This window comes from Scomber japonicus, chromosome 8 (assembly GCF_027409825.1).
Source record: "Scomber japonicus isolate fScoJap1 chromosome 8, fScoJap1.pri, whole genome shotgun sequence".
Lineage (NCBI taxonomy): Eukaryota > Metazoa > Chordata > Actinopteri > Scombriformes > Scombridae > Scomber > Scomber japonicus.
In genome coordinates, this window is record NC_070585.1 from 11,359,465 (window position 1) to 11,503,643 (window position 144,179).

The 144,179-nt window shown below is 40.3% G+C and overlaps 5 protein-coding genes across 6 annotated transcripts; 2 read left to right on the plus strand and 3 right to left on the minus strand.

Moving 5' to 3' along the window:
• The first annotated feature begins 5,789 nt into the window (after window positions 1–5,789).
• On the plus strand, window positions 5,790–9,849 carry gabrp (gamma-aminobutyric acid type A receptor subunit pi). The gene is made up of 9 exons (XM_053323833.1): window positions 5,790–5,842; window positions 6,105–6,217; window positions 6,366–6,433; window positions 6,538–6,755; window positions 7,632–7,714; window positions 7,956–8,093; window positions 8,258–8,410; window positions 9,249–9,442; window positions 9,517–9,849. The coding sequence occupies exons 1-9, from the start codon at window positions 5,790–5,792 to the stop codon at window positions 9,847–9,849; spliced, it is 1,353 nt and encodes a 450-aa protein (XP_053179808.1).
• Window positions 9,850–10,496: 647 nt separating this feature from the next.
• afap1l1a (actin filament associated protein 1-like 1a) lies at window positions 10,497–23,189 on the minus strand. The gene is made up of 19 exons (XM_053323755.1): window positions 23,076–23,189; window positions 19,372–19,497; window positions 19,063–19,146; window positions 18,870–18,949; window positions 18,283–18,418; window positions 18,004–18,099; window positions 17,691–17,905; window positions 17,419–17,598; window positions 17,207–17,290; window positions 16,575–16,650; window positions 15,808–15,927; window positions 15,506–15,717; window positions 14,876–15,021; window positions 14,680–14,752; window positions 14,008–14,122; window positions 13,019–13,186; window positions 12,311–12,486; window positions 12,099–12,224; window positions 10,497–11,433 (listed from the first exon to the last, which is right to left on the minus strand). Exons 1-19 carry the CDS (start codon window positions 23,104–23,106, stop codon window positions 11,407–11,409), a joined length of 2,271 nt encoding a protein of 756 aa, XP_053179730.1. The 5' UTR covers window positions 23,107–23,189; the 3' UTR covers window positions 10,497–11,406.
• An 11,546-nt stretch (window positions 23,190–34,735) lies between these two features.
• Window positions 34,736–74,702, minus strand: ablim3 (actin binding LIM protein family, member 3). The gene is made up of 23 exons (XM_053323540.1): window positions 74,416–74,702; window positions 73,747–73,774; window positions 71,032–71,191; window positions 57,484–57,667; window positions 53,394–53,509; window positions 49,681–49,807; window positions 49,377–49,470; window positions 46,507–46,594; window positions 46,259–46,317; window positions 46,081–46,152; window positions 44,372–44,533; window positions 43,153–43,182; window positions 42,902–43,028; window positions 42,101–42,196; window positions 39,057–39,191; window positions 38,804–38,874; window positions 38,395–38,563; window positions 37,148–37,177; window positions 36,762–36,817; window positions 36,510–36,570; window positions 36,398–36,408; window positions 36,183–36,263; window positions 34,736–36,040 (listed from the first exon to the last, which is right to left on the minus strand). Exons 1-23 carry the CDS (start codon window positions 74,700–74,702, stop codon window positions 35,927–35,929), a joined length of 2,358 nt encoding a protein of 785 aa, XP_053179515.1. The 3' UTR covers window positions 34,736–35,926.
• A 10,620-nt stretch (window positions 74,703–85,322) lies between these two features.
• On the plus strand, window positions 85,323–103,159 carry sh3tc2 (SH3 domain and tetratricopeptide repeats 2). 2 transcript variants are annotated; one of them, XM_053324316.1, is made up of 22 exons: window positions 85,323–85,429; window positions 90,285–90,383; window positions 91,564–91,695; window positions 92,358–92,485; window positions 92,679–92,784; window positions 92,969–93,112; window positions 94,043–94,241; window positions 94,406–94,479; window positions 95,553–95,748; window positions 96,004–96,140; window positions 96,351–96,401; window positions 96,541–96,845; window positions 97,839–98,033; window positions 98,445–99,305; window positions 99,389–99,609; window positions 99,711–99,877; window positions 100,044–100,221; window positions 100,319–100,469; window positions 100,745–100,867; window positions 101,055–101,205; window positions 101,334–101,530; window positions 102,013–103,159. In XM_053324316.1, exons 1-22 carry the CDS (start codon window positions 85,387–85,389, stop codon window positions 102,916–102,918), a joined length of 4,764 nt encoding a protein of 1,587 aa, XP_053180291.1. In that variant the 5' UTR covers window positions 85,323–85,386; the 3' UTR covers window positions 102,919–103,159. The 2 variants fall into 2 exon arrangements, with proteins under 2 accessions (XP_053180291.1, XP_053180290.1); XM_053324315.1 differs by lacking the exon at window positions 85,323–85,429 and adding an exon at window positions 89,324–89,444.
• Window positions 103,160–114,274: 11,115 nt separating this feature from the next.
• Window positions 114,275–119,864, minus strand: adrb2a (adrenoceptor beta 2, surface a). Its single transcript, XM_053324333.1, has 2 exons — window positions 119,718–119,864; window positions 114,275–119,384 (listed from the first exon to the last, which is right to left on the minus strand). Exon 2 carries the CDS (start codon window positions 119,382–119,384, stop codon window positions 118,131–118,133), a length of 1,254 nt encoding a protein of 417 aa, XP_053180308.1. The 5' UTR covers window positions 119,718–119,864; the 3' UTR covers window positions 114,275–118,130.
• Between the last annotated feature and the right edge of the window lie 24,315 nt (window positions 119,865–144,179).

A 144,179-nucleotide genomic window follows, 5' to 3' on the forward strand; every position in this document is an offset into this window, starting at 1 on the left:
TCTCTCTCTCTCTCTCTCTCTCTCCGCTCATTTCCTCTCTGCTTCTATACTGCTACTCGCCATCCAAGAAAAAGGGGAAAAAGGCCAAAATAGAATAAAACCCCTCCCACCACCACCACCACCAAATTACCTCCTATCAAACAGAATTGCTTACTGTCACAAAATATTTTAAGCTCAGCACAAATCTGCTTAAAGCAGACTGAATAAGAAGCAAATCAACTGATGCTAACAGAATGTACAATGTTTATTTTATTATAGTTGTTTTGTGGAAGTGGAGGGACTTATAAACAAAAAAATATAATAAGACAAACAGAAAAAACAACTATGCATCGGATATCAGTTAAATAATATCATTAAACATCAATTTTATATCTATAAACAAGGTGGCATCAATTATTGTCATCATTAAAGGTTATTAGAGGTATTTATCTGTTATGTATCTAACCCAGTGGTCATCAACCCCTGCATGTTTTAGGTATCTCCTCACTCTAACACAGCTGATTCTATTTATTAACTCATGATCAAGCCACTTGACAAGCTTCAGCTGCTTGATAATAAGTTAATAATCAGAATCGGGGGGGTACAGTGGGGAGCTACTTAAAACATGCAGGGTTGGTGACCACTGATCTAACCCATTTTACCATCTTTCTTCAAAGATATGAACTTGATTTCTGATTCTCATAGTTAGCTTTTACAAGATCCTTTCATTTAGAATGAATGAAAGTATAATCTGTTAACCAGTTCTTTGTAATTTGTTTAATGTGCAAATGCAGACTAGTGCAAACATAATAACTCATTTCAAAGCTGATTTATTAGCAAAGACTACTCTGGCTAAGACTAATCAATTCAAATAGCCAGAGGCTGTCTCAGAGGTCCACGCTAACGATTGTTTTCTCATGTTTCTAATCCTGAGGGCATATACTTTACCCTACTGAGGGACCAAATGCAGTTTATGGTTAGTAGTCTTGAAGGTTGGTTGCTGCTCCAAGTCCCAAACAGAATGCTATACCATGCTCAGTGAACAATGTTTCCTAAAGCATTTTAATTATACATTTGTGATTATCTTATTCTTGAGGGAGCAGGTTGCTAATTTCACTCATACGCAGGTAAAAGGATGAGAACATTTCAACAAAACTTTCACAGCAAAGAGATGAAAAAGTAATGATGTATTGTAATGATAGCAGGGATCATAATAATAAAGTTTGTGAGAGATTTCTGTGCCTGATACAAAGTATTTTTTTTTAAATAAACCTCTTAAGTCAAAAGAATGGGATCAGGACTGGAGACACTTGTCTACTTTGACACTAAGAAGTGCAATGACAGTAGGAAAATGTAATTTGCTTCATTTGGAAACTGACAGAATGTACAAAGGTATGAGATTCAACAAAATAAGTGCCTTGAGCCCTGCCACAGGTAATGCCTAGGGCACCATAGCAACAGAGCTGGCTGAGTAGGCCTGATGGGAAACAGAGATATGAATATTAAATTATGATTTCATATTTATTGCATCTGAAGAGAGAATACAGAAAACACTTTAACTACTTAACAAGTCAACACCAAATCATGGGGAGATATGTCAGCTGGCTCAGAGAGGAAGCCAGCGCAGAGTGCTAGTATCTACGCCACATTAATTCATACGTGTCCCTCCTGGACATGGCAGCTGTCACAGTCATTTAAAAGAGATTTATCTCTGTCCCTCTCATGAGCCGTCCTGTGACATTTCCATTTGTCACATGACAGCAAATCACCGGACCAGTGTGTTGGCAGTGACGTTTCCATTTTCGAGTACGGCCACAAAGATGAGAGAAGCGGTGCCAGAAACATGGTGTTATCACCATGTTCATTTATACCACTATAGAGAAAGAAATTGGGTTTAAGACAGAGAGGAAAAGAGGTTCAAAGAAAGATGGTTATGCAACAGGGGAGTGATGGGAAAGAAACCAAAGTGCTGCATTAAGTGTTCTTGGCCAGACAGAAGTTGACAGGAGAGGATGTGTGCATGTATGTTTTATGGAATGGATGAATGGATGAGGGATGAACAGGAGAGGAAGATGAGGACTGTAAAGTGAGTTGACACACAACCAAAGGTCACTGTGGTGTGTATATGGTGGTGGGGTGCTGATTGCATTTAAAATGAAAAATGACCTTAGGGCACAGTCAGAAGGGACGTATTATGCATTTTTCCCCCATATGTGCAATAAATTAAGGTGTGAGAGACCACATTTGGAGGTGGTCAGGTTCATGTGATGGGGAATACTCTTATGTAAGTAAATTAGGTATCATGAGAGGTGTTAGTGAACATAGCTACAGGCTGGATTCCCTAATTATGGACGAATTATATAAGATACCTTTTGATTCTGCGGTCCCTGGTCAGAGGTATGTAAGCTGATATTTGATTGCTAGATATAAGCTTTATTATTTTTAGATGGATTATTTTGACTATGGTTTTAGCCTCCTTGCTAGTGCTTCCTGTCAGTCTGCCTGCTTGTAGACCTTTTCATACCAAGGTGGTAAGTGGGGCCCGGATAACTCTGAGTTGATTTGATTGTGTATGCAAGTGGCTATTTTAACCATATGTCTATTTTGTAGTTCTCCACTTGGAAAAAAACAAGAAAATATATTGACGTCGAAATGTAACACTACCATTTATATTAACAGACACTGAAGAGTGGAGAGACACATTTAAGTTGGTTTGTTTAATTTTTAAGATAATTTCTTTTTAACCAATCAAACTCCTTATATGTGAAGCATCTCTGCTTATCCAAGTTAAACTCGAATTGACAGAGGAAAATTAAACCACCAAATAAAAGATGCGTGGTCATAAAGAGGCAGCTACAGAGTAACCGATAGTGATAATAAAGCCGGATAATAAATATTGAGAGAAACCGGCATGTGGACAGATCTGAATAAACAAAGATTTCACAGACAGGTGGTGAGACACACAAAAAATAAACATACTCAACCACAGGCAGATGTGGATATACGTAGATAGTTAAATTAAAATTTAACCTGAGGTAGTCAGGTGGATGCTGATAACACCAAGTTGTCTGCAGCTGTGACATCACGGCTCTGACTATAATTATTCATTAGCTCCCCTAACTCACAAATCAAATATTTACACCCTCCCCCTTTAGGTGGTTCACAAACTCCTCCATTCATCTCTTTCACTGTCAGGGAGTGTGTGCATGATTCTCCAGGTGGATGCAAATCAAATTATTTGATGTTCATTCCACAGCAATCTTTATCACAAGTATTAGGGTAAAGAGACTATTTATTCCAGAATACAGATATCTGAACATGAAATTGATAATAAGAGAGCTCTATGACTACTAACCCGATACACTGAAACCTGATACCTGGAGTGGCAACATCAGCTTGTTAGCAACCAGTTAACATCATTAGTTGGTACTGGGGAATGCAGGTCGACTAACACTGAAATCTCATAAGACTTTATTAGGTGGTGTATCCTCAAGGCTTTCTCATAAATGCTGGTGCTCCTACCAGTGGTCTCTTGCAGGTTAGGCCGTATAATTAGAGTTGAAGCAGAGCTACTGAGCCAGAGGAGAATAAAGAGCTAATATAGATTAATCTCACAATGTCACCGATGTTGGAGCTAAATGATTGACCATTTTGCCTGTCATCATCACCATCAACCTCATCATCATCATCATCATCATCATCATCATCATCATCATCATCATCATTACCTATAGCAGTACAAGGATTCTGCTCCCGGTTATTACTGGCAGTCACCATCAGTAACATCTATAGCGATAAGCTGTTACTGTGGGTTGGATAACAAGGGTTGGAAGAGTAAAACATTTCTTCTAAGCTGCAATAGAGGAGGGAAGACAAAATGATGATTTTCAATAATTTTTTATAGAGAGAGTGATAAGAGTGAGTGGTCAAACATGGTCCTTTCATCTCATCCAGGAGCCACATACTGTATATTTTACCGAAAGTGAAGATCGAGGCATGTGACAGGGCTGAGAGGAATTCAGATGATGATACTGATACAAGGGAACAGAGATAGAGGTGAGGAGGGCGAATAAGACAGAGGAGAGGTTAGAAGCCCAGGAGGGGGGTGCAGTGTCAGTGTAAATTGGAAAAGAAGGAGTTAGATGGAGATTTAGGGCCAAAAGAATAAAAACTATGTAGGAGGAGAGAAAGAAGTGATAGTGGGGATCAAACTGGATTTAAACATGTGCGAGTGCAGTATGTGGTCAGGGGGGGTGCATGCTTGTGTGTGTATGTGTGTGGAGGTGTTGTTTAGTGGTGGTGGGAGGTGTTGTTTAGTGGTGGTGGGAGGGTTGGGGGTGGAGGGGGGGGGTATAGCGCAAATGAGAGGGTGAGTGAAAGCTAGAAGGAGAGAAAGCGAAGGAGGAGGGGGCTGCACAGCGGCTCTGGGGGAGATGAATACAGCTGTGCAGAGAGACAGAGGGAGATGCACAGATAGTAAAACAACCAACACAAGCTCCACACACACCAGGACCAAACCACAGAAGCAACAGTGATTTATTGGTAGATGGAGTAAACACCAGGTTATAATCATACACAACAGAGGACAACAGGGAAGCAGCACTTGGGACACAGAGAGAGGCAGAAGACTGGAACAGGAAAACAAAGGAAGGAGAGGAGCAGGTGGGAAAAGAAACCAGAACATAAGTGTGGTAATACTGAAATAGGTAAGTGAAAAGAGAATGCAAAAAAAAAAAAATCTGAGTAAATTGGTTTTTTTTAGCATAAACAATGAACACAATGAGAATGAATGAGAGAATTACTCAGAGTAAAGAAAATGAAATGTAAACTCATGTTTAATTGGAAGTGCATGCACAGGCAACTCTGAGCTAATGTTAAGAACAGATTAAAGATGCTGTGTACTAGAGACTACTATTCTGTTCTGTAGTTCAGTCAAAGTTTAATTTAATGAGAATGTAAAAAAATTGGAATTAATTAAACATATGTGACACGGGTAGAGAAAAAATACAACTAATAGTCTTCTGTGGTCCTATAGTTCATGATGCCCATTAGAAAAGAAATGTCATCACTGCATAAATGATATATTGAATATTAAGTAGGAATGCTTTGCTGATTCTCTGGCATGTCTGGTTACTGTAATTTTGCATTCAAACATTACTTTGAGAATAGCAGGAAAACACGTACAGCATGACACATTCAGTTTGTTTTTGATGAGAGGACAAGGTAAGAAGAGCTGAAGTCTATTACTGAATCCTTGATGAGTAAGAGAAGGGATTAGTTATCTGTAAGGCTTTGTGAATAAACCATGAGATGGTGTCCACATAAATCAGCAGGTGACTCTACAACACATTTGCGTCCAAGAGAAGACACAAACATGTAAATATGTAGGCACGCTCATGTATCCTTATCTAACCAGTGTCATTCTGTCTTTCTGTATCAGTGTATACTAGTATTAGTGTGTGTTTGTGTTTGTGTGAACTAAATGGAGCAGCCACTAAGATATTCATGGAACACAGAGGCGGAGATCAATAGAAGTCTCTGCTATATTTTACCAGTATCAGGGTAGGGAGGAAGCAGTTTTATAACATCAAACAGTGAGAATGGCTGCTGCACTGCACGTTTCCCCTGAGGTTTGTAATCACATTCAGTTTGGTGCTGCCACCCGATGGTGAAACTGTGGCATCCTGTGATCATGAATGAAAGAAATACACGCATTTCTGCTTTAAAGTGTAGGAGAATGATCTTGGAAAGCGTTCATGTTTTGGCCTCTGTCAAATCTCCAGCTGCTGACCTCTGCCTGCTGATCCGCAATGCCTGTCCAGCTGCACACTGTACTGATCCTCTGCCTGACCTGCACACATGGGTGAGAGACCTGAGGTTGAAAACACACACACACACACACACACACACACACACACACACGGTTAAGACAGATATACATTGGGCAACTATAGTCATAGTCTCTGTCCATACTGCTGAATATATTGGAGTGCAATAATAATCCTTTCCTCCATACTGTACACCTGTATATTGACTGCTTCAGCAATTTTGGTCTGTGACAAATTTTATAGTCTATTTTCCATCCCTGGCCTCTCGTTTCTTTTTCATCTCTCTATTGTTATCAGTGGTTGTATGTTCCCAAGCCATAACTGGGGAGAGTGGAATGACTCTCAGCTTCAGCCAACAATTCAGAAGCTGATGAAAGGATACAACCGCTACCTCAGGCCCAATTTTAATGGTAGGATGCGGCTTGATAAGAAATTGTTTCATTTGAGTGTCTGTCGTTTTTGCTAACATTTAATATAGTCCTTTTTCGTGGTAAAAGCAGCCAATGCTAATGCAAACTGACCCATTTCCAAAGCTCCCTCTGTTTCTGTCTTTGATAGAGGGTCCTGTGGAAATTGGAATGAGTCTTGACATTGCCAGCATCGATGCCATCTCCGAAATCAATATGGTATAGCACTCTTCCTATTATTTTTTGTGTGGCTAGTGTGTGAATGAGGGAGAAGGTGAATGACTTAGTGATTGAAGAAATAAAGGAAATGCTTCTCTTTTCAGGACTATACTGCAACCATCTTTCTCCGTCAGCGGTGGCGTGATTCCAGGCTGGTGTTCCCGGGGAATGAGAGCGTGAGTGTGGATGGACGCCTTGTGTCACTACTCTGGATCCCTGACACGTTCATCCCCGACTCCAAGCGCTCCTTCCTGCACGATGTCACAGTGGAAAACCGTCTCATACGTATCTTCAGCAATGGAACTGTTCTTTATGCTCTTCGGTACTTTATCTTTTTAAAGGTTTAGATTTATTGATTTGACATTTACTGACATTTGATATTCCTATTACTGCATTTGTAGAGTAAGCTTTACAGGCTCAGCTGACTCACAACCCATAAGGAAAAGACATATGAAAGGAAGGAAAATGTACTAACAAAAAACATTTCTTGTTCATGTTGTTTTAGTGATTGCTGTGGTAATCGTCGTGAACTGCCCTCAGGTTCTACTAAAGACAAGCAAAAAAGCACTTATGTATCATCACTCAGTCATATTACTTAAGGAAATGCCACTGAATTTCGGTATTCAGAATTTCTCATGCCCTTCAAACACTTCACTTTTTGTTAAGATTTGCCAACTCCCCTCAGGCCACAGTGAATATGTGTACTAACGTTAAATCTATCATGTAGGATTTTTACAGTTTATTAAGGAAAGAAATGGCAGTTTTTTTGGAATAGTATTCTCTATTCCTTTGAAGTCCAGGATACCATTTTGATTTGTAGTGTCAGCAATGCATAACCACATAAATAGCTGTTATACAGTAGATCCATTTAGTTAATTTGGCCTTAATTTAAGTGGATTCAGTATGTAAGTGGACAGAAGTGGATAGAAGTAATAACAAGACAAGAAATTCAGGTATGAAGCTCATAGACTATACAAGAATTTCAAGAAGTCAGTCACTATACATAATTAATGCATCAGATAAATAGAAGACGTCTAATGCTGACACTTCAGATGTCTTTGTTCTTTTGATTGTTGCACAGGGTTGCTCAGGGAGAGAGTTCTTTGTGTGCTCACAAATTATTAATTGCTCTGTCCTGCATTAAAGGAGTAACAGTGTGTTTTTGAAGGTTGCTAACCATCTCACTATGCATACACAGTATCACAGCTACAATTGCCTGCAACATGGACCTGACCAAGTACCCCATGGATAAACAGGTGTGCACCCTGCAGCTGGAGAGCTGTGAGTACCTGTGAAAGCCACCCCCCCATCCCCATAAACCTTCATCAAGCCTTAGGTGTGTTGCTGGATAAAAAAATGATCACCATCCTCACCTTCATTATTGTCAACATCATCCTCATCAGTGTAGTGAGTATCGCAATAAATACAAAATGTTATGCGTAGAATCATCAACACTCAGTGCATGTGTGTTCTGGTGTGTGTATGTGTGTATGTGTGTGTGTGTGTGTGTGTGTGTGATCAGGGGGATACAATCTGCAGGATGTGGTGTTTTACTGGACCAGAGGGAATGATTCAGTGAAGGGTCTGGATATACTGCGGCTGGCTCAGTACAGTGTTGAGAGCTACTATACATCAGTATCACAGGCTGTGTATGAGACAGGTAGGAATATTTCAACTTTCACAACTCCACTTGACATGAAAATAAAATCTACATGAAGGAATTAATCAACAATGTATCTTGTAAAGCACAAACTTAATACACTGTGTTAATTTTTTCTGTCTTTGGTTTAAATATTCCGTATTTCTCTATGTGTTTATTCACAGGAAAGTACCCTAAGCTGGTGCTGCATTTTACTCTGCGTAGAAATGTATTGTTCTTCATCTTGGAGACGTATGTTCCCTCCGTTCTGCTGGTGGTTCTCTCCTGGGTCTCTTTCTGGATCAGCCAGTCCTCCGTACCAGCCAGGACCTGTATCGGTTAGTGCAACATGTTACTATATGTTTTTTTTATTTTGATGTTAGTAGATTTGAGATTTGATCATTACAATAATTCCTTATTAAATTATGTATTGATTCACACAGTGCAGCTGCCTGATCTTACAGTATAAGGTTACAGGATATGTTACTGCATCACATCTATCACAGAGGAATTATATTTTACCATAAATTAAATCTTGTATTCTGTGTAATGAATCTGGTATTTTAAAGCAGAACTGTGTACAAGGAAAAAGGATCCCAGATCTCAGATGAGCTCTCAAATATCTTACTGTCCCTCTAAACAAATAAAGGCTCAGCTAGGGACCAAAACTTTACTTTGAAAACAATAAAATACTCAAATGCAAAGTAAGCAGATAAAAGGGAACAGAGTTCCCAGCCAAAAGAAACAATAAATGGGTAAGTCAATGAGCCAGCCTCACAGTGGGCCGTTGCACTACGCTTATCCCCCTAAACTAGAAAAATCATCCCTAATTAAACCAAAACAAAAACCAAATAACTGGACTATCGGTTAGCTCCATCCCAAACTAAAATAACAAACTACATAGGAAAACCCCAGCACTCAAAAACATGGTGGGGAAGGCAATTTGAAAAAGAACCAGGAAAAAATCCACAATGCTGTGCAGCAGGCAGTTGGGCATAAGAGAGCATGTGTCTTCACCCACTTCTCCTCAAATCCTCTCTCAGACAGCTAAGTTGTTTTCAAGTGCTCAGTGTGCAACAATGTGACAGGAGCTTAGATCAGAGAGCAGCTGGGGAGGCCAATAGATTGATTACCAATTCAGACACAATCACAACAATTCTGTGATCTGTTCTCCAGGGGTGACTACAGTATTGACAATGACCACTCTGATGATGGGGGCCCGCACCTCCCTTCCCAATGCCAACTGCTTCATTAAGGCCATAGATGTTTACCTGGGCATCTGCTTCACCTTCATCTTTGGTGCACTGCTGGAGTATGCCTGTGCTCACTTCTACACCATGCAGCACCACACCATAGAGGATATACACAGGGTGAGCAAGACGTTTGCATTTAAACATGAAATGGAAAAAAATATATATTACAACATCTGTATATTTATTTTTAGGCTCTTTTGAGGGATTTACACGAATCCAATGGCAACGGCTCCATCCCTATGACGAGGTCCACCCAACCAAACCACTCTGTGGAGATCAGCTCCACTGCAGAGGAGCCTGTGGAGCAGTCACTAAACAGTGACACAAAGAACAATGCTGGATCAAAGGAGAACATGCCAGGACAGGGCTGTGGCCTGTCATCAGTGAAGGATGCATCACGTAGAGCTGCATCCATCTTCGTTGTAGAAAACCCACACAACATTGATCGCCATGCCCGCACTGTTTTCCCCACTGCATTCCTCTTTGTCAATATCCTCTACTGGCTTTACTATCTCTTCCTCTGAGTACTTGTTCCAAGCTGCTGCCTAATTAATTTCTCCATCCTAACGGTGTTCTACCTCCTGATTTGATATACCAATACCAGTCACCACTGCCTGGATCTAAAGTGATCATGCTACCTTTTGGTTAAAGCCTTTTTGTACCACATATTAAACCTTTTTGTCCAAAAGATATGGCTACAAATGAATGACAAAGTTAGTTAGGATCAGAAAGCTGTATCTTTGTACTACACTCTGTATTGAAAGCTATTATTGATTATTGCCTAGCAACATTTTCACATGTAAAATTGATTATACAAAGTCTGTGTTTGCCTATTTCCTGACAAATCCATGGATCAAATGAGAATGAGTTAATTAGCTATAAAGAATAGGCTGCCTGAACTGCATCACGGTATATTGTGCTGCATTAAATTGCCTTCGTTAAATGACTGATGTAGATGTGTTTTCTCTTGCTTTGGATTTCATACATAATTTGTATGGGACCATATTCTCATATTCTGTAGATTTGCTTCACAGCATATCACGTGATATTAAAATAATAAATCAGCTGAGTGGTGACTGTTGGTGCATTGTATTATTTTATAACAAATCATTCAAGAACAATACAAGACAAAATGTTTAAGAAATAAGATACAGATTTATTATTCCCTTATCCAGGTAGGAGAACAGTAAAGTGCAAAAGTCAACCACAGGTTCTGCAGAAAAGTTGTTAAAATTACATATAGTGAGATTTTCCCACTCAGGAAAGATCTACATGCATTACTGAATAGCACCACTTTGTTAGTCATACAGTTATCTATAGCCAGAGTGCTCAACTGTGTGCCAAAAGATTCAAGTGGATGCATGATTTCTTTCTAACCAAATAATCCAGCAGATGCTTTAACCGAATAGCAACAGCTAATTGTGAGTCAGCCCTCCTTGGCACATCGCTGCACACTCCTGATAATGACGAGAAATGAAACCTTGAACAGTATAAAAGTATAAAACATACAAAACAGTAGTCATGGCTCACTATGTACAGGCAGAAAAAAATAACATGTCATAGTAAGACAGCATGGCTTAAACTAACTTCCATCCTCCACATCACATTTATAAAGTTGTATATTCCCACATGGAACCTTAACTTTTTAAACATTTCACCTACTGCAACACTGGTGCCAACACAAGCCTGTGTTGTCTCTCCATTACACCACTTGCTGTGCCTTTCAATACACTTATCTTGTGTCTTTCTTCTATATACCCTAATTTCAGTTTTCTGTTTGCCACATTTGACTATGTGTTACTTAAAACAATGATATAGAGACAGACAGCTGTCTGTGGATTTCTAGCACTTGGAGACCTTTTAAAAAGGACAGAAGGGTAAATATTTGGTGACATGTAACTCCACCTAGTGGCTCATTTCTTTCATTACATCATCTATTTCCTCAGAAATCCAAAATGAAAGAAATGAAGATTGTGCTTTGGAAAGTAAAAGGGAGGTTATCCTTTGTAGGATTGAAGGTGGCAAAAGTCACATTATGATATCCATTATATCTTTCTCCAGTACTTTCCATGATACTGCACTTAGGTTCCTTTCTTTGACTCCCATTCCTGTAAAAATACAAAAAACAAGCAGGTGATGAATTTGAGAATTAGGCATCAAGAGTTTCATTTCAAATGATTACAAGTAAAACAAAAAATAATGGCACCAAATGAGACAAATTAATTCATACAAGCCCAAGCATATGTTTGTAAAGGAGTCATTTCATCTCAATACAGCAAAATGACAGGGCTGGACAATTCTGTTAAACCACAATCTCCATATTTGTAAACTTTGATGAAATTTAGAAATCTGAACACCATAAGATTCAATTCATCTGCATTGTTAAGGAAAGGACAAAGTGCAAATTTAAAGGAAAATCTGAAGTTGTGGTTGAGTGGCCGTATAGTCCTGTATGTAATGTAGAGCATTTCCAACAAATCTAATGCAAACATATTGCAAACAAACACTAAATAAGCATCCGTGCTGAAAGAATCATAGTCCATTATTGTCAGTTACATTACAGCTACTTGATTGTGAATATTCAATGTTACAGAACCAACACACATAGACCGTACATCTATTTCTATGTGGGAAGTATGAAAATCCATTACATGATGACACATGCTGCTGTGATTCTATTAAACCCCTGTGGAGCATGACAGACAAATCTGTCCATAATGACAGATGAAGCTGAGGATTTGTTCAGGAGTGTGAAAGATGGAAGAAAACTTACCTTTGCCTTCTGCATGACAGTTCCTGAAGAAGAAGCATACATAGATGGGGGTCTCTTACGCATCTCTAGAGCACAGTTCACTGGTAAAGACTCACTGTAGATATTCTGGGTCTTTTTGCTTGAACTCTGCACACACAGAAAAAGGTAAATAAAAATGTAATTACATGCAGGTGTGCATGTTTTTGTCTTTCCACCTAAAGCACAGAAAATACCTTGACAGGTGGTTTAGCCTCTACCGGAGCACCCAGTGCTCCTCCTGCCAGGCTTTTCTTCAGGTTTTCTTTCACGTGGGTCAGTCGGAGCTCTAGGTCCACCCTCTCTGCCTCCTTAGCCCGACAGGCTTCCTCCAGTTGTGAAACACGCTTGTTCAGAAAGGTCTTCCTCTTCTCTGCTCCACGGGCACACAGCAACACATACAACAAGCACAATTTTGGTTTCATGTCTTCCATTAGATGGTGATGGCTTTTAAAACAGAAGTCTATTTAATAACAATATTCAGTGTAATAACTATACCATTTTATTTTTAATTGAGAATTTTGACATTATCCTATTGCAACTTTTACTTTAAAGAAGATCTGAATGTGTCTTCCTCCACTGCTGGCAGATACAATATGTGGAACTAGATGAAATTATTCTATTAAGAAAGACTTTTCAAAGCCATGTTGTTGATTTAAAAAAAACAAACAAACAATTAGCTGTATTATTTATCCCTGTAGGGCAATTCTGTTCTCACATGACGATCTAATAATGGATGTCAGACTATAGGGTCAGACACAGGAGTGTATATCTTGAAGACTTTTTGCAGTAATCAAGGTGCATAGATGCAACATGTAGCTCTATTGAGGAGTTGTGGGATTATATTGGATTTCAAGAATGATTTGTGTAGCATCTGCTCTGTGTTTGGTTCTGTATCTTCTTACCAGAGGCAGTCTTCAGCTCTTCCTTCAGCTCTCTCTTCTCCTGTCGAAGGGTCACTAGTGCATTTCGAATCCCATCCCTCTCTCTTTCCAGGTCCTCCTTTTCTTTCAGGTAACGCTTGGCATCCTCCTCTGCTCGAGTTTTCCCATACCTTCCATACTGGTTGCAGTCTGGGTGGAGACGAGGCAGCAAAGGTGAATGGTCAAATGTGCAAAGGTTATGGGAAGGAGACGAAACATCTCACGTCAATCTGTCTGCGTCTCTTTATCAATGTAATGCTCCTCAGAAGAGGGGATGACAGTGCCTCTGCGTACAAAATTGTAACTTAAATATTTTGACCTTTCTCATAATTCAAATAAAGAATTTGGCAAAGTACAATGATATGACACATGAATAAAAAAATAAACACACACACACTCATGTAGAGTGAAAGGTCAGGAGGTGAGACAGCGGCTCTAATGTGAGTGTCCAATAAATCTCAGGTTACATCCTGAAGCTTTCAGCCCCGGAGAGTACCGGCTCTTTGATGTTTCAGAACAGTCACGGCAAAGGCCTGAGAAACAGCGCTGAGAAGAGCCAACACACACCAATATCACTTTCCTGAACCCAGGATGCTCATCTTCTTTATTTGTGTGAAAGAAGCCAACTGACACAACAGAGCAAATGGGAGAGGCGAGTGAAGAGGCAAGAGATCACAGATGGAAAATGAGAAGATGATTGAGAAGACAGAGGAAAAAGAGATATATTGAGCCGGATGAAATATCACATTTTATTACTTCTGGTGGACTGTGTGAAGAAAATAAGAAACTATAGTAGAGCTTTGAAATCTATGACTCCTGTGTGACACACAACTTTATTAAGGGGTGCCATCTGATTTCTTGTTTTCCTTGGAGGGCAGCAGATTGCAATCCTTATTTTTTCCTTAGAGAGACAGATGGAAAGCCAAGAGGGTGACAGAATCACTGAAAACACACAGGAGGGAAGCACTTACTTGAGCCTGTTCGTTTGAGGGAGACTACTGGCTTCGTTCTGTCAGAGTCACTGCTGGAGAAGCTTGAGCGCCGCTTCCCTTGATTCCCAGACTGCTGCCTGCGGTTCTCCACTGACTGGGTGGAGAAGAGGGGGGAGGATAAGGAGGAGGGGGTGCATGGCAGATGTTGGAGGATGCAAAGAAGGGTGAGGGATAGAGGGAAAAGAAAAGTTTTAATATACAAACAAAGTAAAGTAATCTTTAGATTTATTGGCGTGGGGTCACTGAGGTGTGTGTGTGTTTGTGGCTGGAGGTGGTGAGAGGTGTGTGTTTAAGTGCATGTTAGTGGGGTTAAGAATGAGGTTTACAGGCTGTAAAATTGCGATGACCTCTTGCCTTCCTGTCACCAGTTTGATCGCTTTTTCCTTTTTTTCCCCCTCCCATGCCCACACACTGCTCTTCCTCTGGCCTACAAAAAGCCATCATTGATAGGCAACTAACAGAGCTCCATCTGTCTGTTCCATTGAATGATCAGGGGTGTCATATTCAGACAGTGACAGTCACCCAACAGCTGCACACACACAGACACACAGCTTCTAATCCCGTCACAGCAAAGTGAAGCCTCACATTAGATTTGACTGTGTGTGTGTGTGTGTGTGTGTGTGTGTGTGTGTGCGAGCATGTGTGTCCCACCTGCATATTCTCATTAGGAACCTCATCATATGTTCTGGAATCTGTGGAGGCACTGCTGGAGGATGTAGCCCACCTAGGGATCAGAGAGAGAGCAGATATTTAGTCAGTGTGAGGTCAAAACATCGCTGCTGTGGCCGGTGGCCTTCCTTTGACCTCCTAAATATCCCAATATCCCCCCGGTCACTGTCTCACTCACAGGAAAGAATGCCGCGCAGCGTCGCGGATGTTAGCAATGGTTTCCACGTCAACATAGTCGTAATGCAGTGATTCTGGATCTGTTGTGGAGCCGGTCTCTGCCAACAAGACACCGAGCCATCTGCCAAGCTCCTCAGAACTTGCCGCCTAAAATCACACGGGACATAAATTACAAATATCATTCCTGAAATTTAAATATTACAGTTAGTAGACACAGACAGAATCACGTTACTGACCATTTAACAAAATGTACATTCAATATTTCCTTGTAGCTCTGTTTTGGTCTCCGCCAACTCCTGAGATAAATATCTGGCTTTTTAGCGATTAAATGCTTCTGTGTTCACCAGCTAATTGCTAACTTTGTCTGTCTGCCGTTTGGTGATGAGTAGGTAGCGCACAGTGGGTGTATCTGAGCTTTTCTAATCAAAACAACAACCTGCTGCTGCTCATAATGAGGTTGTTGAGACTGAACTAAAACAAAGTTGCAGGCTCTAAAACCAAAACTTAAGAGCTAAACAATGCATAGATACCTGGTATGGCTAAGAGGAGCTATTCATATTACATGTGGTCATTTGACATTCAATAATAATGATCGCTACAGCTTTAAAATACAAAACAAATAGTTTTTTACCTCCAGAGCAGCCACCTCTGTGCTGGCCCGCAGGATTCGGAAGGCAAAGGGATGTTTAGGTCCCAGCCCTGGCAACACCTCGCAGCCATGAAGAGGAAGGGAGGGCAGGGAAGTCCGAGGGTCTCCTTTGTCATGGTAGAAGTGCAGGGAGCCTCTGCACACACAGCACCACTGTTCCCTCCACACTTGGTTCACCAGCACTGATAGGTAGCCTGCATAGCGAGGAGGGAAAGGATGACAAAGGATAATGATGCGTACGCAAGCTCGGTCACCTGGAGAGTGACAGTTAAACAGGGTCTTACCTTGTCGAGGGTCACTGTAGGCAGTCCTTGAATCTCCTGGTCGGGGAGGCTTTTTCTTGGAGAAGCTGATAATGCGTGTGATCTTTCGGCCTGCAGCAAAAGCCCCCCGTTTCACCTTACCTAAATTAAAAATTGAAGGTTTTAGAAGCAGCATTTTCCCCAGGTTTATCTCTGTTTGTAACACATTTAAGGGGTAGTTCCACAGTTAAATAAAAAGCTCATTTTTGCCTGGTATATAAGACTGGTTCCAGCAGCAGGTTAGTTTGGCTTAGCAAAAAAATCTGAAAAAAGTAGGGCAAAAACAATAGAAAAGATAGCCTGGCTCTGGCTTAAGGACGGTACACCTACCGGTAGCTGTAAAGCTCACTAACATGTTAAGTCTTGAGCGATAATGACGAGACTCCAGGAAGTTACAGCACCCAGCGAAGAAATAGTCCAACACATAGCCTACCCTTCCATCAAACCAGAACATGCTGGTTTGGTTTTTGTGAACAGAACCAGGCTCTTCATCTCTTTCTCCTTATTTCCAGTATTTATGCTAAGCTAAGCTAACCTGCTGCCTGGCCTCAGCTTCATATTTAGCATACACATATAAGAGTGGTATGGATCTTCTCATCTGACTCTTAAATAGAGAATAAGCCCATTTTCCAACTGTTGCTTAAAGTTGTGTAACGTGTCATAACTTGATATACTTGCAAATATTACTCAATAAAAAGGAAATAGCTGCAGTAATGATTTCAAGGTGTACATGTGTGCGTCTGTTTCACCATTTTCTCTGCAGTTTTCTCCCGTTGACACACCCACACTGTCTGAATCGGATGTGTTCCGCTCTGCAGATAATCTCTAAAGGAAGAACACACATACATCAACAAGTTTACATATGTAGACTAGAACAAGTCAAAACACACTATCTGCATGCCAGCCAGGCTCAAACTAGAGCTGAGTCTGCTGCACTTGACTTGTCTCTAAGCATCTCTCACTGGATTCTTTCACATACAGTCTCACAACCACATGACATAATGAGACAAACTTACTGGCTATCTGCCTTTTCTTATCTCATACCAACCGCAGTGCCTCACTTCCTGTGCTTTCATTTATGGTGTGGTTTATGTACTGACAGGTTGGTGAGCTTCTAAGAGGATGTGCCTTTTTAGACACTGACTCACTACCAACCCTATAATTGTTGTCTTAACACCCAATTACAGTACACATCTCCTCTTTGTTTTGCAAGGCAAATATACAGGCATCTCTGTGTGCTATGTCCAGCCGAACATTTAGGAAAAGTGATGGTGACAACACAATTGCTGCTTGCCACTGACTTTTCCAAACCTCAGCTGTGAAGATGATGTCTTGAAGATAATAAAGACATTGACAGGGATGTGCTGACATGTACACTTACCTTGTCAAGCTCAGTTTTTCTTGGAATGATGGGAGACACAGATTCCTCAGGGCCTGTGCTCTGACCGCTCACTTCTCTGACAACCTGTAGGGAGGTTTTATATGTCACTCCCAACTGTAAATGTTATCTTTCCCCACTGTCAAACCCACTCCCAGTGACTGTCAGTTTGGATATTTCTACATGCATATATATCATGCCAAAGAACAGCTTACCCTAAGCCATCTATGGGCCTGCTCCTTGCTTTGTACTGCCAGCACTAATGCATCTCCATTAGGTAAGGTGAACCGGAGTTCATGGTGCTTCCTCTTGCTGTCTTTAGGAGCATAGACCACAGTGCACTGGGGCAGCAGCAGGTCCACATAGGGGCATGTGTCCTTAGAACTCTTGTAACACTGAAGAAAGGAGGATACACATGAAGATTCAAGGAGAGAAGGAACTCAGAGGCTATTTGTCTGTGTCTTGTTGTGAATGTGTCATTTCTCACCTGTAGTCTATTCTCCCGTATTACGGTGAGCTGTTTGGCCCACTGGCCAAAGCGCTTTTTGCGCAGTAGGAAGGCACAGATGCGACAGTCCCTGGCTGGAGGCATGGAGCTCTCATCTGAGGGCCACTGGTGAGTTAGTTGGACACCAGGGTTCCTCTCCTCCTCATCCTCCTCGTACGACTCGTAGGAACTGCTGAGAGCGTCAGAATCATTATCTGGGAGAGAGCAGAGAGAAAGAGAATGTTAAACATATGCATGCATAAAACTTTTCCTTTAATCACATCTATTTGTGGGTACAGTGTTCTTAACTCACAGGAGTTTTTCCGGCGTGAGTTAATGCAGGTAGTGGGGTAGTTGTTTTCAGCATCTTCATACCCATCCTCTATAGAGTTGGGAGGGCTGGGCCTGACTGTAAATTAAAGACATGAAAGAAAATCTTTAATTAGGCCTTACGTTCCATCACGCGCTTTAATGTACTCTGTAATTATGTATGTTTATATTTTTTAAGTGCAGAGTACTTGTTTACTGCAGTAGGTTTTTACAGAAAAACAGCAATATGGGCAGTTTAAGAAAGAAATGGGAGGATGCTGACCTCGTGTGATGATGTACTCGGGCATCTTGCCAGGACTGAGTGGCACTGCCTCCTCATAATAGTCCTCTGGAGGAGGTGTTGTGGGCAGAGGGGGAGGAGAGTCAGCTGAGTGCGGGGCTGGAGAGTCTGCACAGCTCTGTTGAAGGAGACACACAAACATCTCTCTCAAATTTCCTCCATAACCATGAAAGGTTTTTTTTTTCACAGCCAAAAAGCTAGTTCATTAGAGAGATACAGAGTATAACCCTCTAAATTATATCCATAAATTAGACACATGGGCTCTGGGCGGATCCCGAAATCTTAACTCTTCCAACAGCTAACAGAGTGACAAACGTGTGCATGGAAAACCCCCATAACATTAAATATATGTTTTTCTTTTCTGTTTCTCCACAAGTCGTTTTAGACGTGTATTGGTAATTATCCCACGCAGTTAGATTTTGGGAAGTGAGTACTAACAAGACTTGGCTTGTCAAACTCACATACCTCCCTGTGTCAGCCTACTTAAAGAATATAAAGCCAATAAAATGATATTTATGGAAGGGATACATTACAAATTCACAATCTCATGAGGAAATCTGACCACTTGCCTGTTTTAAAATCTCAGTTTGTGTGTCCTTGTCTTGTTTTATATCATCTGTTACGTCCTTTAGGTCTCCAAGCTCGCAGTCTACAAATTACAACAGCTCACAGTTTATTTACATGTATGGAGACAGCATGATTAATGATCTTACAGCCACACTTATGGAGATTATACAGTTCCATTTTGGAGCTTAAACCCACCAAATGTCTCAAAGAGGGACTCTACAAAGCTGGTGCCATTTCTGTACACTGCTGAGTTCATGTAGATGTAGTCTGTTCCTGAAACTAGACAAGAGGAAAAGACAAAGACACTTAATACAGAGTAACAAATTGATTGTAAAACATAATCTTTAAATAGCAATCTAGAGCAGTAGTTCCAAAGCAGACTATGTCAGTAACTACATCAAATTGTAAGTGTAGTTTGCTTGTTCTTTACTGTATGTGTAAAAACTTTGAACTAAAACAACTCATGTATCAACAGATTCAGTGACTGTTTGTCGCATCTCTGACCTGAAGGCTGTATCTGCTGCAGGAGGTTCCACACAGAGGTCTTTTTCTCTTGGGTGGAGGAGCTGAGGTTCTCCTGGTCCAGCATCTTCAGCAGTGCGCCCAGCTCACTCACCAACACCTCCATTGCTGCACAAGGAAGGGGGAGGCAAAGGTCAGGGGGCACAGGTTCAGTGTATCAACAGCAGTGAGGGCAAAGGTCAGGCGGACAAGTCCAAACAAACCCAGTATGTCAGAGCCTCCTGCTTTGCTTTTGCTGTGTTTTTCATTTTCTGTCACTTTGCCTCACAGTTTGGCAAGATCAATCTGTCACCTTATCACAGAGTCTCCCTCCTATCATTCTCTCTCTGTTAGACGCTAGACTAAACAACAACAAAAGGATAAGGTGACAGGAAGCATGTTTGCTAATTGATCATTAACCCAGGAGAAAACTGGAACCGGCGGTGCTAAAAATAACAAGTCTTACACAGCATATTGAGGGAAACTCTGCACAAGGAGCAGTGAGCAGCAACATCTTTCTCACAGACAGATGGGCTTCAAGCCAAATTTCAATCAACGATCGCTCTCAATGCTGGGAACATAAATTAAAAGCCTCATAAAGACAGTAAAGAAGTCGGCAGAAATATGATATTCTGACAAGAATAACTGAAGGGCCACTTTACAGAGTGTCTCGAGCGGGCCAAATGTACTAGCAAGCAAGATTTTCATTCACAGGAACTTGATGTTTATCTAACAGTCGGGAGAGTTTAAGTCATGAACAGACCTCCAGCTTAACACACATGCACACAAGGGGTTTCGCAGGGCTCTCCAGGTTCTGTAACACTTTGAGGACTCAGCTTATAGGAATATATGATTGACATCATATGTTGATCTGAGAGGTGGGACCAGTCCACTCCCTGTTTTCAGAGCAGAACTTAAATAAACCGCATCGCAGAACCCCAGTATCACAGCTGCTGGACACCCTGAGAACAGGTTTGCAACCTGCTAGTGATGTGTGTGTGTGTGTGTGTGTGTGTGCCACCAATCACTCTCCAGATCCCTCCCCTGTTTCTGCATTGTGTCCATCACTTTTTCCTCTGTATTGTTGAATCTTAGAATGCGTTTTTCCACCTCTATAATTTGAAAATCCTCAGAGAAACCTGACAACTGGCTGAGGCACTGCTGGCACACTTGTCTATCTCCCTGCTCCATCTCTTTTTCTCACTCACTCCCCCCCACCGATGCACCATTTTCACAGTCCAGCCACATTAGACCCACTGAACCGTGCATGTTGCTGGGGTCAGCCACAGGACAGCCGCTGAGCCAGAAAACTCTTTGCACGGTGGGCGGTCATATGGCAACGAGACCTGTTGCACTGTCAAACACAGATAAACACACATATATGTGCACAAAGAAAATATGTAGCCCAAAGACACACTTATATGCTGTGTTTTTAGTAAAGGTGTGTGTAAATAGTGTACCTGACTGTATGTGTGCAGGTTTGGGAGGTTTTATTCGCATATTGATGAGTTTTGGCACAAAGGTGGACTGTTTGATTTATGACCCTGACACTGATATTTTATATGTAATTGCCATTGAAAAGTAGAAACTCTTGTTAAGCTGGACGATATATCTGGTGTTTGTCAGTGACGTGTGTTCTACATTCGAGGGAAGAGAAAGCTGCTCCCACTCCTTAAAGATAGGCATACTTTCCTGAGGTGGGTCTTCCTATGGGCTTAACAATGCCCTGCCAAGGCTACACTTAGTAGGTGTGTGTGTTTGCTTGTGTCTGTTTAACCACTTTGTCTTCTTTACTAGCGTAGTTTCCTTCTATTGTAATAAAAAACCATGCTGGCAGACTTTCTCTGAGAAGTGGGCATGAGGAACTGATTCATGCAGAGTCCTGGAACATCTATTTTCTTGATTACGATCCGAGTCACCCTGGGGAAATAAGGAAAGGGGGGAGGAAACTCATGAGAGAGGGATCTCTTGGCCTTGGTGAATGCTGTCTCACTGCCAGAGGTTCCAGCTGTTTAGATTCTGGCTCTAGTGAACAACTGGGCTTCCCCTAACCTCGTGGAAGACAAAACCTTATCCACACCATGAGTCATTTGCTACAGAGAGAAAATTGAAATTTACACCAGTCAGCACTAAATCAAATATAACAGAAATGAAGGTGGTGCTTTCAAGGAGTTGGGGTGATATAGGACACAGCATTCATAAAACTATTTCACGTATCACTTGGATTACAGCTCTGAAAAACTGATTATCCAATTGTAAGATTACAGCATTATTCCACCTGTGCCAAAGTAAGCAAAGAGGTATGACGTGGTATTTGGCATGTGAGGCACATAAGACCACCTTTAAGCCCCCAGTCATGCCTTTATAATCAACACCATACACCTCACATGAGTTCTCACACATCTAAAAGCAGCATATGATCCTTTAAATCTGTGCTGCGACTGCTCACAGGTACTGTTTGTGTGTGTCTTTGATGTCCTTCAAAGCCAGATAAAAAACTATTTTTTGTGCCCAGCACCTGAGGGAAACCAAACACAAGCTTACATATGCTAATAATGCTACATAAAAACACACTGGATTTGGTTTAATTAAAGTCAAACCAAGGTGAAATTGAAATATTTCCAGCTACAAGAAGGAGTTTGATGTAATAACACCCTGAGGGCATTCCTCACCTTCAAAAATATAAATATACAAAAGATGTGTGCAGGCAGTGCACCGTGCCTGCAGGAATGTGCAACGCTATTCAAAGCTTTAGACTCACTCACAACATTTACCTCCTCACACTTGTCTGACAATTGCTGTTAAACACTACACACATTCCTCACTTTGTTAATAGTGCATGACTCTGCAAGGCCTGGCTGTGACTATGCATGCACACACTTTTGTGAAACGGAGAGCGTCGTTTGTTTAACGGTGCAGACTCAGACCTTTAAAAAGAGGCTTACATTAGCAGACTTTCTGAGCAATCTCTACAAGGGACAGAAGAGAGAGAAGAGGGGGAAGTAGGGGCGGGGATGTGGTGTGGGTGGGGGGTGGGGGGAGGGTGGGAGTGGGGTGATTGAATAATGTCAGCAAGTTGAGCACCTGTGCAGACATGTCTAACAAAACCCTGATATGAAGAATAATGTGACCTCAATTGGGTGTCTGGACTCTTTTCTTTTTCCTCCCCCTTTTTCATGCCAATGGCTTTCTTCATGCTGAGCTCACTTCTGCCACATACAACACACACACACACACACACACACACACACACACACACACACACACACACACACACACACACACACACACACACACACACACAATCTGTCTAAAGTGACAAAACTCAGTCATTCAGCAACGACTCTGTTTCACAATATTGTTGCAAACAGACATTCCAGCTAATCATGGAAGAATTTGCATCCCACAAAGAGTCTCTAGAGGTTCGAAAAATTACAATGTCTCACTATTGACTGTGAGTCTGAGTGCCAAATAGTTGCTTTCTCACCAATTCTTTAACACCATTGCCTCTCCTGGCATTTCAGCAAGCTGGCCTGATGCACAAGACATGAAGTAAACATCACCCGATGTCTCGTATTCAATCTCATGTTTATGACACCTTTACACCTCCACAGCTCGTATGCCTTTACTTTGTTCTGTGTATTTGCATATCTTACACCTTCTTTTTCTTTAGATACCTGCTGTTCTAATATACAGAAAACACTTACCCTCAACAGCAGTGGAGGAGAGTCCCACCATTTCTCAAGGATAGTGAAGAGACAAAGTAGTTCATTCATATACCAAGCAGATACTGTCAGAGGGATTCGAGAGCCAGAGTCTCCCTGTGTGCTCTTGTCCTGTGAAGTCTTTGTTGTGGAGGTGAGGTATAGTCTGCTAGCTGCTGAATTCACACTCCTACCTCTTCCCTCCTCCCTCTGATCTGTTATCTTCCACTCTACCTCCCTCCTACAATCTCTCTCCCCTCCTCTCTTTTCTTTTAGGGGGGTAGAGAGGGAGATGGTGGTGCTCTGTGTGTGTGTGTGTGTGTGTGTATAGCCCTGTTGGATCTCCCTTTGCTGTAATCCTAGGGATCGTGTAGCACCTGGGAAAGGCTTGCTGTGTAAACACACACACGTCCACTAATAGCAAACTCACATTCTTTATTCTTTCACATACCTTTCCTTGGTGTGCATTATTAACTTTTAACTAGCTGTCCCCAAAGTCTGACATGCAGGAAATAAACCTGTTGACACACCACCTACACTAAGGCATTGTGCTGCTTCTTTACATTAGAGCATCTTTAGCAATATGATATACTGTTAAAGGATACCAGGAAGGTTGGTGTTGTCAGTGGTACTTTGTTGCATTTATTTAAAAAGTGAAATACACAGGAGGCATTGAGTAGAAGTGGTGGTGGCAAGTTGAGACTTTTCAGAGTTACACGTGGATGACTTGTTGCCTTGAGGCAGACTCATAGGCCCTGACACGATGCAACACGCTGCCTTCAATCACACTGGCACCAACAAACCCTCAAGCGCACACAGACCAATACACAACCACATGCACAACAATGCAGAAACTTACACGCACAGACAAAACATGCCGCTTCACCTGAGTGGAAGCTTTTACTGTGTATCAGTTGCTGAATGAAAACAATGTCAGACTGTGAGGCTGTCTGGTCTACAAGACTGCACAACAATCACTGTTGAATTACCAGGTAAGATTCACTAAGCAAGCAACATATAAGGGTCACTTGCTGTTTTGAAACCTGAATGACCCCTTTGACCCCATAGGATGTTTTTGCTCCCATCTATTTAACATATACCCCTTTTCCACCGAGCTGGAGCTGGTGCGGAACAAGTCTACAGCCCTAAGCCGCAGAACGGGAGCCAGAGCGAGCACCAACTCTTTGCTGGTCTAAAGCAAGAACCGATTACGTCAGTGGACTGGGGGCGGGGCTAATGTTTATTAGCCAGCTAGCAGGGTTAATGTATATTAGCCGGCTAGCGGGGCTAATATTTATTAACAGACTAGCGGGGTTAACGTTCAGTAGCTGACTAGCGTGGCATTTACAGAGGGTTAAAAATGTGTTGATTAAAAGTACTATTTTTATAATTTTTTTGCCAGAGCTGTCGTCTTCTTCTTCTTTTTCTTCTTCATGGAAGTGCTTCAAAGGTGCGCGCTGGCTACGTTATACAGTGACGTAATTGCGTGGCTCCTTGCCGGTGGAAAAGCAACAGGTTCGTAAGAGGTGCTTTAGCACCAACTGAGCACTGGCTCTAGCACTAGCTCCGAACCAGTACTGGCTCCAGCTCGGTGGAAAAGGGGTAATACAGTATTTTGATAAGAGTACATACTGTATGAATAAATGGAGGGGGCATAACAAAAGTATCATCTTCATCAAAAGTACCAAATTCATAGCATGTCAATTGATTTTTGGTAATTTGATTAATTAGAAATGTATTTAGGAATTTACACCACTAAAGTACAATATACTGTAATCTAAAGCATGTTTGGAATTAACCTATTTTGTGGCTGTTTCTCACATAGGGGCCCTGCTATTTCATCTTACGGTGTGTTGTATTTAATGAAATTAACACAAACTGTTTTACACAAACATGTATTAATCAAGCATAAGAGTCCTGGCTGCGATGGATGTAACAGGAATATGGAGGCAACGGGGTGCATACACATAAAACAGAGAGCAGAAGGGTTGGGGTCAGGAGGGCCCCAACAGCAGATTTTTGACCTGGGGTCCTGTAACAGGTAGCAGCATAACAGCCCATGTAAGGTAGAAATATTTCTTACTGCATACTGTATAGTGATACATTTAATGTTACAGTGCATTTATCCACAACATAAACTTTACCAAAGGTTTTATGGGGAAAAAAGGCAGCAATAACAAAAATACACATTTTGATAGCACAAAATCAACATGTGCATTACAGTGAAAAAAGTATAATGGAAAGAGTACCATGACACAGTAAAAGATAAATAATGACTATCCAACAACTGTACAAGATTTCAAAATATTTAAATACTTCCAGCTGTATTAGTGTTATGAGGCATCAAGCTCATAGGAAGTCCTTCTAGTAATTAATGTGATACACAGAACACTCCCTCAATATGAAGCAAGATCTTTCCTCTGTATGAAATGTTTCACAATTTTCCCCCGATAGTCTAGCTGTGACAAATGCCACAGACACACCCTACTAGGCTTAGTTACGGCCTTACGAAACCACTCCACACTGTGACTAAATGTGACCTCTGACTTCCAGAGTAAAGCTGTAAACTAACACAGGACCGCAGATGCCAGAGGAAGTACGGGAAAGCACGCTACACTCCGTAAAACACACATCACTTCACCTTGAAGCGCAACTAGGCACAATAGCTCTCATGTGTATTCAGGAATTAAGTCCACGATACTAAATGTAGGTACAGCCATAAAGAGATAAAGCCGTTGTTAGAAACTCAAAGCACTGTACCATCTGTGACTCCACAAGAGATCAGCATCTAATGAAAACTGCTGGGTTTTTCTTGGAAGTCTCCCCTTCCTTATTGTCTTTGGACATGTTGGGTATACAGCTATTTCTCAACCTAATCTGACATGAAAGAGCACTGCAGGTTGATGAGTTTGAGGTGTCCAGAAACGGAGTCGCTCTCTATCCGCTAATGCCAGCTGTGTGAAATGACCCAGCAACCTAATGAAAAGAAAAGCATTTTTTTTCTTGAAAAAAAGAAAAAAGAAAAGATAATCTTATCTTACGTCAAGTGAGTCACAAGAGAGGTTTTTAAGTTAAGAGACGGGGCAGTGTTTGAATGTTATCTTCATGCCGTGTGAGGGTTATCTAAATACCACCATCCAACTCTGTCATCAAAGCTGGGAAATGCACATTTAAAAGAAAATAGCTGAATCATCAGGTTTAAGACAGATTTAAAAAGAAACAACAAAAAACATCATACCTGCTGTTCAAAAAAACAAACAGTCTCTATCATACCCACTGAACCCATATAGATCACTGAGGTGCGTGTAACCTACATGCTAACAAAGGTGAGGTAAACCAGATGGCCAGATGTGCTTGAGCTTTTTAATTACATTAAGAACTGTGCCAACAATGTCTTCTCTCACCGGCCTGTGCCCTATCTTGATGAGATCCCCTCCCACTCTACTCCTCAGATTCCAGTCATTTCCCAAGTGTGACGGTTCTCCTTTGCCCGGTAGAAAACAAGTCTGGGCATCGGTAGACTGATATGTGTGGAGCCTACTGTGAGTAAACTGAGACAGTATTGGTTCATTGAGGAGATGATAAAAATCAGTATGATGACAAGAGCTGTGACCTAACAGTCTTTTCTGTTACTGTTTGGCCTTTGCAGTCATCGTTTGGGGTTGAATTTGAGGTGGATGAACCCTAGGTGAAATATGAAATATTAGTTGGCAAATATCAAAAGACAATATGTATGGGAATGGACTCCCTCATAGTGATGAACCCACAGAGAATGATCAACTCATTTCCCTTCAACTTGATGCTTCTTACAGACTGATCATCTTATTCTGCATGTTGCCAACAAAATGTTTTCCCTGTCCTACTTTATTAATGGACCAACTAACTGGTATGGGATGTCCCATATGCCCCCTATAGAGATGGACTTCCTCCCTCTGCTGATGACATCACCTATCACCTCCTGCCTTCTGTTTCCTCTTCCCGTCAGCTGACTTACGCCTACTTTTACAGTACTGTCTCTGGTGACCCCATTCTTGATGAACACCAGATCCTGCGAAAAGATAGCATTGAATGTGTCTGCTTCTGCAACTGTATTTCAAAGGAGTGACAATGCAATAGAGCTCTTGAATATGCCATTATTACAAACCTTTATTTAGCTTCGGTATTCCCCCTATAGGACTTCAAATTCCTTTCTCATGGCTTTGAGGTGCACATTCATCATATGGTTGGACAAAGCTGGTATACAATAAGCACGGCACACAACATAAATACCCACTGCAAAACCGGCTGGAGGGGAGCAGCAGGTGAGGCGGGCATGTGGAAAAACTTATTTGGTTTTGGAGAAGTCGTAAAGGTAAACAAATTAGGGAAGTGAGGGGAAAAAACATGTTCTTCCCACTGTTTTTATTGTACATGGGACGATGCTTCAGGTCATCATTAAATACAGCAAGGATCTCACACTCCATGATACTTGCAACTGTCCGCAAAAGTACATTAATTACACTATAGGGATGGAAACAGTGAAATACTGTAGATGCTTTGGATCGCTTTGTGGGGGAAGCAGGTTCTCTCCAGGTTGTTCACTTAAACCGCAGATAATTGGTTGATATACTGACTCATAGACTGACACAGAAACACAATTTCATGATCTCAAATTAGGACACATTCCAGAGCACAATTACTTCATCTACCTAAAGTAGAACAAAACTTTGAAGGTTAAATTCACCTTCTTTGCAAATATTTGTGGACATCATTATAGAGGGGTGTGTATGTACTCATTTTCTAGCTCCAGTGTCCATCCCCACTCCCTTTAGTCAGACCAGTCTAATGAGCTTGTCACAGAGAGAAATCTACTCAGTCATTAGGCCTCTTAAACGGTTGGGATGTTTCCATGGTGATGGAGAGGGAGAATTATGGGGGTTTGTGCACTCCCGCTCACCTGTTTAAGCATTAACTGACTTTTGAAGGCCAGCCACAGAAGCCCTGAAGCTTTGATGTTCACATTTGCTGAGCACACACACACACACACACACACACACACACACACACACACACACACACATATAAATGCAACATAGCTTCACAGCACTTGAATAATCTGAGAAGCAGCAGTGATAGCAAGTAGCTGCAAGAGATTCTGTTTGCTTGAGCCGAGACCAGACTACATGTTGTCAGGCAAATACTGGCCCAATCTGACAGGACATGAGGAACAAAGATGTGTTCTGTGGAAATAATTCCATTGCGTATTGTGTGACATGGAAGAAAATAGGTAATAAGCAGTCTCCTTTACTTCCTCCCTCCCATGCCAAATCTAATCTGGCAGTCGACACACACCAATAGCCCCAATAGCCAATCAAGTTTGCCTATTTGAGCTTCATGGGATAGTCTGATCTTCCCATCCACCCTGTACAAAAACCGGCTAGGTGGCAACAGTTGCAACTGGGTATTTATCAATATAAAGTCAGGTCAAAGGTGAAAAGTCACAGAACTGACCGGGATGTCTGTTGTGGAAGAGTTTTGCCTGTGAAACCTCCTCTCACTCTTTCTCATTTTTCATCTTTTGCTCTCTGATTTATTCAGGTCCGAGATGGCACAGAGTGCTTGACTCAGCCTGCTGCCAGACAAAGGCCCTACAGTGCAGTCAGTATTATTCAGATCCCTTATCTGCCCTGAGTCCTATGAGATCATCACGTTGCTATGTCTCCCTCACAGAAAAGGATTCACATACTAAGAAAGATGCTATTCTGCAAGTGGAAGCACTGTATTACTGATGTTGCACAGACAAGGGTAATATACACAGAACACACATGCAGTCTTACAAACGCACACACTATCACAGTCACACACGCACAAAGGGGAAAAGGGACTGCTTTGTCTCCATTAGGGAATTTTCATGTTAATAGGATTTTGACTAGGGTGCTGGCTTCAGTTGTTCTCCAGTAAATAGGACATACTCTCTCTTCCCTTCTGGCTATTATCTGAATCTCACCGTCATGGGAGGCATAAGCTCTCCTTGAGAATGACCTGAGGGGCCTTATCCATTTCTCCTTGTTTTGTGCAGAGCAGCTTTCACCCTATCACATGACTAATAATACATGCATGTATTTTCAAAAGTGCCAAAACAGTTTTTAAAAAAAGTATTTTAAAATTTTAATACATGAATACATTTACAAATTGCACTACAGGCTGTTAGAATAACATAATTATTGGTTATGTTCTCTCCTGAGTGCCAGATCCCTACTTTGTCAGTACCATTAGTACACTGTGCTGTTTGAATTGATAATCTGGGTTTATCCTAAAGATTTCTACACCTGTACATTTAAAATGAAGCATATGTCAGTGTTAAATCATGACTTTTGTCAAGTAATACAGAGTAAGCCTACAGTAGAGATGATAACAGGTTATATAACAGTCTTATATTGTGCCAAGTTCAATAAATCTGAATGTTCCCTGTGAGTATATTGCTTCTACCTGCATACATGCACACCCCAGGCAGAGTCACTTTTCACTCTCTAAAACAATACTGTATCATGTACTCGATAGTCCCCTGCTGTAATGTTGTGCAGCATATCTCCATGGTAACCCTATACAAAATTCTGAGCAGAGAATGACCATTGCCGACTGCACACCCACTCGTGCACACACATGCACAAAATACCCTGCATGCATCCCAGCCATATGAATCATGGTGATCTCCTCATCTCATTGGGGTTAAAGAGGGGAATTCCACTTCTTATAGGGCTGCTCCACAATCATGCATGATTTACAGCTCACGCATGATGGGGCACATATATATCATGCTATATGTCGTGCCATGTGCTATATGTAGCGGTGTCAGCATGTCTGCAGACTTTTTATGATAACATCTGATAGCAAACACAAGATTACAAACGTCTGAACTCTACATGTATAAATAAAACATACATGGAAGGGAGACCACCTCTGCTTATGTACATCCTGGGTCTTATTATTGTAGCTGGCGTCTCAATTGGGTAAAATAACATTGGATTCATCAAGCACTGCAGAGATAGTGGACAGGAGTAATGGAAGCCTCTGATGCTTTTGAACAGTCCCATTCATAGTCCAACTATCAAAAGCACCAAAATGAAGGTGAAAACGTTTTGAAAGCTAGATAAATGTCTTCATTTGCAGATCAAGCTAGAGGCTGACTTGGATGTGCAATGCTGTAGTGTTTACAGTGAAATAAAGATAAACTAAATAAAAGGTTGGCATCAAAATGAAGCACAGGATGAGATCTGTTGTTGTTAAGGCTCCTGTTTCCTTGTCCTCATTGTCCAGACTCCACTTCTACAAACAATGCTTTTTCTATGTGAAAATGCAGATCATAGCACAAATAATGAGAAAAATGGCACAGACAGTGAGGTCACTGACCACTGGCGCGATGACGACAGCGGACTGCATCATTATTGTGCTCATTTGCCCTGTTAACCTATCATGCTGCTATCCATTTCAATGCCTCAATACTACTTTTCTATATGAGGAAAACAGTTAAGGGAAAAAACCCATCTCAAAGACTACAAACACACAGCTTCTCTATTCATAGATTTCTCAGTGGAATGTGGATATGTAGGGGTCTGCAACCATCTTATTAGAGGAAATACATACATTTGGTGATTCCATCTGCATATAGCAGACTTGTTTCATTTATGTGTCATTATAGAGTCCATAGCAGATCACTGTTTTGTCCATAAGTTCTTCCATATGCTCCCAGACATCCGGACAATACCCACGATTCATCGTAGCTGCTCGGCTAAATCACAGACAATCCCAGCACTGCAATGCATCTCTGAGGGAACAACAGCCTCTCCCTTCACACACCCACCTGATGCTCCACTTCTCAGAGTGCACATCGAGGCGACTGTCGAAACAAAACCTTTATTAACTGCTGCTCCAGCTGGTGTGGACAACGCATATAATGAAGCTCCCACTATTCAAGTGCACACCTGCCTCTCAGTCAACCTAACCAAGCCTGATATCTCAAATCACGTAAATTCACACAGCAAGCTTTTATCATCAATGAATTGGCCAAAGTCAATTCTAAAGCTGCAATAATCACGTTTTTTTAGATTAACAATGAGTCAGCTGATGATGTGTAATGTGAAGAATGTTGCCTGTTATGACAAACCCAGAGAGAATGACCACACAGCCGTGCAGCCCTGAGGAGATTTCAGGTGTCTTTGTGGCTTGTTGTTTTGGTTTTCTGGTCTGCAACATTAGTGTTCACTCTCATTGCTTCTATCAACCTTGTCACCTGCTGCAGCAGCAGGTAGCTGTGTGTTCAGCTAAAAGTTCTGATACACCCACTTTACACTAACCAGCTTCAAACACAGACAAAGTTAGCTACAAGCTGGTGAGTATAATGTAGGATTAAGCCACTGAAGAGCCAGATGTTCTTCAGGAGTTGGGAAATAGAGAAATAAGGAGAGTAAATAATTCATCTGGTTAATTCTGGCTAATGTTTGCTCCTGAATGCATAAAAAAGCAGCTGTTTGCCAACATGTTCACCATATCAACCTTGTTCTGCTGTCCCCAAGTAGCCAAAAAAACCCTAAAACAAAATCAATTAATACTGCTTAAACAACAAATGTAATATTTTAAGTCAGGTATTGCACCGAATTGTCAAATCATCTATTTTTACTTCAATAACAACTTGATAACTTTGTTTTTTTTAACTGTTTAGATAAAACAAACAAAAAAGGCATCATTTTGGGCTCTGGGAGTTTGTAATGCACATTTAATGGATCAAACAACTAATTATTAGATTGATTAATAGCTGAAACAATCAATACTTGCAGCTCTATTTAAGACAAACCAAGGGAAAGTGATTTAGCAGGAATGAATCAAGAACCTCAAGGTCCATATAAACAGTTGGGTTTTCCCAAGGGAACACCAGCCGTCACTGCATGTTTTCTCCTGGGGTGTCTAGGCAAACGAAAGCTCAGAGTCAGTCAAGCCAAATTCCTGTGTGCTTGTGTGTGTTGAGAGAGAGGGGAGTGACAGCCGAGGATTTCTATAAAAATCAGGACAACAACTTGAGAAACTTCTTCCTCAAGATACTTTGCATACACATTGGTAACATTCATTTAATCCACACATGCTGACAAGGTGAGGAGGGATGGAAAAGAAGCTAAATCATCTGCAAAAAAGGCAAAACTACACATGACTGGTATGGCTAAATGACTGAAAAGAGGAGCTTCTGCAGTTTGTCCCATTTCCCTTCACCTCCATAAAGTTTGGCCTTTTAATCACTATCACATGTTTACCTGCCTGGCGGCTCGCAGTAAGTCTAAACACTTAAGTCTTTATGGCTCTATAAGCAGTAACATGATACATGAACATCAGCTGAAATGTAAAGAAAGATCAAACAAACTTGTATCAACTATAAACTAAAATGATCATTTCACATTTGAAAGCCTGAGCTGGGTCACAGTTTACCCTGTTACTGCCTTCTCACTTCTCACCTCAAGCCAAAGCTCACAAAAGAGGAGCAAGTGTATTTGTTTTCAGTTACAATGTGGAAAAATGTTGGACAGTGCAGGGGGGGGTAGAGAGAGGGGGAGGCAGGGCGGGCGGGGGGGGACTGCACCCCTCCCAGAAAACACACACATGGGGCGGAAACACATTTTGTATTTCTAGCTATTTCAACACAAACGCACTGTAGGCTCTGCAGGGTTCTCTATAAAGAATTCACTGCTGGTGGTATCCAATATCAAACAATGAGCACCATGACCGCCTAATCTCCAAATATCTCATCCCTACGTCTAGATATTTGACTTGACTCTGGATGAGTGAGATTCACTTTCTAGAAAAACAATCAAGCTTTAGATCAGCACTTGGTTTACTGCCTCTCCAAGCAGCTGGAGGGAGACTGAAGCAACATTATTTATGTTTCCAAAAGTGCACTTCCATTGTGTCCTCTTAGATGTTGTACACCTTCATGGGTGTTCTCAGACAACTGATTCCTATTGCTAGAGTCACATAATAAATACAGACCAATGAGAAAGAAGGGAACAGAGAAGGATGCACAGAAAAAGAAGTTAGTGTATGAAAAAAAAAACAATTCTAACTAACATGTTACCAGTAAAATAGGTGAGAAATAGGTGAGGAAAGCAAAACACATTATAGGTGAGTGAGGGGTCTGAAATTGACCAATTAAAACATAAATCAATTGAATCTGAATGGAGGGGCGCACACTCTGAACTCGCCCTCCTAATCAATCTGTTTTGTATTGGTGTCACGGGATGAAGAGTGAACTTACACCTGGCGCCCTTTGAGTCCATTCTGCCGGTGATGCTGTCCATGAGAGAGTTGCTGCAATTTTAGTGTAAGTCCATGAGTGAGTGAGTGTGTGAAGGCGTGTGTGGACGGGCTCCTGCTGACAGATAGCCTACAGTCGATCCATCACTGATTCCCGGCCAGGTCAGGAACTTCAGGGGAGACCGCTTCTCTGCTGGGTCCTAAAGTCTGTCAACGAAGTAGCTGCCCAGAATACATAAAACTCAGCTAGATGCAGGGGCGATTCTAGGATCAGACCTTTAGAGGGGCAATTTGACATAATACAATGCCCTGCAAGTGTTCAAACCTCCAGGGAAATTACTCATTTCATTAAATAATGTAAATTGCAACAATAAATATTAATACATGGTAGAGTGATCTACTATAGTGTATGATAATAATGGTTCAGAATAAACAATCACAGATTTCTACAGAGAGGACCCTGAAATAGTTAATGAACCCTGAGGGAAAGACAATATTAATGACAGAACTATCCAAAGTACATTCAACCTAAAACAAAAACCTTAAAATAAAACCATTTGCATTGATAGCGTAAGTGTTTGTCCCATCTCTAACAGACAGGCTTGCAAAATAATTAAATATTTTTTAGGGAAAAAAAAAACAACATAATATTTGTATCTATTTGTAGGGTTGCTGAGATCAAATTTAGGGTCAGGGTCTAAAAAGGATCTAAAATTGCCACTGGCTAGATGGGTATATAACCTAATTAAATGATTAATTAAGATAAAGGAATGATTTGACATTTTGTAAAAAAGAATAAAATAAATAAATAAATAAATAAAAATTTATAAATAAATAAAGCTTACAGTCTTTCCTGTGTATAGTTAGACAGGAAGGTTATACCACTCTAACCTCTGGTGGGTAAGTGAGTAGTTGGAGCCAGCAGAATGGTTAGTTTAATTTAGCATTACTGGAAACAGCGGAAGGACAGCTAGCCTGGTTCCACAATATGGCCACCAGGTTAGCTGTTCCTCCCTGATTCCAGTCTTTATGCAAAACTAGGATAACTGTCTACTGGCAACAGCAGTTATAGATTTACTGTACAGGTGAGAGTGACATCGATCCTCTCATTAAACAGACTCTTTTCACTGCACAGCTGTAATTAATAGCATTAACGATGTCTCCATTGCATTAATTGTTGCGCTGTAATTAGTTCACCTAAATGCAATTCAGCCATCATTAAGGATATTAATGACACTTGTGCTTATCCTGCTTTGAAGAGTCAAAATGTCTGCCGTGAAAAGGCAAGAAAGTGATTAGTGCCTATTTACCAAAACACAACATACTGCGTGTAGGATTTTTTAAATGATTTTTAATTATGTATAAGAAAAAAGGAGGCAGAATTTGGTTTCAAGTTTAATTTTTAGTGACAAAATCAAAAATAACAGTATTCAAAGAAAAGTCTTCAACAACCCTGGATCTTTGTCAGTGTGTTAAATATCTTGCAGAGCATTTCATTGTGAGTGATTATAATCTCTGTAGCTACAAAATTATTGGATTATCATTCTAAAAGAATATAAATAATAGTGAATGTAAATGTATGGATGACTACTGTCTTTATACTAAAACATTGAGTCACCATCCTATTGCAATGAGCTGGAAAATGAACAAGAGGACTGAAATGGTGTTTCTTTTATCTATTAAATCTACTGAATTGCACATTCTTATAGGTTACCTTACAGCTGCACAGTGACTGTATCTATTGGTGGCCTTTAGCTATGTAACCATAACATTACATGGAAGTGGTCTGCTAATCTGTATATTTGCATTCTCACTTTGGTTTTCATGTTCACATAAATCAATGCAGTTCACACATACAATTGTAAAAATGTGTCCACCTCCCATTGCTTCTTGTTTGTTTCAATATCAATCAATGTAAACCAGAGGGAACACAGTATTTTTTTTTCGTGAGAAAGCAAAAACAGGGGAATGGGTAAACAAAATGCATCCTTATGAACCAAAGCAAAATGTGTTTTCACTCATTCATTCTTGTCATCTAATCATTCACACTGGTAAAGTGTCATAAATGATATACTGTAACTACATTCTACTCATTCAGATTGCTGGTGCTGCACACTCATAACTAAGAGAGCATAACAAATAAGGCAAAGCCAAAATTCTCCTCATTGTGTTTTAGTACTGCGGCTCTGGTCACAGACATCCCCTCATGTGGCCTTATAGGGGCACAGTCATGCCTACACCCATCTTTCAGGCTTAAGAAAAGCACAACACTACTGTACATGGCATCCACGCCTATTGCTTACACACCACTCCATCACACAGACACAGCTGCACTGGCAACCATGTACCTGTAACAGTTAATCAGTCTGTCTGTGCATAATGTCTCTGTTGCCTTCCCTCTGTATCCCAGAGGTCCACACTGGTGTGACCAGAATTTGGTTCGTCATATGAGGAGATCTAGAACAGGTTCTCAGCCATGGCAGTGAAACTGAGTAGAAGTCTTCCTATGTCTTTCTATCCTCCCTACACTGAGTCTCTTGCGGTACTTATGGCAGTATTTGACAGACGTCAGTACATTATTAAAAAAGACGGGCCTGTTTCTTTAGCTCATTTCTCTTCCACAGAGCCAGCCGGTCAAAATCCTCTACAGTCATGCCAAACACCTGGACAAACTCCTCTGGGGACAGGTGACGCTGGGAAACACAGGGACAAAGAGAAGACACAATGTTAACAGATCATACCAAACTTCATACACCTCTACTTCACCATTTACACGTCGAACAGGCACAACTTCCACACACCATAGTTTAGTTTAATGACCCATTCATAATTTACCTCTAGTCTGGCTCTGTCTACATCTTTGGGCAGCCTGTTGCGCCCTCTGGTGGTGACAATAAGTGCTTCATAGGGGTAAATCTGTAGGGAATAAAGGAGCGGTCATGTTTTATCTCACTTCCACAGAGACTTCCTTACAATAACACTGGGATTATGCCACATGTAGGCCAACTGACATGACATGTATTATTTAAGATATTCTGTTAAAGCCTTACCTTGTATTCTGCTGGGAATAAAGAGGAAGAAAATTAAGTCAGTACAATGGAGAAAGGATTTGATTAATAACTTGCTTTATTTTGAACATGTTTTAAATTCATATTAAATTACCTCTGCTTCCCCAGTTGACCTCACTGTCATACTGGTACTGGTAACAATCTGCACTTTGAGGCTGCAGGTACAAAGAGGGACAATGAGTTCAATAAGAGTAGACAGAGACATAATTTAGACTACAATATTGCATAAGCATGGGAATGATAACAGAAAGACATTATTCAACTGTCTAATAAAACAGATCCATCAAAATTCTCAGACATGCATGATCATTAACATCTAATCATGTCTTGTTCGTTGTGGTCTTACCCTTTGGATGCCGTTGCGTCCATATCCTGGTAGTGAGGCTGACTTACAAACAAAATCTAAAATACAGAAAATAGTAATAAACTGTTACTATAGTCAAGCCAACAGCGACTTAAATTTAGCAGTTTGGCACACAGAAAACAGAAGTCAGTGCCAGAAGATGGCGCTCACCACTAACAGAACATTGTCTCAAATTCCAGATGTGCCCACTATATAAAACTGGAGCCTTGTGGGTGTTGGGTCTTTGAATTCAGCACAAATACACCATTTGTGTATAAATCACAGCCCCCACTCAAAAACTACACTTTAAAACAGCAAGTATTATAATGAACTAGAAACTGACCAATGACCGGCATTTCAGTATAGTAATGAAATGATGATGAACTCACCACTATTAGTGCTGTACTGAGATCGAGGAGCTGTTAAAGAGAGAAAGATTATACAGTTATAAAATACCTTCTTATTTCAAAAACATATATGTTGCAGGATGTTTAACCTGCCTTCCTCAAAATCCCTCAGAATATATTCTGTCTAGTTAGAGCAAGGACTGAGAGAGAAACAAGAAAAGGAGTGCGTTGGGTACCCATGAAGCAAGGAACACAAAACATCAAAGGTGCAGGAAGGCAGAAAGAGGCCAGGCAAGACTGGTTTAGGGAAGGAGAAGAGGAATCACAATAACAACAACGTACAAACACACAAGCAAAAAGAGGTGCATTGCATGCCCCACTATCTAACCACGCAACACAGCTTGTATGGTTACAAGCCTTTTGTTCCTTTCAACTGTAGCCAGCAGAGTGCTATTCAGTTGTGTCCCCTCCCATCTGAGAAACAGCTTTAATGAGAGATCTTACTGCTCATAAATAAACCAGGATATGGGACACCAGCTGTGAGAGTGCGAGAGTGAGATAGATACACAGATAGATGGATGGATAGATAGAGAGACAGAGAGTTAACAGAGAGGAATGTAGAGAGCGATATCGGGAGACAGGGGAAGAGGAAAAAGCATGCAAAGTGTAGATGGAGATGACGAAAGAGACGGAGTGAGGAAGTGAAAAGAAGCACTTAAAAAAGAAGCAGGACAGATGAAGAGAGGCTGGTGCCTGAATTTCAGAGGCTAAAATAACAGTTCCAATATGCTGCACGATCAGTGAAGCATGGCCTAACAAACAGAAACAAGTGCGGTAGCTTTAGGCCTCCTACTGCTGCTTGATCACATCCCAAACATCTGCACACCTACTTAAACATTCAGTAGCTTCAAACATTCAGATCAGTGTGATCAGACAATGACAGGACACATGTGCTGCTGCTGACAGTCTATGACAGGTTTGACAACAGCTGCTCTCCCCTCTCAACATCTTTCCATCTCAATAAACTTCCCCCCTCCCCTGCAGCAGCCATGACCCTCCCTGACCTGCGTCCACAACCTCACTGCCCTCGCCGCAAACCTTGATGACAGTAGATATTAAAGCTCATAAAAAGCCCTTGTGGCGACATATACACACACAATGGAAGGGACATAGACATGGTTGGACAGTCTCTGGGACAGATATACAGTCATAGGTACGTAAACTTGCAGAAACAGAAAGTACAAGAGACAAATGGGGGGAGATGCATGGGGGGCAGGGTGGATCCTTACATCCGTTGACAGTGTTGTTGTACGCTGTGGTGCCGTAGCCTGTAGTGTTCAGTGTTTCCTTGCTCCCACTACGAGAATTCCTCGCACTGCCCCAGGGGTCGTTGTCATAGGAACCAGATCTAGCTTTCATCTCCTCCTTTAGGATCATCCTCCCGATGCCACTCCCAATCTGAGGGAGGCACAAGGAATGAGGGAAGGGGCAGAATGGGTGAAAATGGAAGAGACATAAGGGAAAACTGTTAATTTAATGTACAGTGAACGCAAGATGGTGAGAGAAGCAAATATAGAAATGGAGGATAATTATGGCGCTATACCATAAAAAGTGCATTATTTATTGGGGGTTTCTGAGGAAGGGGGGACTGGTACCCGATGTTGAAGAAAAGGAGATAGAGAATAATGAAGCTCTTACTCTTTGAAGACTGTGACTCCAACTCTCTTCATCTCCTCCTGTCGAGAACCGTCTTCTCGGCACCCGATAGGCTGAGAGGGGAAAGAGATAAAAGAGATTCCCTTTGTGTGAATATAGAGCTCAGAGTGGAACCCAGTAACAGAGTGAAAGAGTGAATAAATATGACAACACAGAGTTACAAAATGAACTGCACTCCTATGCATTTGGTCCCATGGAAAATGCAGCTTGCCACTCTAAACTCAGTCTTTCCTACCTTTGGGGGAGCTTGCGTAAGGGTAGTAGTCAGACTCTGACTGGGTGTATGGCTCAGGAGAATATGTGGACAGTCTGGAGGATCTGAGGATGTCCTCGCTGGTCCTGCTTTTGGTGGCTGCATCCAAATGATTGTCTGTGAAGAAATGGATTGAGTAAGGAGAGAAAAGGGAAGCAGACAGAACCAACGTAATTGGTAATCCGCTTAAAGGGATAGTACGACATTTTGGGAAATATGTTTCTTGCCCAGAGAAAATGAGAAGATTGATACCACTCTCATATCTCTATGTCAATAATCAACATGTTAAATCTTGTTTTTAATTAATAGGTTATGAAACCTATTAAGAGTCACTATGTACTAGTGAGCTTTTGTTGACTTTGGCAAAGCCAGGCTAGGTCTTTCCCCTGATTACACTCTTTATGGTAAGCTAAGCTAACAGCCTCCAGCTTAGCAGACATAATATGAAAGTGATGAAAGTCAGTGTTCTCATCTAGCTCTCAATAAGGTTAAGAACTGTTACTTCCCAAAATGCCAAACTATTCCTTTAAGACAGCGCACTGCTCAGGAGAAAAATATGTTCATGATGTACAGCGAGAGGAGTACATTTACGCTACATATCCACAGTCATCCTCCAACCATTCCTGTCAGAGGAGATCAATATTTCAGCCAATAGCATGAAAATAACCAGCATTAAAGTGAGTTCAGTTACTGTTCAGCCTGAGGCACGCAGTCATTTCATGAGTGGTGCAAGGCGATGATATTGATGCCACTCTGCACTAAAGCACAGTCGATGGAAGTCAATGGGGTTGACATGCAGTGTAATGTCAAATAGATCCCACTTCACTCTGTTAGCCATTAACCATGCCTGCCCCGATCCATGATCCATTGGCTTCCTATATACATGATACATCACAGCGATGGCAGACTTTGTCATCTTGTGGACACACACTTTTTGCTCGGCGACAAGGCGAGCCGTTTAACACAAACACACATTCATAGCAAGGGGTGACGATTAAAACTTCTGTCGGGGGAAGTTCAGTTGTACAGTGTTGACGTGAGCTACACAGGAAGAGAGACACATACTGTACACACAGACAGACATACATTCAATACCTCTACAGCGAGACGAGGGAGGTACTTACAGTGGCAAGGTCGCCGGGTAAAGTGGAGCAGAGGTGTGGAGGGGTGTGAAAAAAAGTGATTGGATGCAATAAAAAAGGGTGAAAAGAAAAGGGAAAGATTATTGGAGCGTCCCCAATTGGATATATGACAACGTGAGAGCTTTGCTACCCATACAGAGTTCAAGGATGAAGCCAGAAAACAGCTCTATACAGGTAGCAAACTTGTTATCTGAATAGTACATAAAAGGCCTTTGTTGCATACCGCAGCATGACTTCACAAGTGTCTGTTGTGCCTTTGGATTCACATCAATCGTGTTTAGTGCTGGAACAAGTGAAAATAATAATCAATAGCTGTTTAAGAAGACATCAAGTAGTAGAAAGATCAATGTGACAGATGTTGAACGCTTTTTCAAACTTGCCATTGACAGTAGATGCTGAATTGTCATGTGCAACAATGTGTCATTATGGCCAGTGATGTACTAATCTAATTATGGTAGAGAAACATACTGTAGAAGGGTGAAAATGTCTACTCACGGGTCGACACATTTCACTGACTGACCCACAAATAACAACACACACATAACAGAGAAACATGCAGGACTACGAGACAGATAAACTGTCATCTTCAGAGAGGTTAAAGCTTTTTTTTTACCAATGTAATGTGACGAGAGGGTAATGAATCTTTTTCTTCTGAATGTTTATACCGAAGCACACTACCCAGACGGCTGAAGTGCATGGAAGTTTAATTGCTTGTAAAGAAGGCAAAAATAGCATCTTGTGTTAACCACGCTTCTGTGCTATTTAACTGAGCGACAACATAAATCCTCACAATTAAGAAATCAGACTCCCCTCTCACATACTCCTTCTGTTTTCTGCAAAAGTGAGTGCAGAAGCTGCCTATCCCTTGAAAACAATCCGAGCAGCATGTCATCTACTTAAATCGTATACCGACCGCTTTCTAACAAGGCTAAGCTGAGAAATGACTAAATAAAGAAGGCTCCACAGCAAATATGAATTCCAGTTGTAATACAGTTTTCCACCGTGCTTTGTTCCTTTGTCCTGGTCTATTCTAGTGAACAGTGTGTCCTCAGAGTCCCATGTACTCAACACTTGTCACGCCTGAGCAACCTTCACTTCATTCATGGCCTGCTCCAACCCTATTTTCAGACAAGAACCTGCCGCGCTGTTGGAACTGCACACAGAAGCAGGCCTGTGTTTTTAGTGAGCTTGTTTCATGCACACTAAACATTGCTCTTTTATAGGTAGCCACTAACTATTGATTATCTTCCATTATAAAACAAGCTACACAAGTCGAACTCTATTTCCCTCTTGCATTGTCTAGCACGGTATCAATCATTTCCATCTATCTGTTTTTGTTTGTAATGATTTCAATAATAAGTGGAACATCAATACAAATCCATACTAAATCCCGAGGGGTTAAAACCATCTACAGTATATCCAGTACTCAAACACAGCATGACTACACTGACAGGTGGACAGGCAGGCTAAGGCGGGGCTAACTGCACTGTACCCGTTCTCGAATAGATGGGAGCCTTCCTGTAGATGTTGGGGTCCCCTGTAGCTGAGGAGAAAAAGAGGAAATGGACAGGTGAAACGTGGAAGAGTAAAAGGAGGAGATGCTTGAGGATGAGAGTTTCTGTTGGGATGATAGGATGGGAGGAAGGAGGAGGTAGGAGGGATGGTAATAAAGGAAGGTAAAGGTGAAGTATGAGGGGAGGAATATACCAGAGCAATTATGTGCGGTATAAAAATACGACTTTCACACCCCCTCGTTCCCGACGGAACTTAAAATAACCTTTCTGAATGACTTGTATTAATGAATAATGCCCCCCATCCCCCCCCCAACCTTTGGAGTTAATCTATGATATTTTGAGTGGTGCAATGAGCGATGAGTAGTCCTACCTGGTACATGAAAATGTTTAGGGGGCTGGTTTGTGGTGGGTGTGTTTGACCGCCCCTCTTGGCCGTAATAAGGTGAGCTCCTGCCACTCTCAGAGCCTGCAGCCAGCCACAGCCAATCACAGCAAAGGAAACATGAGCATGAGGGAAGGTCTCAACACAAGTCTCATCCATACAAATGAAATCCCAAAAAGGCCCAAACACTCATTCAAATTACAAAGTGATATTGGTGTTAACTTTTCCACTTGTGTAATGACAAAGGTTATTATGACAGTAATTACAGTGTCAATGCACATGTGTAAGAGTTAAATGTAATGACAGCCAAAGAGCAACAGCAATATATGTGGTAGCCAAACAATTATTTGGAAGTGGAGTGAAAGATAGGTGTAAATCTTTTGTCACCCTTGATATTAAATGAGGGCATATTTGTTGCTAATACAATAGTGGCGATGACAAACAGATGGAAATGGGAAGCAATTTGATCTCTCTTAAAGGAACAGTTCCATATTTTGCAGCAGTTTATTTGCTTTCTTGTGTTAGGTGAAAAAGATCAATACACTCTCATGTGGAGAGGGGTATCGATCTTCTCATCTCATCTTCTCTTTCGGCAAGAGAATAAGTATATTTTATAAAATGTCTAACTACTCTTTACTTCACTTAACTAGAATCTTCAAAATTAAAACATTCTTGGGACCACAGACTCCACAAACTCCACACAAAGTATATATTTCACATTATGTGAAACATGACTGACTTATTTTTTGATATAAGCAGACAACCAACAATGAATGCCACCTGACTCACCAGGGTAGCCATAGTGCTGCGGTGAGCGAGGCATGATGGGTGACATGCCTTGACGACTGTATGTTGGGGAGTCAATATAACCTGGACTGGAGCACCGCCTGTGCTTAATATCCAAGCTGTCATAATCCTATAGAGACCAAGGAGAGGCAAAGAGGAGACGAATAGCTTTGTGACGGGTCTAAATGACAACACAACACTTGTTTAAACTTGTTTTAATTGGTCTGCTATTTACTGGGAGGAAATGTTCTTACCTGAGAATAGGGAGAGAGTGTCCCAAGTGACTGGAGCATCCGTAGAAAAAGAAGAGTTATTATTTAGACTGGAGCAAAGTGACAAAAAAAAAGTAACAAAAACGTGTTATACAGTATAGCATGTATTTACAGGACTATAACAGAAGTATAGACCGTCTTTTCAGATTTGATCTATGCTCTGTTTTAACCTACATTACTTTGTTGCATGGAACAAAGTAATGACATGCATCCAAATGATCATTTAAAGTTAATTAAAGGAATAGTTTGACATTTTGGTTAAAGCTTGCAAAGTAGCTCTTTTTGTTTAATCTACACACAAACTGTAAACATGTCACGCTGCTTTTCATGGGGCATGTTCATTAGTTATAGTAGCTTTAACAGTGCACTTAGGCAATTTGTTCTTTCCTTATTTACAGCATTTACTGTTTCTCACACTATCATTCTTTATGCTAAGATAAGTAAATCAACTGCTGGATCTTATGTCACATTTAGCATAGACATGTGAGAGTGGTATCCATTGATGGACAAGGAAGTGTACACGTGCTCTTTTCCAAAATGTTGAACTATTCCTTTAATCATATTTATACATTTACCAGCAAATAATTTCCTGAATGCATGCAGTAAAATCCACCAACCTGGAACTTCAAACAAATATTACAAAATATTCATACATACTTGAGGCTCATCATTTTCAATTTCTACCATATGTTACTGAAAAATACCCACGATTTTTAACATACAGTAAGTATGTGGCTCATTTTACATTCAGTACACAATAAGGACAAAGTTCACTGCTGTTGTACAGTAAACAATGTCCTCTGATGATGTTGCCAGCTCAGTAAATGCCTCTGGTTATAAAAAGAGAGAAAAATAGAAAGAAAATGCAAATGAGCATTATGCTCCTAATTATGCATCAAAGTATGTAAGCTCAAAAATGGATAAACTACTGAGCTTCTGAATCCCATTTTTGACCAGGTTTTTGTTTTCTTGTTTTTTTCTGAGGGTCTAAAGTCTATCCAAATTGAAACTAAAGAGCCAATCAAATACCATATGACTACGATCTGATAAATACACACAACATCTAATCAGATAAGCTCAAATGTCAGGCATTATTTACAGCAATGCACCATTTGAGAACTAAACAAAGGGGTTTCTCCCAAAAAGCACACCAGTGATGAGACGAATGCTAAGTTTGGCCTGGAGTGTGTAGCAGTAGTACCTCCCCATAGCTGTAAGTGTCTAGCCTGTCATCAAAGGTGTATCTGTGGAAGGGCTGGTATGAGGAGGATATGAGGTCTGGCTGTTGGACCTCGTATATGGCCTTGACCTTTGGCAGGGCAGCTAGGTCCTTATAATCTAGGATCTCATTCTCCACTCTGGCCTGGAGAGAGGACACACACATACACCCACCAAACACAGAGACAACAGCAACATGGAGCAACATCAACCACATGGACAAGGCACAGTTACAAAAAAGAATGGAAACTCCACCAGTGACAGCAAGCAGTACATGCAGCGTTGAGAGGAATGATGGGCCGAAAAAGCTGATGAGGCACACAGACAGCACGCAAGTCTGCATGCACAGTATGCGTGTGTGTGTGTGCTCATCAAAAAGTACACATATGCACTGCAGAAACCTGACAGCAGTGTAAGTTGTTGACCTTCAGTAGCTCAGTATGTGTGAGAAAGAGAGCAGAGGGAGCAAAAGAGTGCTGGAGAGAGAGCGGGAGGGAGAGGAGACAGTATGGACGACAAGCGTGCTTACACAGCATTTCTTCCTCATCCATCACCTTAAACAGAAAGGTCATTGATTATGAGATGAGAGCAGAGCAGGGCAGGGCTGAGCAGAGAGCGGTGACTCCTGCTTGCATGCAGACAACCCTTGACATGCTAATACTGCCAACAAGCAGCAACACTCAGCAGTCTGCCAAGCAGCACAGTTAGACACTGTTTCATTTCTGGCTGAAGTCTCATTTTGAAATGGAAGTGGTCCAACTCTGCAAGAGATAGAGTGACGGCCTTCAAATTAACCTGAGATGTTAACTAGTTTTCAGCTTTTGATATATTTTGTCTGACCAGGATGGCCAACTGGAAGGCACTGATCTGTTGATTTGCTGGTTCAAAGACATCCTGAGATGAAAAAACGATTGGATCACACATTTTTTTCATTTACCTCTGGGTGTATCTACTCATGCAGCTAGTTTTGCTTTAATCTGTCCAGGTTTTGACGTATCTGTCTCTGAGATTTCTTCTGCAATGCAATACAATCAAAGTGAGTAGAAATGTGTTTGTAGTGCTTAAAGTTTTGAAAAATCTGTTACTGTGGATAATCCATATTTTTCATTACAAGAAGTGTCTATCAAAGAAAGTCCCTGATAAAACAGTTGACAGCACCCACAAAGTTACATGTAAGTGACATTTTGACAGCATTTCTGTGACTGTATTTCACTGTGTAGTTACAGCCTTCTTCAAGCTGAAATATGGCCATTAAAATATTTTAGAGTTTTCTGAACAAAATCCCCTTTTAACCAAATTTGGCCCTCATTTAACCTAGACACACAGACAGCTTTCAAATAGCAAATCATCAAATATGTGCTTCCTGGGCACTGATGCCTGAAAATCACAAATACAGTATAACACACAAATATTGTGTTAATCTTGATTTATTGATAAGAAAGTGTGAAAAAAGTTGTTTCTTGTGGTTAACAAGATACTTTATAACTGTCTTACTTCTTTCTAGATCATGACGCATCACCAGTGACAACAGATGTAAGTAAACAGATAGTGAACAGGCCAAGGGAGTGAGCAGCCTCTAAGGTTGGAGCTTAATTATTCAAGACTATGGTTGGTGCTTGTGTTTTTGGTGTAGCAATTTTAGGGTTAGCTATGTGGCAGTGGCAGCTAAAACCTACTTCATAAGTTACTTACACATATAACCCTACTGGGAGAGCCAATGGAGGAGCCAGGAGGAGAGATGGAGGTTTCCGACAGGCGTCTGTGCTGTGAGGTACCGACAGACGAAGAAAAGTAGAGGGTGAAGAATGCACACTGTAAGGAAATTGCAGTTTTCTTTTTTTCTTTTCACACTGTAATTTCAAATTCTCACCCTAAGTCTCCTCTCTGCCCTCGCAGCCTGCTTGCATAATGGGTGCCACACCTCACACCCTGAAAAAGAACCAGAGAAGGAGAGAAGACAGATTGGTGACGGGTGTTCCCTCGTGCTATGCATTCATCTACATGTAAGCTGTGTGTGTGTGTGTGCGTGTGTGTGTGTGTGTGTGTGTGTGTGTGTGTGTGTGTGTGTGTGTGTGTATGTGTGTGTGTATGTGCGCGTATTTGCGCATCAAGTTTCACCTGTCAGGTACATTTCCTCTCCCTCTTTGAACATCAAGTTACAGCGGGCGCAGCGAGCACAGGTTGGATGGTAGTGCTTCCCTCCCGCCTGAGTAGAGGAGTGAAGATGAGAGAAGAAGAGAGAAGAAAAGAGGAGAGGAGAGGAGAGGAGAGGAGAGGAGAGGAGAAGAGAGGAGAGGAGAGGAGAGGAGAGGAGAGGAGAGGAGAGGAGAGGAGAGGAGAGGAGAGGAGATGAGATGAGGGGTTTAAAAGAACATAAATGATCATAAACAGTGTCACAGAGATGGGGTTTATCTATAAGCTGCGGCGCCATCCTGAGCATCTCATTGTCTCCATATGTTTTACTGTATATCACCTGACCACAAATGGCCTCATACTGTATTGAGATCATAGCATAGCCTGTAGTTGTTCCATCAGTATGCAGCAATGACGCGATAGCCACCACTCATTCTCCTCCATGCCATAATTAGAGCAAATATTCCTGTAGGTCAGCCACATGAAGAAATGTGTTGGAGTGTGTGTGTGTGCTACAGAGAGAAAGAGGGAAGTAGGTGGCCATGTAAGTGAAGGACACAGAGTGCCCCGAGAGAACACATCCAAACACATGTCACGCAGGTGAACATGGTCACGTGAAATGATGCAGTATGATGTCATTGTGCTGTGTTCATCTGTTCATCCAGTCCAGTTCACGGTCCTGATGTTTCTCACATGTGGCTCCGCTGGGCTCATGACTGAGGCGTGGCCCCATCCCATCACCTCTGCCTGCCTGACACACCATTACAGAATTTCTATTTATAGACGCACTGCTGACATGTGGCGTGTATCAAGGAGACCTGAACTGTTTCATCTGAACACACCCAGAATGTGTGTGTGTGTGTGTGTGTGTTGAGTGTATGTGTGTGTAGTGGTAAGTCATTTAATGCAAACCTGTATACATAATAGAACAGCAGAGGCTTTTCTTGCTTTTTAATAAACTGATATGTGACCTGCAGGAATGTACTCTCTTTAAGAACTGCCAATGTATAGTCCTTAATTGTATCTATGCTGCATTTGAACCAATCCCAGCTCTCCCCGTCTGTCTCAGGTTTCTCTGTAAGGAAAGCCAGGAGAGGATGCTGGAAGCCTGTATTTCCATCTCATGCTTTCCGAGCAGCAGTGTTTACCGTCTGTGGTCATACTGTATCAGTACAGCAACTGCTGTTACTGTTTCTAATGAGGCCCTCATTCTCTTCGTTGTATTAATAGGCTGCTAGGTTTATTGGTGAATGGAGATGCAGAGGAAGTAAGGGAAAAGAAATAAGTGAAAGTAAGGAGAGGGAAGTTTTGTTCTGTTATGTCCTTCACTTCCTCTCTTCATTTCTCCCTGTATCCATCTTCTCTGAAGCACATAATATTTATTAAACTAACAATGCTCTGGAAAGCTAGACAGAAGAGGGGCTCTGTGCTACTGGGGAATAGTTGAATGAGCCTAATTATTGACATAGACACAAACACAGAGAGATTATAGATTACATTTTCTACATTAGGAATCGTTATGGCAAGGTGTCAGGTAACTTCACCAATATTAGAATGAAATCATATTTTACTTTAAATAGGTTAATGGAGGACTGTCTGTTAAAGTGCTCCAATAGAGTTAATATAATATTCCTATCTTATATTTCTACTCTGTGTTTTGGGTGTTCTAGATCAGACTTCTTGTGAGTTAGTTGCACGTTGCATCTTAAAGAAGTGAATCATTATGATATCAAAATCTGACAGGAGTAAAGAATGACACCACACACACGTTCAGAGAGCGACAGAGTAAGCGAGAGAGAGAGAGACAGAGACAGAGAGAGAGAGAGAGGAGTCGGGGGGAGACTTGAAGATAAAGGCTGACATGTCCCCATGTCTATAAATAGCCCAGAGAGACTGACAGTCAGGAACAAAGCACTTTACACCAACCATTCTGACAAGCAAATGAGCACAGGGACAACAAGGCCCTGAGTGTGTGTGTGTGTGTGTGTGTGTGTGTGTGTGTGTGTGTGTGTGTGTGTGTGTGTGTGTGTGTCTTACAAAATTTTACTACGTCCACTCCCTTTCCTCAGGTCCCAAAAGACAAAAGACGCCCTTGGGAGACACTCCAAAACATTTAATTAGCATCTGAACTTTATCACTTCCATTATTTTCAGCCCTATACTTCCCTCATTATTTTCCCTTCACTACTTCTTAAATCCATCTTCCTCCATCCGCCTCAGCTCCTTCCCCCTCTACTCCTCTCTTCACTGCTGACTCCTTCATCCATCTCTTTTTTAAATTGCTTTGGTTTTCTCCTTCTTCCATCTTTTTATAACTCTCTTTTCCTCTTGACTGCTTACAGGTTGTTATAATTCAATCTAGCATTTTGTGCAGGTGGGCCTATACTCTGCTAAACTGTGCTTCTTGATGAAAACAGTGGAAAAGTGGACACGCACCAATGTTTGACCAGGCGGTTAAGACACTGCAGCTGAATTTGTTTTGGTTTCGGTTTTTTATCAACTCCCAATCTTAAGTCGCTCACTCCCTCAGCACAGGGGGACTTAAACAGAGACGAGGATAAAATGCAACTGCTCAGCTCTGATAACACTGATTACACTCAGTTATCACAGTCAACTCCCATCTGAGAATGTCTGTATTGCTGCAAAACTCAGTGCAGAGAAACTTTTGTTAGCACTGTCTCATTGTCACGTGTCACATATCATTTTTGCACATGTCACCTTCATTTATATCATTACCTTACTCTTCTTTTTGATTCTTCTATGTTGAATTTGTGGGATCAAAGACCAAGACATGTTCTGGAAACGCTGCATATTGCAACACATTCTGATTCTGATTCAATGCTGTCCTATTCTCACCTCCAGAACCCTTCCACTGATGTATCTGCTGCAGGTCTCACATTTCACCCCGTACTGAGCGTGGTAATCTGCCTCACAGTATGGCACTCCATCCCTGCAACACAGAAAATATAAAAGAAGCTACTGTAGTGTATCAAATGCACAGTTTAGCCAATCTAAAGAGAAACTGGATATGGAAAAAGTGCGGGGTTTGTTTCATCAAAAACAAACACAGCAGGACATGTTTTCAATTTGCGTGTCTTTTTCTGAGTGAGACATGAGACTTGAATGGAAATGTTTTTTTTATTCTCTTTTTCACACTCACTTGCTGATGTACTCTCCGGTGAGGACCATGTTGCAGGTTCGACATCTGAAGCAGCTGACATGCCACTGTTTCTCCAACGCCAGGAGAGATTGACCCTGCTTGATCTCAGCTCGACATCCAGCACAGTCTGGAGAAAAAAAATGTGCACCAGACAGAGAAAGAGCCAGATAAAAAGAGAAGAATGGGGACAAGAGAAGGAAAGGGAGGTACGCAGAGAGAAAAAATATAGAAAATAGAGAAATGGAGGGAAAGAGCACAAAGTGAGCCAAGGTGAAATTGTCCATCTTTAAACCAGCCTCATCATCACAAGAAAAATGACAATATAGGTCTATAATTCACACCAGCAAAAACAACCTATAATTAACATGTAGGCAAGCTAACAGGCATAATAATTATGACACAGTTCAGATAATGTCAATATGAGGTGACTTCATGAAATGGCTAGATAGTTAATTCTGGGTTTGAAAAGTTAAGCCAACGTGAAAAAGCCTTAAAGCTACATTCTTTCTAATGGCCAGCAGGGGGCGACTCCACAGGCTCCAAAAAGAAGTCCGATTGTATTGTAGTCTATGAGAAAATGACCCTATTTCTCACTTGATTTATTACCTCAGTAAATACTTTCCTAATGAGTTTATGATCTCAATTGCTAGTTTCAGGTCTCCATCAATACAGCATACAACATTTTATGGTTCTATTATGGTTCTATTTAGAGTAAAATAGATGATAAAGCAGGGTAAGCTTTAGGGTATAGCTTCTTTATGATTAACAGGTTACAACTACGGCAACAATTTATGTTAAATATAGTAATCTCAGATTTAGTAGTCATCTAAAACCACCAGATGGCATAAGCATGACTATAGGTTGTTTTTCGTTGGCTGAATTTTATAGATGTATACTATTGTTTAAATATGAGGATGTGTTGCTTTAAACATCTACGTGCTCCTGAATGCAATTTTCTACCCCTTTGGCGCAGCCACCTCCTTAATCAATAGCTGTGCTAATGCTGAATATTGCTGAGCTGTGAGCCTTGTTCTCCTAACTGTAAGCACTGTTAATACATGATTGAAAGCAGGCACAGAGCAAATATCACTGAAATAGCCTCAGGGTTAAAACAGCTGCATAAAATCCCTCTCACATGAGATATGTATGAATGTGTTCTCTCTCACACACACACACACACAAGCAGAGATAGTATAAAAACAACTGTATGTTCCATATCCCTCCAAAAGACTCCCAGCAGGCGTTATTGACCACTGCTAACGGCCAGAAAGAAGCAGGACAGTGCAGAGGCAAATGAAGCATGGCTGCAGAGTGTCAAAATGCTGAAAAAAGGTCAGCGCTCCATTTGTTTCCATTTGGAAGACATTTGGATTAACTTAACCTTTTCTAACCCGGTCTACAGCTCCTGAGAGAAACACACACAGTCACTAGGGACCACTCCACTCTGCCCTGTCAGCCAAAATAAACTGTTTTTTACTGTAAAGAAAAGAGCTGTAGTGTACTGAATCTGTTTTCTGCAGTCCAAATATATCTTAGCTGTCATTTGGTGATAGTGCTGAGTCCATAGAGCCAGGATCTTGCTTTTACTGTGCACACTTTATTTTCTACTGAGTCATGATACACTTCCCATGTTAGCAACGGGATAAAATTGCTGTCAGATCATCTGAAAAATTATGCAATGGTTACATGGTAATTTACAACAGATGACACACACTTGAAAACAGCTGATGCACTTCTCTCTTTTTAAAATTGTATGTCACCAATTCATTTTCCTCTTTCATAAAGTTAGACTAAATGATCACAACTGAAGCATGAGAGGCTGAGATATCCTGACTTTTATCCCCTATGAGTCACACCCCAAAAACCCTGGATCCTACATTTCACATTATGCAACTGCCTTCATGGCCCCACATTTCTCACACTCCATACCCTCAGTCCTTAACGCAGGCTTTCTGTTTGTATTCAAATTTGTAGTCAATATATTGAAACTGAGATGAACTCATCAGGGTTTGTGGGGGAGGCAGGATGGTCTGGGGAGGCATATTCTTGGAGGGTCACACAGACCTACATGTCATAGCCAGAAGTACCCTGACTGCTGTTAGGTACCAGGATGAAATTCTCAGAGCAACTGTGAGTCCTTACACTGGTGCAGTGGGCCCTGGGGTTCCTCCTGGTGCAGGACAATGTCCAGCCTCGTGTGGCAGTGTGTAGGCAGTTCCTGGATGTCAAAGGCATTGATGCCATTGACTGGCCCTCATTTTCCCCTGACCTCAATCCAATTGAGCACCTATGGGACATGCAGATATCCATCCAATGCCGCCACAGTACCGCCAAACACTATCCAGGAGCTCACTGATGCCCTGATCTAGGTCTGGGTGGAGATCCCCCAGGATACCATGCGCTGACTCATCAGGAGCATGCCCACATGTTGTCAGGAGTGTATACAGGTGTGATTTTGAAACCAGCCCACAATGGGTTGATGATTTTGGTTTCCATTGACAGTTGCTATTTCATTTTGTCCTCTAGAAATTAAGCCATGTACATCAGTAAAGATTTTTAACTTGAATCATTTGTTCACCAAGATCTGATGTGTGATTTAAGTGTTCCCCATATTTTTTTTTAGCAGTGTGTGTGTGTGTGTGTGTGTGTGTGTGTGTGTGTGTGTACAGTCACATAGTGCAGATTTACAACATTCAGGAAATTATTATTGCAATATATTATCCATAATGACAAAGTCCAGGTCTGACCCAAGTTTGTAAGACTTACGTTTTTTTACACATTAATACTCACATATAATAATTTGAGATGACCTTAATGTCATCTTTAATGAAACCCAAATGAGAATTAGGACTGGCAACTAAATTTTTTATTAAAGTTTGATAATTTCTCAGGAGGTTTGGTCACTGAAGCATAAATAAGCAAACTTTCCATGGATAATACGTTCCATTCCCCTGAAAGAATCCATTTGTAAGTGCCAACTTGTGCACTCAGAGCATACATTTGCATTCTTAAACATCATGCTTATTTTACAAAATTACGGAAGACTAGGCTGTAAAAATCAGTTACACACTGCATTTTGTGTCTGCACTCTGTGTCCTGTCTTATAGACTGACTCCTCATAAGGCAGAGTGATGAACACGTACCATGGGAGTCGTTTGGTTTTTATTCTCCTGAATGGAGCAATCTGGGGAGGACAATTATTCACTGCCTCTCCACCATCTGTTATTACTGCACAGCCAGTGAGCAGCAGCTTGTTGTCTGTGTGCCACACTTAACAAATGATTCACTATCAATCACTATTGCTCTGTTGAAGGAGAGGGATGTGCACTCTTCCCACACATACCTATCTAATAACACTCAAGATATTTGGCACATTATTTATTTATACGATGTACATTATATGTGTAAAAGATGCATTTGCTAAAGCATGAATACTCAAGATATATAAGCAGAGGTCAAGATGATGGAACAGATGTGCAGTGAAAACATAACATCTATTCTCTGCATGTTTAGTGTTGACTGATGTGTCTGTTTGTGTTGCATAATTCTCAGCTGGCGGATCAGCACGACAGGTCAGACCACTGATTTGACAGACACTAGATTAGTTAAATGAGCTAAATGGGCCTCATGGACACATCGCATTACAATCAGCGCACTGTTGTGCCTGGTGGCCCTAAACAGAACAGACAAAGCGAGGCGGATACTGGACTTACGGCTGGGCCCGTGGATCTTGATCGGTTCATTTGACTTGACGAGTGTGTGAGAGCACTGCTGGCACACACAGTCCTTTCCACTGAACGTCACTCTATCTCCAATGGGGAAGGGTTTACTGAGGGGGAAAAGAGAAAAATTGAGAGAGAATTAGAAAAGCAGCACACAACTAGAGATAAAATGCCTGCAGTGATTTTGCGTGTTGACATTACATCCAAGTGTGCACAGTGAAATAACAAATTGTTGCTGGCAGAGACAAGATTGGGTGACAGACAGGCCATAGTCCTGCTGACACACGATGAATACAGTCTGACATCCTCTATGAACCTGAAAATACATTTACAAACAGTTGAGATGACGGGTTAATAGGATGCAGACTGTTGCAGCAGCACCTGGCTGCTCTGTGATTAAAGATCTGATAATGTGATGCTGCCACAGGCTTATGAAAGGGAAACTTGCTCTCTCACTGAGAATGAAAAGTTATTAGGAGGACTGTGTGGAGTGCATACTGATCTTAACTGCCTCTTTGCCTCTGTTTCTGTCCGCCCAGTTTGCTCTGCCTACAGTAGCTCGCTCCCCACACAGCTGGTGCTACTGTTTCCTTCTTTTTTTTGAAAGCCACACTACGATTAAGGAAAGTAAACACACACATAGACAGGCAGAGTACGTGACAGCAAAACAGCTCCCACTGTATGAAATCAAATTGACCATATCATGATACACTGTTCTGACTCTCTTTCCTCTCCCTTTTTGAAGAGACGGATTGATTTCTTTATGACTGGGGAGGATGTGAGAATGAATGGGGAGCTAAAAGGCTTAGGGAAGGCTGTTTAAAAGACATAGACGGCAATAATCCTTTTACTCCCCCGCCGAGGCCTGGAGCCAGAGCCAAGACCCAGAGGGAGGCTAGAGTCTCCAGCAGAGCTCGCAGTCAGCACACAAGAGTGCACTACATCCATGTTTGCTCTTAGAGATACACAGACACACACATGTGTAAAGGTTGTGAGCTTCAGAGCGGTTGTATTCTACCAATGTTTCTGCCTGAATATGTGTGTTAAGAGGGGAACTGGCACATATAGAATTCCATGTTTGCTCCTTTGTGCTTTTATATTATTCAAAGAAAGACAACATCCACACATAAAACAGAGATGAAGGGCGAGACATTTCGGCACACAAATTATTCAACAAAAGCTCTAGTAAACACTGAAAGGGACCCAAGTCAAATGAAACTGATAAAGCGTATTATTCATTTAGGCTTCATTTTCATTTCAGCGTTCAGTTGCTCCCAAGGATAACCATCTGTTCCTGAACTTTTCATTTTGATTCAGCCATACTGAGCAAAAAGCTAAACATAGAAACTTGGAGACACATGAGGACTGTTTTCGAGGTTTGGTGTCTACTTCCACGCATGACAGGCCTGACCGTAGCTATTATAGTCTAAAGTCCAACTTAAGCACAGGAAGTGTTGTGATGGTGTAGAGGAGTGTGTTAGTCTGTGTGTGTCTGACCTTGTCTTTACCTGCGTGTAGCTCTCAAGACACTGCCTTGTCAGCCTTTCTCAGGGCTTTAAAAATTTACTTAGTTTACATATTTAATGCATGTTTTTTTTCTTTATAAAAAAAAACTGTCCGTAGAAGAACAGCTATTTCTGGCTTTAGAGATATACGCCCTCTGGCTTTGATCACTGCCATTTTTTTGGGGGAGGGAGGGGGTTTAAAAGCATCAGCACAGAAAAGTGAAACTCACTATCTGCCTTCATTAGAGCTGAGGCGGTGATGACAAAGAGGAAGAGAAATGATGATGAAGACATATAGGGAGATGATGTGACGCCGATGATGATTAAGAGCAGGAAGATGATGACAGTAATAATGAGGTGGAAGGGGGTGCTTGGAAGATAGATAGGAAGGGAGAGGATGAAAAAAAGAAGTACAAGAAAGGACTCTGAGCAATGTGACAGGGGGCAGACGGAGCAGGAAAGAAAAGATTCACCCTTCGGCTTCTTGCTGTCTCTTCCAGTTGACTCCACACACAGCGAAAAACACACACACACACACTGACATCCCTGTCACTGCTAGGACTGCTCCACTGACTGTCTGTGGCCAGTTGGTGTCAGTTTTTTTTTTCTTGCCCTCAGCCGATGGGCACGACCGCATGTTTATAAGCCAATGTCAAGCTCATACACAGCAATGAAAAAATATAACAGTACTCCCCTGGAAGGAAGGTAAAGAAATATTGCTGTTATCTCAACCTAGAACATGTCACAACAGAGAGAGATGGAGGAGGGAGAGAGCAACAGAGTGACAGGTGTTTCCACATACTATACATGTATATGCAAAGCAAGCACAGAGGAAGGCCTTTTTAAAGAGCGGAACATGAAAGAGAAGGAGAGAAGAGAGAGCGACGAGGAGAGTGAAAATGTTGAAACAGAAAGAGGAGCCAACAGGGATGCTGACTCTTAGTTCATTCAGGAGAAGCTTAACATGAGCACTGATGGAGGTCAGAGGAGAGATGGCCTACTTTCACTAAATCTAACAGCGTGAAACACCAGGTCAGCTCTCTTTTGGAGACGTGTCTCGACTAAGCAAAATGACAGACTGCTTGAGCTTTTCCAATTATGTTGACAACCAGCCACTGAGCTTATACTGAATCATGAGCTTTTAAACAGACCGTAAAGACCTTGATCAACTTTGGATTTCATATTCTAAAAAAATGTAGCTTGAGGTGTGCAATGGTTTCATTTATATATTTGAATTAAACACAGTATTTGGCAAGCAGCATCATTGGAGGCAGGAATGCCCAGTCATGAAGCAGAAAACAGTGACTCATGGCAGAGAAAGAGAAGTCATACATTTTTTATTCTCTAGCTCCACAATTCATGTCTTGTTCTCTTCTCTCTATTTTTATTCTGAAACAGGCTATTTCTACTAATGAATCATCACATCTGTGCTTCATCACAGTAAAAACAGAAACAGACAAAGAATGAACAATGTGCAAATAGTTACTGTATAATACAGAGACTGTTGAATAGAAAATGTGTACTATTTGGAGTGGGAAATTATATGTGATTTTATACTGTTATATCAATATAGATTAGATTTTTTCTGGAAAATAAAATGAGAACCTGTTAATGGGATAAAAATAATCAGGCTGGCTTATCCAGCATATTAAAACTGACTGCACTAATCAATATATGTATATTAAAGTGTGAATAAATGACTGTGTGATGTGAAATGTAGTCACAAACATACAGAGAATTAGCATCCAACTTAGTGTCCTTCAGCTAATTTTGTTTTTGTGATCCAAACTACTATGAGTTGACTCCCACCGCTCTTATCAGCAGAATTTCCCACTACAGCAGGCATCAATGTTCATCTAAGAAATCCAACACACACTACCTGCCCAGCACCAAATGACAGACAGAAAAAGTTAGAGACTATGCCATGAACAAAGTGGAGCCTTTAGCAGCTAAAAAACAGGATACATATTTCTTACATGACTTGGTGGAGACCAAAACACAGCTAAAAGGAGAGTGAATATATCAGTGTTGTGTCTACAGCTTGTTGTCTTTACAAATTCAACTTTATATGTTTTTAGCCTCTTTTTTTTACATTTGGATAAATTCACACCATCCAAAAAAAAGTGCTGAATAAGCTTTCAGCAGTTCTTATTTGCAACATAACCATGGATGTACAATCACTGAATTACTTTGACAGAGACCTAAAAAAAACACAATGATTCTCAGACAAATAATTATATCTTCAGAAAGTCACACACTGAATCTAAAATTGCATGTGTGTCCTATCAGCGGGTTCAGATTTAACAGATGTTGATGCTAACTGTGCTGCTCAGTGGCAAGCGGTACACCTAACAAATCAAATTACTTTATTACATGACCTTATTACATGGAGCCCTGCTCATTGATTTTTAGCACCTCTGTATTTGCCAAAGATAAAAAATTATCCCTATCACATAAACTGTATAATAAAATGACATCACTGAATATATTGTCATGTTGTCCATTAGTATGTAGTACTGTAAGCTTGTATGTGTAACACTGGGAGTCTGTTGTTGCTTGTGTGTGTGCATGTGTACCTGCAGACACTGCAGACAAAGCACTTGGGGTGGTAAGTGCGTCCCAGAGCAGAGACCACCTCTCCTGTGATGAAGCTGTCGCAGCGGTCACAGCGTGTACCGTACAGACGCTGATAGTCTGCTGTACAGATGTACTCGCCCTTCTTCTGGAAGAAGCCAGATCGTGCCAGGTCACAGTTACACACTGTTGAAAGAATGGGAGAGAGAAAGTGAGAGAGAGCAATTTACTCAAAACAATAAAGCATATTGAATTAACTGTGGATAAGGACATGCACAGATGTTAACAATATAATACTGTAAATACTATTTTTGTCTTTCCCCTCTAAAAAAGCACATTTGAGGTTTCCATTTTGTGTCATCTGCTGTTAAAATCAAACTATATACATAACACTCAGCAGTATTTAAAGTTTTACAAGCCCTTTTTTTCTAGGTTTTGTTCCATTACACCTCTGAGTGTTTTCCTTCCAGGTTGAGCATCCCTCGTTTTACCTGTTGGTGTGAGCATGTGTGGTTGTTTGTGCTGTGTGTATGTTTGTCTTCACACATGGCTGCTAGGGAAGTTATTCAGACAGTGGTGAGCCAATTTGCTCTGATGGCAATATAATGATATAATCAGTGGAAAAGTCATTTTGTGCTAAACAACGCGAAGAAGGAGACAAAACAACAGCCCGCAAGTTCCCTGCATCATCAGAACGTCCACTGCAGACTCATTAAATACCAATGGGGAAGATACAGAAATCATTTGCTGTGTGTGTGTGTGTGTGTGTGTGCAAGGTGTGTGCACGGTTTGTGTATGTGTTATGTATGTGTGTGTCTTTGTATTGTGAAACTTAAGCAGACAAGCCCTTTTCCATGTAACTGAGAGTAAATTCCTGTGGGTGTAACAGTATAGCAAAGAGGCGTTGTCACAGATCAGTAGCCAATGTGGTTGCTCGTCTCTGGTTTCTGCCAGTCTATGTGGTTAACCAAGAGAAAGAGTAGACAGTTATAAGACTAGGTTAAAATCTAGTATATGGCTAAACAATATAACAGCCAAGAGGATGAGGTAGTTATTGGGGAGGAAATTAATTTAAGGCAGTCTGTATAGTTTTGGCTTTTTAAAGGTCATCTCTTTCTTTTCAGCTGATAAGATGTTCCACATTTTAGGTGTATATGCTGTTGTTGTAAGAAGGGATGAGTTAAGGTTTTCACTATGAAGTTTTACTATGAAATTAATTGTTAATGCTGAGTGAATGACCCAGATACATTCTGTTTCATGTGTAAAGTTTGCCTTTGTAAATGCATGTGTTATTATTACTTTTACTTTTTTTTTTTTACCGTGAACACAGATACCTTTCACCCATTTCACCCTTTCACACATGTACTGCAACCCTGAAGTTATCACAACATTACACATTTCACACATATCCGGAAATATCTGAATCTGTTGGACTGGACATAAACAGACCTTTTTACCCTGCCAGCTCCCTAGTACAAGGTCCGACTGATTCTATGTGTCAATACAGCAGTGAATTCTTTGGAGAATTCACAGTGAACGAGTGGGCTATAACTCGTGTAAGTGCAACAAAATCTAGCAGTAAGGGAGTCGGTACAAGCAATGTGTCAAAGAACATAAGATTAAATATAATGTTTTTGACTTCCAGCAGTCAACCCCCCTGTTCCCTCTCATCAACAGTTACTATTTTACACGTTTGATTGTGCCCGAACACTCCGAACACTGTGAAGCTAGCACTAACGGGAGAGAGGACTTCCTGTGATTTCTTGTGGAAATAAAAGCTGCTCTATCTGTAATGAAAAGCTTAAAAATGTGGAATTTGTTTAAACCAAAAGGAGTACTTCCAGTAGGTGAGAATGCAAATGACACTGACAATCTCCAGCTGTGTGCTACATCTGTGAAAGGGCAACTCTGGTAAATGTCTGGACCTGATTCTCCAAATGGTGCATAGATCCTCTTTTTTCATGCAAATGTTGTTATTTGGATAAGCTGACCACTATTGGGAATCAAAATGGTTTTTGATTTTGATTAATTTTTGATTAATGTGACAAAAATTACAATAGCTAAATTACTGCCATCATCGCTGCTGATTAGTGCAAAATATATTCTGGGATACTTAGCTTTGGCAATGCTAGGCCAACCAGTGGTGTGGCTTCATCACTCAGTAACTCACTCAGTCAGGGACAGATGTAGTTATTGGTTACTGTTGCAGTCCAGCCAAAAATGCTGTGACGTGTCATACATTGCACTGATGAGGGTCACATGCTAGGCAACACAAATCCAGGTTGTCACACACATTGTCACCTTTTTAAAAAAAAAAAAGCATATTACCCAAAGTGTCAAACAATTCCCTTTATACCACTTCTTGTGTCAATATTTAATGCTACAAGTCAAACAGCAACAATCCCAGCTTGAGACAGAAGCCAGCGCAGAAGTCTCTAAAAGTGCATTACTGTATCATTGGCAGCTGTTCCCATTCAAAAAGCATAAACTTGAAATACTACGTCAATCTTTTTTTTTACAACAACTCATTATGGCCTCAATCTGTTAATTCAGGTTCAGTTAATAACATATAAAGACAATTAGTAGCTTTAATGTCTGCATGTAGTCATTGATTGACAGCTTAGATTGACTCAATACCTGGCAACAGAGAATAATACATACTAGAACAGGAATATGCTTTCAAATTTCTGTTTTCAAATCAACTGTTTTAAACATATTTAATTGGTAATTGATCTGACTGCAATGGAGTTCACAAAATCACATACAGCAACAATTTCCTTTTGAAAACATATCATGTTTTTACACTGAAGACAACCCACTGAGTATTCACAGCATGAAAGAATGTAAATAGAATCTGCAGTCGCTGATTGTGAGGTGAACAACTGTTGATGCACAGAAATCTGCTGAAAAATGCGCGTACCATGCCAGTAATTAAGGTAGATTATAATACTGTAAATAAAGTAGTATGCAGGGGGAAGTTGTAGTGGAACGAAACACCTTGAATATCAACAATTTACTGCTAAAAAAGAGCTTCTGACTGGCCATGCTGTAAAGTCTGGAGTTGCAGCTACAGGCTAAATTCAGCTCCCAATAGCCACCGTTTTCAGTGTACACTGGCAGGCACTGAGTTCACAGACACACAGACATGCACATGCACATAAACCCTTCAAAGGGGCTCATTTAATCTCAAGCTGTTTATGAGTGGAGCATATTGACTTAATGGTGTAATAAAAGATCAATGGGGCCTCACTTAAAAGCAAAAACAATCTCGGCTCCCACAAGAGGATGGAAACACATAAATCCATCCCTGATGGGATAGCACTGTGCATATGCAGAGATAGGATGATGAAATGTGACAGTTTGCGTGTGAGATATGATGATGGATCTTTATCATTATGACAGGTCACTGGCATCAAGGCGAGGTGGCTGCAAAAGTGCAGAAGGAGGGAGGAGTGTGTCGAATAGGGGAATGCACGAGTAAGACCAGCACTCTGAGGTTTAAGATAGTCTGTATATAAAAATGTGTGTGTCTGTGCATGTGTGTGTGCGTGCGCCAACCACATTTCCAGAACCACTGAACAATGGCATTGAGCTTCAAAAAGTGTCCCTGCTGCATTTTCAACCAGAGTAACTAAAGCTCTTACCAGAAACCCAAATCACATGCTATCTGATGCCTTCATGGAAAAAAGGAATGGGAGAACAAATATTCCTCCATCTATTAAGCTCTTCACCACAGAAAAAAAATCAGTCTGTCTGAAATGGTCAATAGCATTTACAGAATGAAAACAATATTTTTAATCTTCTTAAACTAAATTGCACCAAAATTTGCCGCCATCATTTATTCTGCCTCTGTTTTTCTTTCTCTCCTTTCTACTCTCCCTCTCCTTCTCTCCTCTCTCACTCTCCCTCAAAATGAATTGCTTTTCAATCTGCGCCCAGATTGATTTTCAAATTACTGGAATCTGCTCAATTAGCCTAATGCACTTTATTAGCATACGGACGCCTGACCGAATCACAGCCGGCTGACTAGATGTGCTCAGAGTGGATTGGATGGGCTGGCTGGACAGTTCACCTGTTCTGGCTAATCATGTTGTTTTTCTTCTGACTGGACGATTGGCTAGATGCATTGCAAAGGACGTCCCCCTTCCTCAGTTGCCATAGGAGATGTAAACCTTCCACAGTTGCCCTAGAGACAGCTATGTCCCAGTCTAAATGATGTGGTGGTTGTGGTGCTGGTGGCATGTTTTTTTGGGGGGAGGAGGAGGAGGGGGGGTTGTGGTTGAACTGGTGGATGTAAATACCAAATGTTATCTGTCTGAAAATAATTCTGATGGCAAAAACATCAAGTGAAAACTTTACTTAAATGTGACACAAACTAAATACTAAATCATATCCAATTTACTTCCCACTTTAGTAGCAATGATGTAAATCTATGGCCCAATTTGTATCACATATTGTTCCTTTAACTACAAAAATATGTTACAACTATCTTCACTTAAACAAACCACCTTCAAGTTCAACAAGTGAACAAACGTTATACACATATTACACTGTTTGGCAAAAGTAACAATACTCAAATAAAATGATGTATGTCTTTAAATAACAGAAATGCCTTAAATAAATCATTTATACATTCACCAGATAGAAGGAACTCCAAAAGTTTAGACATTTCCTCCATAAAACAGCCATCACTTTTTCACAACCTACTTTCAGGCTCGCCCAGTATTTTTTCAAGTTTTCTCATTTCAGCCTGAACCATAAAGCAGACAATTTAACCCTTAGATGCATAAGTGGGGTCAAAAATGACCCCGAGGGTTGTTATTCTTCAAAATCTCTGAAATTAAAAGTTTTTACACTTCCATATTCCAGGTATTCCTCATAAAACATGTTTGTGACTTGAGGCCATTTGAATTTTTTTAAATGTTTTTATACATTTAAAGAAATTGCAGTTTTTGTGTCACTACCCCACTTTTCCATAAGTGGGGTCAAAAATGACCCCAAGCATTTCCTATAGAATCATCATATATATATCAATCATATTTGTCAACAAAGTAGACATTAGTTAGCTAACTACAAAATAATGTTAGTAGTAATGTTTGTACTCTGTTAGCTAGCTTACTACTGCTAGCTCTGTTAGCTAGTTTACTAAGCTAGTGTAATGTTAGCTGGCTTCAGTGGTGTGCACAAGGGGTGGCAGGGGGGGCGGTCACCCCGCCTCGTGGCCCAATTGTTGAAAAACGTGTGCTAAGGTTCCCTCTTGGGAGCCAAAACGTGTGCTAAGGTGCCCTCTTGGGAGCCAGAACGCGTGCTAAGGTGCCCTCTTGGGAGCCAAACACGTGCTAAGGTGCCCTCTTGGGAGCCAGAACGCGTGCTAAGGTGCCCTCTTGGGAGCCAGAACGCGTGCTAAGGTGCCCTCTTGAGAGCCAAAACGCGTGCTAAGGTGCCCTCTTGGAAGCCAAACACATGCTAAGGTGCCCTCTTGGGAGCCAGAACGCGTGCTAAGGTGCCCTCTTGGGAGACAAACACGTGCTAAGGTGCCCTCTTGGGAGCCAAACGCGTGCTAAGGTGCCCTCTTGGGAGCCAAACGCGTGCTAAGGTGCCCTCTTGGGAGCCAGAATGCGCATGTGGGCGTGTGTGTGCGTGTGTGTGTTAAAAAAAAAAAGTTATAAATAAACTTGTTAAATGTAAAATCAGTTTTTTGTTGACTCAAATATAATAAATATAATCACCTTTAACCAAAATGAAAGACATTTTTTAAATTCATTGCAAAAACACATTGATTCTAATTGGGGTCATTTTTGACCCCACTCATGGAAGAGTGTAGGTATCGGTCGTTCATGCATCCAAGGGTTAAATGTATCCATCCACATGTTGCAGTTGCCAGCACAGTGGGTGGAGTTGGGTCAGAGCTTGGTGTCTCTGCCACCGCAGAGATGTGGCTTAGCTTGGCTCAGAGAAGAAAGGCTTTGGTTACAGCCACACAAGCAGCACCACATGGTGTGGACATCCACCCATAAAAACAACAGCCTGATACAACCAATGTAGAATCAGTCTGGTCTGTTTCACTGTCCTGCAAATGGCTTTTGGGCATCGCAATAATCAATTCATTCTATAGCTACTTGTTGGTAAGTTGCAGTTGGGAACAAGAGTAATGCAAAATTCAGAAGTTATTAAAAAGTTAATTTCATAGAAGAAATGTGTATCATTTTCTAAAGTAATATTCAGCTTCATCATCAATAGCTTCCTAAAACAAATCTAATCAGCTTTGCAAGACTGAAATATATATCAAAGACTTCCATCTATTTGCTAATTTTATGATCTTCCCTGAATGACTCTCTAATGAGGGAGACTGAAAGATGCAGCTTTCTTTCCTTCATATTGCTCCTTTTTGGCAACGCAAGAAGTTAACATCTAGAGATCAGAAGTCTGGTGATTAGAGATTAGCATGTAGGCTAGTGTCTGCAGCTGTGGTCATTAGAACCACTCTGATTAGGCACCCACAGGGGGTCTGGATGATTGGGTATTTATCTCCAGCCAACAGACGCAATTAAAATTCTCAAAGTCTGCCCAGGCCAGAACCCCAAAAAGTCCTGACACCCCCGCCCCTTCCTTCCCTTCCCCTTTTTCTCTGTTTTTCCGTTTCAGGACTGCTTCCAATTCTTTGTGGCTCTGAGCACAAGGTCTCCACTTTATCTCAATTTGCACCCTTCTCTTTCTCTACTGCACATCATATCACAGTGTCTCCTATCTCTCCCCAATTCCCTCACTCTTCTCTCTTACCATGGCTCTTCCCTTAGCTCATTATGCTGCTGTTAGGTCCTAATAATGTGTTATTAGGTAAATGGTCATGCTTTATACAGTGCATGAAAGTAGCCATGCTGCATTATTCTAATTGTTTTAGTGCTGCTGTCAAGATTATGCAAATTTCTATGGCCTTGTTCAAGATAATAGGGGCAGCCACAGACTGTTTAGTGGAGGGCCATATGTATGTAGCAGGGCTGTGACACGTTTCAGCAGGGGAGTTACTCACCTACTCGCCCCCATATCTGTGCTACCAACATGCGGCCCGAGATCCTCTGCCCTCCCCCTGTCCCCCGGATCTGAGCCCCTCTGACAGAGGGAAACACTTCAACAGTAAATAATGTGTTTTTTCAAGTTGTGCCAAATTGCTGGTTTGGAGAAAAAGCAGTCACACAGACAGGAAGAGGAGTGAAATGAGTCTGCAGCCATGCCTAGCAGTTCTTTGAGGCACAATGTTTTAAGCGTAACGCTAACATAAATATGCTCACAATGAGGATGCTAAAATGTGTAGCAGATATAATGATGTAATCTCTTTCTGTATGTGTGTCCTTCACATATCTCGAGAACAGTTCACCTGACCTACTTCACACTTGGTAATTGTATTACTGGACACTCAAGGGTTTGCAGTGTTGAATTTGGAGCAACTTGGACATATATTATATATAATACAAATATTAATGAAACTCAAATAAACAAGCGGTCAATGAGCCGCTCAGCTCAGCATTAGCGTGGTAGGGCTTCAGGGATCGGTGACTGCATGTCATGAGCACAGCCAGAGATCAAAGATGTACACGGAGTCAGAGAAAAGTATTTTCACATGACGTGCTCTAAAAAGATAAAAGTAGACAGCGTAAACACAATTGGACACACAGCACATTTAATATTAATAAACTTTAAATGAACAAGGGAACAGCAAGCCGCTCAGTGTGGAGTATGCTGTCCAAGAGTAAAGAGAGGGATGTTGAAGTGACTGTCCTCCACTACTGGAGTGTAACATTTCTCTGAATCTGCAGTTAAATTTGGATTAGTGTGAGAGGGTATTCTTACTCAGGATAAAATTGTATCATTTTGAAATTGCATAGGGCCTAACTGTAAATGGCTAAATATTACATGTTCATTAAACCCTCAAGTCCCAGCATGAGTTGTTTTCACCAAAATATATTTATGTTTCTGATCCTTCATTACAGTATAACCTTATATTCAAAACATAAGCATGAGCACAGCCAGCATCAGAGCTATAGAGCAAGTCAGAAAAAAGTTTTTTCACTTGGTGTGGTCTAAAAAGAGAAAAGTAGACAGCAAAAACAGAGCTTTTAATGACGAATGGACAGACTCCTTGGCTTCTTCCCACAGGCAGTTCAAAACCAGTATGTCTCATAAATCTTTTGAACAAATATATAAACTCACATGCTCCAAACTCAAGCCACAGTAAAATAAATGATTTAAGAGCCCAATATGATCAATTTACATTATTTCAGGATGTCCACATCATGGTGGCAGTAGATTGAAAGTCAGGGAAACACTAAAATTATTAGGATTTCTCATGTGTAGACCATGAATGTCTGTGCAAAATTATATGGCAATACATTTAAATGATGTTGACATATTTCAGTTTTGGACCAAAGTAACTACCAAGAGACCAACATTGCCATCAGTTGAACTTAAAAAATAGAAAAAGGAAGGAAAAAAAGACAAAAGAGAGGGAGATGGGGTCTTATAAAAGGGCAAGAGGAGTGTGAGGAAGTTTACTGGCTAAACCAGAAGAATCGTGTATGAATGATAGGGTTCCCCCAGCTTTTGGCTGCGGTAGTTGATGGAGACAGATGGCTGCCCAGTAGTGTCCCTTCATACCAGCAGACTGGCCCCGCTACTGAGGCCTTCAGCTTTTAACCCTCTGAGGGCTGATAAGAGACTCAGCCGAGGGGAAAATAAGCGTGAATGAGATCACAGACATGCAGAGATGCCCAAACTGCTAGAGACTGAGCGTCGTATTAAACAGTGAGGTCCTGCTGTTGTAGTTTGTGTATGTGTGTTTGTCCGACACAGCAGGATTTGTTTCTTACAGTAATTACGCTTTTTATCATTCAGAAATCAAAAGGAAAGCCAGATCAAACAGTTTACACACACACACACACATACTTAAAGACAATAGGCAGGGCATCAGTGTGTGAAAATCCCTCAGGACGGTGACGCTTGAGAGAGACAAGAGGAGGAATAATCCCTGTCATCTATCCCGAATCCCGCAGAGTCGTCGGGGAGAAGCGCCGTTGCCTGCCGCGCTCCCTTCTCTCTCCGCCGGAATCTCTCCCTAGCAACCAGGCATTGGCGTGGTGATTGGACCAGCGTACCAGTGGTTGCTATAGCTACAGGAAGCTCCCCTTCCCTTTAACCCCCCGCTTTTTTCTGTGCTGTGTGTCTCTCTCTTCCTCTTGTCTTTCTTTCTTTTTTCGCTTTACTCTTCACCCTTTCTCCCACTATATTTTTCTCTCAGTCCTGTTGTTCCCTTGCTGACAGAGAACAGAATGGTGGAACAGTAGGTTGATGTTATTAACACAGAGGTTGAGTGATGGGGGTTAATGGTATCCAAAGGGAGGCTGGACTGACTGAAACAGGTCTACAGAGACAGAGACAAAGATGCTGCAATTTACAAGAACCCTGGTGAGAATACGGGCTAGAAATGAAGCATTAGCAAAGCAGTCAAGTATTTATCTGGCCTGTCTGTGTAAATCTGCTTTTCCTTTTAGAAACGTTTCATGGGAAAAATCTGTTTTGTCTCCAAAAATAAATAACTAGTGGGAGCAGCCCGGCAGTTTGGAAAAGCTTCATGTGTGAATGTGCCTGTGTTTGTTTCTGTCTCTATCTTTTCTCGTATACTTTTTTTGTGTGTGTGTGTGTCTGTGTTATTATTTGTTAGCATGTGAGTTGGCGGCATGGGAAATGGGAAACACACGCCCATTTTTTTTTTTGCTTTCGCCGGCGATTTATGTTTGTGTTAGTGTGTGAGTGTTTGCGCTCGTGCCACTGACAGGCTCCGCTATCCTTGTTGGAATCTAAGAGTGCCAATTATGCTTCGGAGGCGGGATAAATGTGGTCACTATGTCATTAGGCCAGTATGTACGAGTCAGCCCGTCTGCCGGTAATACACCACCACATCATCCATACAGCCACATAATCCACACACACTCTCACACAGACACACATATCTACACCCCCGCCGCCTTCTCTGTGTCCTGAGTTGATGCATCAATCTGGGAGCTGGCTTCAGTCTTCTCTATTTTCCACAGACTTCTGTCTTGAGCTGATTGCGTGGCTGCTGCTTCATGCTATAATCAGCTGCTGTATAATGGGGTGAAATGAAAAGTTAAATGCACATGATTAGTGCTCTGTTCTTTCTCTCTGACTAATGCATGAAAGAGGAATTATGATAATGTGGCAACCAGAAGGCAATGTGGCTTGATAAAGTGTAGGCAAAAGACAGCAGAGGATAAAATGATGGACGGGATGAATGCATGTGTTTGTACATGCTAAATGATCGTGTGTGCTTTCGTGTGATCACAAAGTATAGTAGAGTGTGTAGTTGCACTGACAGCATGTGTTCATAATGTATTCAGTGGGGCATAGTCAGCCCTTTTGAGCCAAAAAGGGAGCAGAAATATAAAGAAAGAAAGAAAGAGAGGAGAATCAAGAAAGAACTAGGATTTTATGTTACGGTTTTTCAGTGGAAATGAAAGCGCTGAGGCACACACAATATCATTGGCCAAGGTCAATAACCTGGGTACACACACTGATTCTCTAAGAGAGAAAAAAGCAGAGCAAAGAACAGAATCAAACGTTGAAACACACCCCAATCAGAGTTCATAAACACATCCAGCAGATAAGGCAATTGGCTGCTGAGAGAGGATTGTCATTCTGGTGAAATGGTACAATACAGTTTAGTCATTATTCTCCAAATCGCACGCCCCACATGCCAATGTCATCCTGTCCCAAGATGAGAAATTGATTTCATGCTTGAGCGACAGTCATTAGGAAAGAAAGGGAGAACGCAAAGAAAGAATCAGAGGGAGAGGAAAACAGAAAAAGAGAAAAATGTGTGTGTGTGTGTGTGTGTGTGTGAGAGAGAGAGAGAGAGAGAGGGAGAGAGGGAGGAAAATATAGAAATTTGATCTTAAATCCTGCCATTTCATTTGCAGCCATTCTGCCTGAGAAAATAAGCGGAGGACTAATGAAAAGCAGACAATACAAATACAGACAATAGAGAATAGATGGAGTTTACGAAGTTCAAAAGAACATGCAACATGTTTGTGTGTGAGGGGGGTTAGACGCCGGACAATAAAAGCTTTAGAAAACTGCTGGCTGTGCAGAGGCCCATACAGGAGAGCATATTATGGGCAGGGTTGTGGTAGAGCCTGGCTGCACAATAGTACCCCATTGCCTCATGGGATGAGGAGAGCTCTCTGGAACATGAGAGGGGAGGGCTGTGTGATAGGTGCATTTAACATGATGCTCATCGATGACAGTTTTCCATTACTGTATGGCTGATATGAGTGGAGTGACTGGGAGGGAGAGCAGGAAAGGGAAAGGAGAGGGAGAAATGAGAATCAGATTGGTATTACACCAAAGTGATGATGTAATGTTTAGGCGACACAAACAGCACCCCCATCCCCCCTCTTCTTATCTTTTCTGCTTGCTTCCTGTGTTCACCCCCCTTTTTCTCTGGGGCACGGAACAGCGCCCACCGATTGGTTAATAGCACCGTAGAGATGCTGAGAATATCCACCAACCAGGGCCCGGGTGCCCCTTCACATCGTTACCACAGCAACCCCTCACAACCACAGTGAGTGTGCATGTGTGTGCACAAGTGCATGCACACATGCATAGATGTGCACGTGCATGTGCATGTTTGTGCGCTATAAGCATGTGTTGTGGTGTGTGGCATGTTACAACAAACCCTCCAGTGAATAGCCTTCAGTGAGTTTACTGTAGCACAGCTCTGTGCTGTACAACACTGTAGTGCAACACAAGTTACAAAGCTTCTGCTCCTCAACAGCTGCTGATGACCTGACTTATATTTAACTTGACCAGGAAAGTTTTCACAGTAAAATATCTTTCTAGCCAAATCATTTATTATTCAACTTACTATGAAAAACTTTTTCTAAAACAACTAAAAGGAGAACAATAAAGTGGGTTAATTTAATCTCATTCATACATGCATATAGTAGAGGACTGAATGATTTATTAAGAAGGGCATTTGAATAAAATGGATTATGTCATAGTCCTGTAAATAATAAATTCTAAGACACTGAAAAGAGAACTGTAACAGCAGCAGATGTACAAAGCAGGGCTGCAACTAATGTTTTCATTATTTCAGAACCTCTAAGAATTCATTATCTAGGAATCTATTTTCTTGAAGAATTAAGTCATTGCTTGGTCTATAAAATGTTGAAAAATGGTGGATCAGTGTTTCCCAAAACCCAAGATAGTATACAGCAGCATTTTATCAATACCTGTCCATTTTTGTATATACATATAAGAACAAATGTTTTGTCTGTTTAGGTCAGAAAACTGAAAACCATGTATGCTTTCATTTACACTACACAGCCAATGAGCAATAATGCCAATATAAAGGAGCTGAGCCCATGAAAAGAAGCTGGCTCAGGAACAGAGTGGAGAAAGATTTGTCCAAAATTATGTCAGATAAGTTCATACTTTTGCATAAATGGGTGTAATTAGAAGATTGCTGCGTATACATTTTGTTCCTAATCTACAGTATTTAGTGTTTTTTTTTTCAAAGTCATGTGCTTTGTGCTAATGACTGAAAAGTAACCCATGACTGACTGTCTTTGCTTTATAGATGGAACTATTAATATAACACTAAGCATACTTGCTCCAGGCTTTACAGCAGCATGACAGATGGCGTTTTTCAGTTCTTTGATTTCGAATTCACAGATACGTGACCATCATAAGCCTTTTAAGACACACACATCATTTTGGCAATTTTATGTATCAACATCATATTTGAAACACTGAATCATTTTTTCCACAAAAGTTATCTCTCATTGAGCTATCTCATCACTCATCAGATCAACGGCTTTCTAAATGTTCTGTTTTCAATTTTTTTTTTTTATTCCAACTGCTGCTTTTAATAAAAATACAAAGTCAGCAATTTAACACATTCTTGAAAGGACTGCCATATAGAACATACCAGTGTGCAGTGCAAGTACTTTAGACAAGACATTACAGAGCAGAAAGGCATTTCACACTATTCCTTTTGTAAGAGGATGTCTGATTTTTCCTCACTACTTTGCCTATTGTACAGTAGGTCAATAGTGCTCACCTTTAGCACAGAAAAGCGATTTAAGACGGTGTCATTAAACCACAGCGTAGAACAGAAGGAAAATCCCTACCATGTTGACAGTGCAATAACAAGCTAACTTAGCAGGAATCTTAGTCCCCTGCAAGGCACCTCTGATCCGTTCCAATCCCCACCGTGGGCTAATAATAGCACTCAGCATGCTACACTAGTAGATGGATTAACGAGGGGATACGTGTCTGATAGTGCATGTGTTTGGGTAGGTGTGTGTAGGTACAGTAGTGAAAGTCTACCATTGTAATCTGAGTCCCCTATACAACTCTACCATTTGCAACCAGGAATACTCACTCCTGGGGACTTTGCAAATCAACATTTACTTGCCCGAACACTACCACTGTGTTTCTACACACTTGTTGTGGATCAAGTTCCCATGTCTTACCGGTGCAGGTGAAACACTTGACGTGAAAGTGGGTGTCTTGTACTCGCACCACCTCTCCCTTGCACAACTCCCGGCATCGTTGACATCGGATTGGTCCAGAGCTTCGTTCACCTCCCGTCAAGCCTTGTTGATAAGCAGCTGAGGACAGAGACAAAATGTTCTATGTTAAACTCAAGCACATATTTTAAACACTATTTCACACTTGAATTGACATCATTTTAGTTAATGTTGTCCAGGTTTCTGTTCTTATACAGCACATATGCAGTTTATGAGAATAGGGAAATAGTAGGTAGGTTTCCATCCAAATGGTATGCAAATTTGATCTATATTTCCAGAAAACCTGCACAAGAAAATTTGAATTGATGTGCATTTATTTTCTGCTGTTAGGTGAATATTAGGTGGGTTGTTGTGATTAAGCTGCAGGCACTGGTTTTTCCAGTCAGGGTTAGACCATTACAGTAGAAGAGGTCATAACAAGATGATGTTATTAAAAGAATGCCAGTCATACCTCAAATGGTGAAAAACTAAAGTGTCTTGGGTTCATTAGGGAAGCATTACAGTCTTCTCATCACTCCTATTTTGTCTCTTCAGTGGAGCCAAAGATTCAGTGGATGTTTATGTCATTGCTTCATGTAAGTCATAATATTTTCACTAATACAGTTGCATTTTGCTTTTTATAGATAACTATACTAGCTAGAAATTTAAGCTAACAACTTGTTGATTTGACTTGGTTGACAATGTTGTCTCTGGCTAACCTATCAATGTTTCAAGCTGACTCATTTAAAAATGTAAAGAGATCTTGCATGCACTTTGTTGTAGACTAAAGACGTACAAAATCAGCATCCTCATAGTTGATGATACAAGTATAATTTGGAAATGAAGAAGCAACATTGTTCTTATATTGTAGTGCAGAGTGAGTTAATCCTAGAGTTAAAAATATGATAAATAAAAATGTAAGATCAGACTGTGATTGCAGCATAACTGTTTAGCCAGTCAGCTTAGCGTTACATACAAATGTTAGATTCATGCTTTACTTGTATTTTCAAACTGTTAGTTTCATTTAAATTAAGAAAAGTTAGAAAAAAAGCAATAAAAAAGGTTTTGTTTTTTTCTAACTAAACCTACACCCCTGCAAAATAATGCAGTATGAAACGCCTCTGGCTTTGGAAGTAATGCTGGGTTTGGTTACTACTGCAGCTATTAGATGATTAGCCAAACATTGGCAGCCCACGTTGGCGCAAACAAACACACAATTTATTGCATTCTTTAACCTTTTGCTCTTGGATTTTTGGAGAAGGTGAAATTGAAGAAATCCAAACAGTTAATATTTCCTTTCCTTACAGCCCCATGTCCACCGCTTAAACATACGGACAAATTCTACGGTTGACAGGTCTAAATGCCTTGTTAGAGTTTCTAGGCTATGACTGGACAATTGCAGCTTTCTAAAATACTTTTCTCATAGTTAAAAATACATTGGCCAACCATGTAGCATGAAACAAATCAAGCCTTTAATTGTCTACGTATGATGTTCTTGTCAAACACATAGATATGATGTCCGATAGATACCTAATCGTCATTCCTGAATAGAACAAAATTGAGTATTTCCAGTCTCAGCAAATGCACCATTTTTAGTGTTTCATAAAATTACACTTTAAAAATGGACATAATAATATTGTATATATTAGAGTTTAAAGCTGCATTAATCTTAAGAAAACTGCTTTACTGTATGTCAAATGCAAGAACTTCTCCCCTGTATGCAGTACATGTAATTAGAGCTACAAGTAAACTTAAGACTATATTGTGCACAGTTCACACAATAAGATCAGCGTGCAGCTCTGTCAACACTTAGTCTGAAGCTGTAAAGTCTGACACCTATGTAAGCTGGGTAAGCTCCAGGCTTTCTCTCCCACCGTCTCTATTCTTCACACACTCATCCACCCTGGTGCACACATAAACCCCCCCCTCCCAAACACACACACACACACACACACACACAAACACTGATGCGTCAGGTTAGAAAGTGGATGGATCCCCTTACCTCATTATGCATTGGCTTACATGTCAGACTCCTGAAAGCCTGCTAGCTATTTCACATTGTCAGGAAAGCAAGTTCTTACATACAGCCTTAACAGTAATGGGATGAATATCATCACAAGCAAATGGGTCAAAATGATAGATTAATTCGATCTTAAATGCGGGAGGAAAATGAATTTATCTAAGACTTCTTAGGCTATTAGAGGCTCATTAAAGGTCCATCTTCTCCTCTGAGCTATAAACAGATTCTCTTGCATCCACAAGCAGAGACAACTAGCCTCCAAATATTGAGTGTGCCAGAACAGCTGCGTTCATGGTCTCTTATTCAGCTTCATCTTCCTTAAGGAGCATCTGAGTGGTCCTACACTTGGTGGAAGGGGTATAATGGCAGGATAACCAGCTGGCCTTGCTGACTACCTAAATAACTGACTGAAGGACTTTGCTGCTTCAGTCATAGTATCACCAGCATGTGGGATGTCGTGACGGAGCTCCTGATTCCATTTCACTGGATGAATCCCAAAGGACTTGCAGCACTTAAAAGTCTAACAGTCTTGCACGCCTCATAGCCTGAGCACCCTTTGCATGCTCCACGCTTGACGACTGTATATGCATAGTGTATGTGAGTTTGAGGATATACACCCATGGGTGGAAGAGAGAATGTATGCATGACTAGTTGTTTACTTTCCTGTTCAGGACAGGGCAGTGGGCACTGGAAATATGCAAGCATGATTAATTCCCACACTCAATCTCCCACACTCAAGTATCTGTTAGTTCATTGTTTCCCTCACAATGCTGGCAACAACACTGGGACCCACTACCTTGCCTGATAAGTGTCCAGCCACTGGTTCAAATAATAACACTCCCTTGTAAATGTGTTTTGTACTGTATATGTTTTGGTGAGAGAGCCGATAGCCAAGGGAAGTCAGTCTTTTTGTGTCATAAAACCAAATGAGCAACACTGATCCCATCAGGTGCGAATGAGAGATTATGAGAACTAATCGCAGTACATGCAAGACTGTGCCAATACCTACTAGAAACACACAGGACATTTATTTGCAATGCTGACCTTCTGAAAGTGGGCCAAAACAAACCTCTGGCACAGTCCAACCAAAGTCTAAAAGAAATAACAATGACTATCAGCACATACTTAAATTATCCATGGGTGCAGTGTTTTATGGCAGAGGTGAGGTGAATAGCAAAGATTCTCAACAAATATGTTTTAATGAATGAAATGCGCAATTAACTTGTGTGTGCATGCCAAAAAGCTTCGCCAGCAAAGGCTCCAGACACACAATCAGCTCAGGAACTGACGAATGACGTCACTATCTAATAATGTCAGTGCGTTCATACCCATTCAACACAGCCAAGCGCTCTCCGTCTAAATCCATTATAGAGCTCTTGAACAGCCCTCCATCCTTTCCCATGCGTACGTGTTGAATCATTCTTCTAATGATAGCCACTGGACTACAGGTGTAATCCAATGACTCCAAATCAGTGGTGAGCACCCTGGGGGAATACAGCCTCCAGCAGACAGGTGATAAAAACAGGGCCAGGGTCAGCAAGACTGACAGCATCCCCAGGGACCAAGAGGCTGCTGCTATTTCTGCCCATGCCCTGACAGCCCAGGGGAAGAACATGCTGGGAGCTCAGTCACAGAGGATGCTGGGAGATTGGTGGTGATGAATGAGAACAATGAAAGAGAAGCAATGCAAAGACCATGTGTACTTGAATTATCAAAGGAAAATGTGCTGTTTCACAATCCAGGATTAGTTTTGACAGATTTGTGTAGTTTTTGATAACATGCCCAAGCTTGTCTGTTATAACAATTCACTGTATGAATTTTTAACCACAGACTTAATTCAATGTTAAAACAACCCATGACATGGAGAAACATATTCATAAGCTAGTCGATGCAAAATATAGCAATTCTGCTGCTAAGGCAAATTATTAATAGGACTATTACACATATGTTCTGTAAATATAATACATAAATTGATGTAAAAAAAGGTGTTCTGATAAAGTGAGTTATAGCTCTGTGATTGTCAATCCCCACAAACTGTGGTACAAAACACTGTCTTTTTACATCCACTTCAATGTTCAATCAACATGACTAGTAAAATGCATCGATCTGCACAAAAATAGCCATCCTTGAACTGTTAGACACTGCTGTTGAGTGGCATTTTCTGAGCCAAAAATGAGATCTTATAAAAACGTTTTCCAATAATGGCAGACATCTCTCCTTTACTCATCTTAATTTGTCACCAAACCCAAGCAGCAACCAACATAGCTAAAAACTGAAGCCACTCCAGAATTAAGTTACTTCAAATGGCAGCAAGTTGCTGGCTGCAAGAAATCTCTCTGACAGTGTTGATGTGACTGGGAAGAGCTCCAACTTATCTCTTAAAATATGATAGTTAATAGCTAATCACTCATGAGTCTTGGTAGCAAGTTTGAAATAGCAATTTTGCTCCATGCAGGGTCAATTCTGCTACCAAAAGTGTGGTTTTCTGGCCCTGGTAATTGAGAAAGACAGTGTCAAGCGGGTAACCCGCTGCCAGTGAGGGATTGCAGTTACTATATGACAGACAATAAAGTTTCTTGAATCTTCAATTAGAGCCACTCTGAAACCCAGAGTTGCACTTTAAGGTATCTCCACATTGGCTTTAGCCTCAAGCCCTCACCATAGCTACCTGAGTAGTGGCCTTACAAACTAAGGGGACTATGTGGTCTTTGTATTATGTACATATATCCATAATTTAACGCAGTCAATGATCAGGTCTCTTCCAGCCTCCCCCACCCCTGTCGTCCCTTTATCACCCTTCGTCTCTGTCAAGACCTTGGACAGGAGCATTCATCAAAGCTATGATAGTGTCCAGTGGTATCACAAACACTGTTACTGTATGGAGACAGAGAGCAAGAAGGGTCAGACTTCTAGTGACAGTCTGAATGATCACCCAATCCTACCAGAAGCCAAGGTCATGGAGACATGGAGCAGCCTGGAGGACACAACGTACAATACAGCCACAACGGCTTAGCCTTGTGCTGAATGACTCTACTGATTATTATAATCATTCAGTTAAAATAAAAAAAGGCTTAGTATGTATGAGATGAACTGGCAAATGAAGGTTATTTCCATGCTGTCTTCAAAATTTCCTTCCCACAAAGAATTTAGCTTGTGTAAAAAATATGATTACATACCAGTTTAGTATCCACTGTAATCCTAGCTGCAAATGTACAACAAAAATATGTAAACCAATACTATGCTGACCTGTAAATACATATTAGTTATACACAACTGTGTATGAATATGCATATGTGCATCCCAGCATCTGTGTTTGCATCTGCGCATCTTTGTCTCCCACCTTTGTTCTTTGTGTTATTGAACTAAGGCATCTGGCAACGGGAGTGATAAATGGTGTTTGGCTCAGATTTGGACTGTTCACTAGATGAGGCAGAAGAGCAGGAATCATATACAGTATGATACAGCACCCGTCCCTGTCTATCTTACTTTCAACTCATCCCTTCCATAAAACAAGAAAAACATAACTGACACAGAAACAGAGCAGAAAATCTATCTTTTGATGTAGTCATGTTTCTTCTTTATTTTTACCAAGCTAGAAGCGGGAATTGGGAATGCACTGTGTGTCAGCCTGTAAATAGATCACTCTCACCAACAGACACTTTAGTCCAGACAAATATATCTCAATAACTACAGGACAGATTGCCCTGAAATTTCATGTGGGTATTTAAGGAAAATGTCTTGATTTTGTGGACTCCCTGACATTTGGTCCAGCACCACCAGGAGGTCATAATTTTACCTCAACCAACACTGTGGTCTTCCACAAAGTATGTGATACTCATGTTCTAAACAGCATGATTATGTTTGCTTTTCAGTGGTCCACTGATGTTTTCTCCACTGCCACTATCAAGTCAAATAAATATTTTAAAGAATTACAATTAGTTCAATTTAAAGCATTTCTATTTGATTGTTCCCTAAACTGATGCAGAATTTAATTTGTAAGCAAATAATTTCTTGAGCCAAATGCTTTTTTTTTGCACAGATGGCTGAATCTGCTTGATTCTGCTGTGCTTCATGACACTGACACTCTAGAAAGTCTGTTTTTAGGATTGTAGGCACAAATTACTTTCTTTTTTCTTTATTTGCCATTATTCACAGACAAAGCTGTGCTTTGAACACAATGAATATATTAACATACCAATGGTGGTGTAACGGTCAACATCTTAATCTCCTGTGTTAGCATGCTTAAACACAGGAGCATGAGAATGTTAAGTATTTGGTCATAAACCCAAAATATTACATACATTTAAAGTTTGACCTCATGTTCATGTCAAGGGATCACAAAATTAGTGAGGGTTCATCTGGAAACCATGAATATCTGTACACAACTTTATTTCAATCCATCAAGTTGATGTTAGGATATTTAACAAGCTAGTGGTGCTTGATGAAAAGTCAGAGGATCAAGAAAGTTTCATTGCAATCATCCAACAGTTGTTATTACAGGCAGGAACAAAGTGATGGACTGATTCAATGATTTCCATACTTAACATTAAACCCTTCAGTAAGCCTTAATCATCAAATTACATGTCTTGTTAAAGTTAAGACAGGCGAATGGGAACATTAGGCGTAAAACATGTACAGTCTGACACTGCACTAAATTTATCTTTGCCTCTCTGATGTGTTTTGTCTGAGAACTCTCTGCAATACAGAGAGAGAGAGAGAGAAAGACAGAGAGAGGTGTCAATACTGCCAGTGATGTATGGCTCTGCAGATCCCCTTAGGTCCCTGAGCTCAATGATCAGTATATTGATCAACATGTGTTTTATCACTCCCCTGAAACACACACTGTACATACAGTATGCAGTCCTTAAAAAAGGAACTTCTCAGAATTAGAGTTATCTATTAGTTTATTACAAAACTGTGTCATTATAAATTATTTTATATCAGTATTTTTAGTGTGTGTATGTCTAACTGTGATAAACTGAAGTCCTTCCCACCAGAAAAAAACCTGCTGCACCCGGAGTCCTGCTTCATCCGCCAGCCAGGCAGAAAATAAGAGTCTGACTGGACACACACACAAACACACACACACACACACACACAAAACCCAGTGACCATGAGAGACAGAAAGCCCAGAAGATGAAGACAGACAGTCAGTGCTGTGTATAATTACTCTGTGTGTTTCGATGGCCTCTGGGCTATCACACCCAATGCAGCGGAAAAAACTGCACACAGAACAGCCTAGCAGGCCCATTCATGTCCAAACCTTAAGAGTGCTGAGAGCAGAGGGGAACATATGTTTAACTGACCGACTGGAGAGGAGAGGAGAGGAGAGGGAGCGGAGAGGACAGGGAGCGGAGAGGAGAGGAGAGGAGAGAAGAGGAGAGGAGAGGAGAGGAGAGGGAGCTGAGAGGAGAGGAGAGAAGAGGAGAGGAGAGGAGAGGAGAGAAGAGGAGAGGAGAGATGTTCATTCCTCAGCTCTGATGCTTGCTGTGTTTTATGCCTAAAGCCAAAGTACAGACACATGTTACACCACCATCTGCCTGCTGTGACAATGGTGACACACACACACAGACAGATTAAACACACATACAGGTTTCTCCACATACTAAGGTGCAAACCGCACATACCACAGGTTGACATGTTATTGATGTGAGTGTGTTTATGTGCGTCGTTCCTGTTTGAGCACAAGCTCCTAAATCACAAGAGCTTGTGACAGCTCGCCACATGCGGGCTGCATGTGCTCCCCCTCCTCGTGTCAGCTGAGAAAAGCATTCTAAAGCTTAACAAAAGATTTCTACGCATTTCTCAGAGAGTGAAGAACCGCAACACCACTCCCGGCACGCATGGCACGGGGACTAGCAGTCAGGGAAGGCTTGGTACCAGAGGGTTAAGAGTACCGGATAAATAATGTAGTGCCACACAATGACAGGCTAGATTATGAATGATGCAGTAATACAGGGTTCCTCCTTCGACACGGGAGGACAGAGGAGGGAGGACAGGAAGTGCCTGACACCATCAGTTCACAGAGCACCTGGCACCACATCAACTGGCCTCACTGACAGTTAAGGGACAGAGGATGAGTCTTTTCTTGGACATCCAAACCTGCCTTGTGAATCAACTGGTGATAACTTGTAAACACAAAGCACAACAACAATGTTCACATGCACACACAGGTGACCAGTCAGCCCTAGGAAAACCCTGATTCAGCTGACAGAGGATCAGGGTCAGAGTCAGCTGATACAAGGTCAGCTTAGCATCATGGCAGGCCCGGGGCTGGTCTGAGATAAATATGACAGGAGCCCTCGGGCTCTCATCCTTATTTGTCATGTGCTGCTGCATCACAGTCAACTAAACTCCATGAGACCAAGCAACCAAACAGCAACAGTCAGGTCAGAAACCTCCAGCTACATGGGTTTCCTGCTTCTCCAATGAATATGTTAAAAAGCAGGTGGACTTTTATGAAGAGGCAACAGCTGAAAGCCTGGGTGGTTTTCCAAGAAGGTCAAATAACTGTTCTTTAAGTGATTTTCTTGGCTAAGTGCTGTCAGCTGTATGAGAAGAGCTACATACATAAAGTGTATTATTATTAAATGAAATATTATAATATTGGTGGATTCTGGTGACAGAAGAGGAGGCGAGAGATGAAAGAGAAGTGTCAGACAGAGAGGAAGAGACACTGGGAGGACCTGAGCAACAGCTGATATGTGGATGAAGAATCCTAAAAAAGCTCTTCTATGGATGAACTCTTGACAAATGCCACTTTGACCTCCAGATATACTTAGCTCTCATATCCCTTCCAAACCTACTCCAAACTATTATAAGTAAATATAAATATATAGATCTAGCATTTATCACATTTGATTTTTTTCTGTTTTTCCTGACTGTGAAGGTAAATGACAATTTCATATAACATAAACTGCAAAATTTTGAGGTGATGGGAAACTGTAATTTGGTTAAATATTGTTTTAAAATCGTTATTCTCAAGACACTTTCTCTAATCTCTTCCATCATATATTGAGTAAACTACTATTGTTCCATAGTATAGTTCTCTCTGCTCTCACCTATACTGTAGGTATTGTCCTTGCGCTTCAAGTGGAGAGGATAAAGCGCGCAAGAATGGACTTACCACTGGAACTCATGATGCCCAATATGTTCTTTATCTAAAACAAAGCCGCTTTGTCGAATATAATCCCATAAAGCACGAGGAAATCTTCGCGGAGCAGTTTACTCCTTTCCAAATTGCGTGATTAAAACAAAATATCCAGTGAACGTAAATGATGCTCCTCACTCTCCGCAACACTGCTCCCAGTCAATTTCTGAGAAGGTGGACAGAGCCAGAGAGAGGGCTACAAAAACATATAAGAGGAATAAAAGAAAGCGAGGTTATTTCCAGGTATTATTCATTCCAAATAAAGCTCCCGCTCTTGCTGTGTGGAAATGTCGGTTGTTTTTTTGTTTTTTCTCAGTGAAACAGAGCCGGTTTCCACACAATGCTGCTCAGTCGGTTTCCACCTTCACATTTTCGCTCGCGGCTGATTCCAGCTCCGCCGCGCGCGCTCTCCGTGCGGCTGCTGCTGATGATGATGTCAATGCACACACAGTAAACCTTTTCCGGTGCTCACTTTCAAAGTATGATGAGCGACCTGGATTACTTTTATGTATTTCATTCACGCCATTTAAACAACACTCTCTAAAAAACACTCATGGTTAATTATTAATTTACTACTAGAAATATACTCATTGATCCACTACATTGAAATGGTGAAACTTCTTCAAATTGTAAAGATCCCCTTTAGACATGTGTTTAGACACATAAAATATTCTACTTTATTTGTGTGAAAAAGTAAAGAGAAAAAAAAGGTTAAATTACCTACTCAGACATGATTAAAATGGCCAATACTCCTCCTACTTCATTAAATAATCCAGAATCTATGAATACACAGATAAAAAGAAAAAAACACTTCTCCTATTTCACTGTAAAGTCAATTTTCAGTGTATGTGTACTGAAAGCTTCAAGTCTCCACATCACACTTGTGTAGCTTGTATAGGCCTACTGGATCACAATTTGCTCCTTTACTATATTTCATTTTATTTTATTTCAAGGGGTAGATTATATTTTACCTGTTACCTTACACACTCATTTGTATTAAGTTACAGACTCACAAATTATAAACTCCAGATCTCATGAAACTTTATAAGGGATTCCAAAGAGACTAAAATTAAATCCCTTATAAATAAATTTAAAGGGGTAAATTTCCCCTTAATTGACACACAAGGGCTAACTTGTAATGTGTCTTAATGATGAGTTTAGGATGTTATTATGGGGTAACATTTTGATATAAAAACACCAAGATTAGTGTATACAAGACACTTTAAATACAACCATGAGGCTGCTGCCTGCTACTCTGCAATTATGCTTCTAGTGCTTTATTAGAACTAATAATATTTCTAGATAGGCTGAGAATGTGTTTAAGCCTTTGTATCAAGGTGTAATTAAGCACTTTATATCACCTGGCTCCAGGTCCAGGTAATCACTGACACGCCATTCTGACTTTATTATGAAAGCACACTCGTCCCTGTGCCGGTGTTGCTCTGCCTGTCATTGGTTCACTTGACAGATCTGTTTTTTTTCTCCTGGGTTAAGCGACGTCACTCTGGGCTGCTGTGGCCGCTTTGGAGACGGATAGACACCAGATACATCACACTGCAAAGTGCTAAATGTTCAAAAGTCATTCTATATTATTATATAGTCTCATTCATTTTTAAGACGAGGTGAGTGGTGACATAGAGTCTCCCACTGTCTGAAGCGTTTTAATTAATTAGGAATTAGTTAAGCATCATCTTGAAACTAAACAGCAGGCTCAAACTCTTTCAGAAAACAATAAATAATGCTTCAACTGAATTGTTTTTCATAAATGACTTGTTAGTGTTTTTCTTTTTCTTTTTTTTTCTTTCTTTTTTTTGCAGTGCGGAGCTGGGCTTGTTGCTAAAACTGTTAAGACACCGCCCTCTTCTGGAAAATCGACGTAATCAAATTAGTTAATTGGATTATTGACGGTGGAGTTGTTTAGAAGCGGCAAGGTTAATTGTGAGACTGTTGACAGACGTGCCCTGCTGTTTGTGATTGTAGAATCACAAAGGACTGCAAAGTAGTGCCACTCACCTCAGCTCATAGATGGGTCTGAGGTGGTCCCAGTATTCTGACTATAAGCTAATAGCAAAACTATTATGCACTCACAATGTCTCAGTGTTGTTTGCATTGAGTAGTGGTGTCACCGTGGAAAGATCTCCACCTAACGGCCAAACACCTGTACATCTACTGTGCCCCAGGCAGCCTTAAGTAGTAGTGAGGTCACATCTTGAAAATCACTAGAGCTGGTTGACTGACACAGAGATTTACCTAACATGAATGCATTAAAAGACTTAAATACTAGCAAAGTCAAAAGTCTATTCTCTAAACTCTAAACTGCAATCAGAAAATGGAATATTAAAAAAAGGCAAATGGAAAATAGTGTTACAAAAACAATAAATGTCAAGTTAATATATTGTGATTTATGTATTTAAGTACATTTGTATGTATATTAAAGTCAAGATAATAAAATGCAATCTTAATAGCCTTTATGCTTAATTAGTTTTAGTAGTGTAATCTCATTCAATTGCATCAAGTGCCATAAATTTGACTATATGACAGTCTACCCATTGTACTTTGCGTTCGTGTGTGCATGCGCCTGTACTGTTTTTATAACACTGTGTGACTGCTGTTTTTGTTAAACTAACCGTCTGCCTTGTGCCGTGTCCTGAGGAAGTGCTGGTTCTGAAGCCTGAAGGAAGCTGGACAATAGTGGAATGTGAGAGGTGCCTCTCTCTCTCTCCTTCTGCTGCTCTGCACTGTTCTACCTCTTTCATTCTAGAGCTCAATAATTGTACAAGATGTTCTCTCTTTGTCCTTCAATCTGCTTTACTCCTTCGCATTCTTTCCTTGTCTTCTTATGGTCAGTTTTTCTCAGATCGCTTTAAAAAACTATAATGTGGGTTTCACCACATACAGTATAAAGTTGTGCTAGCGAGATGCATAGCATGTAGCTTCAGCTTCAACTTAAATCATCATGCTGCTCCTGAAATTGACAGTGAAATATAACACACCACAGTAATAATATCCAAGATTCTAGTGTTTTTACATGTTTACTGCAAAATGTGCACCACCCTGGTCCAGGTCCAAACTGACTATGATCAGAATGAAAAATGATTTACTGAAATGAACTATTGTGATTAGAGTTTATGTATGTGTCTCTGGATATGACAGTATGTGGGAGGCTGCCCTGTGGTGCCAGGTGCTGATTGTGCTCCTGTGTCAATCCTGCGCTGCGCTTTTGTCCTCCAAACTGATGGGGCAGAAAAACAGGAAGTTGGCCTTCCTGTGCACTGAAGGCAGCAGGGCAAGAGGCCACCAGGTCAACACAGCGTTGTCACTGTTTGCAAAGGCGCCAGTGCCCCATAATCAACCGAAAAGGCAAACATCCCCTCAATGCGTGTTATTACTGGAATAAACCTGCATGCGTTTGACATCACTCAGTTCCCTCTGATGGAAACTACTTTCCCTAAGCGCACCATTTGTCTTTGACATCAGCACTATAAAGCAGCAACACTGTACACACATTATACGCTTTATTGACTACTGAACACATAATGGAGGCATGATCATGTCTGCAGTCACATTGTATGGCCTGATCAACCACTCTGTTTTTCTGTTGGAGGTTGTCTTTTGTTTATCAATCAGTGCATGTGTCCACTGTCAGCAGCTCTGATCAGCAGTATGCTGCATTCTTCACTAACCCTCACAATCCTTGCCCTTTGTCCATCCACATAGCCAGGGGGAAAGTACACACACACACACACACACACTCACACACTCACACACACTCACAGACAATCTGCCAACCACCCTGTAACGCTACGCTTCTATCCCCACCCATTCCTGTCTATTTGTAATTTGTTGCTATTCTATACACCCACATTCCCTCTCTTTCACTGCCTCACACACACACACTCACAAACACACACTTTTGCAAACAGAGCAGAATAAATGGTCTGTGTCCCGCAGCCTTGCATAGCAAATTGCATGATCACATGTGCAGTGCAGGGCTGATATTCTGTGTTCAGGGTGACTTTGCCATGGTGCACTGGGGGCTGGGGATACACAATCAGCTCCAGATTTTATATTTAACTAAGCAGGCAAAAAAAAGAAAAAACACACACACAAAAGAAACCAAAGCACCGCTGGCCCAGGGATTATTATCTCACCACACACACATAGGGATATGATCCAGAAAGTGAAATAGTGTCAATGATAAAGAGGTTGCTGCTGTGTGGGAGCAAACATCACTTTGTTTTTGCAACTTCATGCAAGCACACAAGGGTAAATACTTCAAATGTCTAGGCATTTCCATCAGAGGAATGCAGGCAGTGTGGTTTTAATGAGTGGGACCATGTAAAGGCACTATACCTTTGGAATGAAGACGAGCGACACCTCAGGTATGAGCTGAACAATTATACAAACTACCAGTCGTTCACGCCTTCACTCTGTTGTCATCTTCTGATTTCAGGTGGGTCAAACCAAACTGGTGTGACTGGTGTTATAGAATGAGGAAATAGACCTTTGCTTATTGTACTTTTACTGCTCTAAATGGGAAGAACAGTCATGTCATTGCCAGGGATAATAGCTTTTATAAAATAGGTCAAAATATAATTGCAACTTGACCTCTTATATTTACAAGTTTGACTGTAAGGAAAAGTCTGTGTGCGTGTGTGTGTGTGTGTGTGTATGTGTGTGTGTGTGTGTGTGTGTGTGTGTGTGTGTGTGTGTGTGTGTGTGTGTTTGGTGAGTGAGAAAGAAAGAGAGAGCGAGGGAGAGAGAGCAAGAGAGAGAGCAAGAGAGCATGAGAGAGAGAAAGAGGGAGGGAGCCTGGAAACTTGTCCCAAAGTAATGATGGGAGGAGTTACAGCAAAAAAACTTCCTCAGTCAGTGACATGCCGTCTGGGATAGCCTCTGTAGCACTCAAAGGCACACACACTCACACTGACTTAAACACTCTTACTTTCTTGTTCTGTTATTCATCCTGTTAATAATTCTTGACCAACGGTCCGACAGTAGAGAATGACGGCAGTTTGGGCAGCTGTCATTACAGGCACTTCACCAGTTAAATGGTGAAACACACACCCACTGGCACACACACACACACACACACACATACACACACACACACACACACACATAGATACACACACATTCTGTCACACTCATGAGGAATGAAGTGACAGGGGAGAGCTGGCAACAACACAGAGGTAAGAGTTGCTTTTTTCTGCTTTCAACACTTCTGACCGCTGTGTGTCGTGAGCCTGATTCTGTTCAGCAGGTTTAACACAGCTGTACTTTGTACTTGGTCGTATAACCATAAAGTTGTTGTCAAATCCAGTGGGCTGTGACTATAAGGATGTGATTAGAATTCCTTATTCAGCCCATGAATAGTTTGATAATGCAAGTAGAGAGGGAAATCTCATTTTCTTATGTCTCTACTCATCTTCTGCCTCTTTTTAGTCTATTTCTAATTAATTAAAGAATGTCAGATAGTGGAAATAAAACCAAAGAGCCTGAAAACGTAATATTTAACCATAGTTCAACAATGTTTATTTCAGAATTGTACAAATGCAGTGGTGTGGAATCTCCCTGCAGGGAGCTCTGTCCTAGACACACAGGCATGCGAGTGAGCTAACAGGGGGTTAGTCTAAACTTAGAGCTCATAACCCCTGTCTCATATTACTCTCTGCTAAATCTTGTACCGCATATTCCAAATCTACAAACCCAGATTGCACTCAAACACACACATATGCACAATCAAATGACCCTGTTTGTCACGCATTTGAACACAGCCAGACAGCGCTGACACCATATGTTTCTTATTAGGTTAAATGTTATTGTCATGGACTGCTGAGTGTCACAATTGCAGCTCAGGCTTTGCTGTGGCTTCAGACTGTGTGGGGGCTATAAAGTCTTTTATGGTATGTGGTCATTGAGTTTGACAATCCCTGTCATTAAAGGCAATGCACACTGTATTCGTGCCTTGTCATTTGTTCAATCGCACGTATAGTTATGTGAGACTTTAGTAAAGCTGTCCACAGTGTGCAGTCATTCAGAAGAGGAGGTGTTTTCATGCAGCTGCCAGGGAAAATAGCTAGATCCACAGGTGTACTGTAAAAATGATATTGTGATTTAGATTGCATCACCAGAAATCACATTACATTGTTTGTATTCCTGTTTTAATGTGGATGTAGCGCTTTGTGGTTTGGAGACAACTGTTGCCCCTCGTACAGCTCCTGGTGCTGACAAAGGCCTGGCATGTGACCACACAGCCTATCAGTCATGAGCAGTCTTTGTTTATTAGATTAGGCTGAATATGTTGCACTATGAGAAACAAGGAGAAGAGTGTAAAGAGTGTCAGGATATGCCCTGACACGCCTCCAGCCTGTTTACAGCTTTCTGCCTCACAAGATACACAGGCACAGATTCAATCATGACCACTCAGCCGGCATATAAACAAGATGAAGTGACTGGTATCAGACAGGAATATCAGCCTCTTTGTCTACAGGACATCCAAGAAGTGGAACGGTCAGAGCGCAGATATTAGAAGAGACAATACATTTCTGTGATCGGAGATTAGATGCAGTGGCAGCTGACACTAGTCATATAATCATGAATCATGCGAGCATCTCTCCTTCTGTAATGTAAAATGTTTTCTCCATCATCACATCAGATCAGTCAGCTTGCCCATCTTTGCTCACAGTGTAATTAGCAATATGTAGTAGACCAGCCATCAATGTTTAGAAAAATGTCAATGTTTTATCTTGCAGAGACATTAAAGGACGGATTCACAGTTTTTCAACTCTATCTGAAAACAACAGTCAGGTGCCCAAATGAATAATGATATTGTTTCTTGCCATAAGCATTCCTCCTGCTCACACTGGTTGTTAGAAGATCCATTCATAATGCACTTACAATTTAAGTGATCGAGGCCAAAATACACAGTCTTTCTTCTGTACAAAATAGTGTTTAAAGTATTATATGAAGTTATTATGAAGCTTCAGCCATTCAAATTAGTCAAATCAAGTTGATATCTTTCAATATAACCATCATTTTTAGAACCAACATCCTTTTTGTGATTAAACACTGTCCTAGGAAACTAAAAGAGGGAATGTGATGCTAGAAATACTGTATACTGATTATACTATCAATTAATACTGATTCAATTTCAAACGCATTTTTGCACATAATTGCACTGTTGGCACCTATAATTTACAATGAAAGCACATTTGAAGGGGATCTAGTACTCTACTCAATACAGCTACTCCTACTACTATTCTACTCAAATAATTATTTAGTGATCATATTTGCATCTGATTGTTGTTTTACGTGATACTTAAGTGATTGTGAACCCCTCCTATTAATGAGTTTCTCCTATTTTGGGTAAGCATGAAAATAGTATATCTCGGAACGTGAACAATAGGAAGTTAACTCATAGTAGTGGTATCAGTAAAGCCAATAGTAAAGGGAACTGAGAATGAGGCTATTTTAAAAATAATGAACTAGTTGGGCTGTGTGTGTACCAATCATATAACTATAGATACTATGACCATTCATCAAAACAGATGGATGCTGAGCGTTAAAACATAGAAACAAGGTCTCCTCCATTATCAAATTACATTTCATTTCTAAAGTGGCTTACTCAAACAAATTCCATTTGCTTTTACACAAGAAATGATAAAGCTTGAAATTCAGTATTGATTTTTACTTTTCTGCATGCAAGGCAAGATATGTGCTGCTTTAATAAAACTATTTTTGTCATTTCACTCAGAATGAACGCTATGATGCCTACTTTATTATTTGGGTTGCTTTATCTATCCACAATGTTATATTTACTGACATTAGAGGCTAGACTAATCTTCTATTAGTGTAATCTAAATCATAACATCATTATATTCTAGAATATTCCCATATTCAAGCCAGCACCACTCAGTATTGTATTCAGTTGTGATTTTATCCAGCTTTATCTTTTTCTTTATTCTATTACAGTGTATAATGGTATACTTTCTGTTGTGTTCAAGAGCTTCTGAATGAACATTGACTGTAACGTGTTCACAAACATCACTCAAAGATGTATTCAATTCTGGCAGTAATTGCATGATTTATTACCACATAAGTGAACATGCTGTTTTGGAGGATATAGCAATCGGTTATGTTATGTTATTCCTCTGTTTGCAGTATGCTGTGGAGAACATCCTAGTATCAGCTGTTTTATTTTCCCTTATAAAAGAATATTGAGAAATTAACACTTCAAGGGAGAAATTGCTGATTTATATGTTATTTCCTTTTGGTAAAGGGTCATATAGGGTCAATGAATTTTGACCTTACCATGACAGCAAATTCTGTAGAGTATGAGAATGCCCATTTTATTTGTGTGTCATTTGAAGCCTTGAACAATGAAAACCTGCACTGACACCCCTGTTGACCAATCTCATCAATCCATTTTACCTACATATTTTACTGCACGGTTTCCAAATAATGCAGGATGATGTTGCTCTGGTGTGGTGATGTCATATCGTCTGTCTATTACTCATCTGATGGCTGAGAGCAGAGTTGTGATGTGGATAAACTGATCCTCGATCTATGCCACCAGGCATCTCTCACCCCCCTCCCTGTGACCTTGCAGCCTGTCCCTCCGTGGCGTTGCCTTACAGTGCATCAGCAATACATTATCCGAGCAACACGCACAAAAGACACACACACTGTCTTTGTGACACACATTCTGTGCATATTTTCACACAGGGAAAGTCTTTCTGAGGCCTGCCCCCCACACAGTCATACCAATCGCAGAGAGTGCTTTGTACTTTCACTGACTGACTGGGCAGCGACTGAGGAGAGAGAGAGAGGCTGGTGGGAGGAGGTGGATGGAGACAGCAAGAGACAGAAGGATTACAAAGAGAAGCAGACCCAGACAGATAGAGACGAAGAGATACAGCTTGTAAAAGGGGCAGAGGAGACACATCCACCATACAGTAACTGGTGGGAAGAAAGAGAGAGCAGGGCAGGAAAGGGAATACAGAAATAGGAAGGGAAATAGGGTTTGTCCAACAGAGAGGAAGAGAGTGAGTTGTTGTTCAAGAGGCTGGAGGGAAACTGATGGGATGGCATTGATCTCTGGGAGCTGCCGGCTCTTGGGCCAGATGGCGTCTTGTTGCTGCAAACCGCTGCTCAATTCCTCGTGCTGTGGACCGTTCATCAAAGTCTGCCTCTCCTCCTTCACAGGTCGGTCCCAGCCCGCTCTGTGTGGTACGACTGTACCATCATGAGACACGCTGCTACTTTAAGATAGGCAGACAGGAGCATAGGTCAATATACAACATGGGTAACACGCTTAGCCAAGAAGGTAAAATGGGCATGGTGTGTTTCTGTACTGTACTGTACTGTAGCAGCATGACTGTGCCTGTGTTGACTCAAGCAGTCCTGTTGGTGCTAACTGCGCTCTGTGTTGTAGGATGGAAAAGAATAGGCTGTTGTATTCTTCAGCATAATGTCATGTTGCATTGTGTTACTAAGTTGTGCACCCCATTGTCTTGTTGTGAATGCTCTGCATCAAGATAATACTGTTTTGTTGTGTTTTTTGCACTGACACAGCATGTTGAACAAGAAAAAAAAATGGCATTTTAATGAAAATGATTACTATTGATGTTTCCTTTTGGTTCAGAGTTTTTTCCTTTTTTCCCATTTAAGATGGTGTCTAAGTGTGTGTCTGAAAACATGTGACCATGTTGACATAAAAGTGTGCTCTGGGGAGTCAAGGGCAGGGCAGCTGTGTGAGTCTGGGGGTTTCTCTGATGTCAGTGCAGCTGTGTGTCTGTGTTCATCATTGTACCCCTCAAAACCCTGATAACTCCTCACACTAACCAATGGCTCAAACTTTGCATTTCCAGTGTAAACCGCTGTACTCGTCTTCCCCAGTGATATTAACTACCAACCCCTGCATAACCAATAACACGTTGTTTGAAATGAATGAAAACTGTGACAGATAGAAGAGGGGATAGGTAGGAGAGTAAATCTGTTCTTTTTTCAGGTTCATGTCATACTGATTCGTTCCCCTTTTTACAGACATCTCTCCTGCTGAGCTGGATGCTCTTTGGAGGGAACCGCCGTACACTCTTGGTGGAACAAATGAACACTTCTCAGGAAATGACACCATGACTCAAGGTAGAACATGTTGCACAATTCGTTATTAAAGACTCCTCTGTTAGTTTGGAGCACAAACAACATCATGAGGCTCATTTGAGAAGGAGCTTTGCTGATGTCCCTGCGGCCACAGAATGAGGAAGTGTTTGGGACATCCTCCCTGTACAATGGAACAAACAAGGGGGAAGCCTGCCGCCACTTTATGGCAGCTATAATACGTATCCATCTGGCTGATATTTATAGGTTTTGGACAGTTTAAGATCCTGTTTATGTGTTGAGGTAAACGTAGTAACTTTTAAACGCTAATTCAGTTATTCCCAACCAGGGACCCTGCAGTTGCCAGGAGGGTATTTGTAAAGATTATGAAGTCAAGTCATTAGTTAAACTTATTTTTAAAAATAGAGGTTATGATAAAAAATAAAAAAACACACATGAACACCTAATTTTACAACCAAGCACGCAAGAGTATGTCGAAACCATTAAACAGTTGGATTCGTGTAGAAAACAGAGATCTAAAAGTAATGGATAAATGGTTGTGTAAAGATTTTAGAAGAATGGAATGTAAAATTCATGAATACATTGTGGCAATTGTTGTGAATTCTTTGCATCAAGATAATACTGAATACAAACTCGACTAAACCAACCTAAACAGACTGACTGGCAGTTCACCTTTTCACAATTTATAGTGTTTATAATATCCTGTTTTATATGTAGTTTGGTATCAATGAAGGAATAATTGAGTTTACCTGACATGACTGTGGGGATACGTTGGACAAAGGTTAGAAAAAAGGTTGTTTTAATGCAACCTATAGCAACCTAACACTGACCATAGATATGATTATCTGAAATAACAAAACAGAGATTGCCATCATGTGTCATGTGGTAACATTTCCAGTGAAATGTCAAAGCCAGTCAGGGACTTGTGTTGTAATTGTAGCTGACTTTGAACTGAACTTTTGATGACCCTCTTGATAAAATGTTTCTACATACTACACACCTGTCTTTATCAGGCAACAACTCTATATACAATATAGTGTTTAGAAAACACTGTCTTAAACCATGCAGGGTTTAGTCCTCTACTGTGCTTCAGAGTGCATAAAGGAAAACCATGTGTGCTCTCATTCTGGCCTTGAATCTCAAAAGATTACATCTTAAACTTAATCCAGTACTTTCTGTCCTGATTTTGTGTCCTTGTGTTCAGGCGCAGGTGAGGAGGAGGATGGTCCAGTGGTGGAGTCAGGCGAGGGAGGAGTGGAGCCAGACAGTTATTGGAAGAGGAAAGAAGCCTTTTGTAGAGGAAGTACTGTGTCACTGGGCGAGAAATTTTCCTCAGGTACATTTGAAAATGCTTTTGCCATAGTCCATTATCTGACTATGTTTCTACTCACAAATTAGCTTACATCAGCCAGTCTAAACTAGTTATAGCTTATACACATACGCATTTCCCATGAATATTATATTCATGCATTCTGATGAAGCATTTCCCTGCCTACTAATGTATTGCTCACTCAGCAGTTTAGCCCCATCCATCAGATTTCCTCAGGTTCTTCCTCTCAAATGGATTTAAATGGCCACCATGAGAGTCCAGTAAGAGGCTTAATAGCATTATTATTCCTCTGGAGACTAACATTGTGCTCACAAAGCATCTCCCTGAATTATTAGCTCCTATAGAAAATCTTCAATGGACTCATAAAAGTTTTGTCTCTCTTGCTGGTAGGCAAGAAACCATCTCATCTCTCTCTTAGATTTAGTCAGTTACAGTTACAGACAGAAAAATACAGATGTATTCATGCAGATGTGATGCATTGACAAAATAATATTCCTTTGTTTATACCCTTAGTGGTGACAGAATGAATGAGAAGTCCTCTTCTTTAATCTTTTTTTCCAGCTTATTTCCACTGAATTAGTTTTCTATTCCATATTATTCCACTGAAAGAATCAACTCATGTCATTTATGTGCGATTAATCACAGTGTTCATCATGGTCTTTTGATAGAAATTGCTTTGTTGTTCACCGGGAAGCGGCGCTCCAGTGTGGATCCTGACCGAGCCCTTCAGGAGGCCCTGCGCACCCGACTCCGAGTGGTGGAGAGCAACAGCCAGGACGTCATCCAGCTGTTTAAAGTGAGTGACAGTCAGAGCTGACAATACAGACGTTCCCCAGACATTGCTGCACCATTAAAACCTTCTGACATCATAATGAAAAATAATATGCCTTAAAGTATGTTATATAACACACTACTGTGATATAGTATCCTGTATATGTTGGAGATGGATGGATGTTAGGTTACTGAAACAGGATACTTTGTTTCTGCAGGACTTGTCTGCACGTCTGGTGTCTGTCCATGCAGAGAAGGACAGCTTTGTACTCACATTCAAGACTGTGGAGGAAATCTGGAAGTTTTCAACTTACCTTGCATTAGGTAGGACTAATCAAAACTGATTTGACATTTTACTTATGTATTGAAATATTTTGCTATCAATGCCTTTTTTGGATTGTTATACTTGTTGTATATATTAATGTATGTTGTATATATTAATTGTGATAGCATTAGTGTTGTCAGCATAAGTAGTATGAGCAGTATTTGTATCTGTATTCTATCCCAGGCTATGTGGCTCGCTGCTTAGAGAACTTCCTGTGTGATCAGTCCTTCTGGCTGGACCAGGAGCTGCTCAGTGACTTGGAGATCAATGTAACAGTGGATGAAGAACACCTGGCCACCCTCTACCTGGGACTTTTGCTACAAGAGGGTTAGTATTGCTTTACTTCACAGTCAATCAGTTAATAGAAACTTTTGAACATTTTACTTTTAAACACAGAGGTTGGAAGAGTCACAATGTGAGTCAGTCCAGTAAGTGCATCAGTAATTCAAAATCTGTAGCTTGGTTAGTTAAATTAATGTGGTGACTATATAATCTTATTATTTAAAGCAGTCATTGTTAGATGTATCTTGAATCTGTCATGTGTTAATTGTACTGCAATTATATAGATACTGACTGCAGCTGCCATTTGATCCCATTATTCTTAATCCATTTTTGCACTGACCTTAATTAACACTAGGAAAAACTAAGTAATGATTTGCTTCACATAACTTCACACAAATTAAAGCCCTGGATGTCTTATATTTAGTTTGGGAGATCTTGTTCCCTAACATGCACAACTGCAGTAATCTCTAAACTACAAAAATGTTTTATTTCTGACTACAGCTGCCCTTTGTGTTCTAAATACCTCCCACAATTGAATTAAAATAAAACTGGACATGTCTGAATTCTTTATACATTACAAAATGAGTTTGAATGTTTTGCCAAAGTAAAAATATTAGACTCCCTACCCCTAAGAATGTATATTGATTTGCTCCTGTCTAATCTACACAGACATCAGTATTTTCTCCTGAACGTTTCCTCTAGGCAAAAAGCTTTGCGTAAATGTATAAAAGGACTGCAGTGCTGGCAAGCAGTGATGAGAATTACATTAACTTAATAGAGGGAGATAAAAAGCATCCATCATTTGCCCGTGACTGAATGAGGGCGCAGCTGCACAGTAACAGATTTGCTGATCTTTAACTTAAAGGTGGTGACTTTTCTAAACACAAAACACTGACTAATAACACTTTGGATGTCTGGATGTATACATTCTTACTTGGGTGGAGGTTGCCTACTAATGAATCAATCTCTTTGCAGGATCCTTTTTTGCTAAGGCGCTATTCACGAGAAGTGAGCTGGATGAGGATGATGATGAACGGTTGTCATTCAAAAAGAATGACTTGCTAATGGTGAAAGACACAGGGCAGGACATGTGGGAGGGCACCATGCTTTCCTCAGGACAGCATGGCCAGGTGCCAGTCAACGCCATGCAGCCGCTGCCCTACCCCTTCTATCAGTGAGTCACTCCTCATATACAAAGCCTCTGTCACAAATTCATTGACTTATGCTGTAAGAAAAAATAGGATTAACAAATTGTCTTTTTTTCTTTTTGCTGAGTAAACAGAACAGTGCTACAATAAATTGGCATTGTTTGTTTAACTACACTTCCTTCTTGGTCAGGTGGTTCCTGAGGAAGGACCAAGGCAATGTCGGATGCTCGCCAACAGAAAAGGAACCGTTTGAACATCCTCTTGGTAAAGCCATATTCTATACGTACATATACAGTCACATGTTCACACACAAGACACATATGTGCTGAAACCAGGCAGTGATATTTAAGGCAAATATGTGTGGAATTTGAAGATTTCTGATGTTGGTGGCCTCTGGTGGTAGTATCAACAATGACACTGTGGTATCAGCATGTCACTATGTTGTACTGACAAATCCACATTGTAACACAACTATGCATTAGCATCTTTCAGCTCAGTGTTTTAGTTCTAAAGACTATAAAAATGCTGTCATCATTGTCGATTTCAGACAGATCTAAGCTTTTTTTCATCCAAAAAAACAATGTAAAGATGCAATGTGTGTTACCTGACCAGCATCAAATGGCAGACTGGAAGTTTGTCAGCAATTAGCTGGTGAGGAAAACTGAGCATTTAGCAGCTAAAGCCCCTGATATTTCCATCAGGAGTTGGTGGAGAGGAACATGGAGGAAAGTAAATGAGGGGCTAACACTCATCAAGTAGAATAATGGCTACAAGTTAAACTCTAATGTTGTCCTGTGGTGGTAAAAAAAAGAATCATTAATGCAGGTAGTTTGATTTTAGAGAAATTTCACTTCTTTCCCAAAGTCAGACAAAATTATGTGTCACTTTTTAAGTCTCTGTGTGGATAAAGGTCAGCTTATAGCATAATTGACTTTCTGCAAGTCTATTATAATAGCAAGTTCATCAGACAAAATTAAAAGTTCCTCACAAAAGGTTATAAATACATTGTCTAGAGTAATTGTCTCTCTAATGGAACTGTACATTGTGTTTGTGTACTGATTGCACAGAAAGAAGGGGATATCAAACCCAACCACTTCTCGTTTACTGGAACACACAGCAGTGCACAACCTCAGCATATCAATACTAATATGCTCATGTGTATACATGTGTTAAAAAGTAGCTCTAACACATGCACACTTGTGAAAAGACTTAAAAATAGCCTGTCGATTCCTCACTATCATATAAGACATCATAGTATCATATTTATCATTGACCAGAAAAGTATCAATACATCTTTTTGCTTGACTTAATCTCATTCTCCCCATTTACTACCTCAGTGACAGGTTCATGTGTAGCGGTGGTTGACTACAGTCCAGTGGGGCAAGATGAGCTCCAGCTTAATCAAGGTGACATTGTGGAGATCCAGGGTCTACTAGTCCGAGGCCTGGGCATATTCATAGGAAAACACGCTTCCACAGGTCACACTGGCTTCGTACACAAGGCAAATGTCAAGCCTCTGGACACCATACCACTGTAAGATGTCCTGCTTTATAGTTATATCATGCATGCCATGCCTTGAATTTAGTAGTCTGATGATGTTGTGCGTCATTTCTACTTTAAAGCCCCTTATCTTCATCAAATCCACATTAGTTACCTCATGTTTATAGTCCTCTGCTTATCTTTTATGAAATCCTATTTAGTGTATCTGCACTCTGGACGGGGTGGATCAGCACAGCAGGCCGGGGAGACGGCTGAAATGATAATGATGCCTTTGTTTCCCTCGCACAGAGATGGACAATTGGTCTTTCTGACTGAGGAGGAGAGGGCCAGCCTGGCTCAGATTAACCCATGTAGCTCTGAGCCAAGTGACAGCAGCCTACTGGAAAGACTCTTCTCATCTGACATCAGCTCTGTGTACAGGCTAGGTAATGCTCAAAAGATGTTGTACTTTTAGTTGGGGGTTGTGCTAGTGAGCCATAACTGAAAAATAGGTCATGTTTGGTTTGATATGAAGCTCCTATTTGTTTCCTAAATAGTTGTACTGTTTATGATTCCTCCTGGAGAAAAAATAGTTTCCTCCTCTCTCCCAGACTGGAAAAATGACATTTAAATTGATTTGCCTTGTGTGTTTCCAGATAGACTGGATGACTCTGATTTCATGTACATCAAGAATCAGCCAAAACATGGTAATGATTTATATTTAATGTTGTTTTTGAGGTTAGTGCAATGAAACAGCATGAATACTCAAAACAGAATTACATTTATTTGCCCAAGTTAACACATGTTACAAAAAAGTAATCTAATTGCCTAATTTCTTCTCCCCAGATCATAAGGTTCCTGCAAGCACCCGTCAGAGTGTCCTGTCAGAGAGAAGTGGAGAGATACCCCCCTACCACTCCTCTCCTCGCCACTCTCTCTCTCACTCCTCTCCCCGTCTGTCCCTCTATCACTCCCACAATCCTCTGCCACGGGAGGGAGAGCGCCTGTCCTTCACGCTGGACGACACTTTCAGGGAACTGGATGAGTTCCAGGAAGATCCGCCTCTTTTCTTGGAGGAGAACAGCTGGGAGGGGGACGAGTCTGAGCTCAGTGACCCCACACTGACCCTGCTCAACTGCGATCACTTCCAGGTCAGCAGAGTCCCAGTTCAGTCATTTATTTATTTATTTATTACAAAGCAGGCCCCAAGCTTGTTGACTTTTGATTCCTTTCTTTGTTTTTATGCCTATGGAACAAAAAGAATAGAAAATATTACCACTTTATCATATATTCGAGAAATGTAGGTTCAAACTGTAGGTCTGTACAAGAAACAAGATTTAAGATTAAAAAACAAGTGATGAATTGTTTGCATTGCTTTATCATTTTAGAGAATTGCTAATTAGGTAATAAATACTGTGCTCTTTAAAGTTCCTCTAGCACCTCTATCATTCTCCTTTTCAGCTCATTTATTGGCCTGTACTGTAAACCTTTTAAGGTATCAAAAAGGTTTTTAAAACATTTTTTTTCATACAAAGTTTTACCAATTGTCACTATTATTTGAAAGAACAGATCTTTGGTATGCCTTTATTATGGCTATCAAGATAATTCTGATGAAAGCCCTTTGTGTGAGATATGTTATGTGTGGATTTGGTGGCGCCAAAGCATGAAGAGAGACATAGTGTATGTCTGTATTGATGGGTTACTTATTGTTTGAGCACCGCCACCAGACCACAATTTTAGGCAATTTGTCGCCCTTTAAACCCATTTCTCTTCTGGATTTTAAAGGCCTGTATGAATACACTGATGTGCTCTGCTCGGTTTCAGTTGATTAATTCAACCATCATTTCAAGGTTTTGTCAAAAATTGCATTTCTGGTTGAATCAGTCAACAATTTGTCAGGACTTGAGGTTGACTTCAGTCAGTTGTGCTTCAAACAAACTTTGGCCTATTGGCTGCAAGACGTTAACACATGTTCCAAACCACATTGCACAGTATAAAGTCTCAGGTTTGAAACTTGAAACAGGAATCTGTTATTAAAATAGAAACTATGGGTTTATTTACTTGTGTCAGCTCCATTAACTCTACACTAAACACACACAGCCTGCCAGGGGACTCTTGGTAATTATTTCTTTCTTTCATTCCAGGAGGACTTCTTGCCCCTGTATGACCTGCAGTATTCCTTCCTCTGGGTGACCTTCAATGGGAAGAGTGAGGATGAACTATCAGGGCACCTCGAGAGTGTCAGGGAGTGTGCCAAGAGGATGGACATGCACTGGGCACATCGACGGGCATGCTTTCTGCTTGGAAGACTCTGTGCCAGGAAGCTTAAGCTCTCCCAGGTTTGTGCTTTATATTGACCATTACTCTGTTGTATATGTATGTTAGTTAGTCTGTAAGGCACCAAAGCACACAGTACAATATCATTTATATCACTAAAGTTTAAGTAATACAATGGATTGTCCTAACTGCTGCAAGGAACATTTCATTAGTGGGACCATTTAGTGAATATAATAATGTGCAATAGCCATCAAATTAAATTAAAGCTTAAAATACTTTCAATAAACAATGATTGCTATTGTCAACCCTAAAAGGTGTGCGCTGCTATAAATAATAGATGCAGCTCAACACCTCTTATCTAAATTTCAGTCTATAAAGTAATAGTAGTAATATACTTCCTGGGTATATTGTCCTTCGCAAGTCTACATCTGTTAGAAACCATTTCCTAAATATAAATTTCCTCTAATCCTCAGGCACGAGTGTACTATGAAGAGGCACTGAGTGTTCATGTGGACAGTTTCTCAGACATGCCACTGCTCATCGCGCTCATCACCAACCTCACCGCTGTCTACCTGAAGCAGCGTATGACAGACAAGCTGCCCCACACTCTGGAGAAGGCCAGTGCCCTGATCCTATGTCTTCCCAGCCACACCTTCACCTCCATGGATGAGGTTGAACTGCTGAAGCTGCTCCTGAGGAGATCTGTGGTCATGGGGGACAAACTCCTTGAGGCCCGCATTTGCTACCTCATCTCCAGCCTCTTCCTCCATCTCAGGAAGACTGATGATGCCCTTCCGTTTGTTGAGCGACTCCAGTTTCTCTCAGTGACTCACTCTGCCGCTGAGGAGCGGCCCATAGCTCCTTTGGACCTGAATTGGCTCTTGAGCTGGCTCTATCATCGCAAATACATGCCTTACTTAGCACTGGCCTCACAGAGCCTGGACTCAAGACAAGACCACTCCCTCCATGACGCCTTCCAGAGGATTGAGTTGTTTATCAGGAACTCAGTCCGTCTGAACCCGTGCTGGAAGGAAGGAACCTCCCTGCTCCCTGCACAGATTGTGGTTTACCTTCAGCATGCTCTGGCCATAGCTGAAAAAGGGGAGGACCTAAAGACCCAGAGGGACCTGTGTCTAGGTTTGGCCTCAGTCTACCAGCAGCACGATGCTCTTGATAAGGCAGTGTGCTGTGCTCAACAGGCAGTGGAAACAGGAGGTCACATCAATGAGGAGGAAGGCTTTGAGGCCGCTGTGCTACTTGGTTGGCTGCTGGTGTTGACAGGGCAGGCTGAGAGGGCTCAGGGTGTGCTGCAGCCACTGCTTACATCACTTCAGGTACAGGAGATTAGCTCAATTTTAGTTTTCCTAAGCTCTCAATGACTATTTCCTAAAATCTGTGTCTCTGTGTGTCTCTCCAGGGCACAGACAGTCCCACTCAGCGAGGAGTAATCCACAACCTCTTGGCTTTGTGTCTGAGGCGGCAGGGTTGCATCCCAGAGGCAGGCTGGCATCTCCATTCTGCCCTAGTAATATCAAGGGAAAGCGGAAACCAGAGAAACCAGGCCCTGGCATTGGCCAACCTGGGCTGCCTGGCCCTGGATGTGGGTGCATCCTTGGTAGCAGAGCGCTTCCTGGTCAGGTCAGATATCCTCCCTATCATTTGTCTTCTAAATAGCACAAGAATGAAACTGTGACAGGAAATGATGACAAGGAGTGATGTGATGGTTATTGTTTCACCAGATCCCTGTGCCTTTTTCTGGAACTCCGGGAAAGCCCCACAGATGAGGAGCATGTTCAGACCTATCTTTGGCTGGGCCGGAGCTACAAAGACAGGGGGAAGAGTCAGGACAGCAGGGCGTGTTATGAAATGGGGTTATTAATTGCACTACATGCTAGAAACTTACACAGTAAGTACAAGATAAGGGTGTGAACAACATACTGTATAATCAATATTAATTGTATTGTATAATTGACTGTGCTGAAACACTCCATTGATTATTACTCAAATCTGAAATAAGACTTTGTTGTAGCTAATATCAGAGACTGAAACTTCTTTGCTGTGTTTCCTCATAGGTCAGATGGTGGTGGCTAAGGTTCTGAGCCGGCTGTATGCTGACATGCTGCTGTATGGTCAGAGTATCGTCTACTATGAGCACTGTGTGTCAGTATCCAGAGAGCTGAAGGACAAGAGACTGGAGGGAGAGTATCTGGAAATCCTCAGTAGCCTTTACCTCTCGCTCAACACTGAGAAGTACATTTCTTTCTCTTTCGCAATCTTTTTTTGGTTGTTGTTTTGTTTTGTTTTATGAGGAAGAAAATAACTATCAATTTTGGATTGTGTGGTGCAGATCATCTCGTAAATCTCTGGATTACACCAAGCAGAGCCTGAGGATTTCTATTGATTTGGGTAAGAGAGAAGAAGAGTCTGAGACGTGGTTACAGGTGGGACGCATCTATTATCTCATCCAGGAGGACGAGCTGGCTGACATGTATTTGCAGGTGAGGAAGGCTGCAGAGGTGAATACTTTTCAATCCATTTCTTTTCCTGATTCAACCCTTTTACTATCGTACAAAACTTCTTCTATGCAGGAGCTCCTGATTTCTCAAAAGCAAAGATAGTGGCTTTATTACATCCTCATAAAGCTGACATTTCAGTTTTCAATAATGTTTTATGTTCCACTTATTAACACTGTTTTTAATCAAACTCACAAATCACAGTCTAATGATGAAAATACAACCAATATAATAAATTAAGTCTTTTGTTTGACTGACAGGCAGCAGTGAAGACAGCACTGAGAATGAATGATCCTCATTTTGCCATGTGCATCTATGAGGAGGCAGGAGATGTCTACTTTAAAGGCCACAGGAACAGGATGGCATCACTGCCTTTCTACAGGGTAAGTTTGAACACCAAATAAAATATATGTGATGCATTTTGCTCACCTCAAAGCTGAAGTGTCACAAGGTAGTAGTTTTCATAATAAACTAAGTTTTACTTTGATTGCATGGAATGATTTTTTAATTCTAGATATCTCGGGATCTCATGGCATGTCATTTCATAAAATGATTCATATGTTTCTTCAGGATGGCAGTCTGCCATTTGCAAGAAGCATCAAGGACATCCATTCAGAGTTCCGCTTCTTGAGTAAATTGACTGAACTGTTGATGAATCAGGGAGAGCATGAGGAGGCACTGCAGTATGCTACACTTGCTGTTCAAATTGCCAGCAAAACAGGTACTTAGTAGAAGCATATCCTGCTGTAGTATCAGTGCCATATAACTGAGTTCACATTTAAAGATAAAAAAAGATAAAGCCTGTTACAATAATGCTGGCCCCATTCTACCATGATTGTTTTTCCCTAGGTGTGAGTGTGAATGAGAGGACAGCCTACCACCGGCTAGCTACAGTCTACTACAACCTGCAGCAGTACGAGATGTCAGAGAACTACTACCTCAAGTCCCTGTCTCTCTGTCCGCCCATCCTGCAGCACCCAAGGGAGGCTCGCTACTACACACAACTCTACTGCAGACTGGGAAATATCACTTTACACAAGCTTAAGGTACAAGAGTGGTTTCAGCGGTACATGAGCAGACATGTTGTTGATTATAGTATAAGTATATACAGTACATTACTCAAACTGCTGCTGAAATATACTAAAGGCACAATCTGAATTAAAATTTAACTGTACAAAATCTGAAACAAAATTCAGATACCAAAATTCAATTTAAACTGGCAAGCGCTCCCATATACATTGACTAAATTTTATTTATAAAAGCTAATGATGTTTTCACATTGACTAAAGCTTGATTAGAAGGATTAAAAAATAATTTAATTTCATCTATAATTTCTAAATGTGGATTGGGTTTTTGCTTGAAATACAAAACAAGTAAATAACTTTTCACAATGAAGATATTTCTATTGTCCAGTCAAAAACAAGTAGAAATAAATTAAAGTAAAACCATGTTTCCACAAAAAGAAAATATATTTTTTAAATTATTTTGAGATCTTTCTTCTGACCTCTGCTTGGTGCAATCTCTCCAGGATGCTTTTGATGCAGTGGGCTACTTCGAGTTGGCTCTGGCGGCTGCCCTGGAGGACCAAGCTAACCCCGAGGCTCTGTATGTGGTGTACATGAAGCTGGCTGAGATCCATGGCAACCACATGCCCGATGTTCAGCTCTGCCAAGTTTACAGAGACAGAGCCCAGAGTCTGAAGAGAGTTCTGGCTGGAGAGGAAAACATGGGCAATGCAGACACAGAGTCTGGCCAGAATCAGAAAAATGTTTCTGATGCTGATATGGAACATACAGAAAGTTCAGCTGAGAGAAACGTAAATGAAAACTGTGAAGATGACTCATTTTCAAGAACTTGTATGATCCAGGCAAACACAGAGCATGGACTTACAGACACTATTCTTGAAAATGGCAACATGAAAGAAGATCACAGCATTCATCCTCCTGATACAGACAGTCCTTGTGTGTATGCCTCATCTGAGACAGAAACCAACACCAGTCAGTCGTGCAGTGACAGTATTCTCACAGAGTCCTTCGCTACAGCAAAGGAGCAGATAACAGACTCCGGCAGCTCTACTGACACTTTACAAACTTGTCAGAATCAAACAGATCACAACGATTTTATCAAAGGCCACTCAGACTTTAACATTGACCACAATGTGTCAGGTCAAATATCTGTTAATGTCACAGGTGACATCAGTGGACAAACAGATTCACAAAAAACTGATTCTAACATTCAGGATGAAGAAAACACTCCCACTAAAGAAAGTGATGTAGATGCAGATCTTCAGCAGAAAGATGACAGCCATGAGATGAGTCGATCAGATACCGACCAAACAGAGACTGTTAGCATAAATGAAGATAAAGCTGTAAACATGGACAATACAGCTGACAAACATAGTCAACACATGGATTTAGATGATGGCTACTTATAGTCTCCCAGTTGCACTTAAGGTTCTTCACTGGCATTTCCTTAGTCCGGTCATGAGAGTCTTGTCCGGCAAACTGAATGCAACGTTCCAGCCTTATGGCACTTACTGTAGGGAAGATGATGTCAATACTGTAAAGTTTTCAGAGATTTAGTAACTTAAAAGCATGTACTTTTTTGTATTATGCATTCTGTGTCTATTACAGTGCATTATGCTTGTATGTTTTCTAAATGTGTTTTTGTATCTCTGGAAGATATGTCGCAAATCATAAAGAATGATATTTTGTTTGCTGAGTGTTCACTCTTTGCTTTTGAGATATTACATATAGGAAAATAGGGGCTACACAGTGACCCTGCAGCTATAAAGTGGAACAGTGTTGGACAACAGACAGAAAACACAACATTAGAGAAAACACAATGATATTAAAAATGAACATTTCAGGAAACACAATAACATTAACAGTAAGAAAACGTTAAAGAATACCATTGGAGCTATTCAATAATGTTCCTCTAATTAACAAATCCCATACAAAGAGTAAAACCTGTAATGCATACAGTATGTCTGTACTGGTGGCCCTGTTATGCTGTGGTGGGCATTTTGTTTGGGTCTACTTGTCCCCTTAGAGGAAAGGGTCAAAGGGAAACATTTCTATACTGATAAGAGTGCTCTCTTCCATGATGACAATGCTCCCATCCATAGGGGGTCACTGAATGCTTTGATGAAAATGGTGTGAATAATATGCTATGGCCTTCACAGTCAAAACATCCCAACCCAACTGAACCCTTATGGGAGATTTTGGACAGACATGGTAGAAAGCTGTTGTAATTAACCACTTAACACACGCCCCTGTTTTTAATGCTGTTAGCCTAAACGACATGCCCAAGTTGTGAGCAGCACAGATCCCACATAGTTTGAGACTCAGAGATGTGTCTGGTATCAGTGGAAAGGAAACACTCTCAGGATTCTTGTAAAAGTGTCTGTGTGATTCTGTGACTTACTGACAAAGAGTGGCAGAGGTTACAATGATGGGGTTGTTTACTCGCCCATAGGTTTGCCTTTACAATGACATGTGTACAGACATTCAGGGACCTCTCAGTGGGATATAGACACAATGAGGCCAGAGCCACAGGTCTTGGCTCCATGCAGTCCAAATTTGGAGTCAAAAGACCAAAAGATGAATTTTTCTGAATTATTTTTCAACAGGTATGTCCATGCGTTTTCCTCAGGTCCTTTTTGGAGACTCCAAATGGACACTTGGTTACCAAAGCTGTATAACCACAATCAAACACCTATAACTTCACATCCCCTTTGCCTACAATCAAAATCTTGGTCTCTAATGAAAGCTGACACCATATTAGTATTATTATTATCATTATTATTATTATTATTATTACATATAACCATATTTTTTTGTTTGGCCATATCTATCTATCTATCTATCTGTTTATTTTGGTATAAGTCATATGTCAAGTCGAAGAAGAACCAACCGTGTACCAAAATGCCGAGTGCGTAATGATATATGGTTCAACTCTTTTACGCACCGTTGGAAACCTCTGACTATTGGCTAAAAGGTTATCAACTTCATTTCACAGAATATTTCCATAGGCTAGAACAGCAGTCAATCAAAGCCATGTCGTCATTGTTGTCGGTCACATGTCCTCATTGGCTTTGGAGACATGTACTGCCTAAACCTAAACACCGATTGGCTTGTGTGTGGTGTCGTCAGAAGCAGAAGAGGCTCACGGTCGTAAACATCTAGTCACGTGTACTCTGAGATGGACGTGCAGGTCAGGAAATGACGTAAACGGACTGTATTTTGTTATGTGTGTTACTACGTTACGTGTTGGACTAAATACATGTTGACATATTGAGGAAAGTATTCCGGTTTTATGGAAACGGATTTCATATTTCACAAGAATGGATATTTGGCGAGCTGTACAGAAAGTGCTGAGTCATAAGATGATCGTTGTGGATAAAGGGAAGACTTTGAAGGTATGTAGGCATTTCTTACTTAGCTCAGGGACTAGCCGAGCTAATCGCTAATACTATTACGGCTGTGAGCAACCATATAAGTCGTGAGTGGTCTTGAATGAATCAGGACAATCTAAGCTTTCCAACGATGTACGGCATGAATATATATGTTTAAGGGTTGGTGTTTAAAACATTCAGAAGAACTTGTGGCTACCTCCTAACATCCGTCCCGTTCCGTAGACGGAACAGCGTGCGTTAAGAGGTTAAGAACCCAAATTAACTCGATATAGTAAACAAAAATCTTCAGCTACATGAGGAAGTATCCGAGGGTAAAACTTAACCATAATAAAACAGAAGGCATCTGGTTTGGAAGGGACAATGCACGACCCTTGATTGTATGCAACATAGAAATGATGTTGAAATGATGATGAAAAGATGTTAGGTACAAATCTGTAATAAGAACTGCTATGAAAAAGACTACACAGGTAAGTAAGGAAAGGGAGATAGAAGAACTACAGAAGTGGGAAAATAAATCAAATAGTTATAAACTAAAATTGTAATCATAAAAACTTTTGTCTAATCTAAATTGTTGTTTTTAGCTACCTTTTTCCTTCCCAATGAACAGACAGTAAAGAAAATAAACACAATTTCAATTCATTTTAAAATGAAACATGTAAACTTAAATTGTCAGAGGTCTAAATATGTGTGGAGGACAATTTATACTAAATGATGGAGCAGGTCACATGTGAGGGAATATCTTAATTTGGAGGAATGGTGTTCACCCCTCAAGTAGAGTTCAGAGACCGTAGAATCAATGCTAAGACAAGTTATGTTATAATTTTCCTTGAATCTGTCACCTATTTGTAATAAGATCAATTTATTTTTGGTTAATGTCTAACCCTAACCCTTTTGACAATATAAGAAAAAAAATCACTAGATTCATTATTTAACAAAGAGAAAACACAAATACACTATAACACACTAGAAATGCTGTTGCTGTGAGATAAGTAGAGAAAGAAGGAAGTATGTTGGGCTCATACAATGTTTTGCAGTCATGGCAAGATAATTATTTTTGGTTGTTGCTGTTTGTTTTTTAGGCATTGTTTCAAGATTTTATATGAATTTGAACTCATTGTATAGGGAAATGTTACATAAAAGCTCCAAAGAGGAGAGAGTGTGACTTTTTCAAGGGGTTCAAGAGGAGAAAACACTTACCCAGCACTACATCACTACCGTGGGAAGAAATTCAGGCTACTTCAAAATGTTTTTAACTAAGTGGCTTCCCACATACAGTATGTCACAAAAACTTGGAATTGATTCAGATTTCTTCCCACACTATGTGCTAAACATACATTTTCCACCTTTTGTTCGGCCATACCATGGCAGAGGATGGGCTGATCCTTTGTTTTTCCCCCTGGAATTCCACTGTTGTTCTGAAATAGTATAGTTCTCTCTGGTTTGTTCATGCGATGTGGTTTCTGTCACCACTTACACCTCTGAGCCACCACAGAAAAAAAGAAGCAGCATCATATATTTTTACAATAGTGCCATGACTCAAAAGAACCACAAGAGTGTGCTATCATGCTTTTCTGTAAAAGCCAGTACGATGGCGTTGGTCCTTAGTATAACCAGAAGAGGGCAGTAAAAGACAACCTCTAGCTTGGCCTGTGTCAAACCAGCTAAGGCAGCTCTTCACAACAGGTGAGATACAGAGGAGTAAGGAGTAAAACGTTTCCATCATCCTTCCTGGCAGCAATCCACAGTGACCATAATGGAAAGGGTCCTCTGTCACATTTTAGGTTTAGTTATACCTAAAGTCCAGAAATGAAGTGGAACATATACAATATGACACTGAGTGGGTTTTATATTTTAATACATTTCGTGACATTATGAGTCTAGAATACAGACAATAGTATCCAGTGATTTGATCTCACATGTGATTTGGCCTAAATTTAACCACATTTTTGGAGAGAAAAGCATAACTAATAAATATAATAACTCATTGCTTCAAATGCAGACAAATGTAGAAATAAAATACTAACTAGCTTGCATATTATGAAATTGTCAGAATGGAAAAGAGAGCAGGCAGGCAAAAGACAAACAGTTAAGAATTACATTGTTGTAAAACATGAGTCAAAGGAAGGAATGTTTGCATACATACTGTATGCTAGACAGTGTTGCTGGGCTTCTTCCTTCCCCCACAGCCATGAGTTTAGCACAAGTTCAAAACAAGTCCAATTGTGCCAAAACAAGCACTGAATTGTTCTTCCTTTTTAAGTATTCTCAGGGCTACTTTCAGATGAACTTAACAGTTAATGTGTTTACACTCAGCACTCTATTGAATAATGTGCAACCACAGAAGCTCATTAATATCAAAGCAGAAAAACACAGAGGTTGAATCTTCCCATGTGGTCCTAAACAATACGTGAAACCCTAAATAACTTAAACACATAACTGGGAAAGAAACAGTGAAGGTTAAAAACACACAAAATACTGGTTTATAATTAGTTGTTGTTTAATGAAAAGACGTGTCTTCCAGCTATAACAGCATGTGACTTTATGAATACTTTCTTTCAGGAAACAATCTCTTGTGACTTCCTTCTTAAACAAGCTGATTGTCAATGACCTTTTGAGATAGATGGTATTTTCAGATTGAGAATAACCGTACTACCTGGAAACCCATGGAGCTAATAAACTTAGAAGGACCTGGTATATAACAAGTTTAAAAAGCACAGCACTGTATAAACTGTGCTCTGCATGTCTGTTAGTCAACACAACCCTTACCTGGCCTCTAATGTTAAGATCCAACATTGTATGAACTGTCCACATGGCAAATGTTTTTCATCTCAAGTTTAACTGCTGGACACAAGATGTCTCCTACACTTTTGAATTGGAGGGCAACTTTAAGTTTTACTTTTGTTATATTTGTGCTTGCAAGACTAACAGGAAAAGATGTGTCAGAGAGCACTTGAGCTAACCAAGGCTTAAGGTCAACCAAGAAGTAGGTTGCAATTTTAGGAAACGTTGGCCCTGCTTCTGTTAGAGTCACAGTCACACCACTGCACATGGTCGAAACTTCCCCACGATGTCTACTGATGAGTAAAATTATATAATGCAAGAGGCATACAGGGGGTGCAGGTACTTCCCACAAGACTTTGAAGATAATTTGTTGTTTTGGTTGTCACATAACAAAAGAAAAACTTGATGGATATTTCATTTAAATTGCTTTCATGCTAACATCTTCCAAAGGCGGTAGAGATGATTTTAAGATGAATTTGATGTTAGTCTCTCTTGTTGGATAACAAAAATAGCAACCTATAGTGCTTCAGAAACTTTGATTCCACGAGATCCCGCACAGAGCACATCTATTGCCGGAAGAGACTAGTAGTAGTAGTGAGGAAAGAGCAAGAAGCAGAGTACAGCAGAAGACATCAACGTGAGTAGAAAGATAGGACAACATGCCATACAGTTGTATATAATATATGTGCTCTGTGCGGGATCTCGTGCGACCACATGGTATTATCACGAGTTTAAAGCTTTAGCAGTAGCAGCAGAGTAAAAGCCATCAGGTAAGCGTCATTTTAATAAACTCCTGGTGTACTTACAAACTTTCCAATGCATCAGTTTATGATTAAAGAGCCTATTTGTACTACTGTATCCGTTTGATAACAATCCAGGCATTATTAGTGGGGTAATTTACGATATACACTTTTGGGTCCATTAGCGTCTGTACTAAGCAATTCAGCTGATGGCTCTAACTCCACCAATTTGCGACCACATTTTTAAAAAGGGCTGAGGCGGTGTTTAGATCAAAATTACACTGAACCATCGCTTTAATGCAATTATAGAGTCAAATGGTAACACACTGTTCTAGTTTAAGTTAACTGATAGTGCTCATTTAATGGTCTAAACAAAAAAACATAGAGTCTTAGTGGGAACATAGCTGATTCGTCACAGTCCAATTTCAGTTTACTGTACATAGAAGACATACACAAACACACACACACACACACACACACACACACACACACACACACACACACACACACACACACACACACACACACACACACAAGTACACACACTCATCTTCACTTTTCTACTTTGCCCTGTCCTTCTCCACCTCACCTCACTTGCCAGGAGATAATAACACTCTTTCTACTGTATGTAATCCTTCACTGTTGTAACAGATGAATGAGTTTAGCATCATTTTTCCATCACAGGTGAACGGAGAGTGTGTGCTCTCTATAATATTGAGGAAAAATTACTGTCTAAGGTTGACTGCTCCAGTTAACACGATCTCAAGGCAACTTTATCTTTGCTGTCAGTGCTGTCCCTTTACTTGAATAAGGTCAAAGTGAATAACTATATCAGCTCATGATGAAAGTTTGGCCAGCAGTATTAACTGTGGTTTCACTGTATGTCTATACAGGTTTTCATTAGAACAGGGTGATGATAGTAGCTGTCTCTTCTCACTGGCTGTGACCTAAATGTGAAGTTGTAAATGTCTGGGAGGGTAAAGCCGTCTTGACATCAGATAACACGTTTTTCAGGTTCCTTGCATTTGAACCGGTAGGAACATAGTTTTCTTTTCAGTTCAAGGGCAACGTAATTCTTTCCATGTTCATGCTCTTCATGTGCAGTTTGGTTATTAATGCATACACGTTTAAACTGACTTTCTCTGCATGTTTTTTCTATGAAAATTAACAAAATACATCTTGGAATCGCTGGAGTCACTTTTTCCCCCCTCTTTTCTCATGGCAAGCTGTGTTAGAAATTAAGTACTGTGTGTGCATTTGTCTACTTAAACAGCAGCAGATACTGACATGAGTCTAGTGAAATGCACCCCCCCACACAAGTATTTACTATTGGCCTGAGTAGTGTTTTAAATACAGCACATAGCTTCCATTTTACATGATGTGCTCCTCTGTTAAGTCAGGGTTTACAGTTGGATACTTCTGTGCCACCGGACATTAACCATGAGCCTGTAAGACCATAGACGTGCGCGCACATGCACACCTACACACACTTGGTGGTTTCTTCTGCGCTCCAGCCTTCACACCACATTATATGCATATTTTTAGCACCATATTAGGCATTAGACTTAACAGACAAACATCTTTGCCTCTCATTTAGTAAACACTGTGAGTATGTCAAGGAATGCTGGGAGAGATCAATCTAGTGTTAAAGGGATGAAAAGCAATCACAAGCAGACTGGTTGTGACGTGGCCTGACACGTCTGGCAGTGACAGGTCAAAACAGGGAATTTCCCCTCTCGTAAAAGCACTGCAAGAATGTAACCATCATTCCTTCCGGTGTTTGTGTGTCTTTCTTTTGGCTTATTTCAAAACTGTGAGATTTACAGTAACTTAGGAAGACACGTTCTATTAGAGCCCAGCTGTTTGCGCACATTTAAGTGACAGCCTGATTTTTGTCAAGCTGTTCCCATACATCAGTCTTCTCTGCGGAGCAGGCTGGAGAGTTACGATGACATATAGCTGCATGGTTAATGTAAGCCATCCATTTCAACAGTCCTGCTGATGAATGTACAACAGTGAAGCTGCTGGCTATTAAATACAATCCACAGCTCCTCTCCGAGAACAAGACTTAACTGCAGTTAGTCAAAACCAAACTCTAGTTCTTTAAAAGTCAATTCCTGCACCATAGAACATCATAAGATGTACAATTTTTTGTGATCTCATTCTCCTTTGTATTAAAACCAAACAGAACAACTGCAGCATTACATAAGGGGTTCAAAGAAATGACACAGTACAATACAGTTGCTCACCATTAAGAATACAATGCCCCAAGCCAGCTTAGAGTCAAAGACAGCAAAATGGATTGCTTGAAAGCAAATTATGGCTCTTATTTTGTTCAGATAATTGAGCCATTAGGAGATAAAGATAAAGACAGAGCTGGGGCACATTTTGAGGATGCTGCACTGCATCCTCTTTTGCCTGTGTTAATGCGCCAATTCATTCACATTTAAACCAAAAGCCATCCACTATCATCAGCAACATGGAGAAAAAAAAATGAATAGAACTTAAAATAGGACACTTGAAGTTGTGCGACAGTGTTTTAAAGTCCATCACTCACTGCTGACAATAAGCAGTGAATTCATCATGTGTGACCACCCATATACTCAGTTAAAACTGTTTCTTGACCCTCTCTTAACCAAATCCAGAATGCATTTTTCATCATACTGTAGGGAACCATGAACAGATGCTTGCAGTTTGTAGACCTGCACTGCACTGCACTGCACTGTGCAGTTTTTGTGTCACTCTTTGTTCTGTTGCACCGCTTTGAAGTCATTACCTCAGAGTTCTTCACTTAGATGATTTCTTTATTACGTCATGTCTTGTAACCTTAATGTTGACCATGCTTGTCTATCACCTTCTTTCTAATGTCTTAAAACCATGCTCTAGTTTTCCTTCTGTTTGCCATGTTAAATATGGTGCACACAGCTGCTCAAAACTACAGGGCGAGGCTCCTTTTAAACTGGCTGCATGAGGGATTATAGATTGAAAACACCTGTGATACAAATTCAAACTCACTATTCTGCTTGTGAATGTGACACTACAAATCAATTATTTCTTACAACATCTGAAGGGTACCAATAATATTCTCTAGACTATTTTAGACTGTCTTTGTAGAAAAAGCATTCAATTATTTTCACCACTTTTTTATGTTCCACTGCAAACCAAAGACATGCATTGATAATAAAAAATGTTTTAATTTCAGTGCGTTTAGTGTGGTGCATTATTTTAATAAAATGAAAGGATACCGATAGTAATTGAGAATTTCATGCCGATCCAAGCTGTAGAAATACACGTAACATTGTCTTTGGGAAAATTAATGAATCCAAAGAAATTTAGATGAATTTTGATGTGTCACTTTCTGGTGTGACAGGGCATTATGAAGTAGATGATGTACCGTGTGTGGGCTTCTATGCCATTCCATTTAAGCTCATATGTCCCAGAGCGTTTTCATGCCATCATTCATTATGCTATTAACCCTTGATCCTTACATCCTGTAATGAATTCCCATCACTAACATCACAACTATCCTCCTGATATCTTGGTATTTAGCCAATTGATTTGCTCTGCACGTCATATTAAAATGGATTTGTTTCTTTAAGCATGATGTATTTCTCTGGCAAAGGCTCCATTATTTTAAGAAGGGACTCAGGGAAAAGAGCTGGTGCAGTACAATCCAGTGCCTCCATCCTCTAAATTTGAGTCTTATACTGTAGCTGTCACAGGCAATATTATTGTATGTTCTTAACATACATATGGCTAACTACAGATAGAAACAAACATTTGTTTGACACTATGATGAATATGAAAATTTACAGGATTACTGTACAAACATTAGCAGAATATGGCATGTTTGTGAAGTAAAATGTTTTCGTAGAGATGTGTTTTATTACATTTTCTTTGGCCTTGAAACCAAATGAAGCCCATCTTGAAGTCATATGTGCTTTTATAACCTCAGGTCGGGTGGAGCTAGTTTTTTTAGAGGGGGACAGGCTATGATGAGAGATGCACATACACACACATTCACACAAACATGCACATGCTGGTGGCCCTTGGGAGCGAGGGGACTACAGACATTGTGGTGCCTTGGTCACTTTAGTACCAAGGGACTTATCGATCTAGACAAGAGACAAAGTTTTCACATGCTCACACCCTGTACACAGTGTGTCACTGCCATGATTAACACATCTGAGAAAATAGTCAGACCCCCTTTTTTTCAGACAGCTGCTTTTGTTTCCCTAACTGTGACTCAGGCGACATGGAAGGTCTGGATATGGGAATATTGCCTTTTTATCTTGCTCTTAAAGATCTGAGTCATTGAAGCCTGATAATAGATATTACCATGCATGGGCTTGTATTTGAAAGACAAATCAGATATAAGATATAAGTTTGGTATGGTTTCTTGAAGTTTCTTTATCAGTATTTAGATTTGATCATTAAGCTCCACTGAGCATGCAGCATATCTGTCAGACTTATGCCTGCACACATCTCTGTGGATCAGACTGAGTGTAAAAGTGAAAGTCTGAAGTAGATGTAATTCACAGACCACAAGATTGTGTGATTGGACACACTGACTGATGGTTTCATGTAATAGTATCATAATCAGTGCTGGGCAGTAATGCTTTACTTTGTAACACATTACAGTAATGTAATTACTTTTTTAGTAGCGAGTAGCAAGTAGTGTTAGGAGTTACAAGTTGAAATTCAGTAATTATATTACAGCTACTAATCCCAGTAACACTTTTACACTTGGGGGTCGTCATGCTTGCTGTCTAATTGGAGTAATAAAGGGTTGATATCAGTGTGATCTCTGTGTGGATCAGTGTGTGCTGTAACTGAGGCTACGCTACAACTGGCTGTGGATGGTCGGTAAATCCTTCCAAACTATATCCTGCCTGCCTGTTAAAACACAAAGGGATCAGCACATGTTAAACACAAAAAAAGCAGTGAGTGGTAGTGATGAATTTTAAGATGTCAAAAGGCAACTTGGACAGAGCTGAAAGCCAAGTGACAAAGGTATAGTCACGAGTATTATATCAAGTTACTTTTGCTCCTGAGTAATAAGTATGTGTATAAATTGTAGGTTGATTTAAACTGTCAAAGATTAAGAGATTTTTACAGGTATTATAAATGTTCCACTTGCTCATACAGTAAACAGTGTAACTTGTCATTTAACTACGTACTATGTCTTGTTAAATGACCTAGTAGTCACATGAGGAAAAGAGAAAACAACTCTGTAGCCAAATGAAAGTATCTTCTTTCAAAATACTTTTCTGCATGTCATGAAAGCCTGATTCACAGAATAGAGCGATATCCAAAACCTATTAGGTATGTTGTTCTGGTCATGTTGTAAACATATACTTCCCTAACCAAGATAACTGCTCCTAAGGTTTTTAATCTTCATTTAACAAATGGACGTTTTGTGTGCTTGAAAGAAGCATGAAACATGTAATCTGCTCTCACAAAGGGCCAGACATCAGGACATTTTTATGGCACAATATATCTCCACTGTCCTCCTCCCTTGGATTTCTGGAATAGAATTTAGGCACTCTGTATAATCAACAATTACGTGAAGCATTTGAGCAGACATGCAGCTTCAAAAAGAGGATGGAAACATTTTCATAATATCTTGATCGCTTTCTATGTGGATCACATGTTAGTGACTGGTTTTCCCATACTGAAATAGCCTGAGCTGTTGTCAGCATGCCCGGCCTGATGCATTCAGACGCTTCATATTAAGTTTGTTGCTTGTTATTCTTCAGGTGTTCTTTTTGTATTTTAAAGTTAAAAATGAAACACAAGAAAAATACACCACAAACTGTTATGCAATTTAATGATCACGAAAGACACATCAATGAGGACTTTACATGCAACATGTATATAATTTATTTAAATGTTACAGCACATATTTGCATTTAAGCATACTTGCTTTTCATAAATACCACAGGACACCACATTTTGTAACAGGCTTCATTGCCTCAACAAACAGTGACAAAAACTTGTGCGAAAGTAACTTGCAAAACAAAACATTTAGTAAACATTCAGCTGATTGACCACATTTTCAATCTGGCCATGAAAGAAGTTCACATCTAATAGGTTTACTTTTGGCTGAAGCAATATTTATCTTTGATATATAAAAAAAAATTCACATTCACATACATCAACTTTTTAGAATAGTCCACTTTTAACAACGTCTGTGCCCAGACTCTGCAGCAATCATTTCTCACGAGTCCTCATTTTTTATTGCAAACAGGAAAGACAACTTCCTCATGCACATGAGAGAGGACCACAAAGATATTATGATACAAGTGAACAGCATAACTCTCCAGCCATTATTTGTTTACAGTTCATGAACTTAAATAGGATTCGATGCCTAAAAATCTACAAGTGTCTCATGAAAAAGTGCTATACAGTGCTGCTTTAAGTCAGTGACAAACCTAATCTAAGTCATGGGGGAGCTGTTATTGTGGGGTACACAAAAGGAGACTTTTAGTCAAAAGTAACAGTAATGAACCAGTAAGGACTGAATTAGTTTAGCTCACCTGACCCTTGATCAGTTTAAAATGTGATGTTGCATGACGTACATCAAAATGCTTAAGCTGTTTGTAACCATAAATAATCTACTCATATGAAATTTCTTTAACACTGAAAATATATGTGCCACTTTATAATATATCCCCTAAGACTTGTCCGTAACCAGAATGCACTTTAAAAAGAGTCTTTTATATTAGCAGAGTTGGTATAACCATACACCAGATGGTAATATGAGTAATCTACAGTCAAAGATTGGTGAGAGAACAGAATGTACATTATATGCATCAGTAGGCATGGTATATGGTTTCATACCTTCAGCCATGCTTGGAATGTTGTAGTGTCAGCTAATCATTCAAGAGTCATTGCACTTAACTGTGTTGTGTCCTACAGCATAGGGAGGTGAAGACATGAATTACATTCATTAATATATAGGCATATTGATGAAACAGTAACCGTCAATAACTCTGAGACAGCTGAGGTGCAAAGAGAGGCCACTGCCAGGAGGGAGCAGTGTGGATATATTCTTCACAGCCTTACTCCACTTGGACTAAATAGATCACTTTGAAAGGTAATGGCACCAAAGTCCACAAAACACACCACCACAAATACAGATTTGACATGCAAAAGATAATTTGCAAAGTGCATTAAAACAAATGGCAGATGTTTTAAATTGACTTGAACATGTGTTTTCCTTTTCTAAGCAAGCAGTGACTTATTAGTTAAGCTTCAGTTCATTGTGTGTGAATAAATACAATAGTCTCTTATCAAAATCTTGGTCTAAAATCTTTGTCTGTTCATGCTTTGTGCATGCTGTACAGTCAAAATGTTGAGAAACCCTGGTGCACATTTACTTTGATGTTATTCAGTGAAAAAGAAAAACAGGAAAAAAGAACATAGTGGAAAGCTTGTTTTTAGCTCGGCAAACATTGACGTATGATGACACCACATTTACGTCTATTCCTAAGGTCTGTGACAACAGTGCTGACCAAACCTAGCAATACAGTACATAGAGATTCAAAGTTCACAGTTTTGACAGCGTCAGCTGACCTTACTCCAGGGGCAACGCCACATGCACTAAAACACAGGTCACTAACACGGATTTAGACTGGCAGAGAATCCCTGCTCCCCCTCCTGCCTTTAGGAGCCACATTTAGCATGCTGTCACTTCGATCAGAACGCTAACCTGACTGGATCCACTGCAACACCTCCATTATTTCTCTTGGAGTAATGGACTTGCCTGCCATTTTGACTGGGAAAAGTGGGGGTAATCCTCAATTTAAAGCCCTGCATACTAAGTACTCATCCTTCATTAATACGTCAAAAGGCGACACAACAGTCCCTGGAGCCTGTGATCTTAAGACGAATGATAAGACAATCATTTCATGCTGGCTCTTTGGATCACCTCACAGCCTGAAAACTGAGAACTGTATACTTTGTGATCTACTAATCTATCTCAATGTTTGGTTTAGGAAGGCATTATTTGATTCTCCAGCTAAACAGCAGAGATAATGCATTTATTTGTATTTATTGGGCTGGGCTCAGCTGGTTTAGGGTATTTCCCGGAGACGGCACACCGAGAAAAGGACACTCGCTGAAACTGACTGAAACAGCTGGGGAACTACCCAACACACTCCTGAGCGCTCATTCCAAACACTGACAGATTTCATGATGATCCAGACATCCGTTTACAATGAGCAGATTCTGGGACATGTCAGGCAGGAAGCACATAGGTGCACAGCTCAGGAGTGCTGACTGACTGATTTTCTCATCTGTGTTTACAGGCCTGAGTAGCCACTAGCACATCTTGGACCTGGAACTTTGTTATCACTTGGCTATTTTGACGCTCTGTTTATTATAGTGCGTCGTTTGTACCCTTGTGCCATGGCTGAGGAAACAGCTTCTCTAGTTTCAGTAAACACTGTACATACTGAAGCACAGCAACCACAAAATGTCATAAACAAATAGGGATTGTGCAACAATAGGGAAAACCATTTCTTTTGCCACCAGCAGAAAGGAAAAGAAACAATAACAGTTTTCTACCCCTAATAGTACACTTAAGTAACGGCAATATAATGTACCAAATAATGGTTGCATGTCTCAAAAATGAACCAGTGGACTGAACGCAAGATATAACTGGTTTGGACTGTGCAGTAGCAAAGGTTTTAAAACAATAATGCACTGAAATTTATACAACAGCTGCAAGTTTTAAAGGTCAATACCTAGGATTAACAACAATGCTGCCTGCTTTGGACCGAAGTGTATTAGGTATCTTTCGGGCTGACAATGGAATCTTGCTGATACATACACAAGCTTGCAAGCTTTATCAAGTGACTAACAGAGGATGGCCCCTGGCGTTTCTCAGCTTACATCGGGGAGATAACTATGAGCCTTCTTATCTCCTCTACTATCTGCTGGCAACAGAAACTCCCATGCAACAGGCTGTAAAACATTAGAGCATGCAGGGAGCTGGGCCTGACAACATTACAGAGCACTGAGGAGAGAGAGAGAGAGAGAGGGAGAGACAGATTCTGCCACACCTGGTGTTGATCATCTTTCACATTAGAAAATCTATCAAAAACTGGAAAATTGAATTTAATCTTGGTTGGTTTGGAATGTATTCATGTATAAATATATTATTCACTATCCACGCTGAATTGGATTGCCTGAACAGACTTTACAGCCTCCAACATTTCCTTCGAAACACATAAACATGTTCTTGCGAGTAAATTATGTGATCTTTCGCTAAGAATGCCAAGATATAAAAAACATGCCTGCGAATAAAATTGGAGCCAGGTAATTAACAATTACTTTATATCATTCAGAGACCATTTAGTAGAGTAAATAAACTGCTGAGATACTGCCCTAGTGTAACTCTGTGGACAGTGAGTCAATGTGAAATAGTTTAGATAAACGGTTAAGAAACAAATATTGAAGAAAATGTGGTGAGGTAGATTTAAAATCAACATGATAAATGTAACAAAGAAAAGTGATCTATCTATTTAATCACTGAGGAAGAAGAACACTTTCCTCAGCTGAACATGATTATTACAGTTTCTTTAAAGCAGTCTCCAGTCAGTTTGACTGGCCTTACCTTCAATAGTCAATTGGAAAAAGTTCATTATAGCAGTGTAAACATTAACGGATGACCCTGTTGACAGACGTCGCAGAGCTCCAGGTTTAAAGGACTGTTGTTACAGTTGTTAGGGCTTTGCTGCAATTTCCGTTGGGGTCCACTGTTCTGTCCACAACGCTGCAAACCCCCGCTCCCTTCCCCATGCACCCTTCATGGGTGTCACTGTCTTCCGAGCTGCCCTTACTTCTCCCCTGCTGCTCACTCTGCCAGCTGTGCCTACTGTAGATGTATCCATTAACAGGTCCTGGGTTGCTGAGGCGGTTCCTCTTCATGCAGAGGATTTCCTTGAAGGCATATCTAAACTCAGGACTGCGGCAGTAAATTAGCGGGTTGAAGGCAGAGTTCGCGTAACCTATCCAGTTGAGAATCCTAAATGTGAGGTCGATGTCCTCCACCTTCCATATGGCCACCACCACATTGAGCAGAAAGAAGGGCAGCCAGCACAGAGTGAAGATCCCCATGATGATCCCCAGAGTCTTTAGGGCTTTGTGTTCCCGCAGGCAAAATTTGGCCTTTTTCTGGCCACGCCCATTGTTGGCCTCAAGAGATTTGAGGTTGCTGTCACTGTTATGAAAACGTCCAACACTTTGGTCAATCTTCTTCAGCTGGCGCTTGGCCTCCTGGAAAACACGGCTGTAGACAAAAACCATGATGACCAAAGGGATATAAAAGGAGACGATAGAGGAGGTAATGGCATAAGCCATGTTGGTGTAGAACTCACAACAGTTACTGTCCTCAATGCACTCCTTAGCTTCCTTATCATCTGATATCCACCACTTCATGTGGATGGGCAGGAACGATATCAAGGCTGCAATCACCCACACCAGCACGACCACAATGCGAGCCTTGCCTTTGGTCAGCATCGACTGGTAGCGGAAGGGAGAAGTAATGGCCAAGTAACGGTCTATAGCTATGACACACAGGGTCTCGATGCTTGCAGTCACACAAAGCACATCAGTCGCAGTCCAGAACTCACACCAGAAACTACCAAAGTGCCAGGTCTTGAAGATGATGTAACAGGCACCGAAAGGAACCACAATGAGACCCATTACCAGGTCAGCACAGGCCAGGGACGTGATGAAACAGTTGGTGACATTTTGGAGACGCTGGAAGCGGGCGATCGCTATTATGACCAGGATGTTGCCAAAGACTATACAGAGGACGAGTAAGGACATGATCATGCCCAGCAGGATCATTGTTGCCTCACTGTAAGCCTCCTCATTCTTAGCAGGGTCTGATGTCGAGTTGATCATCTTCTCACTCACATTGAGATACAATGGGGGGGTGGTGCTTCCCATCTGAGGAGACCATATGTGAATGACACACACACACACACACACACACACACACACACACACACACACACACACACACACACACACACAAACAAACACAGAGATGAAGATCACAATTTAAAACTATGAGTGGCCAGGAGAGAAGAATGAAAACAAGAGCTTCATTCAAATGATATGTGTAAATAAAACTAGCACTGACTAAATTTGTTCTGATGTGTCTGCTGTTGGTTTTACAACAAACAACAAAAATGACGGCACTAACACCACACAGCAAAATCACTACATCCTGCCAGGCTTCAGCAAGGACAGCTTAGAAAAAGTAATAAAAGTACAAACCTCCACAGGTAGTTGTTTTGTTTTCTGCCTCCCATAAAAAGTAGAAATTTAACTGTTCAGGTAGTTCCTGCAAGTATTCACTGTCACATGTCTTTCTTTTTACTTTATCTTATCCTCCGTGTCTCACTCACTCAGCCCTTCAGTTGAGCAGTGTTTCTCCTAATGTGTCTCCCAGGCTATTTGTCAGAGCCCTTATAGCATGCAGTGATGACATCATGGTCAGTGCTCAGCCAATCAGAGAGCCAGCCTGCGGAGGGTGCTGAGAGCTCCCGAGCGTTTGAACACATTGTCCCTGCAGCAGCGGCTGCAGGACTGCATGAGACAGAAGCTGCAAAAAGAAGCAAAGACTTGAAATTCTAAATACATATATATATATTTAAAATCTGCTAAATTTTCTAAAGCTACCATACTAATGGTAACTAATGCATGTCTTGTGTTAAAAGTTACAGTAAAACATTTTGTTCAGTGATGCAATCACAGGACAAAAGAGGTTTTGCAGCTCTCTCCTGTTTATTCAGGATCAGATGAAACAAGCTGGTGAATCTATAAAAAATGAGGAATAACTTGGCTGCACAATTGATCCAACAGGCAAGTTACACCAGCTAAAACTATAATCAAGTTTGACTTGTACCACTCCCCTTGTCCTGACTAAACCTTGTTATGTTTGTGCGGTTAATTTTCTCTTTTTGCCATAATACTTTATTTGTTTAAAATAAAAAATATATACTACAACATACACTAAAATTTGAGTCTTTGCAGATGCATGACAAACATTTCAGTTTATGGAATACTACCACTGACTATTTATAAATAGGGATCATAGCATTCAGGACAATTTTGCATGTTCTCTGAAACCACCATAGTCTATGCAAAGACTGTTTTGTGCAACTATTCAAACCCTACCAGTGACAGATGAAGAAGGCAGAGGGGTGAGAGCAGATCCAGCTCCAGTTTGTGCCTTAGCCCTGCTTATACTGAGTCACCATGATGTGTCACTACTAAATAACTATAACTATGAGTACATATAAACATTTATTTTTGTGTGCAAGCATACTGTAGCTGAGAATGTATTTAAAGAGCAAGCAAGTTAAGAAACACAACATCTTATTTAAAGTAAAAGCTTTGATAACTTTCAGACCATTTGAGCAGGGCAAAGCACTGGAAAACGAAAATCTGTGAAAAGACTTCACATCACACACTGTGACAAATGGCATCCAGTGAATAAATGTTACATAGAGGTACACAGACATACTTGACAACAAGCTGCTGAATTCCAACACAATGCAAACTTCCAAAATCTAAATGATATAAATTGTGGATGAAGAATTATTCAGTCATTATTTACTTTGTCATGAGTTTGACTCTCTTTGCCTTTGGCGGGCTCCATCCAGAATTTAATCTGTGTCATGCTCACACTAAATTATTACAAAATGTTAAAGGCTCTTTGATCAATCAATAAACACTTTTTTTAGGCATTTCTTGCTTTGTAATGATTTTGTTGGAGCCATCGTTGATAATAATCACAAGCTGAGGCAATTTAGTTGAAATACAGTATACAGGTCACATTGCATTAGGGAATAATAACCATTAAGATAAAGCATGGACCATAAACAAGGTCTTGAAGGGTTAGGTAGGTGTGTTTAGTTCTCTATGAGTGCTTGCAAGTGTGTTTGATGTTCACACAAAGGCCTGTGCTTACCTCACGGAGGGAAGTGATGATAGTTTCCAGAGTTCTAACCTTCAGTGACTGCAGACGCCACAGGCACCGTACTTCATCCCCACACTTCACAATGAGCTCTCACAAAAGTCCATATGACTGATGACGCAAGAATAAATCTGACCAGTAAATCCTCATAATCGGATCTCAATACTCAGCATTCATGCAGATGTTATAAATAAATAAATTCTGTGACTCTCTCTTTTAAACAATACTGTTCAGTTGCATGCATTGCCCCCTGCTATGATGTCTTATACTGCCTTAAAGACTTCTCACTTTCTGCACAAGCAAAGCATAATCCATTAAGCTATTCAATGCAGAGACAAAGTTCACTACCTATTGGGCATGTAACCATAAAATGTCATGTGCTTGATTATCATAGCACTCATAGAGGGCGTTCATCTGATTTTGGTAACCCTTTGACCATTCAACACTTTGTCCCACAACAACTTATCTTGGCAGGTTTCCACATACCTATTGCATTCATGATTTCAGAATTCATTTGAATGTTTTGTTGACCTCCTGCCCTTCTCTTCTGTCTGCATTTAGCTGAAACTTCCCATTGAGTGAAAATAATATCAAAAAGTACACGTATATCTGAAGAGGGTTTAAATCTATTTACATTTCCATATTTATTATTTTTTTCTTTAATGGAAAAGCTGTTGATCTCTTGGTCTAACCTGTATGATCACGTGTTATAGCTCAGTCTTTGACGTCACACCACTGAACTCTGGGTAAGAGCCACATACCTTACCTTAATATAATGTAAATGTAGATTCTGTTCAATGTCCTGTTTTGGAAAGCAGGAGTCTACGTGTTCGATTAATCATGACTGGTTTCCTCGGTCTGTGACATCTGTCTTCCTGTATCCTGACACTCCCAGGCCAAACCATTTCACATTTGGATAACCCTGTAACTGGCCTAGATAGTAGATAGATATTGTTCAACGCTCCGTTTAGTAATGCATTGCTTCAATAGATCTCTCTCACTCCGCACACTACTTTATTACCTATTTTGCCTTCATAGAAAGTTGTGATGTTGACCTGATGACCCAGCCTGCACCTCTCACCTCCCTCCCACTATATTTTTCCTGTAATCTGTGAGGAACAATACCTGGAGGCATTATTCCTCTAGGGAGAGCTTTCAGGAGCATGAGAGGAAATGAGACTGCTTAAATAGTCTCTCTCTCACTTGTTCTCTCAAATGTTAATTCACATTCCTGGTATTACCTTTGCCATATTGCCACTTTGCCAATTTAAAGGAATATTTCAACAATCTGGGAAAATACGTTTATTTGATACCTTGCCGAGAGCTAGATGAGAGGATTAATACCACTTTAATTTCTGTGTGCTGAATGTGGCACTACTGCCAGTAGGAGATTAGCTTAGCGTCACATTAAGACTGGAAGAATGAACAAGCATTATTTGACAACTAAACTAAACATCAATCCTGCCACACAGTGAAACATTTCTTCTGTGGCAGATGTTCAGTCCATGTCATTGGAGTCAAACAAACAAAGTAATAAAAATATGCATTAGTAAAATTGCTCAGGGTTGCACTTGGAAAAGACTAATAAGACAAGTGCAAAACATTTATACATATATTCATCTAATTTGTACACATAAATATACAATCAAATGTTGTCCTGTGTGTAACTGCTTCCACTCTATCCTCAGGCTATGCTCTTACCAGTTAGTAAAAGCACATATTTCACAGGTCATTAATTTTTAACTTCCAGGCATCTTCTATTGAGGCCAGCTTGGTACAGATGAATAAAACTGTAAGAAAATACATTTCAAATTGAGTTTGACAGTATGAAAAAAAAATTGCTACTGACTGTTCATTCATGTCTTATCTATTCAATCTCTGTCTGATTTAAAGAATTATTGTCCAGCTCAATTACTTTCTTATTTAATTCAAAGGAACAGAGACATTCCTCTTGGGATTTAGCACAGCGTAATTGGTTCTGTGGTTCAGACCCCTATAGGGGACTCTGGCTGAGGTCCACCCAAAAACAATTTGGTGCATTGCCATCAAGGAACAAAAATCTGACACTGTTTGCAATGCCATGCAGAGTGGCAGTGTGTGTTTTACTTGTAGCAAGTGGAACATATCCAAGTTGGTATTACGTGTGGTTCAGATAAACAGAAGCAGCGGGAGTAAACTATTTCTACTGTATATTTCAAATGGATCAGGCCATATATAGACTCAGCAGTTACTACCCGGGTGCGAGTCATTGTTCACTCATTTAGCCCCTGATAAAGTTCAGACGGAGGAAGAGGTTGTAAAAACACTTTACTGTACTAATCAACAACTTTTGGGTTGTGGCTTCCAGAAAGAGTTCAATATGTACAGTACAAGCCATTAAAAGAAAAAATGTCAGTATAAGGATTTGACCAACACATATTACACAGGATGCTATTGTGTTTCACCATGAGACTGTAACACACAGATTTATTTTTAAGTGTATAAACGTTCTTTGTCTCACACTCCACATTCCTTTCCACGCACACTTTTCCTTATAGGAATTTCAATAGTCTAAAAGTGACCGCTCTCTACTGGCCATTACTACAAATCAACAAACTTTTCACTGCATGGCATTAATAGTAATGAAAATAATTAACTATAGTCAATGAAAGAGGGTACTCCTTGATCTTTTCTTTGCTTGGCAGAGAAATGGTCAGTCTCATGGGAGTCACAGTTTCTTATTGATTGGGGTACACAAAGGGAAACACTCACAGAGGGTATCCTACTGTATGAAGATATGTAGTAATTGCAGGTGTGTTTTTGGACCTCATTTCCCAGAGATTCCAGTAGTGATGTCAGTAGCCATTTACACGCATCTCCACCAGAGACCAGAAATAACAGTACTGCTTCACACACAAGTGAGTTGAACAGCGAGTCTGTTGAGTTAGCTTTCTGAATAGTCTCTCTGGAAGATCAACCAATGCTGGGTGATGGGAAACATGTCACTAACTGTGCACTGCTTCTGATTTTTCCCAGGAATGTCATCACCAATAAATAGTTTGTAATACTCATAATATTGAAAAAGCAAGGCCTTTTTTTTTACAGCCATAGGCTCAATCACCATTGTATTATCTAATTCAGCGATAGACAGTGACTTAACAGACATTTATTTAAATTTTAATTAAGGTAGTCAAGGCCTGAGCTGAATTATTACTTTTACCCTGTGTGAGGAAAATCAGAGGTTAGGCTTTACAGTCCATGTGGGGATTTAATTAGTGCCCAGTCAGCACAGAGGGGAATCATAGCCCATTGTTGCTTAAAAAACAGCAATTTAACCTCATAACAGTTTAATACTGTACAAGTAAAAACAATGCATTCTCCAATATTTCAAGAAAGGTTTAAAGCATCATGTGGTGTTTATACTCTTAGGTCTCTGTGTCATTTGAATTATTGTGTTATCTCATTTACTGCTGTTGGCCAAGGGCACTATTGAATGTCAGATGATGGCTGCACAGGAAATATAAATATAAATAAATAAACAGCCACCATTTTGTCTCCCAATCAGAATGAATGAAAGTAATAGACTGAGGCCATCTGGGGCACAATCCTGGACCTATTGAGATTATTAACCATTAATAGGAACATGATACCAGTTAGTATTAATAGAATGGAAATATGAATGCAAGCCACTTTCTCTTCACACCTAACTTAGTTTTTAGCCCTCTATTAGAACCTTATTGCCAAACAAGCAGTCAATATTGAACAATTCTGTGAGAAAAAAAATTGAAAGAACTGTAGGTCTGTAATATGCATGAAAATCAGATTAGCTACACACCCACACAGGTGTTTTCACTTTCTTGTCTTGTCACATTATCTGAGGACTGTTGGCGTACAGACTGTACTTGATTACCATGTGTCTGACCCTCGAATTAGTATCAGTGCAACTTTTAGGGAGGGAGAGATTACAGAGCTGCAATCCTTATCAGTTCATGAAGATTAGTGAGCTCAAACTCCAACATAGATCCACCCAGCTACAACCAGAAGCTAGCAACCAGAAGAATTGAAAACACCTGTGAGGGTGTGCAGGCCCTTTATACTGTTTACTGGATGGACCAATAGCTCCATAAATTTTACCATAACAGAGACAACTGGGAATACGGCTGACGCCTTTGTTCTTCCCACTTCTACAGTGAATATTTTGCAAATAAACAGGGCGTGGGTTGATTTCTTTCTCTTTGTCAGCTCTAACCTGTCCCTGACAATTATTTGCCACCTTGAAACGTGCTACAGTGAGAAAAATTGCAAATTGTCAAATCTCGATTCATTCGACGCCAAGTGTGAGAGAGATATAAGACTGATCTGGTTTTGTTTTTCACCATACTTTTGGCAGACATCCAGCTTGTATAAATAGCTAGAGTCTTGAATGGTTTCTGTCCCCTGAAGCCATGAGTTGGGAATGAGACATATTTAACAAGAGGCATTTACTATGAAAGAGAGCAGGACAGGGCTAAGTAAAAAGTGCAGCACTGGTGATAGGATCTTTATGTTTCAATAATAGTACTTCAGAAGAGAGCCTACCATTCCTTCAGCATTTGTAAACTGAAAACAGATTAATCAAATTACAAAACACACGCTCAATAATTTAACACTTATTTGTCACTCATTTGTCATTCTGTCTCTATGCACATCCAAAGGACTCTGTTGATATGTGAAAATAAGGGTTGCCACCATCAGCAAGCCTCTCCCTGTCTGTCTTTTGTTCACAGCCTTGCATAATTAAAGCTGAATTACACTGGCCATATACAAGAGATATTCAGAAGTTAACTTTCATTAAGATTAGACTGGTTATAATTAATAGAATCTCATACTATGCCTTACTCTGTGGTCTGTTTTTTTTTCCTAGTCAGCTAAGGGTGTAGTTATTCACCAGGCCCTATATATCCTGCAGCTAATCAGTTATCAGGATCAGCCAGAGTTCATCTTACAGACACATGTGTGATAACATCACAAACTGGCTGAGACTTAAAAAGAAGAGTAAAAGACTGACTCAAAACATTTTAAAATTCAAAACAGGTATTAAAGATAAAGATATCAAATTGATGATTGAAGATATGAATTGATTAATTTATGTTTGCCATGTCATATATAAATCTACAGTCTGCATTTTATTTCATTGCTCTAAAACTGGACTTAGTCAGGTGGAGGCACATAATTGTTTTGATTTGATGTGGTATTTACTATAAGATTAGTGGACCTAAAAGGAATTTTGAGGGGTTTCCCTGACTAAACATATTACACACAAAAACATACTACACACACAAAGGTAAAATATGCATTGAAAACAATCTTAATGATGATGCTTTTACAGTATTATTTGAAAATACTGCTAATGCTTAAGGGTTTCTTCATACAGAAATGTGAATGCTATACAACTTCATTGCTTTTTTTCCAGGACTATTTGAACATCTTTTTTTCTTTTTTTTTTGCAATAAAGGCAGCCTAGATAATATTCTTAATATTTAATTCCAGTGAACCATGAAATTGGGCAGAGACTGCAGACATCTAGTCATTTCTTATGTGATGAGTAATGTGTCAGAAGAAGCAGGAAATTCATGACAAATGTGAAATTACCAAATGAAATTGAGCGATTGTCATTAATATATGTAAAATATATGTTGCCTTCAGAGTGTTCTGTTCAATCTTACTCAGATGTTGCCTTCCTGGTCCAGACACTGATTGAATCATGTCAACACCTAAAATAACATCTAAAAAGAAAACAAAGAAAAGTAATTTGAGCCATGCGATCAGTGGATTATGTGCATGAGAATGTATTGTTAGAGGCATCTATAGTTTACCCTCTCCTAGACTGTGTGAATTCATCAGATAAGGCCTGCTGATTTAAGCAGCTGTAGTAACAGCCCCTAGTATGCTAACACAGACCAGCCATAGAGCTGTGCACACAGCAAATCCAGAACAGTTGTATTAAAGAGGTAACAATTTAACCATGATGTTGTTATGTAACTTTATTCTTTTCATAAAGTTCCTAAATACTGTTATATTAAAAATATGTGTTTTTCTTATGCACAGCAAATGCCATTGTTGGGTAATGTCTTAAATGACGTAAGCATGCAAATCAGAGTACCACAACCTCCAGTAGAGACAACCATTATGAAATAAGGTCCCTCTCTGAAGGGTCACTGTCCATTTCAGAATTACTTTTAGGTTGGTTTGCTCTTAGTTGAATCTCTTAATCTTCATTGACCATATTTTTCATGCAAACTTTTGATTGATGCTTTGACTGAGTGAATGAGAGAAATGTCCTTGTGTTGTACTACCACAATGCAGCACCACTGGAAACTTTGGAAACATATTGTCATCGAATGTCACACTAATTATTAGAAAGCATGTTAACACCAGGATGGCATGCACTAACACTCTGATTAAGATGTAAAACTCCTGTTAGCTGCTGTGGGGACAGCTGATATGTGAAACACGAACACATGCACACACACACAAACTGACACACACAGAGAGTACACACAGACGCACACACTCTCATTTGTCTTCCTGTGCATAACTCTTTCATTAACGAAATCAGGTAAATTAAAAACTTTTTAATCCTGAGGAATCAGCCTCTACTTCATTATTTGAATTTAAATTAGTTTTAATCAGATTAATTTGTTGAGTGTCATTCTGCAACGTGTTCTATGCCGAAGGTGCAGAGAACACAGATGCCCTTTTTCCAATTTCCAGCTTTGGGACAAATATCCTATAGTGGACATCCAAAGTCTACTTTTGCAGTTTGAACTTTTATCTTAAGGTATATAGAACAACTCAAATTATACCAAGAATAATATTACCAGTGAGGTAATCTAGTCTAATCAGTCAATCAATTTTACATGAGCTGTTTCAACTGTGTCTTTACACAATGATCCACTGCTACCAGTGAGTCATGCTCCTGTCTGGCATTTAGATCAAAATAAATGACCAGGTCCTACCACAAAAAATGTACCTTTAGCTACGGAAAGAGAAGTGTTGCTTTTCTGCAGGTTACATAATAATGTCTGAGGTCATAAAAAACCTGAGAGTATAATGCAACAGTTATAATCAGAGAAACAGTTTCCCGTTTGCCTTTAAGGGATTTTCCTGGTGATGATTGAAGCCATCAGTGCGATATGATGTCATTGTCAGAGCAGGCAGTTGAAAGAGAGGACATGTAAAGGGTTAAAGAACTTAATGTTCGGATTAGGGACTGTTCAAAAATGGTAGGGGTCAGGAGGAGGCTGAACATCATCATCTGAAATTGCTCCTACAACTTTGCAACTCTATATAATAATGCTGCAATAAATGCCACATAAATGCTTTGATGATGAGTGCAACTTTTTACAAAACTTTTGTGAAGAATAAAATAAAATATAAAGCTAAAGGAGAAGTGTGTAAGATTTAGTGGCATCTAGCAGTGATGTTGCAGACTGAAACCAACTGAATACCCGTCCTCATCACTCTCTCCTTTCCCTGCGTGTAGGAGAACCTATGGTGTTGCAAAACTTGTGGAGGCCCTCCTTAGAGCCAGGTTTTTTGATTGTCCATTCTGGGCTACTGTAGAAATATGGCGGCTTGCGTGTTGGGCTCCATGGAAGACAACCCACTCCCTGTATAGATAGAAAAATTTTAAGGTATCAAAATGTTTCTTATTGACAGCAGATTATACACTAATTAAAACTTTCTGCCATTCTGCTAGATGCCACCAAATTCTACATGCTGGACCCTTTAAAGACCATTCCCTACTATCCTCCCAAAACCCTTCCTTTATCAAATAGAAAAAACAAAACTTTTCTGACTTCGTTCTCAGCTAATTATTTTCCCACAGTCCCTCACAGATTGTTAATGTGAGGGTTAGTGGCATGTTTTGAATTTTGGGTGTGTCAAAGGAGGCAGGATATGTAGCAGAACGGCTGTGTGACAGGCTCTAATCAAACCATGTCGACATTAATGAGTACATGAGTGATTTGATTGAAAACTCTATTGCTATTGCAGTGAAATCTGTTATACAACAGAAAAATATGACGATGACACATCAGCATTTTTAAAAAGCTCTATTTCCCCAATAATACTATAGTGCAAGACTAATGTTTTGAAACAATTTCAGATGTATCCAAATGGACGCAGGGCCAGAAGGTCCTCTTTGTGGACTGCCGGGGTTAACAGTGCCAACTAAGTGTGAAATTAACGTTACTCTCACAGTTTGTCACTGGCTTTTTCCATTCACAGTTACAGCCTCTCAGTCTGGTAACTGGTCATCTTTGTCAAATCCAGTCTCTGTTTTCTGAATGCATCATTATTTGGGCATGTCATTAAAGAAGGATGGTATTTCTATAAAGCATAATGATTGTAAAACTCACTGAGTGACCAGAATATTTCATTATTTTTAAACTTGCATAGTGTTGGGATGCCAGATGCTGCCAAATGCTGTCATCCCAAACCATCAGCTGTCTGTGTTTGTGCATCTGGCTATGTTTATCTTGCATATAAATTTACATCTTGTTTATGAGATGGTAATTTTTTGCGCTTTGCTGACTACCAATTAGATGTTCATCTATACAAGGTCAGCAGCAACTGTGTATGTTCACACTCATAAGAGCCATGAGAGCCGGTCAGAATTGACTGAAACACACCCTGACCCCTGAGATGACAGGTCAACAACCTCAAAATGCCGTTGAGGATCATGTTGAGCAACCGATTAAAGCTATCTTTTCACTGACCCTATCTGAGTAATGTAATGGAGATGGATGTAACTTTGCTGTTCTCCCAGTGATGAATCCTTGAAATCTTGGCGTGAGAGGGATAGCCAAGCCGGCAGGATGAGGCTAATTATAGGTCATTATCACCCTAATTACTTTATGGCACAACAGCGCATCCTTGTAATTTTACAAAAAACACAGGTTAGCAGGCCATTTGTCCATTGCTCTTTTTCCACAGGGTAGAGCACAGAGTTAAGTCAAATATTCTAGTAAATTTATGTCTCTATTTCCTGTCTGGGAAAAAAAGAGACAGCCTTTTAATTTCCTTGTCAGGTTACTCGTCTGTGCAAAACAAGCGAACGTGTTGTCAGTCTCGTCATAGATGCTGTCAATTAATCTATGACCCATTACTGCAAAACTGAAAACAGACACACAGATACAGACTTGCACACAGATGAAGGGAAGACCACTGCATATTTTAAAATAATACATAAGCACTGAGAGATAACTGCAACAGGGCTTAAAGAATGTGATGCTTCACAGCTATAGCCAACACATTACAACTGCCGCTTCCTAGATGGATTAGAAAGACATATTACCTGTACATGTAGCTGAGAAACACCATAGTTAAAATATTCTGCCATTACCACCTTTTTCTCAGGCTTCTATTCTAGAATAGATGGGAGATGAAGATTTGATTTTTGTACAAAGATGGAGAACTGAAGACAAGTAGGATAAAGCTTTTAGGCCACCTGTGACCTAACCTCACCACCTAAGGGAGAAAAGCAGGAGATAAAATAAAGCTAACAAAGGCAGGGAAAAGGTTCTTACAACAATTGTTTTACTGTTTTATGTTGCCTCATTTTAACAGCACAACACCATAACCATACACAAGTTTATCTCAGAAAGGTGCCACTTGTTCTGCTATGTTCCATGAGATTAGTGAGGCCAGATAGTCACTAGCTAACAAGTCAGCCTATGTATTTAACATGTACAATTTCCTATGTGCTCTGTATGTTTTGTATGTTTGAATTATAGATATAAATGGTGAATCTCACCACCATTCATGGAAAAATAAATACATAAAATATCACAAATGCAGTTGGATGGTGGATATTAGAGAATCAAAGCCACAAGTATAAGAGATGATGATGAACATTTAGTTTTATGGAATAATACCGTCTGCATCATAATGTAAATAAAGTAAGATACCAATTTGCATGTGGGAACTGATAGGAAACTACATACTTCCTCTTTTAAGCTTCCTAAAAGCACATTACAATTATTCAGTGGCCAGCAATATGAGGACATAGAAATGACAATATGCACTGCACAACCAATTATTTTAAAAAGTTCAGTGAATGACCAACATAAGTGAAAAAGAAAAATTTAAAAATGAAGAATGTTTTGAAATCATTTTCCTGTTCAAGTGAATAGGAAGGTCGTCTCAGCTTTTTGGACAACAGCGTATGTTTTTATAAAAAAAAATTTTCCTGACAAAGAATGGATAATTGTACAGTGTAGTAGGGTTCATCATGTGCGTGTGGGTCTGTGGGATCACCACTGTGCACAATAGAAGATTTTGTGTTGGCCAAATCAGATAGGCCATTATGCAAGTTTGTTTCTCTATATTTGTAAAGCAAAGACTAGCTTATTTGTATCACACATTTCATACACAACAGCTATTCAAAGTGCAGGTTACATAAGGCATAAAAGAACATTTAGAGACAGAACAAATACAACAAGTGAGTCTGCATTTGATATTTCTGCATTTTAATTCCTTATTTTAGCATTTAGTGTACAGTCTGATGAAACAAACACTCATTTCCTTTGTGCATCGGATAAGGTAGACTTTAGTATTGACCTTCTTTGACAAAATGTAAACCATCTGACTCAAACAAAAATGCGCAGAAAGGAAGTGTGGAATGCTAATCTAAGGCTGTTAAATGTATTCTTTATTTTTTTTGCTTTGCCTTTACTTCTAGTTCCTCTTTTCTGCTGCCAGGAGACACACTATTCAGCACTTATCAGACACAGGAAGATACAAATTGATGTTGTGTAACCACTTAGGAACCGTGGGTGAGGTCAGTGACTGTTGCTATAGCGTAGCTGGTGTCAGTACCACTTTTTGTTGAACGCTGTGGATCCAAGTCCTTCATGAAACTGTATTGTTCTTCATCTCTAACAGAATCTTGCTGAGCTTATTTTACAGGACATTCCCCATCAACATCAGAACACCACATTTATATTGAGTGTTTGAAGTCTGTTGTACACAACTTCTGGACTATGTGCTCTTGGTTGACCCAAAATAAACATGTCAGTTCACTGGCAGTTTGAAAGAACAAAGGCATGGCATACCACAGTAACATGTTGACCTCACTTTCAGAGCTGGAACTGTCTCAGATTTTCTCATAGAAAATCAGAAGAATTCAGATTTATTGGACAATATAACCTCATCTGTTAAAAAACTACAATTATAGTGAAGTCAAATGATCTCAATTCTCTTATTTATAGAACACCAAAGATTTGCAACATTTGATGTATTTGGAAATGTCTTCTCGTCTGAGCTAATGCTCAGTGGCTCATATATTTTATGGGTTCGCCCACCATCATTGCTCAGCTACAAACCACATCACAGACCCCTGTAATTCTGTTAGCTTAATCAATGAGGGTAGTCAAACTCATTCATGTCTTGGTTGAACATGTCCCTCATTGATAATCTTACTGAACATATTGTAAAGCACAGTAATGTCACCAGTAATGTCACCTCCTTGCCACATCATCCTTCCCTAACATTTTTTTACACTTTATTGATTACATAAAGATATTCTCATCACTTCCACGGTCAAAGACCAGTGTCAAATAGAGATCTGTCATCACTGATGAAGATTTAATGTGTTGCTCAGAGACACTTAAGCAGAATGAAATTTATGCATGCTGTCACAAGGGCGGATGGACTCTCTCCATGCACATAAGACCATCAACCAAATGACCATATAAAGTATTAAATGGATGAAACATAAAGTGATGTAACTATTCTTATACAGGAGAAGGACAGAGTTCTTAAAGGATATGAGGAAGAAGATGAGAACACTTAAAAACATTTTTGACACATGCATGGACAGCCAAAATAATTATCTCTAATTATCTCTAATCTCTAACTAGTCTAATACAAAATGATTGAGAGTCTGCAGCCAAGCTAGTGACTCTGTGAGACTGTTTTGGGCACAGCAATGCTTTGGGCTAAATGCTATTAGTGCCATTTGTTTTGCAGGATCTCAGTAGTAGGTACATTGCACAGTTTGGTGTCTTAATTGAGTGCACATCTGAAAATTCTAAAAAAAAAAAAAAAAAAGTTTTTCACAATCAATGATTTTGAAACTTTGCAAGAACAAAATGGACTATATTTGTCTTTGGTGTCTTCATGTTTTGTGGGCACAACATGACCACATCATACTGAGCCATATGTGTGTGTGTGCATTTGGTTTTATGTTGGTAAACCTCTCATTTCCTTGACCCTGTTACAAGGCTGTTATAGTTTTGCATGGCTGTCTCTTCTCCGGTCAGCTGGGCAGGCAGACAAATGTTCCCTGGCATTAGAAAACAAAAGTGAGAATCCTGGAAGCTTTCGGCACTGGGGTGGATCTTACTGTGTGTGCAAGTATGTGCGTGTGTGAAAAATACAGAGAGACAGTTGGAGAGAGAGAGAACAAGAGATTTCAGCACTCAGATGTACCCCTCTACTCCTTGGGGAAGGGGATAAATACCTGGTGTCAATATGATGAAGGTTTTCTGTACGTTTGGATCACTCTCTGTCACTCTGCACCCTCTGGTTTGCACACTGAACACAGCATTGATTATTTTCCTTGTTTGGAGAGAGATAGGGCACACAGTCAGAGCCTCACATTTAAGTTTGACTGTAGCCAACAGCCTGGGTAATTGGAAACCTCATTTAGCAGAATGGTGACGTACAACAGTTAGTACAAATGCTGACGTGCCTTGGAGTTGGAAATATTCACACATGGGTACGCATCTGCCAAGACCCACACACACACACAGGCAGTTGTAAATCCTCCCCCAAGGATCACAGTTAGCTGCTAATGTTAGCTCTTGTGAGGAGAATGGCTGTGCAGGAGTGCATTAACTAGGAGCCTAGACAAGGTTTTACAATGGTAACTTTCCCACAGTCACTAAGTCTTATCATATACACATACTGCAAATCGTTACAGTTATGATAATCAGTAGGCAAACAAGCAAGCAAAACATCTCCAAATATTTGACTATAAAAATAACTATTATCATCGTCATCATTATATTTTATATGTATTTTTACATTCTTGATGAGAATGTGGTTTTGTATATAGGGGTCAATGGAAGTCACTACAGGAGAGACACATGATAGAGTAACACACTATAAAAACACTGTATGCTTCTGTCATAGGATCAATGACCTGAGGACATAATTTGCTTAAAAAAAAGAGAGAAGTTGTCTGAGAAGATCTTTGGGTTGTGTTGAACTCATATTACTCCTCCAACATGTTGATTTAAGATATGGTGATGTGCTCTCAGAATCCCTCTGGCCCCCACCCACTTTTCTTTTTTGACAATCAACATTTATGGCAGTTTAAATATACACAACAATGCTCCCACCAAGTAGTTGACACACAGTGTTCAAGTTTGTAGTCAGGTGGGCAGAAGGGTAATAAAATCAATGGTATAAACAGGGATAATAAAAATGTCTCTGCAGTGTGTCAGTAATTTACACAAATTACAGGGAAATTGAAATTATGAGTAATTACACAATTAGTGTAGAATATTATTTGCCAATTGTTAATCATGTACCGAAGGCCAACATTGCAATTATTTCTATTAATGAACTGATAGCTTGTCCAAATTTACCACTGGAATTTACCACTTTTACCACATAATAATACTGTGAGATGATGGTTTTATGGACTCTGCTTTTAGTACTTAATTGTTAAGATGGATAAATACCATGTCAGTGGAGGATTCATTCTCAAAACCGCATTGCTTTACATTACAGGTGTACCGCATTGCGGGGTATGCTTGAAAAGAACTAGATTGTCAGTGTTGTGCAATCATGTTGTAAAGAAAATGTTAAAAATGGTTGTAGTCATAGGTGAGATTGCTCAAAACTAATTTACAGAGTCTGAGAGAGAAGTTCAAATCCAGCTTGCTTTTTCATCTCCACACACACACACACACACATGCCAGGTATGAAGTGGGCTTACTTGTCAAATGTCAGTTTTGGAAAGTTACAGAATTTGTTCGATGTAGCCCACACAATTCTGACGTTAAACTACCTAATAAGCAGTTCTGTTGGAGTTTAGTGGCAACTTGTGTGTGCTATTCTGCTTGTTCTTGTTAAAGTAGGTGTTGAGACGTCCACCTATCCCTTTATGCACTCTGTCAAATGATTGTTACCTCCTCTCTCTTCGAGACTAAGTTAAGACACATGCTCCAGGTGGAAAAACACATTTTGGGGGATTCTGTATGCTGCATTATTTGTCACATTCAGTATGTTAAAGTAAGCTATTCTCCATATTATCTCTCTAAATAAGCACTACTGGTCCCAGGAGACTGTAGATTAAACGCTCACCTCAGATCATCCTGCTGACCTCAGCAGAAACTGTCCTCTATGATTTGGATTTAGAATAAGAAACTCATTTATCTGAAAAGTAATCCCTCTGCAACCATTATGAACAAGGCCGAACTGCAACTAATTACATACAATCCTGTTGTGACCTTCTCTATACATTGTTTTTGTCCCTGACCAGACCTTGATCTGCACAGGTTGAGACTGGTGAAGATTGAAGACTAGTCCAGGAGCAATGATGCTCCATAGTTTTACCCATAGAGAGAAAATAATTCTTTACACCACACTGACATAATCAATACTGCTCTATGAGAGCAGAGCATAATACAAATCCAAACCACGCATCAGATACTGTGGCCTTTCATGCTCCACTCTCCTATTACAAAACTCATCTCTCCTCATTAAACACTGCATGCACGAGCTTGGACTTTTCAATGGTTGCTTAGAGCATTCATTTTAATCATAAATGACCCCAAGAGTTGTTTCTCACATAAGCAGGGAATATTCTATGAGATTTATGAGCATTACAGGCCTTATGGGTTTGTATTAACAGTTACTTTAGACGTCAGTACTGATAAACAGTAGTGATAGAAACTTGAGGCTGGCCATCATCAATGCCTCTTTATGCTGTGATACATATAATATAGATACTATAAGGAATAATGTTCCAGAGGTAGAGTTGGACATTTACACAACTTCTCTGTGTTGGGAAGATGAATGGTTCAAAGCAGGTTCTTCAAGTGCATATTTCTCACATATGAATACACTAGCCAAGCCTGCCATTTTACACATAACTGTGAGTGAAACAGACTGAAAGATGGTATGACAGTAGCAGCTACAAATATGTGGAATATTAATGCTCTGAAAAGCTGCACTTGTAAGCATAATTATTTACGTTTAAGCATTTAGCTTGTAAACGTGTTAAATGCAAGTTTGTATCATCAGGAGTGAGCTTGCAGGCTAAATGAACATTTTGTATATTTTGATTTCTCTCTGAGTAAACTTTCTCCAAGTTTGCACATTCAATTACATGACTAATTTATTTTATAAGCTGGAAGGAAGAAAAAAAAGGGAAAAAAAGCAATGAAGAAATGTATGCATGGGTATGTGTCTGTCGGCTATGTGGTTTTAGACACATTATAACAGCACAAGGGAGTCCATGCAAGAAAGGCAGCAAAAACTTCAACTAAACAGATCAGATCTCTTATCAGCTTGCAGTGGAGCTGATAAGAGTACAGACAGTACACAAGGCTTCACAAAGTCAATATGGACATTTATTAACAGCATTTCAAATCTGATCGATACATCTGTATAAACCCGATAGTGGATATATTACAAAAGCTGACAAATTTAAGAAATGTTGGTAATTTAGTAATCTTAGCATGACATTAGAGTTGTATTTAGCTAACTTGTGTTATCAGGTGAGTTCAGCTGTATTGGCTTATTTTACTTAAATAGAATTAGATTGTGGTCCAGCCTGGTTATGCATATGTTATCACTATGCATGTTAAGCAAGATGTATTTCAGATTACATCAATATAATGTGTCTGTTTTATTTTATGAAGTGATTTTGGCTCATTAGGAAGAGGTGGGTTGGTTGGTTGGCTTAATAGTGTATTGGCAAAAAGTTGCAGGAGAGCACTGTTCGACAACACCCTGACATTCTTTACCATGACGTCATGGCATTTCTACTGAACATTTTGACCATCACATTGGACATTTTAGTGCTGCTAAATGGGACTTTTTTTTTTACAGCTTTTTACTAATTAACCCAATCCATTATATCTCCCTAAACCCAACCAACCCTAACCACAATCTTTCAGATCACATTGCTGAAGTTAATTGGAAGGATTGCCGTATGCACAACACACAATTTGAAACTGTAAACTAGCCTCTGTGATCCTTGCTGTCCAGATGTATTATGGCGTTATATTTGTGTCACTGTCTAAATGGTCTAAGGTGAAGGAAAACGTTGAGCCCAAAGAAAGATTATTTGTAGAGAAATCTATTTTGTTCGTAATACATTTAATTGCATAATAATGTATCTGTCTCACTCAGTTTGCTCATTTTCTCATTCTCAATGACATTGATTCTTGTAAAGTCTTAGATCCTCTCTTACAGTGTCAGTTTTTCCTCTCGCAACATCTCTGAGCTGTGCTCTCAGGTTTGCCTGCATGCTCGGTCAACTTGACATAGCATTACAATTTTCTAAAATTTCAACCAATCAGAGGAGCTGTAGAGCTGCTCCCTACTGCCCCAGAAACCGAGAATCCTACTAACAATCAGAGTGGAATAAAAGGAAAAACGGCTAATCAGAAATGACAGACTGGTTTTGTGATTGGTTGGAAATGTTGCACACTCTTACACTCCAGCAAGTTGAGAAATGGATCTTGTGATTGTGAGATTTGCAGTCAGATTTAGGTTGTGTTTTTTTTTTGTTTTTTTTACATTTGCACACAGAAAGAAAGTAAAGATGACTACTACTATACTTAATAACATTATGTCTGAATGAGCAGTCACCACTTGATCACTTCACTTGATTCAGTGACATTTATCCTGTGATAGTCTCATGAGAAATGGTGCTGTGGTGGTGTTAAAAACAAAAATAATAAATATTAAATAACATTACATGGAGTATATATATATATATATATATATATGTGTGTGTATGTATTTTTATTATTTTGTTTATTTTAATCTAGCATCCTTATCCTTACCTACACCTATGTAACACATAGCATACTGTTACATAAAGTCATGTTCTGGGGCAACATTATAGGTGATTGTCACATGTGATTCTGAATGAGGTTTCTTACCTCTGGAACAGGAACTGGAGGTGACAGTTTCACTTTGGCTTTCTTTTCATCTTTGAATTACATTAAAAAAGTTAATGTGACAGAATTTCATTTGTGCCAGACAGATTTGTTTTTACTTCCACAGGGCAGTAAAGCTTCAATTTAAAATAGAAAATTAATATCACCAAAACTGACAATGATGTGACAAGAATAAATTGTGTATTAGTAATGAAGAGTACCACGGCTATAGTTCAGCATTGTATGTAGAACAATACATTATGTGCCCTCAGATTGTGTGACTGGTGTTGTTCACCCAAACCATTTTCTCAATATTTTTTTTCCATAACCTTATTTCCTTTAGGTCATATCCTTGACCCACCCTCTTCTCTTGTTTGTAGCTATTACCACTCACATCCCCAACCAGTTCCTGTCGGGCCAGACCTTATCAATGGGAAATGCAACATGAGCCTCTCCTCACCCTGAATTACACGCAACACTGCATCAAAAAGTAACTGCACGAGATGGACAAGGCAGATAGTGTTGTCAGTCATGAAACTGTTTTATACAAAATATTTTTAGTGGTTGTTATTTCCTAAGTGGCATGGGCAAATGTATATCTCCCATGATGAAGTCTGACATTCTGTTGACCGATCCGTCTAACCTGATCTCCTCCCTACAAGGACTTTGTCACAGTACTGAAACATCTGATTTCTTTGCTCCCGCCATAATCAATAGAGGGCTTTTGAGGGCTTTTGAAGGCTTTTGTCACTTGGCAGTCTGTTAGTTTGTGAGGTTATTGCTGCTTCAGGCATCATAAGCCCTAGCTGGCTAATTGGCAATTCAAAATACTGAACATGCTAACTGAGAAACTTGGGTTCTTGGAAACTTGAGAACTGGCAGCTTATTATGTGGTGGAAACTGTACTTCCCCGGGCCAGATCACACCATACTGATGCAAAATGAGGATAATGCATATAATCACTTTGTCACAGTTACTTACTGTGTCTCACACTTAAAGCATATCTCAAAACTCACTGATCAGTGTTACACTAGCTGTAACACTGCATCAGATACACTGAATTACAAGTTCAGTCATTGTAGTGTATAGACACCTTCATGCTTAAGAAGAAGCAGATTAAATCAACAATATTGTCTTTACCAGCCACATTTCTGATTGAAGCCTATAGTCACATCTCTTAATCTAAAATGGAAGAAAACAGACCACTTCTTTTCTGACGTTAAGACAAGATAAGTGTCCCTTATGTGTTGTTCTAGTATTTTAAGGACAGCTTGTCTCTTCTTTGATAGGACTTTAATCATACCCTGACTGTAAGAAATAATTACATTTCCTTATATCCTGTTCCCACATAAATCATCCTCATTGTTTTGAACTTAAGCTTATGAATCAGACAAATTAATTGTATTGTGGGATCAGGGAAGCAGAAAATTTAATGATCTCGCCTCCTCAAGTACTTTACAATTTGTTTCATATATCATTAACCTTTTCACTAGTTTCACAGCAAATGTCAGAGTATGGAGACTCACAGTGATGCAGGAAATGCTTGGTCAATACATGTGAAGATTGATAGACTGATATTGAACCATCCACCTGCAAGAAGCAGTTAGTACAAGTCAACAATATCAGAAGTGTCTTAAAGCTTGTAAGAAATGTAGGTAAATATGAGTTATGCTAAAAATGGTTTGAAAATGTTACGTCCTAAAAAAATATACTAAAATGACCATCAAAATAATATGTGAATTAGAGCAAGTTGTAGTAATTTTGATACAACTGCCATTCAATGTAATGATAAAACAACCACTGAAACACTAACACTAACTGACCAAACATATGACATGGCATTTATGCAAAAACATGAATAAAATGAATAAAAGGGGCACTATTGTGTAGGTAATTCGATCCAAATGCAGAAACAACAGGCAAGTGACAGGAACTGAACTATTTATTTACCAGATTCTGGTTACTGGCAGATAAAGACAAACTGGCGGTCTTCAAACAGGAGGTGCAAAAACAGCCGCAAGAACAGAAAGGTTTAAATACACAAGGAACTAATCACAGAACAAGACACAGCTGGGGTGAAGCCGGCACTGGAAAAGAAAGGGAACACAAGGATTGGTTAACATTGAAGACAACAAGGGTGAGGCAGGCAACAAACAAGGCTAACAAGGATAAACACCAAACAGGTGTGCCGTGGAAAATTGCCTGAGCAGGAATACAGCAACACATGAGAAACACAATGTTACAAAAGGCCAAGAATAAAATCAAAGCAAGGCAAAGATAGAACTAAAGAAATGAAGAGCCCTTGACTCAAGGAAAAACAATACCATGTTCAAATACACAGACTTATAAAGTTCAGAACACCCCCCCCAATGGACCCAGGATGGATTGCCATCAAAAGACAGGGGAGGAAGATGGCACTTTGGTGGGTGACTACAGCACAAGAAACCTAGGAAGACGGTGTTCAGGTGAGCAACCAGAATATGGGAACCCAGAGAGTAGGTGCCTGGGTAGGTGATCAGAGTGTCAGAGTGTGGGTGCTACCTGACCAGGAGACAGGAAAACCAGTGTCACTCCAGAGAGCGACCAGCAGAATGGCCAGACTGGCAAAGCCACTCTAGAGAAAGGACAAGAGGATTAACAGATGTGTGGAAACCACAGAGCAGGTTTTGTAAGATGGAAGACTGGCAGGTGAGCCAGGAAAAGGAGGCTGCTGTAGCACAGGAACGAATGTCCACTGCAGCACAGGAACAGAGGGCTGCTGCTTCTTGGCAGGAAATTGCTGTAATTTAACAGACACAGGAGGAATTTTGGCAGGCAGGGACCCCTTAGGACAGGAACCAGAACATCAGGATGACTGGGACAGAACTCCTCAGAGAAAGAGGAGATGCAACCCTCCACTGGACAGGAACCCTGAAGTTCTGGTTCAGGTTATGGTTCTGGTTCCATGGTGGGCTCTGGTGCCTGAAACTGCAGCAGCATAGGCTCTGAACATTGTGGCAGGGAGCTGGGGCTGCTGCAACCAAGGAGACTGGGAGGTCACCACCAAAGCAGAAACTTCAGGCTTGGCTGAGCTTAAGTTGCTGGAGTGCAGGATATCTTGCAGATGCTTCAAGGACCTCCTAAGGCCAATCCAGTTCCCAGGACCAGGTTTGGGGGTATTATAGACCCAGCTTAGGCCAGCAGAAGACTCATGAAATCAAGCGTAACTGAGCCTCTCATGGATGAGATGCAGGTGGGGAATAAAAAGACTCAAATGATGCCTCTCCTACTACTGCTATACAAACATGCTCTCCAAGAGCGGACTATGCTGATGTGAATGAAAGGAAATGAGTTTTGCAACAGTCAGAAACCTTTTGTGAAAAAAGGCATTGCTCTCCTGGGTCCACATCTTGGTCAGTTCATACTGACACAGTTATATAAGCAAGTGGAACCAAATGCAGAGAAGGCACAGATAGTAAATGTTCAGTAAATTAAGAATGTTTTTATTTGTTACTGGCAGACAAAAGACAGAATTGCTGAACAGAACCGAAGGATTCAGATTCAGATTCAAATTTATTTTATTCATTGTCCCAAAAGGGCTCTTAGTTTGCAGCAGGAATACAGAAAAGACAACACAGATCATACAACAGATTAAAACACAACAACATAATTAATTGATTAGAATTAAAAACTAATAAATACGAATAAATAAATACGTCCAAGCCAGGGACGGGGGGGACTAGGATGGACATGGACTGTCTCCCTCTCTAAAGTGCGTTCAGTGCTTGAATGGAAAGAGGGATAAAGGAATTTTTGTACCGCTGTTTTAAAGCTATGCAGGGGGTGACTTTTGCCTTGATAAATGCTAATTGCTTTGTGTGCTGCAAGACTGCTAAACTCCACTCTCTTGCTGGCCACCTTCACAATCTTTGACAGTGCATGCTTATCTCTAATGGGAAGATTTTCATACCAGCAAATTACAAAAAATGTCAAAACTGACTCAATAAAAGCTCTATAGGTGATTTGTCCACCTGGAACTGGGCAAGTTTCCTGAGTGCAGACAGTCTTTGATGTCCTCTCTTGCACACAAAGGAAGTGTTCAAATCGAACTTTAGGTGATTATCAATCAGAGTGCCTAAGTATTTATAGCAAGTCACCATGTTGACATCTTGTCCCTTAATTACACTACATTGAGGGGCAGGGGGAAGGCGTCTAAAATCTAGGAGCAAAAATTAGGGTAAAAAACAACAGCCCCAAACACCAGGACACCTGGACCACAAACTGACAAAGAACTCTTCTTCGGATATTATTCATTGACGATTGGCAACCAGCTTATAGGTGCATTACCGCCACCTACTGAACTTGAGTATGAGTCTGTATATGAACAGTAAAAAACAGAAGAAAAACAAAACAAAAACAAAAAAGCTAAAATTTGATTCCTTATGCCAGTCTCCTTCACATATTAATCAAAGCACTTGGCAGTTTCTTTTAATATTTTCCTAATAAATTCTGTGAAGCGATGTTTTTCTTCCTTCAGTAGTATAACTAGATTATTTCACTCTTCACTGTATTAGTTGCACTCAAACAATAATTTCTGCTTGATTGCTGTGTGTACAGCCCAGCTGGATGCTTGACTTTCTTGTGGTGTATATTTAGCCCTGTGTGTCCTAATCTCAAGTGAGTTATGACTATTTCTTTCCCATATTTCAGTACTGCCAACATGACTTTGTATATTGAATAGATGCGTTCCTGATAATAGTTTTGATTTGACTCAGAGATTAAAGCAAAAAAAATCTTCCAAGTTATAAGCTGTTTGACATATACCTTTTCATAGAAACCCTTTAGCGGCCTTTTCCAAGAAATGAATGTAAAACAAGGTGGAAACAGCTGAGAAAAGGCAAATTGTTCTCCTGCTGAACAAGATTATTTTTCACCTACTAACCATTGCTGCTTTTTTCTAAATTAAATGGAAAAGCTTACAGGCAATAATTACAGGCATACTGCTGTCTGTATAACCACAGTGGGGGTCAGAGGTATAAATGTTCAAAAGTCATTTGTGTTTTATTTAAGCACCTAATGGGCTTCAGAAAATAGTTATTATCATTGTAAAAAGTCAACCAGTCCATCAGACCAATGCGGTGACACGGAGAGGATTTTTATTTTTTGTTGATCTTTATTGCTTTTGCCTTGATGACACATCCAGTCTCAGAATATGAGATAAGGGGTATTTTTTTGTTTCTGTTTGCCAGTGATCTTATCTTGTATTATTCTAAAATGAAAAGAAAATCAAAACAATTTTTAAATTTCAACATCATCCCTTTTTGACCAGGAAAAGGAAAAAAAGCTTCTATTTCAATTAATTTAAATTTGATTATTATTTCAATTCAAATAACCACTTGTTTATTGGGTGGATTAACTTTAATTACTCTTGTTGTTTTTTTTACTCTGGTAGATTTCATTGCAGCAACATAAGGAGTGTAGTTTTCCTGGTTCTCTCTCTGTGTGAGCAGCACACACTGAGGGCTCAGCTCTTTAATAAGGAGATCATCATTGAACCAACCAAAGCCAGCATAATGTCACTGCTGTGTGCTTTTTAAATAGCGCGCCAGTGTTTCAGATTCAGAGATT

What these genes read in the sequence shown, in the direction of transcription:
- gabrp (XM_053323833.1), top strand. Translation starts at nt 5,790, where the DNA reads ATGCCTGTCCAGCTGCACACTGTACTGATCCTCTGCCTGACCTGCACA. An exon ending in TGCCTGACCTGCACACATGG is followed by an intron (nt 5,843 to 6,104) that starts GTGAGAGACCTG and finishes TATTGTTATCAG; the next exon opens with TGGTTGTATGTTCCCAAGCC. An exon ending in ACCAGCCAGGACCTGTATCG is followed by an intron (nt 8,411 to 9,248) that starts GTTAGTGCAACA and finishes TCTGTTCTCCAG; the next exon opens with GGGTGACTACAGTATTGACA.
- afap1l1a (XM_053323755.1), bottom strand. Translation starts at nt 23,106, where the DNA reads ATGGTGGGACTCTCCTCCACTGCTGTTGAGG. An exon ending in CGAGTACATCATCACACGAG is followed by an intron (nt 18,100 to 18,282) that starts GTCAGCATCCTC and finishes TTTAATTTACAG; the next exon opens with TCAGGCCCAGCCCTCCCAAC. An exon ending in GAAAAACTGAGCTTGACAAG is followed by an intron (nt 16,651 to 17,206) that starts GTAAGTGTACAT and finishes TTCTTCCTTTAG; the next exon opens with AGATTATCTGCAGAGCGGAA.
- ablim3 (XM_053323540.1), bottom strand. Translation starts at nt 74,702, where the DNA reads ATGTTCTTCCCCTGGGCTGTCAGGGCATGGGCAGAAATAGCAGCAGCC. An exon ending in CAACAACACTGTCAACGGAT is followed by an intron (nt 37,178 to 38,394) that starts GTAAGGATCCAC and finishes TCTCTTTAACAG; the next exon opens with CTCCTCGATCTCAGTACAGC. An exon ending in TCAGTACAGCACTAATAGTG is followed by an intron (nt 36,818 to 37,147) that starts GTGAGTTCATCA and finishes TCTGTATTTTAG; the next exon opens with ATTTTGTTTGTAAGTCAGCC.
- sh3tc2 (XM_053324315.1), top strand. Translation starts at nt 89,324, where the DNA reads ATGGCATTGATCTCTGGGAGCTGCCGGCTCTTGGGCCAGATGGCGTCT. An exon ending in GCAGAGCGCTTCCTGGTCAG is followed by an intron (nt 99,610 to 99,710) that starts GTCAGATATCCT and finishes TTGTTTCACCAG; the next exon opens with ATCCCTGTGCCTTTTTCTGG. An exon ending in TGGCTGACATGTATTTGCAG is followed by an intron (nt 100,470 to 100,744) that starts GTGAGGAAGGCT and finishes TTTGACTGACAG; the next exon opens with GCAGCAGTGAAGACAGCACT.
- adrb2a (XM_053324333.1), bottom strand. Translation starts at nt 119,384, where the DNA reads ATGGGAAGCACCACCCCCCCATTGTATCTCAATGTGAGTGAGAAGATG.